We start from the raw sequence: 144,179 nt of genomic DNA on the forward strand, positions 1-144,179 counted from the left end.
TTGGACATAGGCACTATAAGAAGGTAATAATGACTAAATAATGTCATTGGTGGGACCTTAATTCAATAAGACTGATGTCCTTGAAAAAAAAAAAGAAGGGGGTGGGCAACACAGATCTCTCTCTCTCTCTCTCCTCACACAGAGAAGAGGCCGTATGTGAGGACACAGTGAAAAGATGGCCATCTACAAGTCAGGAAGAGAAGCCTCAAAAGAAACCTACCATCACCTGACAGCACCTTGATCTTGCACTTCTAGTCTCTAAAATTGTGAGAAAATAAATTTCTGTTGCTTAAGCTACCCAACTTGTGGTACTGTGTCCCAAGGACACTAATATGTCCTCTAAATATCTCCCCAACTCGTTATTTCTCTCCTTTCCTTCTTGGATTTCAATTACGTATATCTTAGACCCCTTGATATAATCTCAAAAATCACGAAGACTACTCTTTTATTTCCAACTTCTCGTCTGTCTTTCCTATTCAGATCTGATATATTTTTAAAATTCACATATTCTCAAACTTAGTAACCATTTACTCTGCCATATATAGGAGCATTTTTAATACTACATATTGTTTTGCTCATTTGGAAAATTTCCATTGGGTTATTTTCTACAGTGTCTTTTTTTTTTTTTTTTTTTGCGAAGATCCCTTATCTACCTATTTATTATGACCATATTTTACTCAAGTTCTCGAACTTTTTTTATCTATAATTATTTAAGTTTTTGCAATTTAATTTTAATATTCAAGGTATTTCACCATTGGTTTCTGTTAACTGCTTTTTCTCTTAAATATGAGTTGCAATTTACATTTTTTTGCTGTCTACTACCTTTTCATTACATCATCAGTATTGTTAATGACACATTGTAGAGACTGCAGTTTACCTTTTTTTAAATATTTTTTTTTTATTCTAGTAGAATAAATTATTAACTTGCTTGGTTCAAACTCAAAATTCTGATTTTCTAGAAGTGGGCATCAGTTGAAACTATGCATTTATCTCAATCTTCCAGTTGTTGCTTTTCACTGTGTTCTCTGAAGTTTCCCCTGCATGTGTGCAGCTCAGTAGTTAGAAAATGATTGTGGTGGAATACATGTACAGATGTGGGGCTCTTTTCTCTGTTATTCCTTCTTTCAGGATCTCCTTTCTTACTCTTCTCAACTCAGCAAAATTCCAGCTTGTATTTTATATCAACTTAAGAGTGCCTTGGACCCATCAAATTTTCTCATTTTTTAAATTTTTTTGTGGTCTTTAGTAAGTTGTATGTTGTAAGTACTTGTTTATTTCACACCGTTTTAAAAAATGTATTTGTATATATTCTGGGCCTTTGGTTGCACTATTGAGTGATATATCATACAGAGTCTGCTGCATGGCCTGCCTCTGGACTCTGAGTTGTGATTTATATAATATTACCTTAGCAATCATAAATTTGAGTCGAATTGAAAATTTTGTTTGTCTCATAGCATTTTGACTAAAGAATATGTAAACAAAAATGTTGATAAAAATTAAGTTGCTAAGATTCAGAATTTTAACATAAAATTTATTGTTTATAAATTGTCATCAAATAAAATTTTTCAGGAAAAAATGGGGATTTCTCTGTTTGAAATGTTTCTATAACTGGCACCAATTCACAGTATGGAAATTTTGAGTATTTTGCTAAAAAATTTGAAATAATTTATCTTAATTTATCCCTTGTAGATGCAAGTAAAATTTAATTTTTCAAGTTAGCTGCAAACAGTGGGGCTGGGGGTAGCTTATTACAAGGATCCAATGGGGAATATATTGTGAGGAAATATGAAACTACAGCATACAACCTTAGAATAAGAAAAATCATAGTCGTGCAAGGCATCACAAAGACTGGAAGTAGATTCTAAGAAGATCTAGATAATTCAGTACTGGTTAGCCTTTAATTTACTGCTACTATCTCTAAACATCTGTTCTTCATTCTTTCCCCAGAACCAACTTATTTCCTGAATTGCTTCTGCTTCCTCTTAACTTTGCTTTTCTTACGATGTCTAATGTTTCTGTGCCTTTTAAGCTTCAGATCACTTTGCCTAAGAATAAAGATTCTGTATTAATTGAGATATATGCAGTTAGTTAATAGAAACCCAGAGAACATTAGCATTATCAGAAACCACAATTTATTGGTGTACAGAACAGACATGTAAGAGTTTATTATTGAATTCTGAAATAGTTGTAACAGGGGCTTAAATAATCTCTTTCTCTGTCTCAAACAAGCTTGTTCCATGTAATGGACTAGATTGACGCTACCAGTTCTAGAATTGCATTTCGTATAGTGACCTAGATGGAAGGGAATGTATATTCCAATTGCTTCAACGTAATATCCTCAAGGAGGATTCTGATGGACTCTAATTGACACAACATATTATGAGCCTGTCTCTGAACCAATCTTTGTGTCATACCTGTAGCAGTGGGGGCAGGACCAGTTTCAGACCCGCCTGAACCATATTCAGCAGGTTTCTCATAAGTAAGATTGTTCTATATCTAGAAAAAAAATCTGGAAATAATTATTAGACATTAACAAAAAGAAAAGAAAGCAACCATACACTGTAGTACCTAATTAGGATTCTGACAATGATCACATTGCTGTTCAGAGTATTTTCCACTGAGCACCCTCATAGTCTCTCATGGATATACTTTTCTTGGATGCAACATTCAGTCATAGTCTGATAATAAGTGCTTATGAGTGGTGTCACACTGTACAAAACTAGACATAGAGGAGTCACACTGTACAAAACTAGGCATTGCTTAGGAGTGGTGTCCCACTGTGCTAAACTAAGTGTAGGCTTTCACTGTCATAAAAGCCCTGAGTGGACCTGCTTCCCTTGCAAGTGGTCTTGGGCTTGGCCAATATCATTATCATCATATCTAGTTGAATAAATATTATTTTAGATAAAGTCAGTTGGTTATATTTCTATTATAAATTCCAAATGTATCATTACTCTTTTCAAATGTCTGTTTAATATGTTTATACATTGGTGCCTTAATTCTTATTACAAAGACAGCTATAAGATAGTGACATTTTATAAATATGATAATATGGCATGTAGCTCTGCTTGATTAGGGTTAATAATTAGGTGGACTGGAGAGGTAAGATAATTGTATCCAACAAATTGTCTCTTTAAAATGAACATTTTGGACTCCTGGATTGACTGTGATTCATTCCATAAAATTAAACAATTCCAGAATTATAAATTTTTATTGAAACCAAAGATAACCCTTATGCAAAAATGACCACTTAGACACAGGAAGAGATAGAATAAATTTCATACAGAATAACTAGATAGAATAAATTTCATACAGAATTACTGTAGTACTATTTTTTACTAAACTCCAATGTGCATTAAACTTCTGAATGACCTTATAACTTCATATGTTAGTGTTCAGTAAAAATATGTCAATATTAAATCAAATAAGCTAGTATTTATTTGACTCATAAACATCTTGAGCATAATGATGAGTATTGTTGCACAGGAGAAGAATAATGCATAGAAAAATAAAGAGTAAAACGCAAAATATTTAATTATTTGGTCTTAATACAAAATAGGATACCAACAGGGTACAATTATCCTTCTTATGTTTAAGCATTTTCAGTAAAATAATTGGGGCATCACGATTTGAATGCCAAGCCAGAAAAAGTATTACATTCAAAAAACAAAACACAAAACAGAACAAATGTTTCCTTCTTTTCTGTCTGTAAACCTAGAAAAGGCTTAACTTGGAAATCTAAGTTATAAATTAAATATTCAATAATTCTGAATTGCTCAGTAAAATTAAAAGGAAATTATTTTTCCTCAACTAAATATTCTTCATGCATTCCTTACAATAAAAGATATGGTTGGACTGATTTACTTACTAATCATAAACACTTGTCTAAACACAGTTTTTTCATAAAGTTCATAAAAAGTTCACCCTACTTCCCAATCCACATGTTTGAAATGTTCCACAGCCCTTACCTTCAGTGGGACACAGCAACAGAAGACTCCAACTGTCACTATCAACTTTCCCCAATTTTTAAAAATTTGACACTTTCAATACAAACCTTTTAAAACAGCAGCAGTGCCACATCATCGTTTCATTTCTTAGGCATAATATTTACAAAATACTCATGTAGGGATCACATATTCCCTTCTACAAATGAGAAATAAAAAGTGATTCCCCGATAGACCACGTGGTTTCAAGTCAACAAGCAGGCCAGATGCCACTGCTGCATTAATATTCTCAAAGGTAACATTTGTGGCAAATTGTTTTTTGTATCAGTCATGATCTCTATTTCATTTCATGAGATACTTTCCCTAACTTTGCAATTTAAGAGATAGAAAATTTTGCAACTGAAGTCAGAAATGTCTATGCATATATACATTTATGGTCATATAAATGTTCACATTTGAGAATATATAAACATATGTTGAGATTTTGGAACAAATTTTAATTCAAAACATTGTAAACTTAAAACAAATAAAAGTGAAACATTGTATGTCTGTATAATTGTGTAGTGCTTAAAGTTCATCCAGTACTTCAGATTTTCTTTAGTTACTCTTACCTTTAGAGTAAAATTTCATGAAAATTTTGTCCTCCCATACTTTTTACACTTCTTCACTTCTCTTTACCCTTCCTTTAATCCAAGTAACTCTAATTTGGCTCCTAATCCTACCGTATTACTGGAACTGATTATCACCAGGGACATCCATGTTGCTAACTTCTATCTTTAACTTGAACTGTGGCGGTTAATTGTCTTTCCAATATCTATTCTCTCCTTCTGTACTAAGAGAATTGCAATTTTCTTTGGTGTGGCAATGTTCTATCCAATACCCGCCACCCGCTACATTTCCTGGTTTCAATGCAGTAGTGTTTCCTCACATAATGTCCGCCCCATGAGATGTAAATTGAAGACAACATTCAGAGTATGTTAAGATTTACAGATACAGGCACCATATCCATTGTTTTGCTGCTTCCATCTTTTTTTCTGCTTGTAAAATGAACAGAAAGTTAGAGCTGGTGAAGCATTTTGTTACTACAGCTTCACAGAAAAACCATTTTTTACATAGAGTATAATAGAATCCTTAACTGATGCAACCTCTTTGCTTAATTCACAATGTCTTTTTTATGGAATCACGGTCTTCCCTTTGTTTGTGACACATTAATACATCTGTTTTCCTCGTGCATCTCTGTTCCTTCTTATTTGTCATACTGAATTTGCTTTGCTTTGTGTTGCTTTCACTTTGTCTTTATTTAGGCACTTATTTTATGTTTTCACTTTCCTGTTGTCTTGCTGTTTTTTCTTTGATTGCTTATATTCTGCTTAATTCTGTGACTTAGGTCAAATTAATCTCAAATGACTTAAACTCTCTATGCCTCAGGTTTCTTATTTTTAATGTAGAAATAATAAAATTACCTACCTCATAGGGGTTTAGTGAGAATTAAATGAGATAATATGTGTCAATCAACACTTTAGAAATGTTTTTGACACAAAACGTAGAAAATTATTTAGCCAAATGATGAAAGATGTGAACAAAATGTATTGACACGAATTTGCTAAAAAATCTTCATTTAGTTTTTGAACATCTATGGGAAGTGTAATTTTTTTCCATTTCATCCCTCATATTGTGTCTCCTTTCTCATGTTTTTTCTTGATCAAATTCATAAGAAATTTGTCAATTTGATTAGTTTTTCAAATACCAAATTAAGTGTTCTTGATTTTTTTCTATTTTTGTTTTGTACTTTATTATTTAATTTTATATTCTCATTATTTTCTACCTTCTTTCGTTTGGTGAACTTTTCTGTCTTGTATCTAAACACTTTACATAAATACCTACATCCTTGATATTTTATCTTTTCTTCAGGTTAAATGTATGCACTTTAAGCTACTAATTTCCTCCTACTAATGACTAGCTACATCCCATGGGCTTTGATATATAGTATTTTGTTATAATTGAGTTCAAAATATTTTAATTTGACCCATGAGTCATTTATAAATGTATTTCCTAATTTCTCATTGCCTTAGTTATTGTTTTGTTATGGATTTGTAGCTTACTTCCTCTAGTCAGAGAATATATTACACATGATTTTGGTGCTTTAAAATGTCTTCAGACATGCCTTACATAGCTCAGCAAATGTTCAATTTTTGTTAATATAATGTATGAAACTAAAAATAATCTGTATTCTGCTATTTGAGGTGCAGTGTTCTATGTTTGTCACGTTGTGTTTGTAGTAGACTTCACAATTAGTCCCAATCCTCTGCCCCTCTCTTCATCTTCATCTTTTCCACGGCCTCATCATGAATAGAATATGTGTCTTTGTCAGGTGATTATGGCCTTGGTCATATAATTTGTTTTGGTGAATGCCATGTGGGCAGAAGGAATAGTCTGCCAGTTTGGAGCTAGGCCTTGAGAAATCTCACAAATTCCCAATTGTTTTGTTGTAATTTTTTCCATTCTCATGAAATAAGCATATTCCATCTAACTTATCCATCCAAGGTAGGGCAAAGCCATTACACCTAAAGCAACCTGAAGGAGTCCTAGGCAACCTCAGATCCCTGACAATAAATAATTGATATTTTAAGTTATGAAATTTTCAGTGGGCTGTTATGTGACGTTATTGTGATAATAGCTAGCTGTTGCAATTCTGTTCTTCAAATTTTCTAAATCCTTACTAATATTTATCTCTGTTCTCCATATCAATTTAATTCACCAAAAATGCACTTGGACATTGAATTTATCAATATTGTTTCAAAATGTTATCCTCCTATAGATTTTGTGTTGGCCTGTGTTATGACATTTTATTGCAAAAGTTTCCAGATATACTAGAGATTTGAAAGAATATTACATTGAATACTCATATATTCACCACGATTTCAGAATTAACATTCTAACCTACTTGTTTTTATATTTATCATATGTAAATTCTTTTAGCCATCCATTAACCACTTCATTTTTTGTCACTTCTCAAAATAAATCCCAGATATGGGGATACTGATATTATTATTATATCAGCATATATAATAACTATATATTGATATATGTTATATTAGGGTATTTTTCCTTTTGTTATAAAGTCTGCATACAATGAAATATGTAAACATTTAGTATGCATTTGCTGAATTTTAACATATGTATACACCTGTGTATCAAATTATTACTAGGATATAGAATATTAACAACAACCCAGAAATTTCCTTCATTGGCTTTCCCAGTCTCTTGCCCTCAACTTCCTATAAACACCCACTCTTCTACTTTTCTTCTATTATAGATTTATTTGTGGTATAGTCTGAATGTGTCCTCCAAAATTTGTATGTTAAAACTCAATTGTCAATGTGATACCGACTGAGCATCCTTAATGTGAAAACTTGAAATTTGAAGTACTCCAAAATCGGAAACTTTTTGAGTGCTGACACATTGCCACAAGTAAAAAAATTTGACGCCTAATCTCAAGTGATAGATCACAGTCAACACCGTTTCATACACAAAATTATTAAAAGTATTATATAAAATTACTCTTAGTCCATTTGCATTTCTATAAATGAATAGTTGAGACTGAATAATTTATGAAGAAAAAGGGTTTATTTGGCTCCCAGTTCTGCAGGCTGTACAAGAAGCATGACACCAGCATCTGTTTCTGGTGGAGGCCTCAGGATGCTTCCACTTACAGTGAAAGGGAAAGAGAAGCAGGCATTGCATGGTGAGAGGAGGAATATAGAGGAGAGGACGTGCCAGATTCTTTTTAACAGTCAGATCTGGCGGGAACTAATATAATGAGAATTCACTCACTACCATGAGGACAGCACCAAGATGTTCATAACGGATCAGTCCCCACGACCCAAACACCAGCCACCAGGCGCACCTCCACATTGGGGATCACATTTCAACATGAGATTTGGAAGGGACAAATATCCAAACTATATCTGTTACCTTCAGTTTATATGTATAAGGTATATATGAAACATAAATTTTGTGTTTAGATTTGGTCCCATCCTCAATTATGTATATGCAAATATTCTGAAATTCAAAAAATATCCCAAATCCAAAATACTCCTGGTACTAACAGTTTTTGATGAGGGATATTCAACCTGTAATATTAAGAGGTGGGGCTTTAGGAAGTGATTAAATCATGAGAGTGGAGTCCTTATGGATGGGATGAGACCCGTACAAAAGGGCTTGAGGGGGTGAGTTCATCTCCTTTCATTTCTTCTGCCATGTGAGGACACAGCAATTGTCTCCTCCAGAAGATGCAGCAACAAAGCACCCTCTTGGAAGCAGAGACATGGCCCTCACTAGACACCTTAATCTTGGACTTTTGGCCTCCAGATCTATAAAAAATAAATTTCTGTTGTTTATAAATTACCCAATCTCAAGTATTTTCTATAGTAACTTAAACAGACTAAGACAATTTGCTTGTTCTAGAATTTGATATGAATATAATCATAGAACATATATATCCTTTGTAAAAGTGACATGACTTAGATGTGTGTGCCCTCCAAATCTCATGTTGATATGTGACCTCCAATGTTGTAAGTGGGGCCTAGTGGGAGATATTGGGTCATGGGGATGGATCCCTCATAGAATGGCTTGGTGCCCTCCCTGCAGTAACAATTGGTAATGAGTTCACGTGAGATCTAATTGTTTAAAAGAGTGTGACACCTCTCTCCTGTCTCTCTCTCTCTCTCTAGCTCCCTCTTTTGCCATGTGACACACCATTTCCCCTTCTCTTCTGCTGTGACTAAAATCTTCCTGAGGCCTCACCAGAAGCTCAGCAGATGCTGGTGCATGCTTGTACAGCCTGAAGAACCATAAGCCAAAGAAATCTCTTTTCTATGTAAATTACCTAGTCTTAGGTATTTTTTTAGAGCAACATAAAACAGACTAACAAAATAAGCCTTCTTTAAATCAGTATAATTTTTTTTTTTAAAAAAAAAGGTTTAAGGTGAGTTTGCCAATAATCCATTCTTTTTGTTTATTATGTAGTATTTTGTCCTTTTTTGAAAAAAAATCTATGTTGACAACCTTTGCCTTTGCTTTTTATTTGTTTAGTTGATTCACATTTAAAGGAATTGATGCACTTAATTTTTGGTCTATGACTTTTTTACTCTTTATTTTCTACTTGAATTCTGGTTTTATTGGATCCTCTATTCCTTATTCATTTTGATTATTTGAGTGTGTTTTATAATTCTATTTTAATGTATCTATTTACATTTTAGTCATCCAACCTTTTCTGTTGTATTATTAGGGGTTGCTCTAAGGATTAGAATAGGTAGCCTGGAATTTTTAGAGTTTATATTGTTGCTGGTTCCATTGTGATAACTCATGTTTGAATAACATATTTTTCTGCTAGCTTGATTATTTGAAGGAGATTTTTCTGAAGGATGCACCACTGGTATATTTCAGGCTGGTTGGAAATGATTTTTATTCCCTAGGCTGATGTTTGCGAAACATTTATTAGCTTTTACTTCTCTGAAAATATTGAGGTTAACAGCGGCAGGCAACTTACAATGATGTGAAGAATCTCTCATCCCCCCTGGACTAACCTGTCTGTGTGTTGTCTGTAAGATTTTCCACTCCTTATTCTGCATCTTTTCATTCTCAAAACTAAGCCAGACCTGGAGAAGCACCCCCACTCCCATCAGTCCAGGCACCCTATTGCCAATTTTGCAAACAAGAAACTGTTTCTTTTGAATCTTAGGATTGTGCCAGTTACTTAACAATAAGTCATGCTTATGGCTTTTTAATTAAGTTGTGTAACCACAAGGATGCTTTCTCTATACCCCTATTGGTATGCACTATTTGGACAATCCTTTCTTCTTTTTAATATATTAGAGTTCTTGCTAATACATCTATGCTTTTGTTAATTCATTTTTATAGAAGAGACTTAATGTCTCTATTTCTTATCCCTCATGTTGCCTCTGAATGATTTTTTCAAGAAGGGAATATTGATTTTACCCAGCCACATTAAATATAAAAATTCACCCTCTCAGTAACTTACTTTCCTCTTAACCTATTTTATTTTCTATAGACTATATCATTACCTAAAATATTCTTTTGTGTATATTACCCCAACTTGAAAAGTAAACTCAGTTAAAACAGGAATTTTGACTGCCTCAGTTGTTCTGCACTTACAGTGCATAGGAAAACTAATAACATTATAATTGACAGATATTTATTGAGACAGAGTTTAGGAAATATCTGTTCAAAACCTAAATTTTCACTTAAATAAAACTAATGTTTTATTAAAAGTATGGTATACTCCCAATTCATTGTATGAGATACAGATTTAGGTAGTTTACATTTATAAGTTTAAAATTTATGTTTTAATGTGATGCCTACACTCACAACATCACCCATGATTTCACATAAATTGTTAGACAGTATGAGGCTAACTTTTCAAAGGAATCAAATTGCATTTGATTTTATAAAAGATTAAGTGATAGAACTGATTTATATGGATATGATGAAAATCCCTAAAGTGGTCTGGAAACAGTGAACTTTGGAAAATATTGCATTGATTCATACATTTAAACAAGGAATTACTAAGCCACACTAGTCTGTAACTATAAAATGAGATTACCTTTCTTTATTACTCAGATTGCAACTATCCCAATCTCTTACCTTCCCAAACAGTCTTTTCCCATGGCTTCTCTCTCCAAATATCCTGTAAGACCCCTATCCCTGCCACTGTTTACCTACTATCTTCAACTAAGAAAATAGGAACTCAGGCCTTCAGCAAGGCAGCTCCACACTGCTGACTTAAAAGAGGGTCTGCAGGAAGAAAAAGGTAAGGATTCTACGTGTTAGCTTGTGTTAATTGGATTTAGGGTCTTACCAAAGGAGTGGCCTGTTTGAGGAAGGCAGTGATGAGTTGGGTTTTGAATACATTCTAATTTTACTTATATTCTGCAACCCCTGCACGCAGAGGTTGTCTCCTCATAAGGCTGCTCATAGACATCTCTGTTAAAAGCTCTGAAGCTTCTCCCACACTTTCTTCCACATCTTCTTCTAGCCCTTCCACCCCAAAAGGGTAAATTACTCTTCTGAATGGTCACATTTTAGGATGAGGACTCAGATTATCCAAAAAGCTTACCAAAGATATCAGGAAGTATACAGGCTAATAATAATGCTGTATTTAACTTATTTCTTCTCGATATTCCTCATATGTGGAACTCCCTGGGAAAATCTACCAGGAAGAGGAATAGTGGTCAAGGCAGGATGTCAGCATCTAGTTTGGTGTAATGGTTAATTTTATGTGTCAAATTAACTAGGCTATAAATGTCCAGTAGTTTGGGCAAACACTAGTCTAGCTGTTGCTAAGGTATTTTATAAATGTAATTAACATCTACAATCAGCTGACTTTACATAAAGGAGATTAGTCTCGATAACATAGGTTAGGTTTATCCAATCAGTTGAAGGCCTTGAATGGGAAAACCGAGGTTTGGCAGAGAAGAAGGAACTCCGCCTTAAGACTGTAATCTAGAAATTCTGCCTGAGTTTCCAGTATGACATCCTGCCCTACAAATTTCAGACTCAAAGCTACATCAACTCCTGCCTGCTTCCAGTTTATTGGCCTGCCCTAGAAATTTGGAACTTTCCAGTCCCCACAATTCTGTGTGCCAATTTCTTAATATAAATCTCTATGAGATATATACATACATTCTGATGGTTCTGTTTCTTAGAAGAACCCTGACATAAGGGACATTGACACTTACCCTGAGTTATATCATATACCTAGCTAACTGTTATAGGAGGATGTTGGTCACAGATCTGCTTAAAATAGACTTTGCTATAACAGAACCCACAAATACCTTATTATGTTACATACTGACTCATACTAGCCACTGTAAGCCACAGAAAATTCTTTATGCACACTTTACAGAAATTCTAGGCTCTGCTATGCCTTAAAACACATGCCTTTAAGATTTCAGGCTACTTCAAGGATATCACATTAGATTTCAAAGGATTAAAAGGGAGATTTCAAAGGTCAAGGGAGTGGGTCCCTTGACCCACCCCCACTACTCCAAGACTCTATACATATGCTCCCAAATTCTCCTTGATTAAGTTAGATTCAGTTACCTTCAATGAAACTTCATTTGAATTCCCCATGAGAGGTATTAAGTATTGTACATTTGCTTTTTTTAATGAACTTTATATTCCATGCCATTCTAGAAATTCCAAGATTTGCAAGCTTCTATGAGTAATCTTTGTAGTGAATTGTTAGAGTGTGAAAAAATTTATTTTTCCTCTTTCCTATTCAAGTGCTAAACTAATTAGAGTTGACAGCCAAATGAAGCATGCTCAGTTAATTTGAATTTTAGGTAAGCAATGTGTAATTTTTTTAGTACAAATACATTCCAAATATATCACAGAACATACTTATTATTAAAAAAAGTCATGTATTCAAAATTCAAATTTCACTGCATATACTGTATTTTTATTTGGTAAGCCTGGTAATACTCAATAGTAACTGAGAAGTACAATTACAGGGTAAATCAGACAAGAGAGTAAAATATTACATTTGCTATTGATATAAGGATAACTGGGCACAGTGGCTCACACCTGTAATCCCAGCACTTTGGGAGGCTGAAGCAGGTAGACTGAGCCCAGAAGTTCAAGACAAACTTGGGCAACACGGCAAAATGCTGTCTCTACTAAAAATAAAAAAATTAGCTGGGCATGGTGGTGCACGCTTGTTGTCCCAGCTACTTGGGAGGCTGAGGCCAGAGGATCAGCTGGGCCTGGGAAGTTGAGGCTGCAGTGAGCCATAATTGCACTACTGCACTCCAGCCTGGGCGACAAAGTGAGGGCCTGTTTCTTAATAATAATCATCATAATCATGAAAAATATTTATAAAATAATTGATACATTCCAGAGATTTTTGACTTTAATACTGATCTGAATACTATAATAAATTATAACCATGAAAACTTCAAGAGCTTTGAATTTTCCGGGTAGCATAGTTGAGTAATTTGCTCAGATCTAGAAAGGGTTGAAAGCAGATAACATTTTTTTAAATTTAGGAACTAAAATCTATGAAAAGTGGAAATTGTATAAAAAATAAATTTTAACATATATCATTTTAATTGTAATTTTAGCACATATAGATAAACATCATTAACCTCCGGGTGTATTTCTGTGTGTGTGTGTTTGTGTGTGTGTGTGTGTGTGTGTGTGCAGGCATGTGTGTATGTATGTACATCTGCACCGAATTTTATATATACATATATATACACATATATGTATATATGTATGTGTATTTACATATATACATATATGTGTATATGTGTGTGTGTGTATACATATATAGAATGACAAATTGGTATTATATTCTGTCTTCTGCCTTCTTCCAACCTCTCCAGCTCTGAAGCTTTTATATTTTCTTATTCATTTTAGTTTTCATAATACTGATCAATGACTTATATGTCAACATTCAATAACACTTCTTAAAGGAATAAAGGAAAGGCTATTATAAAAATGATAAATGGGAGAAAAGTTAGGAAAACTAAAAGTATTTCTCACTGAGTGGCTAGAATGGTACGTCATAAAAACAAGCATTCAGTAAATGGTACCAGCTCAAGTGCTCACAAGATGACAAGAGGTGTAGCAGTCACCAGTACTAAGTACTGTTTCTAGCCATAGAAGCTGTGAATGTTGGAGGAAACAGGTGATTTAGATGGTCTTTACTTGGATCTGATGTACTTCTGCACTAATTCCACTCAATGAAATTAAGTTGAAGCTGATCAGTCTTCTTTCAACAAACACTGATTGGAGCCTTTCTTTGCTCCAGAGACAGAGATGGGAAAGTAAAAATGATTGTTGTCACCATAGAATTCCACTTTGGGGAAATTAAATTAGACAATAAATACCAAATATTCAACAAGTAATATGTAAAATAAAGCAGGATACTACGGAGGAAAAAACAACAGGAAACATATTTGAGTGAGGAGCAGCTATGAAGCCTCTCTGAGAAATAAATGATCAGTGGTGGTATTTTGAAAGGAGGAAAAGCACATAGAAAACAAAGGGAACAACCTAGACAGGGAAATGGTAGTGAGAAATAATTTGGCTTATTGGAGGAAGTGAAAGACTAGTGTGACTCCATACATGGAAAGTGAGGCAAGTGACAGGGTAGCATGAGGTTGGAAAGGCAGGAGGCCATGTTGCAAAATATTTTTTAGGCTACATAAAGGATTCATTATTCAATTCTAAGCACAAGCAAGAGTTACTGCTGTGTCATAAATGACCAACAATATCAATAGAGAACTTTTAAAAAATAACGGCAGTATAAAACGATGCACTGTAGACAATTTAAAGAAGCTCAGACTAGACCTAATGCGCTAAGGAGAAATAAAATTCTGTAGTCTTTACTTGGAAAAATTCCCTGGTTGTCACAAACAAAACATCTAAAATTTCCTTTGTAAAGAAAAGCATTTCTGATTTTTTTGAGGTATTTATTTGGTATCTAAGTTACCTGAGCCATGACATAGTCATTTTTTCAAATATTTAGATAACTATTAATAAACCCACTAAAAGCCTACTTTTAATTCTTAGGCATATGTATTTATATTACCTAAGTATTCCTTTTGGTAACAACAATAACAATAATATTTTTTAAAAAACTAAAGCTTGAGAGAGGAAAAACTTAGTAGCAGCTTGTAAAAACTGTACCAAATTCTATCTCAAGTGCAAACGCCAGAGCAAAATTCACAGTTGAGGTGTAGAAAGAGTGAAAGCTGGATGATGTTTTGGAATCAGAATCAAGCTTAAAGCAAAAACCCTATTCACCTACACCAGCTGTGAAAACCAAGATGAAAAACATATCATTTTGTAAACAAGTACATGAATTAGCCTATTTAATTTAGAACGAGTGATTTAACTATGTTAGACAACACAAAGAAACTTCAGCCCAAGAAAGACTAGATACTAATCATAACACAGCCAACAAATGTCAGAGTTAGAAAACTTGAGAGAAAAATGTTAAGACTGCTGACATTTATATGCATGTGTAGACCTCAAAAGTTGGAAGCTGGAGAATATGCTGTAGTAAGAACACCATTAATGCAGTGTGTGATAGTTTCCTGCTCTAGTAAAAGCCTCTTTTGATTTCAAATGTTTTCCTTAACAAAAAAAATTTGCTAAAGGAGACAAAATTTTATTGAGTCTATGTAAAATGTACATAGTGTGTGGTTACCCTTGCAGATGAATGTAGCAACCCATCCATAACTAGACGTAGTAACAGTGGGACTGATAGTACACCTAAGAATAATCACTTCATGTTAAGATGTGGTCTATCTTTAATTCAGTATGAGATTATATTAGTCTATGTTTTCATGACACTATTTCATTAGGGCTTGTGCCCCAAGTACAGTGTCTGAGATATAGCAGGTACTTAACAATTAAGGCAAATTACTGAGTAAATGAATATATTAATCTTTGTTATTGATATAAAATACAAATGGTGAAGTGTTTCAGAAGAATTTTATAGTTGTAGAAAAATAGAAATGGAAGTACAGAGATTCTCAAAATACCCTCCTCCTTCCTGCATAGACTTCCCTTTTTGTTAGCATTTAGCATTAGTTTGAGATATTGGTTACAACTAATGATCCAATATTAATACATTATTATTAATGAAAGTCCATAGTTTATATTAAAGTTCACTACTTTTGTTGTACACTTATATGAGCTTTGGCAAATGCATTATGTCATGCGTTCACCACTGCAATATCAAACACAACAGTTTCATGGTCCTAAAAATGCACAGTGCTTCGCTATTCATCCCTACCCACCCCTTCCCAACCACTGGCAACCAGTGATCTCTTTACTGTCTCTAGATTTTTGACTTTTTCAGAATGTCATATGTTTGAAATCATACCACATGTAGGCTTTTCAGATGACTTTCTTTCATTTAGCAATAGGCATTAAATTTTCCTTTGTCTTTTCATGACTTGATAGCTCAGTTATCTTAAATTTCTGAAAAATACTATATTGTATCGATATACTACTACGTGTTTATCCTTCATCCATTGAAAAATATGTTTATTGTTTCCAGTTTTGGACAATAATGAATAAAACTACTATAAACAAAGCATTCCTGATTCCTCTACCCCATTCTTTATAGTATTGCCATTTATTTCATTCGTCTATATACAATAATCTCCCAATACGTTGTGACTATTACTGTTTTGAAAAACTATTATTAGATGAATTGAGAATAAGAAAAAATAAGACATTTTATTTTCTCTCAATTTATTGCTTCTCCTCTGCTCTTCCATTTTTTATGTGGATCCACATTTCTGACTTATATCATTCTCCTTCCCTCAAAAGAACTTTTAGCATTTCTTGCAAGCAGACCTCCATTTATGTTTGAATGAATGAGCCTTTATTTCTCCTTCATTTTTGAAAGCTAATCTCAATGAACACATAATTCTAGAATTTGGATTTTTTTTTCAAAACTCAGTATTTCACTTTACTGTCTTCTCACTTGCGTGGTTTCTGATGAGAAATTCAGTGCAATTCTTACATTTATTCCTCTAAAGATAAGGCTCCCACCCATTGGCCTGGATTATTTCAGACTTTTCTCTTTGTCTTTGGTTTCCTGAAGTTTGCATACAATATTCTTAGGTATAGGTTTTTGGTATTTATTCTACTTAGTGTTCTGAGTTTCCTGAATATGTAGTTTGATATCTGTTATTAATTTTGAAAAATACTGTATTATTATTTCAAATATTTCTTCTCTTCCTATCTTTCTTATACTTCTGGTATTTCCACTATGCATATTTTAAGTCTTTTGTAATTGTCTTACACTTCTTAGATATTCTGTTTCTTTAAAAAAAAGTTTTCTCTTTATATCTCACTTTTGGAAGTTTCCATTGACATATCATCAAGCTCACTGGTTCTTCCCTTGGCCATGTTCTGTTTACTACAGAGCCCAACAAAAGCATTTTTTATTTATATTATAGTGTCTTGATTTCTAGAATTTCCTATTGATTCTGTCTTAGAATTTCCATCTTTCTGCTTAAATTACTTATCTGTTTTTGCATTTTGTCTACATTTCATTAATTACTAGCAAATTAGTTGTAATTATTTTAAATTCTCTATCTGATAATTCCAAAATCTGTGTCATACCTGAGTCGTGTTCTGATGCTTGCTTTGTCTCTTCCAACTTTTTATCTTGCCTTTTAAAATGCCATGTAATTTTTTTGTTGAAAACTTGACATGATGTATTATTTAACAGGCACTAAAGTAAACAGGTTTTTGGTGTAAAGTTTTATTCTAATCTGGCAGCGTTGGGCTGTGTTGAATGTTTGCAGTAGCTACAGGTGCCAGGACCTTCTGTTTCCAGTAATTTCTTTGTTGAACTTTTTCTTCCTCTTGTCTTTGGGTTTTTCTAAAAACTCCTTATTAAATAGAGTCTGTGTCTTGAACCTCTCTTAGTTGTGAGACATTGTTTTTACACAGAAGCCCTGTTGACGTAGTGGTAAGGTGCTGGGAGGGTAACCATTCTGTAGTCTTATAATTAAATCAATGATTTCAGTAGACTTGAGTTCCTGGGCTATGACATTCAGAAGCAATCCTTAGCCCCCTTTTTTCCTTTCCTTATGTGAGACAGGAAGTTTAGATGGGGCTAGAGTGGGCTGATTACCCTTAGTTCACACCAGATAGGGCCCTGTTAGAATAAGTTTCCATGAAGGGCAGGCCTTTTTTATGCTTTCTTTGGGCATATTTCAAAATATTTGTTAAAATCAGTAGAAGAAAGGCAGGATTCATAAAATACTAAAACAATAAAACTGACTAGAGAGAAAAATGATGGTAATGGGAAAAAAGCAAAGTAGTTTTTTGCCATAATTGTCTTGTGAATTTTAACACAATATAATTATCATCTCAGAAAATAGATCACAGTGAATTCAGCAGAAATAAAAATTCAAAGGTAAAGTAGAAGAGATCTGTGTTGAAATTAAACATAGCAAACTGAGAACTTTTTAAAAAAGGATATTTTTCTCCAGAAAAGATTGGAAACATAAAGTCCCAGTCATCATTTTGTGATGTTACTAAGGTTCAAGTTCTACTAAACATCTTACTAGCCTCCAGAGAGAAACAGCAAGTGACCTAAACAGTGAAAAATAATTAGGCTGGCTTCAGACTTTTCCACTGTAACTGTTAGTGCCAGAAGAAAATGAAGCAATGTCTCAGTGTCCTAAGAAAAATGTTGCCCAACAGTATTCCATTAAACAATTTGTCCCTAGAATAAAATGTTCACAGATATTTTCAAATTTGCAAGGACTCAAAGAACGTAGTACGTATAAGATTTTTTGGAAGAAATTGTCTGGAAACGAATATAGCTGAAAAGGAAAATCGTATCAAAATTGTGCATTTCAAAAATGAGGCAAAGACAAAAATATATATATTATTAGTATTAAATAATCCATTTACATAAACCACAGTTTTATTTATCTAAGGTCAAACATCAGTGTGTATGTATCAAAGGTAAAAAATACTGTGTTGTATAACTGGACAAAGAAAATAGCCTGGATCCACAATTTTGTATTATAATTTCAGCTCTAAAACGTTTTAGCTGTATAATCTTGGGCAGGTTAATAGTAGAATTATTTCACAGGTTTTTGTGAAAATTAAATGTGCTATAATATATAAATAAAAGTGCAGGAGACATAACTCTTTAAAATATGCTAGCTGAAGCAAGCAAACAGTGTGCTTTGAGATATAGGAAAATTTTTGTCAATCTCTGTAAAGTAAAAACATAACAAAAATTGTAGAGTAAAATGTAAATGTAAATAAGTGCATTTAACTTGGAAATATTTAAAAAAATAATTTTATTCTTAATATTAATCTTTGAATGGATAATTTTTCAAATAATATTTCTTGTAATGAAACATCTATATGACTTTCATCTATTCCTTCAATTACAGTATTTTTCTAATATGAAATATAAGTAGAATTAAAGATTTTAAATCAGATATCTTAAATATTATTTACATGTAACTATATATACCACCTCTGTTTTATCTTTAGATATGCAGAGACAATACTACTTAAGGTGGTAAATAATACTTAAGGTGGATTACTTTTCCTTTTACTCAAAATAATTATAGTTCTTGAAATTTTATTTTTACTTACAATTTTTATTTCAGGATTGAGAGGAGGTACATGTGCAGGTTTGTTACATGAGTAAGTTGCATGTTATTGGGGTTTGGTATACAAATTTCATCCCCCAGCTAGTGAGCAGAGTACCCAATAGGTAGTTTTTCAATCTTTACTCCCCTCCCAAGCTCCACTGTCAAGTAGGCCCCAGTGTCTATTGTTTCCTTCTTTATGTTCATGTGTACTCATTGTTTAGCTCCCATTTATGAGTGATAACATGTGGTATTTGTTTTTCTATTTCTTCATTAATTATTTAGGATAATGGCCTCTAGCACTATCCACGTTCCTGTAAAGAACATGATCTCATTCTTCTTTAGGGCTGCATACTATTCCATCATTTACATGTACCACATTTTCATTATCCATTATCTAGTCCACTGTTTATGGGCTTCTAGGTGGATTCCATGTTTCTGCTACTGTGAATATTGTTGCAATGAACATATGAGAGTATGTCAATTTATATTTAATTTGGTGTTTACCCAGTAAAGAGATTGTTAGTCAACTGATAGTTCTAAGTTCTTTGGGAGTCTCCAAACTGCTTTTCACAGAGGCTGCACTACTTAGATTCCCACCAGCATTGTATAAGCATTCTCTTTTCTCTACAGCCTTGCTAACATCTGTTATTTTCTGACTTTAATAATACCTACTCTGACTGATATAAGATGGTATCTCATTGTGGTTTTAACTGGAATTTCTCTAATGATTAGTGTTGTGGTGCATCTTATCATAAGCTTGTTGATCATGTGTATGTCTTTTCAGAAGTGTCTATTCACGTACTTTGCCCATTTAATGGTGTTGTTTCTTTTTGCTGTTTAATTTGTTTAAATTCCGTATAGATTCCAGATTAGTTTTGTCAGATGCATAGTTTCCAAATATTTTCTCCCATTCTGTAGGTTGTCAGTTTACTCTGTTGATAGTTTACTTTGTTGTGCATAAGTTTTTCAGTTTAACTAGGTCCTATTTGTCAATTTTGCTTTTGTTGCAATTGCTTTTGGAGTTTTCATCATGAAATGTTGGCCTAGGTCTGTGTCAAGAATGGTATTTCCTAGGTTTTCTTCTAGAGTTTTTGTAGTTTCAGGTTTTGCATTTAAGTTATTAATCCATCTTGAGTTGACTTTTGTGTATGATGAAAGAAAGGGGTTCAATCTTCTGCATATGGTTTCAATCTTCTGCATATGGTTAGCCAGTTATCTCAGCATTACTTATTAAATATGAAGTCCTTTCTTCATTATTTGTTTTTTCAGTTTTTTGAAGATCAGATGGTTGTAGGTGTGCACCTTTATTTCTCGTTTCTCTAACCTGTTCCATTGGTCTATGTGTCTGTTTTTGTACCAGTTTCATGCTGTTTTGATTACTGTAGTCTTTTATTATAGTTTGAAGTTGGGTAGTGTGCTATGCCCAGCTTTGTTATTTTTGCTTAGAATTGCTTTATATATTCAGGCACTTTCTTGGTTCCATATGTATTTTAGAATAGTTTTTTTTCTAATTTTGTGAAAAAATATTGTTGGCAGTTTGTGGGAATATAATTAAGTATGTAAATTCCTCTGGGCGATATAGCCATTTAACAATATTGATTCTTCCTATCCATGAGCATGGAATGTTTTTCCATTTGTTAATGTTATCTCTGATTTCTTTCAGCAGTGTCTTGTAATTCTCATAGTAGATATATTCTATATCACACATAAAACAATTAGAAAGAATTCAGATGATCAACCTAATATCACACCTAGAGGAACTAGAAAATCAAGAGAAAACCGACACCAAAACTAGCAGGAAAAAAAATAGAGCTGAACTGAATGAAATGGAGATGTGAAAACCCATACAAAAGATCAACAAAACTCAAAGTTGGATACTTGAAATAATAAATATGATGGATAGACTGCTAGCTAGACTAATAAAAAAGGGAGAAGATTCAAACAACACAATCAGAAATGGCAGAGGGTACATTATCACTGACCAAATAGAAATACAAAAAACAAAAAAACAAAAAAAACACTCAGAGACAATTATAATCACCACTATGCACACAAACTAGAAAATTCAGAATAAATGGATAAATTCCTAGAAACAAAGAACTTCCCAGGATGAAACCAAGAAGAAATTGAAACTCTGCGCAGACCAACAACAAATTCTGAAATTGAAGCAGTAATTAAAAAAAAAAAAAAAAAGTCCTGGACAAGATGGATTCACTGCCAAATTCCACGAGATTTATAAAGAAGAGCTGGTATAAATCCTACTGAAACTATTCCAAAAAATCAAGGAGGAGGAACTCCTTCCTAACTCATTCTGATGCCAAAACTTGCAGAGACACAACAACGACAAAAGAAAACTCAGGCCAATATTGATGACCAACATAGATGCAAAAATCCTCAGCAACCTACTAGCAAACTGAATGTAGCAGCACACCAAAAGTCTAATCCATCACAATCAAGAAGGCCTTATCCATGGGATGCAAGGTTGCTTCAACATATGTAAGTCAATAAATGTGATTCATCATATAAAACTAAAAAACAAAAACCACATGATCATTCCAATAGATGCAGAAAAGGCTTTTAATAAAATTCAACATCTCTTCATGTTAAAAATGCTTAACAAAGGCGCGGTGGCTCAAGCCTGTAATCCCAGCACTTTGGGAGGCTGAGACGGGCGGATCACGAGGTCAGGAGATCGAGACCATCCTGGCTAACACGGTGAAACTCCGTCTCTACTAAAAATACAAAAAAGTAGCCGGGCGAGGTGGCGGGCGCCTATAGTCCTAGCTACTCGGGAGGCTGAGGCAGGAGAATGGCGTGAACCCGGGAGGCGGAGCTTGCAGTGAGCTGAGATCCGGCCACTGCACTCCAGCCTGGGCGACAGAGCAAGACTCCCTCTCAGAAAAAAAAAAAAAAAAAAAAAAAAAAAAAATGCTTAACAAACTAGGCATTAAAGGAACATATCTCAAAGTAATAAGAGCCATCTATGAAAAAACCCACAGCCAGCATCATACTGAACAGGCAAAAGCTGGATACATTCCCCTTAAGAACTGGAACAACACAAGAATGCCCACTTTCCCCTGTCCATTCAACATAGTTCTGGAAGTCCTAACCAGAGCAATCAGACAGGAGAAAGAAATACAAGAGAAGGCATCCAAATAGAAAGAGAGGACATTAAGCTCTCTTTTCAGGTGATATAGTTCTATACCTAGAAAACCGCATAGTCTCTGCACTCTTCCCAAAGGCTCCTAGATCGGATAAAAAGCTTCAGCAAAGTTTCAGGATATAAAATCAATACATAAAAATCGGTGGCTCTTCTATACACCAACAACATCCAAGCTGAGAGCCAAATCAAAAATGGAATCCTATTCATAAAATAGCCATAAAGAGAATAACATATCTAGTTATTATTCTTTTTATAATGATAAAAGATGTGATGCATACCAAAACGATAAGCTTTTTTTAAAAAATGCAATATAAAAAAGGCAAGTAAAAGAGAAGAACCTGAAGTCCAAATTATAATGATAAAACGAGTATTCATAGTGGTTGACTATAACTATGATTTTAATTATTGCTGATATAGTATGTGTATTGTGAAAAGTGATATGATATAGTGTACCACAAGCTATTCATAAAGCAGAGATTTAATAATATTACTATAACATATTGTTTATCAATTGAACTATGAGTATCTTGCATTCAATTCATTTGGAATGCAGATAAGACTGAGAAATGCAGCACAAGAGGCTTTTGCTTAGCCAAAACAGGTGTCAGAAAGGCCATGTGCTTAGGTTCAAAGACTACTGCTACTCATGATCCATTTGCTATTCTTTTACTAGTCCCTGCTGAGAGCCACTCCACCCTTTTATTAGTTCTCTGAAAACTATGGGATGAAAGCATTTGTCCTAAGGTCTAAGTCAGTTCATGTATTTACTTGACAAATACTTGCTGAATGCCTGCTATGTATTATAGGCTGGGAATATAGCAGTAGACAAAACTGATAAACTGTTTTTTTTTCATGGAGATAACATTCTGGTGGAGGATATAAATAAACTAATAATTTATGTAATAACGTCATATAGTTTTAAGTGTTATAATGAAGTTGGATCTATTTTAAATGAAGTGGTGAGGGAAGAAGCAACTGAGGAAGTAACATCTGACATTTGAGTAAAGCTTTGAATGACATTAGGATTCAGCGAATTAGGACTCTTAATTCCGCCAACTCTCCCCCCGCTGCTTTTTTTTTGGGGGGGGGGAGATGAGTATGTAGTTTGATCAGAATCGAGTACACAAAGAAAATATTTTAGAGGGCTTTCTAGAATAAATAATTCCTCAATTCTGAATTTCAACCTGAAAAAATTGTAAGATACAGAGCAGCTGTAGCCATATCTTCCATTTGGAAACCCATCTGAGAATGGCGCTTACCAAAGGAAGCTCTCTGGAAAAAGAGAAACTTGTACTTTTCTGTTACTTGGGCAAATCAATTATCTTTTCCTAAGCCAGTTAGATTTTTGGTTTTCTTAACTTTTAGCCAGAAAGAGTCTTAAGTGGTACAGAAACTCTTCCAGATTCTCATCAAAAGTCCATGCCATGTAGCTTTACAGGTGACATAAGAAAGTCTTAGCAGCAAATAAAAGCAAAACCTCACTTCAAGAGGCCCATGGATAGCAGCTTGAAAAGTGTCACTGAACAGTTTGGTAGTTTGCCTAGAAAGAAAAGAAAAAAAGTAATTAAAAAAAAACAGGAAAAGGAATTAATTTAACATGTTGGCCAAGAACCTGTTATCATTATCATAAATACAAGCAACCTCCTATATATTAGAATAGCTCAAGCAAATCATAATGGCTATTCATTGATTATTTATTAATTCACAATTTCATTAATTGATTAATTCATTCAAAAATACCAAGCATAAACTTTCAGCCAAGGACTATTGTAGACACTGAGAATACAACTGTAAATCTGACCAGTAAAGTATGCTTATTCATAGAGTTTCTATTCACCTTGGACAGACATATATAAGAAGAGAAAAACGTAATAGAATATGGCAAGGATTATGAAGAAACAAATGTGGAGGGCAGGTAGACTGTAATGGGAAGGAAGAGGGTCTACCCTGATGTGGAGGGGGTCAGGGAAAGCCTCTTTTGAGTGGATATTTATGCAGAAGTTTAAAAAGTGAGGCAGCCATTCTAAAGTGTGGAAACAAATATTAAATGCAGTATTTTGAGGATGCACTGATTTGGCTTCATTCCAGAATATAACTGAAGTAGAGTGACTGAAGAACAGGTGCTTGACCTAAGCTTGGAAAAGTAGGGAGGATCTAGCTGACAGGGAGCTTTGCAGGCCATGGCTTAAGAGTTTTGATTTTACTCAAAGAGAAATGTGAAGCTATTCAAGTTTGCAAAGAAAAAAATGTGGGCGAAGGATATGAACGACACTTCTCAAAAGAAGACATCTATGCCGCCAATAAACCTGTGAAAAAAAGCTCATCATCACTGGTCATTAGAGAAATGCAAATAGAAACCACAATGTGATACCATCTCACGCCAGTTAGAATTGCGATCATTGAAAAGTCAGGAAACAACAGATGCTGGAGAGGATGTGAAGAAATAAGAATGTTTTCACACTGTTGGTGGGAGTGTAAATTAGTTCAATCACTGTGGAAGACAGTGTGGCAATTCCTCAAGGATCTAGAACCAGAAATACCATTCGACCCAGCAATCCCATTACTGGGTATAAACCCAAAGAATTATAACTTATACTATTATAAAGACACATGCACATGTATGTTTATTGCAGCACTGTTTACGATAACAAAGACTTGGAACCCACCCAAATGCCCATCAGTGATAGACTGGATAAAGAAAATGTGTCACATATACACTATGGAATATTATGCAGCCATAAAATATTCATGTCCTTTGTAGAGACATGAATGAGGCTGGAAACCACCATTCTCAGCAGACTAACACAGGAACAGAAGACCAAACACCACATGTTCTCACTCATAAGTGGGAATTGAACAATAAGAACACATGGACACAGGGAGAGGAACATCATAGACCAGGGCCTGTCAGTGGGTTGGGGGCTAGGGGAGGGATAGCATTAGGAGAAATACCTAATGTAGATGGCAGTTGATGGATGCAGCAAACCACCATGGCACGTGAATACCTATGTAACAAACCTGCATGTTCTGCACATGTAACCCAGAACTTAAAGTATAATGAAAAAAATCAAACAATATAATTTAAAAATAAAACAAAGTAGATAAAACACATAGACAAAAATGTGGAGTTTCATGTATTTTTTTCATTATCTCGCTGGCTCGTGTTTGATGAGTGAATGATAGAAACAGAAAAAAAAGGAAGCAGGAAGACTTGGTAATATGCTTTTCTGGTAGTACAGGAGAGAGATGATTGTGAAATGAGATATTTCTGTAGTAGAATTAATTTCTTTTGGTAGATTAGATGGAGGGGAAACATTAGGAAATATAAGAAATCAATAGCAATTTTACGGCTTTGGGCTGGAGCCAACTAGGGTGATGTGACACCACCTGATTACTGTGAAGAGGAGATGATCAAAACTTACAGTGGGTCTAAAAGCCTTCATATCAGGCGTATTGTGATCTTCTAATTAGACATCCAAGTGAAGATGTCAAGTTCTAAGTAGTCAATGGCATATATGAATCTTTGGCTCAGAATAAAACATGGAGGCTGAGGATGTAAACCTGGACGATTTGCACATAAAATGTTAGTTCAGTATTGTGGTTAAGAACTTGGGCTTTGCTGCCAGAGTGCTTCAGTTTTGATTTTGGCTCTGCTTCTCATTTGTTGAAGTCACTTAACCTCCCTGCACCTTAGTTTCCTCTTCCATAAATGAAGATAATAAGCAATGTCAGGCTCATAGTATGTATTCAAAACTAGTTACTGTTAACATATTATTGTTTTTGTTGTAATTATAGCATGGAAGCAGATGAGGTCACCCACAGAGAAAAGATCATTAGAGAAAAGATGAATCATATGACTAAAACCTGAGGCACTCTGAAAGCTAGAGGCTGGGTTGAGAAAAAGAAGGCAAACAAAGAAACTGAGAAAGCATAGCTAATGTGGTCAGAGAAAAACCACATCAAGGCCAAGGTAGGCTGCTGGGACACTAACCAAGACAAAGCCAGAAAACTATTCATACAGAACCCAACTGCAGTGGAATGATGAGTGAATGGGAACAGAGCAAGCAGACACAGTCAATGCATACTGTTTATTTGAGAATTTATTTTTCTGAAAAAGGGCACATATAAAAGGACTGTAGCAGATGAAAATGTAGACTTCAAGGGCCATTATTTTGTTTTCAAAAAAGGCATAATTGCAGAAACCAAATTTGAAGGATTTATAGACTGAATTAAATCTGCAGACACAGTTTTGGATTCTATAGTAATTTTAAATCATTTGATTTTGAATTCCTTTAGGCTTAGCATGTTCTCTCTAATTTTCTGTTGTATGTACCACTTTTGATTGATTTTATTTCAGTTCATTTGGTTTATATCAAATACCTGCCTGACCCTGTGCTCAGAGAATTTGTGCATCTACATAGAATGGATCAGCAGAAGCGTGGGATACTTTACTTAGAAGGAGGAGACAACTGAATAAACACAAACCTTGAGAAGAGAAAATGGAATAGGAGCCTAGGCATGGGAATGTATTTTGAACTTCTTGCACTGTTGTAACAGGGAAGTCAAAGAAGATACGTGGACGTGCAGGTGAATTTGATAGTGGAAAGTTAACTATTTCTCTGATGACCTATCTTTTCAGTGCAGAGAAATGGAATATAGGATCTTTGAGGACAGAAGTTATGTTATAAAATATTCATCCTAATGTTGGAAAGGGAATCAATGTCAGAAACACACTAGATTTGCCAACCAAGGTTGAAGCTTATCTGAAAGAACTTGAAGTGAAACCAATTATCATTGTGTGTGATCTTCACTAGCAATATACAGCTTCTCAGATGCAGAATGGGAGACACTTGGAAGTTGTGCTAAACCAAAGTTGAGGTTTTCCCAGGTGAGTATAATAGAAGGGAAAAGAGAAACAACAAAAGTGTTTGAAAGGGAGTAATTATGATAATGGCCTACGGAATCCAAGGGTAAGGAGAAAGTGAAGATAGAAGTTTTAATAGATAGTAAAAAAGTGATGAGGTCTATGGAATGAAAGTCTTCTGAGGCAAAAAGACAAATGATGACAATACTCTACTGGTAGGTTATATAATGCCTGGTGATAACAAGCTGATGGGTTCAACAATGATGGTGAGAGGCTGGGTAGGAATGTGGTAATTTCTATACGTGAGAAGACAAAGCAACCACCAGGCCCCCATGATAAATGGATCACACACAGAAGTTCATGGAATTGTGAATGATGATGATCATGTGTGGAGGGAATGAATGAACCAGTCGCAAAAGTCATCAACCATAAAAGAGCTTGACAAGGATGTCTAGCAGCTGATGACAGGGAGGATGCTGTGGGTAACTAAGCCACATGTTATGAATTTCAGAATGAATAATGTTTTTGAAAAAGTAAAGAGATCATTGAGGAGAGAAAATGTGGAGCAAAAAAAAAAAAAAAAAAAAAAAAAAATTCTCCATTCTTGAATTATGTGAGGGAGGAAGAACAGCCAACCAACCACCACTTTGAAAAGACTGCAGAGGAAAAGCTTTGTCAGGAGACAGCCAGATTCTTTTAAGGTAATGGAAATAAAGGAACATTTTCTGAAAGAAACTGAGACAAAGGTTGCAGAGAAGGCTTGAAAGATACTGGGAGGAGAAGACTGGATAAAATGAGCATGGTACATATGGGTTTATGGTGATACGAAGGCCTGGGGCTTTGGATTTCTGCTGAGTAGGAGGCCTCTGAGACAACATGAGGCTTATCTTAATAGTTCTTTTTTGGAAGACAGGTAATCATTGCAGTGAATTTTTGTGGTGGTTGTTTTTGTTTTCCCTTATAATCGGTGAGATGGAATATCTACACCCTCCCATAGCTCTTAATAATGTCACCTTTTGAAGCCAGGGGCAAGAGCAGGCAGCAGGGGGCTGTCCTCACAGCGTCTGCTCACCTTTGCTGTAGAACAAAGAGAAAGTAACCACTGAGAAAAGACTGTGTTTGGTTTAAAATTAATTCTGTTTAAGCAAGTAGGATGGTGTTAATTAATTTTGTAAAGAGTTACAGTGAAAAGGTTTTGTAAAGTGTTTGGGGGCTTAAAGGGATAAAGCCGCAAAGCCTCAGTTTCTAGATAACTCCAGGAGTCATAATAACTGATCACCCGAGGGTTTCTAATAACCAAGTTTGGACACTATTAAGAAAATTGTCATGAGACCAGAAGATATTCACCAAGGATAAGAAAAGCTGGAGCAGGTAACTTATCCTTCCTCACTGCTCAGTGTTGATTAGGTCTTTGAGTAATTGTAACCAATTTGAGTGCTCACCCTTCAAAATAGATTTTGAAATATTGGAGAGGGTCCCAATAAGATGAAGAGAAATGATTTAAGAAATTAATTATTATAAGGAAATGTAAAAATCATATTTATTTGGAGGAAGAAAAGGTTCAAGAATGATCATTTCTGCTTTCAATGCTATACAAAGACATGTAGTTTGGCCTTTAAATTGTCGTGAAAATCAGACTTCAACTGCACAGTGTTCTGAAGCCTAAGGAAGACACAATTCAAACACCAACAGTTCAACAAAGGATAGCGTTGAAACAGTATTTCTGGAACTAGTCTGTAAGTTTAACCAGAGCCCTCCAGAAAGCAAGGCGCTAGGCAGCTCTCACCTCTCTGCCACCTAACAAGGTGCACAGAGTACTAGATCAAATATTGAGGGAAAAGGAAGAAAGTTAGGTATTTTCATAGATACTCAAGGAATCTGTTGTTTCTTCTAAAACATTTAGCAGAGCCTGAAGCTAGTGACAGGTAAATAGGCTATGAATCAGAAATCTGTGGAACTGAGCGCTAACACTGCCTTTTTATGTAAATGCATATCCCTCAGACAGGCTCAATCATGTCTAGGGACCCGACACAGAGAAAAGCCAATTTGATTTCCTCTTTCTTTGTGTCACACATGGTACTGTATCATTTAACATCTGAGTCTCAGTAGTCCCATCTGTGAATATGAATAGTAGTAAGCACTCTGCTTAAGAATGTGTTGAGGTGATTATCAATCATATATGAAATCACCTGACACCCCACATAGATCTTGCTGCTAAAGAGGACCAGCCTAGAAACTCGGATTCAGGCATCTTTCCAGCACTGCTTCTAAAAGTGGCCTTTATAAGATCGGGTGAGACTTTACAGATGCCAGAAAGAAGTTCCTGTTTCCAAGATGGCCTCTTCATTTTTTGAGAGGTCTTGGTAGACTTCATACATTATCCATTATCACTGATTATGTTCCAAATAAAATTGTTTTTGAGAGAAACAATGCATACTAAGAACAAATCAGCTGGAAGCAGGGTTGGATGATGGGGATGACAAATGAGAATGCCCTGAATAGATGGGCAAAGACATTTTGAGGGCAGGGAAGGTGGGAGCAGAGGCAGGAAGGGGAGTGAGAGAATCCTTAAGACAAACCTTCTTCTCTCCCATCACTTGGCCCAGGAGCAATCCCACTTTCAAAATTCAATACATCTATTCATTTGCAGACATGAAGGAAAAGACTCCTGAAGCATAAGTGAGAACCAAATTCCTAGATTTATCTAAAGCATACCAGAATACAAGAAGAAATTTTCATCTTTCTCTAGGACTTATGCAATGTAAAATTGAGGTATGGAAATTTAAAGCATATGTTTTTCTCTTCATATTTGTATTAAAGTTCAATTTTACAAACCATGGAAGTTAACAAGAGCTTAAAATAAAGCTTCTATTCTAAGGAAAAAATGTGAAATTTGATTTATTTGTCTATGATAGATAAAATAACTTTTTTTAAAAAAAGAGTCCCTTTTCTCCCCCAAAACACTCAGATCATGTTTATGCGTTACTTCTGGACGTAATTTTTTTAAGTTATGCAAAAGTGTCATTGTTCCCTGCTTTGCTATCAAAGCATTCCACACAATCAAAATAATTGGGATATCTTTTTTTACTTACCCAATATTAAACAGGTAAGGTTTCTGCAACATTTACCAAATTTCACTTAACACTAATGAAAAATGTAGAAAGCAATTCAAGACTTCAAGTTTTGGGAAAATTATTTCTTATTAGAGCCAAAATATCCATCTATAGTATCACTGTATACATGAATTTCATTTCTTAATTGGTAAATTTGTTATAGATGAGGTATGTTAAATCCAACTTTTTCCATTTAAAAATTTTAAGGTGTTACTTTGGCAATTATAACTCTATTAACATAATTTCAAGAACTTTATATAATATGTGATTTGGATCTTACTGCTTAGTTTGGGTGACTATAAAATAATTTGGGGTTTTTTAAAGACTGAGAAGTATTTCCCAATGTTAAGTTTTGCAAACAGAAAGTTGAGTGTTATAAATTCCACCTCCCACAGACCAGAATTCACATCCATTGGTCAGGGGCAAATACCACTAGCTCTGCATCCTCAGTCACTTTGTGCCATTTCATCACGTCAGAGCCAAAGGTAAGTTTTTATACTTGCTTTCTTCTTGGATCAGACTTTCTTTCCCTACCATAACAACCTTTAAAAAATAATTCAACTTGCCTTAATATCTTCTGGTGAACTTTGATTCAATGGATTTGGTTTATTTTTGTTATTGACTTTGTATTTACATTATTCTTGGAAAATCCAAAATTTTGAATTAGCTTAAGAATTAATAACATACAGCAAATGGTTAATCTCAATAGTCATGACAGATACCAATAAAATTATAGTGGTTTCCAATATATGTCTTAAGTAAAATGTCCTGACACAGACCACATTCTTTGCCAGTATAGACAGGCACTATTGATTGATATTAATTGAAATTTTATGCAAAGGGAGGAGATGGTGAAATTTCAGGAGATTAAAAGTATTGTAATGATGACATGATATTATGCATTTAGAATGTTTTTTGAGCTATATATTGAAAGTTTTAAAACACATAAATTTTAAAATATTAATGGTATAAAGTGAACACAGAGTTTCAGTTAAGAAACTACATTAAATGCTATTATAATTACTTGAAGAAAGGAATATAAATTTTTAAACTAAACATAGATAGATGCTGTTTATATTTTTACAATTCACACAGACTACCTTATAGCTGATAGCTCTAGGAGTGATGCAAAATGCAAGTAAATTCTGAGATGTAGCCATATGTAATCAAATATAGTATGAAGTGAGAAAAAAAAGGCCAGCAAGTGTAAAATTTCTTTGAACAATGGAAGTTGCCAGAAACATATAAGGAAAATATTTTTTTAAGTTGGTAGTGGCTTCTGTTAATGTTTCCAACTTGATTATGGGGGAATGGTTCCTGGAACACTTGCAAACCCACTGCAATTTATTAAGTAGGACTTTGTTGGTAATTGCCTAGAACAGTTCCAAATCTGCAATCCTGCAAAGATTTCTGCAAAGGAAACTGAAATAGAGGCTTAGTTTATCCAGTGTGAAGAAAAAATTTATTTGAAGAAAGCATAGGGGAGCTAAGAAGGAGCTCCTTGTACTGCTTCTTATTCTCAGAGGAATTTCATATCCTTCTGCCTAAACCTGGTTCATAAAGACTTTCTTTCAAGTAACTGAAGGTCATTTTGTCTGCCAGTGCATTCAAGTTTAAAAGTAATATTTATCATGAATTCCCTTTTATATGTATGCATAGGTACTAACACCACAGGTACTGTTCTTAAAGTAAATCCAAGAAGTGTGTCCAAAATATAAAAGCTTCTAAAATTAGATATGCTTGATAAAGAATTTTACAATATTTTGCCTCCTCAATAAAGAATCACTAGGTAACATTTTGATAACACTAACTTAAATGTTTAAAATTAAACATGAAGTTTTTTTTCTAAACTAAAACGTATTCAAATGAGTATATACCGAACTAAAAAAAATAATTAAAATTATAGGATCTTGATTGAATCCTCAAAAAGCATAATAAAAGTTATAATGGAAAATAAGAATTGTGCTTATTAAGGAATTAAAAAAAAAAAAGATGGCTACAATACCATAGGCATACAAGGGAATCATGCTAAGTAGTGCCTTTTAAACACGTATTCCTATTGGTTCTGAGTTCAAATCTTAGATAGCTATTAAGAATTAAATAAAATACTGAGGACTAAAGGAAATTTTTTTCTATTCTATTTTATTAGGAACATTTTGGACAATATTGCACGGAATACTGATATACATATTAAATAATGTATGTATTGATATATCCAGAGGCTACAAAAAAGTAACAGAAAAAACAAACAAAACTTTGTTCTGAAGAAGGCCTTAGGCTTCAATGCACAAGAAACAGTTATGAGTCCTATTTTCTTTAAATTATTTTTAAATCCCCAATGCCTAAGCCACACCATGGATCACTGAAATTGGAATTATTTGTGGATGTCCTAGTTGTATTACCAGTCAACTCTGTCTCAGTCTCTTCACCTATAAAATCGTATGACATTTGCCGTCATCATCACCATCATCATCATTATCCTCATCATCTTCAACTTCATATCCCAGAGTCGATGAAGGATCTTAATGTTTAATAAATGGTAAAACTATTAGATGATGAAAAAGCTTTTGTGAATAAGTTCTGTTTTTCTCTATAAAATAAAATAAAATTTTACTGTAATTAAAATATCCACTGTAAAATCAGAGACAGGTTTGTGAATTAATCTGAACATCTGGTGGCAATGGTCCTAGGAAACAGATGATTTCATGTGTTATGTTTATAAATTATCCATGGAAGGAAAGCTACCAGCCTGAGTTCTTTGATAATGACACTAATTTATCATTTCTATTTAGTGCAAACTATTCATAAACTATCAATTAAATATTTATGCATTTTAATATTTTATAATTAGGAACGCTTGAATAATGAAGACATTGGCAATACTTGTTCTGGGACTTGTCATCTTTGATGCTGCTGTGACTGCCCCAACTCTAGAGTCCATCAACTATGACTCAGAAACCTATGATGGCACCTTAGAAGACCTGGATAATTTGTACAACTATGAAAACATACCTGTTGATCAAGTTGAGGTAATCGATCCTCCTACTGTTGAACCTTTTAAATCCATGAGATGAGGAATGACTGGGTTCTGTTCTCTTCAAATAGATGTTTGGTTTTTTTAATAAGTAGAAAGAATTTTTGTTAATAATTTCATATTAACCTTTTCTCCGAAACATGTTCAATTTTTTGGAGGTTAATACCGGAACTGTCTTTTGCTATTTTTTTTTTTTTTTTTGAGACAGAGTCTCACTCTGTCTCCCAGGCTGGAGTGCAGTGGTGCAATCTCAGCTCACTGCAACCTCCGCCTCCCGGGTTCAAGCAATTCTCCTGCCTCAGCCTCCCAAGTAGCTGGGACTACAGGCACGTGCCACCACAGGGAGCTAATTTTTGTATTTTTAGTAGAGACAGGGTTTCACCATGTTGGCCAGGATGGTCTTGATCTCTTGACCTCATGATCCACCCCCCTCAGCCTCCCGAAGTGCTGGAATTACAGGTGTGAGCCACTGTGCCTGGCCAATCTTTTGCTTTTTAAAAGTTCATGTTATTTCCTTCCAATTTTATTGCCAAATTGAACATAAAAATGCATTTCTGTAACGTTAGAACAGAGAAAATTAGAAAAAGTTAATAAGCAAGGGAGTTAAAATGGTATGCATGCAATGATGAGGAAAATGTGGGGTAAAGGAGAAAGATGTGAGATTGAAATAAACTAGAAGAAAATAAAAATACAGAGAAAGAACAATAGTTTGGAACTCCACTGTAGCTCAAGAGTGAATGTGCTTCCCTAAATAACTGATTGTCTCTCCAGCAGTAATGCAGAAATTGGCAAGGTTGGCCAGGCGCGGTGGCTCAAGTCTGTAATCCCAGCACTTTGGGAGGCCGAGACGGGTGGGTCACGAGGTCAGGAGATCGAGACCATCCCGGCTAACACAGTGAAACCCCATCTCTACTAAAAAAAATACAAAAAACTAGCCGGGCGAGGTGGCGGGTGCCTGTAGTCCCAGCTACCCGGGAGGCTGAGGCAGGAGAATGGCGTAAACCCGGGAGGCGGAGCTTGCAGTGAGCTGAGATCTGGCCGCTGCACTCCAGCCTGGGCGACAGAGCGAGACCCCGTTTCAAAAAAAAAAAAAAAAAAGAAAAAAGAAATTGGCAAGGTTGTAGCCCATTCCATAAATTTGACATGACATGTTCCTAATTAAATACAAGTCTTTTAATGTAAGTAAAGGATACAGGTTATTTTTTATGAATCAGAAAGCAAACAGACCTTGAAATGCTGGAGTGTAACCAATGTGCAACACTGACAAAGACTAATTAGCTATAAATAAACAAAAAGAGAAATTACTTCACCTTTAAAGGATCATAACATATTTTGGGCCATCTTTAAAGTGTAAATCTTCTTAGAATAACTATTTTTGATAACCAAAGTTAGGAAATATTTAGATGAATTCATATATTTAACTTGTCTTGAACTAGATATATCTTTACTAAGATACTAAAATTTTTCAATATTGTTTATGTTGCCTTATGAATACAACAGTCAGATTTTCACAATGTGATAGTTTTTAAAAATCTACCCTCTCTCCCCCTTCTCTCTCTTTCTCTCTCTTACTTTCATTCTCACCCTCTTTTCACCCTCATTTCATCTTTCTCTCCCATTTTTCCTCTCTTTAATAAAGTTTAGGCTTAATAGCGGATCATTTTTCTTCTGCAAGTTTGATTGTGACTTTATTTTCTAAGTCTTCATGAATATTCACTGTTTGATTTATTTCACTGTATGGATTCTGTGTGTGAACAGGATTTTCTGTTGAGAATTGATGGTTGTTCACACTAATTTTGCCCTATGTGACTTCCACATCTCCAATGTGACGCATCAACGTAGAATATAAGATGAAAGTTTTTCAGTGGTTAACTCATCTGCCTTGCTTGTTTTTTCATCTTGCATGAAAACACATTTGTTAAAAAAAAACTTTTGGTGCATTTCTGAATTTATCTATCAAGTGAAACATTTTAGTTCAAACTTATTTGTCATTTCCCCTCAAACTATTACAGAGGATCAAAGAGATTTGATGATTACCATAAGTGAATCTTCTATTTTGAGTAGGTTTTGGGAATGGTTTCAAGGGTGCTGTTTATTCCTTTCACAAGACCAAATACACAGTAGAAAAAAAATGCTGTTTGGGATCATGGCTTCTCTAGGCAAAAATGAAAAAAAATGACTATATCTGCAGAATTCTTTTAACCCATTCCTTACCATCACGATCATTTTCACTGCCCATAAAGTTCTAGGCATTCTCATGAGGTTCAGACATTTTTCAGGACATCAAGAAATTTAAGCTAACAAACATGTCAATATAAAGATGATTTAATATACAATATCTCCTAAGTATCTGTGTTTTCTGGAATAACAACTTCCTATGAAATGCCAAATATAATGTGAAATACCAAATATAAAGCATTGCATCTTTACATACTTCAGCCTTTAACACCTACAAACAACTCTAACTTCACACAGCCCTTTCTGAGCAATTTTACTTCTAACCAAACTTAGAATCCTCAGTGACTGAGGGATCCAGAGAGCCACTAGCAATCCCTTGTGGTTGATTGAAATATATTAGTTATCCCTTACTTAACATTCCTTGGTGATGAGCTAATCATCAGAAAAACCAGTCTGTAGGTAGATGGGATAGATATAGATATAAATAGGCATATATATATGCTATAATAACTATAATGCACTTAAAACCTGTAAATAGTTTTTAAAAATATTTATAGGGTAGATCTAGCAACAAGAAATCAACCAACTCAGTCATCCATTACCTAAGAAACAAAGAAATACAAAAACAAAAATATATGATAAAGTAAATAAGATGACATGAGGAACAAAATTTAGAAGAACTTTAGCTCAGATATTAACAAATTAATATGAACTGCTTTTCAAGCAAGTGAAAAAACAGTGCATAAGTTCTTATGGGGTGATGTGAAGTAAAGATGATAGATCCAGTCATGTGACTAGATTAACTAATAAAGTTACTCATGACATGAATTTCTTCATGCAGTCCTGGAAGTCCAGATTTCAGTGACTCGTGGTAAGCTTATTTATCTCATTTTTGTGTATTAAGGCGAGTTGTTCCAAATGTTCTTGATGTCCTATGAAACATTCTGACTAAATACTACTAACATAACCCATATAGGGTACAGTTAAAGAAAAAAATCCAGGGTAAATAAAGCACATGGAAAATGGTAGGATGAAATTTTTTGTATTTTTTTTAATCTCCAATGGCAAGGGTATGTTTCTGCCTGTTTTAGCCTATAATTTATCTCATCTGTAGAACAGAAAACCTTTATCCTAAAATTACAAATGTATAGGATAACTGAACAATGCCTTTAACATATATGCCAGTTTCTTATAAATTATAAGACTTGGCATTTTGTACCAGTGTAATGGACCCTTGGTTTAGGCTTTGGCAGATTAACTCTTAAGGCTTTTGATGTATATTGTAGGCAGAATTCTAAGATGTTCCCTAAAAGGCCCATTCCTAGTATGCCCATGCCCTCTACAATCCTTAATATCACGGGCATTTGGGGATATCACTTCTATAACTGGGCTATGCTACATGGCACAGTTGAATTTAAGAAAGGGAGATTATCTAAAAGGGCCTGACCTAAACTGATGAGCTCTTTAAATCAGTATCTTGGTGTCAGAGTCAAAATGTGAAGCATGAGAGAGATTCAAAGCAAAGTGAACTGTCTCTCGATGACTTAAAAGACAGAAAGACCAATTTGGCAAGGAATGTAGAAGGCCTGTAAATGGTGAGAGAAACTGATGGCCAGTAAGCATATGTGGTCCTCAGGCTTATAGACACAAGCAACTCTGAGCTCTGCATGAGACCACAGCCCTGGTCATCACATTGACTTTGACCTTGTGAGACCCTTCGAAGAGAAGCCAGTCAGGTCAGGCCTGAACTTCTGACTTACAGAAACTGTAGGCTGAAAAACTGGGTATAGGTTTACTAAGTTTACGATAATTTGTTATGCAGCAGTAAAAAAAAATAAAACAATATGGAAAAACTTAAAAGTTTTTTATCTGAAAATCAAATTTGCATTATTCCACTGTAAGTGTTGCATTTGTGAGTCTAGCGATTTAGGTGGTCAATACGTCAAACTGCCCCCAAAACCCAGGGGAAGAATCTCAATTGAACTTTCTTGGTTTCTACTGATGGTGGTAGATTTGTTGGCTCCTGAGTTGTTGAGAAAGGGTCATTAAATTATATGTGTTTGAAAATTATATTCAGTAATATAATTCCAAACTGATGATTTGTGTGATTTCTTATGATCTAGACTGTCTATGATCCATTGCTTTCTATATTAGAAGCAAGTTTTAGGCCCAACAATGCCATCAGACTGCTATGTATTACCCAGTACGTAAATATATTGGTGTGACATAAAATGGTTGCAGCTTTTACTGCACTTTCATTTTACTCTAATGCTGTGAATAGGAATTGGTTATAGGTTATATGATCAAAATGTAGACTTTTTGTTTTCTGATAAACTACAGCTAACCTTAAGTGAGCATTTATTATGTGCTAGTTACTGTTGTAGTCATATTACACTTACTACCTCATTTATTTCTCACAACAAAACTATAAATTGCTATTGTTACTCCTGTTGAATAGATGAGGATTTTCAGACAAAGAGCAGTTAGGTAAATAACTTGACTAACATTAAACAGTTAGTAATTATATATCATAATAGTGATGCTGTCTTCTCATATCACAGAATAATTTCCAAAAGGGTAATAAAAGACTATTATTCTGCCCCCATTTTCTGTCAAGCTCTACATTGTTCTTTTAACTTGATATTTATTTTAGTTGAACTGAATGCCAAGTACTCCGCAACTCCTAAAAGGAAAAGAAAAGCCTTTTTTTATGGGTAATGTGAACTAGAGGTACCCTTTATAGATAACTGACTCTGTTATCTAATTCTTGTAAGAAAGAATGGCATGAGACTACTTCTAATTGTAACTATGCATTCTTCAACATATATCTAAGTTCTGGACTATAATTTTGTATTTGTCACATATTTACTAGTCTAGGAAAACATTTTTCTATTTGTCTTAAAGGGTTCATCAGAAAACTGCATTGTTCAAAAGTTGATATTATTTGAGTGGTTTAAATTGAGATAGACTTTTTGATGAAGGTGGTTATTTGATGTCTCCATTTTAAGTTATTGATATTTCATTTTGCTTAGGTTGGAGGGGGCTTCAACTTGTTTTCTAAGAACAACATGAGCCCTACCTATGAGTAAAGCATTTTTCCAGCAAAGTGCTTGGTAGCAATGTTAAGATTTATGAGGCTCTATAGAAGGATGTCAACATCCATTCCTCCAGTAAAATTTTCTTGCCTTCATCCAGATTAATAAACTCCTCCTCACCTGTACTACATTAATTAATGTAGCCTTATATAATTACTTTTACTTTTCCTGTACTTTCCCTGTGTATTCAGTAAACACCAAGAAATGTTATACTACAAAGTACTATAGAGCTGTTAATTGTATTTGCTGTACAATGACATGGAGGGCATTTACAATGGCACTATGCAATGGGCTTTGTGGGGATGTGTAAGAAAAATTTCTCTCAGGTCTCGGTGTCAGAATGGGTTACAACTTCTAAAAACAGTTGCTTACTTTCGGGGTTCTGTATTGGTAACTGAGTGTGCTTGTCATTATGGCTTGCCTCCTCAGCAACCTGGGGCCCAAGTTTTGTCTCAGTCTTCCCTGGTTTCATATAACTTTGTCTACCTTTATTTTCTTGTCACCTCAACTATGTATGTAGATTTTTTTAAACGTATTACCACATGTTGTTTTAGAACTGTCTCGTTTCCTTTCTGGATGATATGGTATATGCATTCATCAGTAAATAGCAGTAGCAATGAATAAAGGAATATCAGTAAAAACTAGTCATAGAAAATTTCTTGCTTGAGAGATGCTTTCCTCGTATTACCCTCCAATGATCTTAAAATTGAGGCAAATTCTCCTCCATGAACAGACAAAGTGGCTAGATTGTTTAAAATCATTCTTGTAAAGAAAGGCACCATAAAGTATAGTAGTTACAGATGATGAATTCTTTAAAACTCTAGAAGATTTTTCAAAGGGATGAAATTATATTTAGCAAAGTTGTAGAAATGGTAGAGAACTCAATAAAGGCAGTTGTATCAATTAAAACTTGAGGAGAGGTTTCTGTTTGTCTTTATTATAGTACAGTGAAATGCAAACTAACCAAGCCTCAGCACCAAGCACTATACCCCTGTGATAAACCTGCACATGTATCCCCTGAACGTGATAAAAATAAAATTTAAAAAAAAGATAATAACTTTAGAATATATGTTGATGCTCTGTAACACTAGAAATTGCTTAAGGAGAATCAAGCTAATTCTGGACAACTTCCAGAAATCAAAGTACATTTTAGATAATGATATATAAAAAGTATCTTAACATTAGTTTTTCTAAATATAATAAATTGGTATAGGACTGCATTAATGTTAAAGGGTAATTAGTCTAGGAAATTGTCTCTGTATTAGTGAACACAAAGTACTTATATTAGCAATATTTATACTATTCTGGTGGCAAAGATATGCAATACTTGTCTTTATATTTAAAAATATATCCTACTGTGGCCAATTTATACAGTATATTTTGAAGTTTTATACATACGAAACTTTATGTTGGAAGAAGAAACTTTAACACAATCAGCCTGAATTAAATATCTTTTTCCAGAGTATGTGAAAAATAAAAGCTAATCTCTCTCTTTACTGAAGATGATTTGTAGGAAGGGAGGAAAGAATTTTGCTGATGAGATTTTAATATGGTTGTCTCACTGACTTTCCATAAGATTATTTTAAAAACAATGTTAAACTATTTAATTCTCATCCTAAGCTATAGTATTTAAGAACGTTAAAAACTTAAGCAACAAAAAAATATGCAATCACGTAGACTCATTGGGAAAACAAATACTGATAGTCTTTGCCTGTGACTTCTTTATATTTGTATTATATATTATTTATGAGACCACAAACATAAGATAACTTAAATAACTAACCCTGGAAATAAGGTATTATTGTAACCATTTAATAAGGATAACTGTGGAACAGTATTTTGTCCAAAGTTTTCATCTAGTAAGTTTCTGAGTAAAATTTAATCCAGTCTTTTAACGCCAAAGGAGAGAGACTGTGGCCCTAAAAGGCCCCACATTCTTTTTCTGCTTCTTCTGTTTAATCTTTACTTCTTTGAGCTATGCCCAATATTGAGGTTTCTTTTCTCTGAAATTAAGTGATTTGGTTATTAAGAATCAGAAAAACAACCATTTTCAAGTGATTACAATTAACACAACATTCAAACATCTCTGTTAAGCTGTCAAAGTGTTTAAAGGGGCAAGAGGTAATATGATTCTTCTGAACTGAAAGATGCTGTGTCAGGAATATGAGGATTGAGCAAGCTTTGCCAAATACATTTCTTCCTCATCTATTTTCAAGATAAAATAGAAAGTAAGATACAGCTTCATTGCCAGGTATTCATGGTTACGGTCTTTTAGATAATTAATGTAGATCACGGAAACAAATGTGAGCACCAGGCTCATGTTTAAAGCAGAATTCCACTGTGCTTAACATGTCTACATGTCAGTATGTTAAACCCATAAAAATACATTTTTAGTAACTCAGGCCAAACAGTGCAGAGCCTTTTAAAGCTTTTAGAAGTCAATGGTTGCCATAGTGGTAATACAGAGGAGTTGCTTCAAGATTAATTTATTCAACCGTGTAGAACAAATTGAGAGATAGATCAATTCAAAATTTAATTTCGTTTAATGAAAACCTTAATTCTGTGCTTGAGTAAAAGTCCAAATATTCTGGATTTCAAATGCATTTTTTTTTAAACAAAACAAGGAAGACCAGTTATTTAAATATTATAAGCTGACTATTATCTGCTCTAGGTCTGGGCTTTCTCATTAGGAATTGACTGGTGCAATGGGTATTCTAAATTAAGAGAATAAATAGGTACAAATATTTTCTTTCCAATTTGGCTCTGCTTGAGCACATAACCATTAACACACACACTATAAAGAGTAATGGGAGAAACCATTGGTGTTGGGTATTGTTCATTTCTACACCTATTTCCTCACCGGGAGGCAGCCTTGTCATAATGCTGAATAACACAGGGCTTAAAGTCAGACTTCTAGACGTAAGTGCCAGGTCTGTCACACAAACTGTATAAGCTTGGGCAAGTCATACAACCTCTCTGGGCCTCAGTTTTCTATTTAGAAGATACCTTTTGAGGATTAAGTAAGATAAACATGTTAGCTGTTTAATATAGAGCCTGGTACATAGCAAATATTTAAAAAGAGCCACTGCAACTTATGTGCTGATGATCACAGATGCCTTAAAGGAAGGGATGAGATTTGGGCTGTGATGAAGGCTAACTCCCATTGTGTTTGGGTTCACATTAAATCCACTTACCAATCTTTTGCTGAGAGTCAAGAATTGGGGAAGGCAAATTAGACCAAACTCTTCCTGTGCCTTGATAGTCTCAGGCTAGTAGTCTTACAGTTTCAGTACAATAGAGGAAGTTTAAAAAGATACATATAACATATATGCATACAAGATCTATAGCTACCTATTGGAATGTAAGTTTTTATGAGTTCACTCACAAAATGCATATGCTGAGAAATTATGTTACTGAATCTGTCATTAGTTTTAAACCTGGCAGCTAATCTGAGATATAAAGTATTTACTTGTTTATCCATCACCTTTTCTTAACAGTATTTAAGTTTACTTACATGAATAAATGCTATAATGTACACACAAATTAACATACAAAGATGAAAATATAAATCTTAATACAATAACTTTATCTCAAAATATTATATATGTATTATAAGAATACAATTTTCTATTATATTACCTGTTATATCATATCTTGTATTATATATACTACTGATCATGTGTTATGAGGTGACAAATACAAACTAAGAAAGTGAGACAAAGAAAAAAGTAATAGTTGGGAACATAATATAAAGCCAGGAGTCAGGTAGATATATCAAAATTCACACCATTTTGTATTATAACTCATAGAGATACATACAAATAGTAAATAAAGTTTTTCCAGGCAGTAATGCTAAGTTTTAGGGGACCTCTATACTTTCTCCCATTATGTCCTATCTAAATTCAGGATCAGGTGAGAAGGAGAAATGGGATTCACACAAAAATAGAGCTCAAAATATTCTCTTTTATATTGATAAAGGTGAGGTGTACCCCCTGAATTTAATGCATGACTTCAGTGTGAAGCAAGTAAGAGCTTCCTAATACAAAACTCCAGAATAAACTGTGCCATCAGTCACAGGCAATGCTGACCAGCCACAAGCCTCAGTACAGAATCTACCCCTGTAAATCTTTTTTCATGGAGCGACAAAATGAAATGTATGCAATTGATAGTCAGTTCTCCCCAAAAGGGAAGGGGAGCCACCTGGGGCCAGTTCCTTCTCTCAATCATCAATTAACTTAGGAGTGAGAAAAGGGATCAACAGAGGATCTAAGAAGACTTTTGATTGTTCAGGGAGAAAGTCATAAGATGGAAAACATCTTGGTTTAGCCTCATCCGGATGTTGGTCAGTTTATGTCCGTTGACTCTGGTCTGTAATCTGTGTACTCAAACACAATTTGGAGAAATGCCCCACCAAGAGTTAAATTATGACACCACATTTGACTAATATTAGAGCTCTTCTTCTCTAAGTGTGGTCCCTGAACTGGCAGCATCAGCATCACCTGGGAGCTAGTCACGAATGCAAATACTCGGGTCCCACTCCAGACCTAGGGAATCAGAAGCTATATGGAAGGAGTTCAGTGAACAAGCCAGGTCATTCTGATGAGCCTATGATTTAAGAAGAATTAAACTCAGAAAATTCTCCCTAATATAATGTTCCTTCTCTCAGAGTAACATTTGAGATCTTTCTGTTTTCTGGTACAGTTTGTAAATATGCAATGGTGGCAGAATCAGTCGTCCAGTCTTACCTGAAGTTTCTCTTTCTTTCTGAAAACTTGAAGGCTTTGAGTTCCTCTTTTTGTGCTAAGACCTGTCTTTCTGGCACTTAATGCTGCATTGCATAGGTGTTCTGTCATATGACAGACTCTCTAGTGAGCAAGTATTTTCAGCCAGAGGGTTCTCCAGCCTGGATGTTATATGCCCAGTGCTTCACCCTTTCCTCCTGCTATGGATTTCAAGAAGTCTACCTCTCCTCAGAGAGTTTTCTCCATTCCCCATGATTTTGTCACCTGAAGCAGAAATTTCTAATCCCCTGGCTGTGCAGTTCTTTTTTTTTTTTTTTTTGAGACGAAGTCTCGCTCTGTCGCCCAGGCTGGAGTGCAGTGGCCGGATCTCAGCTCACTGCAAGCTCCGCCTCCCGGGTTCCCGCCATTCTCCTGCCTCAGCCTCCGGAGTAGCTAGGACTACAGGCGCCCGCCACCGCGCCCGGCTAGTTTTTTGTATTTTTTTAGTAGAGACGGAGTTTCACCTTATTAGCCAGGGTGGTCTGGATCTCCTGACCTCGTGATCCGCCCGTCTTGGCCTCCCAAAGTGCTGGGATTACAGGCTTGAGCCACCACGCCCGGCCTTGTGCAGTTCTTAATAAGCTATGAGGCCTGTCAGAAACCAGGCCACACAGCAGGAGGTGAGCAGCAGGCCAGCCAGCATTACTGCCTGAGCTCCACCTCCTGTCAGATCAGCAGTGGCATTCAGTTCTCATAGGAATGCAAATACTATTGTGAATTGCGCATTCAGGGGATCTGAGTTGCCTGTTCTTATGAAAATCTAATGTCTGATGATCTGAAGTGGAATAGTTTCCTCCTGGAACCATCCCCAGTGGATAAACTGTCTTCCACAAAACCAGTCCCTGGCGCCAGAAAGGTTGGGGACAGCTGATCTGAAGAATCAACCTCAGCATATTTTTGAACTGAGGTTGCTATTGATATTTTTGAAGTCTATGCCCCCGGGAACCTAGTAAAAAACAATCCCTTTACTACATTCTCCTCAAGACTTTGTTCAATAGTTCAATGTTCCAGAACTTAATTAGTGTTTCTGTCTCCTACACCCTAGTCTGCATCATAAGTCACTTCTCTGGTGCAGTGATTCTCAACCTTGGTCACATATTTGAATCAGCCCTAGAGCTTTTTAAAATCCCGATGCCTAAGCCATACCTAGGACTACTGAAATTGGAATGATTTGTGGATGAGACCCAGGTTTGGTGTTTGACTTTCCTCATATATACTTTCAGTGTTACATGCAGTTGTTCTAAAAAAATTAATACACTTCTTAATTTTATCTCTTTACTTCTCTAGTACTGTGTTCTTTGGAAAAAGAGCCTTCTTTTTAAGTTAATTTTTATTTTCTTTCTGTTCCACACCTTCGTTTTCTGGCATAGCCCTCTACATTCTGTAAATCAGTAACTTATGAATCTGCTAAAAGTAACACTGTCCAAAGCATTTTGGAAATCCTCAAATTTCTGAGTTGGATATTTTTAATTGGATATGTTGTCCCATTGGACTAATTTCTAAGCCAGAATTGGGACTTCACTTGTTATTGTCTTCCCAGCCCTCCATTAATGCACCTAAGCTTCACTGGATTTTCCCTAATTCCACATTTCTCACTCTCCCTCTTAGGGCAAATTCTAGTAAACCCTGTCTTGAGTTTTCCAGGGACAGAGAAACTTACTCTTTGTTGGTTAATGTGTACACATATAGGCATGAAAATCTCCTTGCTAATATTCAATGTGGGCTTTAAAGAGTTAAATAACACGTATGCAAATATATAGTATATGCTCCATTCCTTGACACGTTTGAGAAGAACAAAGAAATACATCTAAAAAATATTGAGACAGGATAAAATCTTTTTGTCAGTGTGTTCTCTCTAGAGTTATAATATCAAAACTCTGATTAAAGACATAAAATTGAAAGAAATTAAATTTAGGCCATTTAAGATAAAATAATTTATTCTACTATAACTATACTAATTCTGTAATGTATAAAAGGATAGAATGAACATTGAAGAGAATCAGTAAATTTTGGAAGTACAGAGAAAAAAAGAAGATCCCAGAGACTAATGTTGTCAAGGCCAATAAATCACTATTCGGCAGTCGTCTTTTGGCAGGGTGTTTTTTTATCATGCTAATGACTGCAAAAACTTATGAGAGTTAACACATTTAAAGAGTTTGATCCCTTGGAAAAGAGTTCTTCTTTTGCCTTATGTTATTATGGAGCTGATTTATCCAGAGTCCTTTGTACTCGTTCTATGGTCATCAATAATCTTTTGACTATAACTAGCTTCCCAAGTGGGACTACCTACAGAGAATGTGGTGGCACTAAGAGGATGAAGGTTAGCCTTCAGGTTTAATGTGGTCTTTGAACTTGTTTAAGATAGTTTTGCCCCAAGAGATAAAGTCAGGTTTCTAAGTTTGTAAAATTTGCAAGAATTTGCCAGTGATACTGGACGGTAATAAAAAATTAACATGTAATGATTATCCCTTTCAAAAGCAGTTGGCGGTTAGCTGGTCCTCTCTGGGATATCCTCTGAAATACACATTTTTTTTCTTATACAAAATGTCTATAGTTACCCTGTGATAATATATGCATCATTATTATCATCATTGTTATTATGTATAAATAGTAGTTTTATTCAAAAAAGTTCTACAAATTAAAAGGCATGGATTTATGCCTCAATAAAGGCTGTGTGAGAAGAAACAATTTGCTTTGTGTTACACTGAGAAAGACTGAAACTGAATAAAAAATACTAAATTACTCCATCAGAAATAAAGAGCTAGAGTTTTGAAGGTTCCAAATATCTTGGTTTTCAGTCCAACTTCTTTGTTTTCAATTACTGTGACTGACTCGCTCCCCTCCTCCCATCCTCATGAGATTACTGATTTCAGCCTACATTAAATTGTCTAAATTGTCTTTCTGGCATCCTTACATGGAGAACAAGGGCAATAAGGGGGAAGGGAATATGAACTGACTTTGCTGTTAGATAATGTGTCTAAAGTGTTTGCCAAAGTTCCCTACCAATATTATTTGGAGACATTTAATTAGAACTAGATGACACATTTTAAAAACTTATTAAGTTTCTGGAGCCTAAGGAGAGGATGGTGAATGGAGTCTTGAATAAACTGGGATGAAGCTGAAGTAGAAACTCTTTCTGGTGACTAAAAATGGAATATTGCCATTTTCTACAATAAGAAAAGGAAATAAGAAGAGAAGTATGTGAGCAAAGAAAAAAATACTAAAGTCCCCAAAGAGACAAAGACTAGAGGGTATGATTAAATGAAACTTTAAAATCAGCTCTTGTTTCTTTGGCATGGAATTTTTCACTTAAACATTGCAATGTGTACAAATAAGCATTATCTTTTAGAAATATGAATCTGTGAAAAGCAACTATACATTGGGATAGATTTTAAAAAAAGCATGTGCATGTTCTAAACTTGATATCCTAGCAAGTCAATCCCAAATATAATGATTTTATGATATTTGGTGTAATAAAAAGGCCATTAACTATTTCAATATTTGACTTGCAAATATTCATTCATTACATAACTTTATTAATTTTGACTTCAGTTAGTAAAATACTGAGATTTAACAATAAATAAATGGAAATAATGGTGAATTTACACAAATTTGGTGATATTATATTTCAGTAAGTGCTACAACAAATAAGATCTAAGAACAGTTGTTTATAAAAAAGAAATCAGAGGATAAAGAGACAAAAATATGCTTTTATTTATTCTAATGTCAATGATATGTACTAGATAAATAAACCTATAATTAGTCATCCCTTAAAATTGACAAGTTTGAAAACTTCTATTTAACATCGATATAGGAGGTTTGTAAACTACAGTCAGTGTTTGTTATAATTTTTCTTACTTTTATGAGAAGTAAGTAGTGTGTCAGACTGAAACGTTAACCTACGTCTACATGATGGGTGAGATAATTCCATGTATTCACCTGTTTCATTTTCCTTCTGGGCATTCAGATAAAACACATTGTTTACTTTTTCTGATTCTATGTTGGCTCATGTGGCTACTTTTCTTCCCTTAATCTGTCAATGGACAGACAATACCAGTGGACCTTGAAGTCTCAAGCTGAAAATGGTGAAGTCCTAGCAAGAAAGAAATTTGGATCTCTGAGTAATTACACAGAGGAATGTTATAAACTTGTTTACCTGCATTAGAGAGTCATGTCAGCAAGATAGAATATTTTATTGTGTTAAACCACTGGGATTTTGGACTGGTTTGTTACAGCTACTAATGTAACTTGCCATAATATAGACATTTTCAGCTTTTGCTTTATTATCCATTTCCCAGTTGTATAAAGGGAGCAATTTTTAGCATTTTTATAGATGATTTAAGCAGAAATATACTTGGCTGAGTATACAATTTATGCTAGTTATTTTCATAATTGTAGAATATTTCATCTGGCCCATGATGAGATCCAATTAAACCTTTCTTCTCCATGTCAGATATAATCTCTTTAGTGGACTGAATTGTTTGTTTTCAAGAAATTTAATATTTCCCTCCTCCAAACAGTGCTGACCATAATAACAAACCATTCTTCTCTGTACCCAGTTTTTCTAGGCTGCCTCCTTAGCTTGCTTTCTTTAGCTATATCATCATCACTGATCAGCTAGAGTTGAGATTAAAGAAGCTGCTCCTAATGGCTTCAGAAGAATCATTTCCTCTTGTTGGGCATTTTTAATATCACTTTTCTATGATGAGAAAAACTGAAAGTAACTTTAATTGCTTGGCATGGGGACCTTAATGTGACTATCTCTGGCCTTAGGTGTATCTACACTAAAATATGCCTTGTTTTTCCTATTCTAATAGGAACAATAGTATCCTCATAAATATCAATGAATCAATAAGGATCTCAGTGTATACATGTTTTTACTTTCTTCAGGGATTTCCTGGACTCCCTTTATTTACCATTTGCACATACAGGCAAAGGAAAGATTAATAAAACATTATCCTTCCCTGACTAAATTGGGGTTTTAAGTCAAAATTGTAAGGAGTGTGATTGAGATAAAAAGGCTACAGAGAAAGAAAAGATAAACCTAGGTGTGAAGACTGGTTAACTGATCACTTAAGAGTTAATATGTACTCAGGTAAGGCTATTACACTGTACACATCTAGGAAGCACCATTCACATAGAACATCACATAGATAGTGCTTCTCAGAGTTGTGCAATGGAGTGGTTCTACCACTAGATGTATAATTTTTCCATCTTTCCCTCAAATATAGAGCATATATAGCTAAAATTCTTGGCTCAGCAATAGATTCAAAGCTAGTTTCATCTAAAGAAGTTGAAGCACATCTTCTTTAGCTTCCTTTCATAATATGTTAGCACATGTAATGAATGTCTGTAGTCAGACGTGGAGATATCTGAGCCATAACTAATTATTTTCATACTTGCTCTCGCTATGAGATAAATAAGAAAGACACATGAAATGTGTCTTAACAATCAAAGGCAGGTTTATTTTAGAGAAATAAACCTGAGAGGGGCTTCTGACCAGTTTTGGTCAGGAGTATTCTCGCTCACAGACTAAGAGTATATATTGGTTTTAGGGTGACGGGGCCCATCACAATCTTGGAATGTTTCTGTGTAGGGGAAAAGTTTATGATGGGGTTGGAATGTCTCTGGGTAGAGGGGAGGTTATCTTGGGGCTGACATCTTTCTGGCTGGAGGGGAGGTTATCTCCTGGCTAGCATGTCTGTGGTTGGGGAGGGGTTTGGAATGTTCCTGGCTGGAGATGTTATTTGTGGTTTATGGTTATGCTGACCTTAGCCATTAGGTTGATGCCCTTTGAATTTAGGCAGTTTTTGATCAAGGTAAATTTTAAAATGACAGTGCTTGTCCAAGATGGTGATACTCCTGCTCTGTCACTCTTATGCAACTTTAACCATGTTATAATATTTTCTTACTCTTATACACAAAACAATCATTTCATGTATCAAAAATTGCCACAATTTACCTGTACTGATTCAACTGTATTTTTCAGGAGGCCTAAAAATTGCTAGGCATACTGGAGTAGCAGCTGGGAGTATAATGGGGGAAAAAAAGAAACATGTAGTATTTATTGTCATGGGGAGAGAGAGATTAATCAAATACCCACAGATGCAATCTTTTTTATATTTAAAAATCTGTATCAGCTAGTTTTTGCTGTGTAACAATCAATTCCAAATTTTGGTTACTTAAAGCAACCATTTATTTAGCTCACAATTCTGCAGTTCAGATATATGGGTTCCCATGTGCTACTGGTTCGCACTGGGTTGACTCTGGTATATGCTAGGTTGGTACACTGCTGGCTGGACTAGCTTGGCCTCAGTTGAAGTGGCTTTCCTCTCCACCATGTGCTCTCTCCTCTTCCAACAGGCTGGCCCAAGCTTGTTTATATGGCTATTAAACAGGGTTCATAGAGGACAAATGAAAGTTTGCAATGTTTCTGGACAACTATCCGCAAAATTAACATGAAATCAGCATCTTCTGTTGACTAAACCAAATTAGGGGGCCATTATAAATTCAGAAATCAAAGATAAGGAATTAGGCTCTAAATTGTGATTACAGGAACTGGAAAGTCATATTGCAAAGGGGCATGGATCCAAGGAAGGGAGTAACTGCAACAATTTAAAGAATTGGACACAAATGCAATGGTTGATGTGCCAACAAGAAGTACACAATGCTCTAGGAACAACCAAACGTATTTGTCTAAGTCAAGTAGATCACAAAAAATTTTTATGAGGAAGTGACCCTTGATCTGAATATGAAGAATACATAAACAGTTGATTAGAAAAGCTAGAGAGAGAAGGGATTTCCAGGCAGAAGACCTAGTGCACACAAATGTTCTACAGGAGAAGGAAGATTGAGAGCATAAGAAATTAAAGGTGGCCAGTGTAGCTTAATCAGACAGCAGAAGAGCTCAACTGGTGAGATGGAAGATGGTAACACTTAGAAGGGTGAAACTGTCCTATAAGTCAAAAGATTTTGAATTTATTCTAATAATGATAACAACCACTTCTGGGTCACTTACTATATACCTGTCATTATTCTAAATGTTTTGTATATATTAGATTTTAACCCTAAAATCATCTGTACTATTTATACCACGGTTTTACAAATAAAAAAAACTGAAGAACAAGGTATTGGGAACAGTCTCCCAAATCTGACCATAAACTGGCCCCAAAACTGGCCATAAACAAAATCTCTGCAGCACTGTGACATGTTTGTGATGGCCATGATGCCTACGCTGAAGGTTGTGTGTTTCCTGGAATGAGGGCAAGGAACACCTGGCCCACCGAGGGTGAAAAACCATTTAAAGGCGTTCCTAAACCACAAATAATGGCATGAGCGATCTGTGCCTTAAGGACATGTTCCTGCTGCAGATAACTAACCAGAGTCCATCCCTTTGTTTTGGCCCATCTTTGTGTTTCCTGTAAGGAATATGGAATGTGGAGTTAGTCTATAATCTATAGAAATAATGCTTGTCACTGGCTTGCTGTCAATAAATATGTGGGTAAATCTCTGTTTGAGGCTGTCAGCTCTGAAGGTTGTGAGTCCCCTGATTTCCCACTCCACATTCCATATTTCTGTGTGTGTGTCTTTAATTCCTTTAGTGCTGTTGGGTTAGGGTCTCCATGACTGAGCTGGTCTCAGCACAAGGAGGTAAAGTAACTTGTCCAAGTCTCACAATGAGGCTAGATTCAAACTCACCTAGTCCGAATCCTTCCTTTTAACCAATATGTAATAGTGTTTCTGCAAGCCCATTATTCTTGTGGTTATTATGAACAAAGGTTAAAAAAATTGAAGAATTTTAAACAACTTTCATCTTTTTAAGAGTTCATTTTCCACTAATCATCAAAACATGCAAATCAAAACCACAATGAGATATCACCTCATACCTCTTAGTGTGTCTGGAGTTAGTTCATTCCAGTGGGTTCTTGGTCTTGCTGACTTCAAAAATGAAGCTGCAGACCCTTGCAGTGAGTGTTACAGCTCTCAAAGGTGGCATGGGTCCAAAGAGTGAGCAGCAGCAAGGTTTATTGTGAAGAGCAAAAAAACAAAGCTTCCACAGGTGGAAGGGGACCCGAGTGCGCTGCTGTTCCTGGCTGGGGGTGGCCAGCTTTTATTCCTTCATTTGTCCCCACTCACATCCTGCTGATTGGTCCATTTTACAGAGTGTTGATTGGACCATTTTACTGAGTGCTGATTGGTCCACTTTACAGAGCACTGATTGGTCCATTTTACAAGCCTCTAGCTAGCCACAGAGCACTGATTGGTTCCTTTTTTGCAGAGAACTGATTGGTGCATTTTACAATCCTTTTATAAGACAAAAAAGTTCTCCAAGTCCCCACTCAACCCAGGAAGTCCAGCTGGTTTCGCCTCTCAATCCCCACTCTAAACAGGACACCCCAACTGCTGTTGGGAATTGGGCAATGACCACTGTAGCTACTTCCTGTTGTAAAGGGACAAAGAAGGGGCCCTGCAGTGGCAGTGTGCTCAAGAGGGAATTCTCTAGGCCAGTCAAAGGGTTGGTCCAGGGGTCCTCGGTAGAAATTGTTAGTTGAGCTCATTTGGGGTTCTATTTGTAAGACTATCTGTAGCATGATGGCATCCATCCTGGAGGAAACAAATTTGACAAAGACGTTAAAAACACAGGGCCTGAAGGCAAGTAATAGCAACATGGCTGTTATGGGACCTAGAAAGGGGAGAAGCAATGTTGCCCAACTCCAGAGGTTGGTATAAGAGTTTGAAAGGCATTGTCTGATTTCAGAAGTATTTTCCTGTAAACACTGGGTGACATCTCATACTATCCCTGACTGGTTAGTGTAAAGGCAACAGTCTTCTCAAGAAGGTGCAAAGTCCTCCTTTATCAGCAGTGAGGAGGTCTAGGCCTCAGCAGTTCTGGAGAGTCACTGCTGCCAAACAGTCTATTGGGATTGTAGAGTAAGGATAGATTTTGTTATTTCTTGCAAACTGTATGAGAAATCTGTTGAGAGTGTGTGATAGTAGGATAATATATGTTTCACTGTTAACTTCTAGCAAACTTCTGTTGAAAACCTTGTAAGTTTGGGATTTCAATTATTGTTTGCTATTAATAAGACCTCATTCAGTCCATATTAACTGAGAATTGGTATAGATGGCTCCTTCCTGATTCTGTAAGTACGTTAAGGTTTGGCTGAGTGCAAACAGCACACACGTTTGAGCAGACCAATTATTAGGCAATTTTCCTAACTCTGTTTCTGCAAGAGTTTCCTTATCACTTACTGAATACCCATTGTGTCTTTTCCCTTTAATCCCCTGGGAGGAACCATTTATTGTCCTATCCTGAAGGGAGTTCCTCCTAGATCTGGTCAGACTTTTGTATGGTAATTAATTAAGATTTAGATCCCCTGTTAGGAAACCTGCTGGGTTAAGGACTTTTGATAGGAAAACTACAGGTTGTCAGTGGCCTCAGTGCTTTTGGGCTATGCCCTTGTTTACACTGACAACAAGGTAGTATTGGAGTGTTATAGGATTATGAAGAAGACCTATAATTATCAATTATAGATTCTAAATTTACCCTGACTTTTAAAGGAATAGGGTACACTGTTTTTTCTTTACTATTTCTCTCTTTCTCTTTCTTTCTCTTTGACTTTCTGTTTCTTTCTCTCTCTTTGACTCCTTCTTTGTCTCTGTCTCTTCCTCTTACTGTCTCTCTCTTTGACTCCTTCTTTGTCTGTCTCTTCCTCTCTCTCTTTCCTTCTCTTTGGCTTTCTGTCTCTGTCTCTTCCCCTCTCTCTTTGACTTTCTGTCTTTCACCACCCCCTCCCTTTGACTTTCTGTCTCACACTCTCTCTTTTTTCTCTACTGGTCTTTCCCTGCCTCTGCCAGCCACTTATGCTGCTGTTCTTCCCTATCCTTCCTCTTTTTGATGGCTTCAGCATTCTCTTTGGGTTTTTGCACTGTGTGAAACAATTCCATGATTTCCTTGTGGTATCTACTGTGGGTTCCCCCAGAGGTTAGGAATTCCCTTTGTTTCCATATTGCAGTATGGGCATGTAGGATTAGATAAGCATACTTGCTATCTGTATACACATTTATTCTTTTTCCCTTTCCCAGTTCTAAGGTTTAGGTAAGTGCCACTAGTTCTGCGAAGTGGGCGCTAGTCCCTGGGGAAAGAGGCTTACTTTCAACTGTTACATCACTAACTATGGCATAACCTGCCCTTTGTATCCCATTCTCCACAAATGAACTTCTCTCGGTATATAGGTTAAGGTCAGGATTAGCTGAGGGGGCTTCTAAGAGATCCTCTAGGGCAGTGTAAGTCTGGACTATAATTAGGTTGATAATGGCAGTCATGATGGATTGGTTCCCCACCCTCCGGGAGAAAAGTGGCAGGGTTGAGGGCTGCACACATGCATATCTGAAGCACTGGTCCCTCAAGGAGTAGCACCTCATATCTAAGCAGGCAGTTGTCTGATAGCCATAAACTTCCTTTGGCACCTAGTATGCCATTTGCATCATGAGTAGTACAGACACTGAGATCCTTTCCTTGTATTATTTTGATAGCCTCTGATACTAAGGCAGCCACCACCACAAACACCCATAAACAGTGAGGCCAGCCTTTGGCTACTACATCCATTTCCTTACTTAGGTATGCCACTGGTTGTGGGGTTGTCCCATGAGTCTGAGTAAGGACTCCAAGAGCTATTTCTTATCTCTCTGTGAAGTATAAAGAGAAGTTTGGTCCTGTGGGAAGGCTTAAGGCTGGAGCTTGTACTAGAGCCTGCTTTAAGGTTTTGAAGGCTGTTTCTGCCTCTGGTTCCCATTCTACTAGATGAGTATTTGCCCTCTGGGTCTCCTTGATTAGAGTATAGAGGGGCCTGGCTATCTCTCTGTATCATGGGATTCACAGTCGGCAAAAGCTGATGATTCCAAGGAACCCCCACAACCGTGTTAATGTCTTAGGGCAAGGATAAGCCAGTATAAGCTGTATTACTTCCTTGCTGAGGTCCTGGTTCCTCTGGCTAAGTTTAGGCCAAGATATTTGTCTTGTTGTAGGCAGAGTAGGGCTTTCGATTTAGATGCCTTGTGCTTTTGATTACCTAGAAAGTTTAAGAGATCTAGAGTAGCCTGCTGGCATGACACTTCCAAACTGGTAGCCAAAAGTAAATCATCCACCCACTGAAGGGCCAGAGTGCCTGCACTTGAGAAGTGGCCTAGATCTTCAGCCAGTGCCTGACCAAACAGGTGAGGGCTATCCCTAAACCCTTGGGGCAAGATCATCCATGTAAGTTGGGATGTGTGGTCTGTGGGATCCTCAAAGGCAAAGAGAAACTGGGAGTCAGATGGCAGGGGAATGCAGAAGAAGGCATCCTTGAGGTCCAGAACAGTGAACCATTATGCTTCCTCTGGTATTTGAGAGCAGAGTATAGGGGTTGGGTACAACTGGATATAGAGGAATTACTGGCTCATTGATGAGTCTAAGATCTTTCACTAGTCTACATTGACCATTTGGTTTTTGTACTCCTAGAATTGGGGTTTTGCAGGGACTGCTGCATTTTCTTACTGAGCCTTGAGCTTTTAAATGTCTAACAATATCCTGTAATCCTTTATGAGCTTCAGGCCTTAAGGGATGTTGCCTTTGATAAGAAAAGTGGTGGGGTCGTTTAGCCTGATTTGGACTGGGCAGGCATTTTTTGCCCTTCTGAATTGTCCTTCCAAAGACCAGACTTCAGGGTTGATTCCTTCCTCAAGCAGGGGACAACAAATGGGTAACTTGTTCCCATATTCATATAGATAATAGCTCCAGCTTTGGCTAATATGTCCCTCCCTAATAAGGGTGTGGGACTTTGAGGCATAACAAGAAAGGCATGTGAAAAGAGCAAAGTCTCCCAATTACAACTGAGGAGGTGGGAGAAATACCCGATTACAGGCTGTCCCAGGATTCCTCAGATGGTAATGGACCTTGGGGACAGCAGTCCAGGACAGGAGATTAACATTGAGAAAGCCACACCAGTGTCCAGGAGGAAGTCATTTTCCTGGCATTCAATGGTTAAACTTGCCCGGGGCTTGGTAAGTGTGATGACATGAGCTGGCGCTTGCCCCAGGGGCCCTCAGTCCTGTTGTTGGATCATCTGGTTAGGGTCTTCTGGCCCAGAGAACCTTTGTCCTCTGGGACAGTGCGTCTTCCAGTGATTGCCTCAGCATAATGGACATGGGCGAGGGGGCAGCTTGTCTCTCATTGGACAATGTTTTTTAAAGTGTCCTTGCGAATCACACAGATAACAAGCCCTACCTGGTGATTGGCCTGCTCCATTTTCTGTCCTCTGAACCACTAAGGTTTGTTTGTCTGAGGGCCATGACTAAGGCTGCGACCTTTCTCTGATCTTGCTTTTCCTTTTCAGCCTGTTCCTCTTGGTCCCTATTATACAACACCAATGTTGCCAGGTTTAATAATGCCTCCAGATCTTATTCACGGCCCAGGATTCACTTTTGGAGCTTTCTCCTGATATCTGTGGCTGATTGGGTAATAAACTGATCTTTTAGGATCAATTGACCCTTGAGGGAGTCAGGTGACAGGGGAGTATATTTTCTTAAGGCCTCGCATAGTCGCTTGAGGAAGGCAGAAAGATTTTCTTACTTTCCCTGAGTTATGGTGGACATCATTGAATAATTCATGGGCTTTTTTCTAATTCTCCTTAGTCCTTCTAGAACACAGGTCAGCAGATGTTTATGACTCCAGTCCCCATGATCTGAGTCGAGGTCCCAGTGGGTATCCATACTGGGGACGGCTTGTTGACCAGTAGGGAATTTGTCCCTTTCCAGGTATCTCCAAACTCTCAGGCTGCAGCCGAAGCCACATTCTTTTCAATAAAGGCCAGGGTTTGATCTAACAATAGCATGATATCTCTCCAAGTGAAGTTGAAGGTTTGCCCTCGACTCTGTAGGACATCTATATACCTATGAGAATCATCTGAAAACGTATTCAGGTCTACTTTGATCTGCTTTAAATCAGAGAGGGAGAAGGGGACTTGTACCTGGGTTGGGCCAAATTCCCCTCCCCCTACAGCTTGAAGGGGACATAACTGACAGCCCGGGGGTTTTTTTGTGGTCTCTTGGAGATTTCTTTGTTTGTTTCCTTCTGGACATGGGAGATTAGAGGAGGCTTATCATTAATAGGAAGAGGAGCTGTAGGAAGGCTAGAATATGGAGGTAAGCTGAGCGGTCCTCCTGTGAGATGTAAATTGCAAGCTTTGCATAGTTGCATATTCTCCTTCAATGAAAAGAAAGCTTGAACATAAGGTGTTTCACTCCATTTGCCTTCCCTCTTACAGAAAAGGTCAAGCTGCAGGATAGTATTAAAATTTATACTTCTCTCAGGTGACCATTTTTCCCCATCAGAGAGAGAATACTGGGGCCAGGCCATAGTGCAGGAAAAAATGAGCCGCCTCCTTTTCAGAGTTTGTGGGTCAAATTGGTCTCAATAGCTTAGGATGCATTTTAAGGGTGAGCCTGTTGATGCCTGAGTGTTTTCCATTTGAAAGACAAAACCGCCCACAGTTTTGCTTTGTTTGTCTCCCCCACTCTGGCTGCCCAAGAACCTACAACAGTCCCTGGACCCTGCAGAGCAGAATAGTTGTGCTCACTGACACAGCAGCAGAAACACTAGTTTTCCTCTTAGACCACAAAGAGGATCAAAGAAGGTCGGATTTAGTCGTCCTTACCAATGCATTCTCAAAAAACTGTTAGAGTCCTAAGCGTTTTCCTGTTAGTATTGGGATCTTACCCCTGTCCTATAAAGATGTTATGCCCCAAAAATGAAGTGGAGGGCCATAACCTGAGGGAGGGAAGGGATTTCCAGGGTTGGAAGAGTGATGCCTTTTGTCCTCACTTCTCATCATATGAATAGGAAGGATATCATTTCTGGAGCTCTCCATATCCCAGCTTCAGGAACAGCTTTTGTTAGGTCTGCTTGTCTGAAGAGGGATCCTAAAATTCCAGATAGTAACCCCCACAATGGGGCTTTGGGTAAAAATTTTGTCTTTCTGATTAGTGAGTCTGGGTGCCTAAAGAAAGGAACAGAGTCCCAAAATTTATACTAGAAATCATTCTTATAGGAAAAACTAGAAAAGCACTAGAGACAGGGAGTGATTTTTAGAAGCAGGACTAGCCTCAGAGAAAAGAGGTGGGAGGAAGTTTGTCTGACAGGCATTAGGACCCAGGAGCCAAGGGTCAGGATAGATGGGTGAGTCTTGCTTGGGCGACATGACTTTGAGAGTTCCACTCATGGCTGCAGGGCCAACCAACATTTTTATTTTATTTTTTTAATTATACTTTATGTTCTAGGGTACATGTGTACAATGTGCAGGTTTGTTACATATGTATACACGTGCCATGTTGGTGTGCTGCACCCATTAACTCATTTACATTAGGTATATCTCCTAATGCTATCTCACCCCTTCCCCCCACCTCCCAATAGGCCCTGGTGTATGATGTTCCCCTTCCTGTGTCCAAGTGTTCAGTTCCCACCTATGAGTGAGAACAGGCGGTGTTTGGTTTTCTGTTCTTGCGATAGTTTGCTGAGAATGATGGTTTCCAGCTGCATCCATGTCCCTACAAAGGACACGAACTCATCCTTTTTTATGGGTGCATAGTATTCCATGGTGTATATGTGCCACATTTTCTTAATCCAGTCTGTCATTGAACATTTGGGTTGCTTCCAAGTCTTTGCTATTGTGAATAGTGCCACAATAAACATATGTGTGCATGTGTGTTTATAGCATCATGATTTATAATCCTTTGGGTATATCCCCAGTAATGGGATGGCTGGGTCAAATGGTATTTCTAGTTCTAGATCCTTGAGGAATTGCCACACTGTCTTCCACAATGGTTGAACTAGTTTACAGTCCCACCAACAGTGTAAAAGTGTTCCTCTTTCTCCACATCCTCTCCAGCACTTGTTGTTTACTGACTTTTTAATGATCACCATTCTAACTGGTGTGAGATGGTATCTCATTGTGGTTTTGATTTGCATTTCTCTGATGACTAGTGATGATGAGCATTTTTTCATGTGTCTGTTGGCTGCATAAATGTCTTCTTTTGATAAGTGTCTGTTCATATCCTTTGTCCACTTTTTGATGGGGTTGTTTGTTTTTTTTCTTGTAAATTTGTTTGAGTTCTTTGTATGTTCTGGATGTTAGCCCTTTGTCAGATGAGTAGATTGCAAAAAATTTTTTCCCATTCTGCAGGTTGCCTGTTCACTCTGATGGTAGTTTCTTTTGCTGTGCAGAAGCTCTTTAGTTTAATTAGATCCCATTTGTCTAGTTTGGCTTTTGTTGCCATTGCTTTTGGTGTTTTAGACATGAAGTCTTTTTCCATGCCTATGTCCTGAATGGTATTACCTAGGTTTTCTTCTAGGGTTTTTATGGTTTTATGTCTCACATTTAAGTCTCTAAGCCATCTTGAATTAATTTTTGTGTAAGGTCTAAGGAGGGGATCCAGTTTCAGCTTTCTACTTATGGCTAGCCAGTTTTCTTAGCAACATTTATTAAAATAGGGAATCCTTTCCCCATTTCTTGTTTTTGTCAGGTGTGTCAAAGATCAGATAGTTGTAGATGTGTGGTATTATTTATGAGGGCTCTGTTCTGTTCCATTGGTCTAAATATCTGTTTTAGTACCAATATCATGCTGTTTTGGTTACTGTAGCCTCGTAGTATAGTTTGAAGTCAGGTAGCATGATGCCTCCAGCTTTGTTCTTTTGGTTTAGGACTGTCTTGGCAATGTGGGCTCTTTTTTGGTTCCATATAAACTTTAAAGTATTTTTTTTCCCAGTTCTGTGAAGAAAGCCATTGGTAGCTTAATGGGGATGGCATTGAATCTATAAATTTCCTTGGGCAATATGACCATTTTCACGATATTGATTCTTCCTATCCATAAGCATGGAATGTTCTTCTATTTGTTTGTATCCTCTTTTATTTCATTGAGCAGTGGTTTGTAGTTCTCCTTGAAAAGGTCCTTCACATCCCTTGTAAGTTGGATTCCTAGGTATTTTATTCTCTTTGAAGCAATTGTGAACGGGAGTTCATGCATGATTTGGCTCTCTGTTTGTCTGTTATTGGTGTATAACAATGCTAGTGATTTTTGCACATTGATTTTGTATCTTGAGACTTTGCTGAAGTTGTTTATCAGCTTAAGGAGATTTTGGGCTGACACAATGGGGTTTTCTAAATAGTCAATCATGTCACCTGCAAACAGGGACAATTTGACTTCCTCTTTTCCTAATTGAATACCATTTATTTCTTTCTCTTGCCTGATTGCTCTGGCCAGAACTTCCAACACTATGTTGAATAGGAGTGGTGAGAGAGGGCATCCCTGTCTTGTGCCAGTTTTCAAGGGGAATGTTTCCAGTTTTTGCACATTCAGTATGACATTGGCTGTGGGTTTGTCATAAATAGTTCTTATTATTTTGAGATATGTTCCATCAATACTGAATTTATTGAGAGTTTCTAGCATGAAGGGCCATTGAATTTTGTCAAAGGCCTTTTCTGCATCTATTGAGATAATCATGTGGTTTTTGTCTTTGGTTCTGTTTTTATGCTGGATTATGTTTGTTGATTTGCATATGTTGAGCCAGCCTTGCATCCCAGGGATGAAGCCCACTTGATCATGGTGGATAAGCTTTTTGATGTGCTGCTGGATTCGGTTTGCCAGTATTTTATTGAGGATTTTTGTGTTGATGTTCTTCAGGGATATTGGTCTAAAATTCTATTTTTTTTTTGCTGTTGTTGTGTCTCTGCCAGACTTTGGTATCAGAATGATGCTTTTGTCAGGACCCCGGAGTTGAATGGCTTTCCTCTCTGTCAACCATCAGCTCAGTCTGTAAGTACAGGAAAAGCAGAAGCTGGTTCCAGGCAAACCAATGCTCCCAACTTTGAAGAGTTGGGGGTTGTTAGAGAGCCCTTTCACAGAAAGCCTGACACCCATGTCTTTAGTCTGGCAGTCATGCTAGTTGCTTCTAACTGTCTGACAGGTGCCCGGTGTTTAGCTCCCGAATTCTAAGGAAAAATAGGACAGAATAGCAAGTGAAAGGGTCCAATGGTACTCACTGCTTGACGATATTAGAACTGTTAGCAGTTAGAACTGTAGATAACTTATCTCATGGTAACCTTTGCTTAGGAAGTATATTATGTGTCCATGAAACAGTACGTCTATTCTGGAGATGAAAAATGCATATCTCACATTGACTACACGGTTACTAAAAGATAAAATGTGTGGGTGAGTTTGTGGAGAAAAGGGAACTCTTGCATACTGTTGTTGGAAATGTAAATCAGTACAACCACTATGAAAAACAGTGTGAAGATTCCTTAAAAAATTACAAATAGAACTACTATAAGATCCAGCAAGCCCACTACTGGGTATATATTCAAAAGAAATGTATCAGTATGTTAAAGATATATCTGTATTCCCATGTTTATTGCAGCACTACTCACAAAGACCAAGACAAGGAATAAACCTCAGTGTCCATCAATGGATGGACGGATAAATACAATATGGTTTATATAAACAATGGAATACTATCCAGACATGAAAAGAATGAACTCCTGTCACTTGAGATAGCATGGATGAACTTGGAGAATACTATGTTAGATGAAATAAGCAAGGCATAGAAAGATAAATACCATATGATCTCAGTGTATGTGGAATCTAAAATAGTTAATTCCCTAGGATAGAGTGGAATGGTGGTTACCAGAGGCTTAGGTAGTTAGGGAAAAGAGGGAAATGGGGAAATGTTGGTTGGAAGATACGTAATTACAGTTAAAGAGGAGGGAAAAGAAAAGTCCAGAATAGGCAAATATGGAAACAGATTAGGCAAAAGTACAACCATAGAAAGTTGGTAAGTGATTGCCTGGGGCCAGGAGGTTGGAGGGGGGAAGGAGAGAGGATGAGAAGAGAGAAGTTGGAAATGGCTGTTAATGGTTGCAGAGTTTTTTTTCTGGGTGATGAAAATGCTATAAAATTGATTGGGTGATAGTTGCATAACTGTTACTAAAAAAACATTGGATTATATACTTTAAATGGATGAACTGTATATGAATTGTATCTCCATAAAGTTGTTTTTAAAAGAGTCCATTCTTAATACATCTACACTAGAGGACAACCTAACTTTATATAAGTAGTCTATTGCTGTATTCCAGCTAAGAGAGGATAGTAATTTAGATAACGGTGATGATGGCAGGGAACAAAAGTAATGATATTGATAGATGTTTAGAAAACAGTATTGACAAATCAAATGAACAGTTGATCATAACTTAAGCATAATGTTTGACATAGACATTTTAGATAATTATAAAGATTGGCAAACCTTCCATCATTTACAAATTCACACATTCACCTGGTGATTCTTTTATTCATTCATAAAGGTAGGAATCAAATCTGGTTTATCTGAATTCCTTAACAGCATTTTTTCTGTAACATATATATATTACATTATCATTGATTTCCTTATTAGAAACTTAGCTGTAGATTAAAATTTAAAAAATTAAAATACAAAAAACGAGTTTTATTAACTCAAACACAATGTTGAATGGGAGCAAATGGTTTATGATCCCCATAAACAGGTATAATTTACATGTTCAACAAGAATCTACACTAAAAGGACTCAGTGGATAATGAAGCAATCAGGAAGATGTATGATTGCTGTTTCTGAACACATCAATTTTTCATATTTTTACTCTGAAATTAAGACAAAAAAGTAGGCTCAGTGGCAGCAATATAATTATATAGATCATTTAGATGCAATTTTTGCTAAGGGGCAAATGAATTTCATCAAAATCATTGTTAACCAAATCTTATTGTCACTTAAAATGGTTCTGAATGTTTTTATAGAGATAATCTTCTGTGGACAACAATGGTGATTATTAGAAAATGAAAGCTTTTAATCTTTTGTCATATTTTTAATAATAACACAGACATTGCTAGTAAAAGTCTCAGTTCAATCTGAAACAATAAATGTAATTGGATTATTTTCTATGGAGAGTCTTTATTTCTCCAGGGAGCAGAAACTTAGTCTGAGATACTTCAGGGTCACTTGAACCGCTTTTACCCTGAGATTGGGTTGAGGTGATACATTGCTTATATGGAGTCACGGCTGTGCAGGGTGCAGAGACCGGGACAGGCTTAAGGACTTCTCTCTTGGTAGTTATCTCTTCATACTGACATCTGCTGATATCTCACTCAGCCTAGATCACTGTGAACTATCCATTTGTCATCTCTGGAATAGATGTACTGTTTTGTGGATGCAGAATTTACTCCCTAAGCAAAAGCTACCATAATATAAGTTATCTACAGTTCTAAGACCAGGTACACAAGAAAATAAAAATAGATAACTTACTACAAACTGTCAACTCAAAGATGTACCCTGCTGGTACCATGTTAAGAAGACATACAAGTGCAGTGACTTTGACTGAAATCAAAGTCATATGTAGTAATGACCATTTGTATTATATTTTTAAACTTTAGGGAAATATAATGAACAAATTAAAAAGTTAAAACAGGAAGAAGCAATTCAGAGTAAAACAAGCAGCCAAAGAAAAAAGAATAGAGGAAAACACTGAAAGAATATATGAATATTTGTAGAAGAGGCTCAATTATGTTTGCATTCAAGTGTTACCAATTGTAGCTTGAGAAAAAGGCAGGGATTTTTTTTTTTTTGGTCATTTGTGTTTATGTTCAAATTTAGTTTTCTGCAACATAAGCATACAAGTCTACCACACGGAAGGCCAGGTGGTCTTGTTTCCCTGGACTCTTTTTTTTTTTTCTTTTTTGTATGCATTGCCTCACAACTTCATATCACAGTATGAAGACTGTTGAAGAGGGGGAAAAGATGCCTAAATCACTTCTATTTAATAGTGAAAATAAATGTGCCTACAAAACAAAAGTCTCTCCAGGCACAGTACTTTGAGGTTCTGCAATTTTGCTGACGTGAAAAGGCATTCCTTTTTCTTGGTTTTCAAAGTTGTATTGCATTTACGTTTTATTAGCAAGGAAGCATGAACAAAACAATTTTTGATAAACACAAAAAGCTGTTTTGCCTCATTATATTGGATGACAAGTGAGATCTTACAGCTTCACATCAAATCAGTGGAAAAACAATTATCTGTAAAAAGTATGTGCAAACATTTTTCTTACAAAGCTAAGATTCAAGGCACCGTGTCTGGAAGTTGTTTCTCCCTTTAGGCTGCCTCCATTCCATGAAACATCTGTCTCAATTTCCGCTCTTCCTGGAGCCTCCTTTTGGTCTCTCTACAAATCCATTCCTTCTGAATCTGCCTCATTCTGACCTACAGATGGAAACCTTATGTCTTTCTGTTTAAGAAAATGTGCCCAATCTTCTCAGCTGGAGTTTTCTGGCCAAGCTTTATTATATCTTCATGTATTGCTCCTAATGTCTCAAAGACAGTATAATCTGTTTTTGTTTTGATTTCATGCTTTAAATAATTTAAAGTAAGTATTAGCACATTCACTGATTCGTCTCAGAAAATCTCTAAACGTAGAGCTGTGAATTAGATATATTTTGGACAAGCAAAGTTTGAAAAATTATACTTCAATAAGTACTTGCTGATTGCCTATTATGCTTAACAGCCTAGAGGTACACAGATAAAAGAGATGACATACTTTATCATCCAGCAGGCTTGGACATGCAGAAAACAAATGGAACCAATGTAATACAGCACAGAAAAAGCTGAAATAGACTAAGGAAGCACAGAAGGATGCACAATTCAGAAATATAAACTGATAAAATAAAGTTTAGTGTTTCTTAAAAAGAATAATTTTCATTTGTGATTTGCAATGCATTTAAATATATTAAAAATGATATCAAATCATAAGTGTATCTTTAAAATTTTTTGGTTATTCAAACATCTAGAAAATATTTGGTCTGAAAATATACCTGCGTTATAGATGAAAGGAATAGTTTGCACATCATTTGTTATTAAGTAATACAGAAATAATTTATGTGTTTCCTTACTTATTTAATGAAAGCAAATAAAGGGTGGAAAAAACCAAAAGGCCATATTGGTGTGGTTAAGGGAAAATCTGGGATTTCTGGGGATACCACAAGGACACTGGGCCACAAAGGGTGGGTCCTGGATGTCGCCATCCCAATTGCCTGGGGCAAATTTTCAACCCAAGATTACAAGGCCATCAGAGAAGTAGATATTTACTAAGTACCACAAAGAAATACACATTCAGACAAGGGAAGAAATCTGAAAGGAAGGTTTCTCCTAAATACAAACAGTATTCTTAAAAGCAATGACACCATTACTTACAATGTACAAGTTAGATAAGAGCAAAATAGGTATAATCTAAAATACAAATATAAAAAATAATCTTTGAAAAATTTTGTGATTTTATAACTGCCTCCTCATGTCAAAGCTCTCAAAAAGTCAATTTTAACATATCTAGATATCATTGGAATATTTGCTATTTTAATAATATTGAAAACACATGAGAAATGGCATATCATAATCAAATCATAATTTTTATGTCACTATATATTTTATTTTAGTATAAAGGATACTTTTCAGTAAAATGCCATTAGAGAAAGTATAAGTCATTGGTAAGGAACAGAATATTTGAACCTAGGAAATCAAGGATTGAAAGGACAGGAAAATATGTATCAATTTCTGCTCAGTTATTACCTTCAAGGGGAGTAGAATGAGGGCTGAATGGTGATGGAGACTTCAATTTTACTCTGTACACTTCTGAATTAATGTGAAGCTTTCACAACATTGATGCACTCTTGTAATGCTACTTATTATTACAAAACAATAAATGAGCTTTTTAAAAAAATTATGAAATGAACAAACACATAAAATGTTAAAGAACAAGAAGACCAAAAAAAAAAAAAAAAGAGGAGGCATTGGAAACAAATTCTAAGATTTGAGAAACAAAACTAATTAAAAACAACAGTTACTAGAACCATGTGTGTTCCTCCAAGCAAGCAGGATGGTCACATTGTTGAACTTTAGAACACGAGTGTCCTCTTGTGGCAAAGATGGGTACATTTTAAATTTGTGTCACCGCCACACAGAGTGACTGAGAAGTTTGCCTGAAGAAATTCTCTCTTTTTTTTTTTTTCAGATTGAAATAGCCACAGCGATGCCTTCAGGGAACCGAGAGCTCCTCACTCCACCCCCACAGCCTGAGGAGGCCCAGGAAGAGGAAGAGGAGGAAGAATCCACTCCCAGGCTGATTGATGGCTCTTCCCCGCAGGAGCCTGAATTCACAGGGGTTCTGGGGCCACACACAAATGAAGGTCAGATACATCAAAGCAGAATTACAACTGAGTCCACATTAACTGCAAGGCTTCAACTCTACAGAGAAACCACATGACATGACCCAAGAAAAAAGTTTTGGAATAGGCCAGGTTTGAAGTAGATTTATACATAGATTTTACATTCAAGTATAAAGCAGTTTTAATAATTCAGCTTTGGTCTCGTTAAAATGATCAAATAACCAAAGATTTAGGATGAAAATGTTGTACGTCATTACTGGAAACCTGTGTGGTGGAATGTATTTGTAGAACAGAGAGTATTTGATAAGCAGGAAAAAATCTTTGCCTCTGAGATCAGGCCACAGCATTTCAAGGGGATAAGAGATGACGAGGATGAAGATGATGGTAATAGTAATATTTTGCACTAATTGAGCATATATTATCTGTGGCCCATATGCTCAGCACTTCACATTATCTCATTGGATTATTAAAACCTCCCTGTGAGAGTGTTAATATTACTCTTTTCATTATCATGGAGAAAACTATAATTCAAAGGGATAGTAACTTGCCAGATATCACAAAGCTGTTACATAGTGGGTTTGAAGCCAGCCTGTTCAGATTCTTGGCTGTTTATTTATTTAAAAACAGGCTTCTTCCCACTCACTCCTAAGAAGCAACAGAGAGAGGAAAGTATTGCACAATATCAGACACTATGTTGCATGGCCTGCAGCTGAAACCAGGGTCTTTTAGTTAATGAGAAGGAATTATTGGTGCAACATGTGATTCTATTATATGTCTATATTTCTTGCTTGAACGTGTCACTGTCAACCTTGGGGGTACTCAAGAGGACTCACACTGGAATACTTTTATATATACAGAGAATGGCATAGTTAGAGAGTATAGAAAAAAAGTAAGGAGAGTTCCCACTGCAAGAGTTGAGTGAGTATAGTGTCTCTGTATTCCAAGTTCTGTAGACACAAAGCTTTAAGTAACCACTGTTTTCATGAATATTTCTGCCTAGCACAGGAAGATAGACATACAAACAAATTTAGAGGCAATACTGTATGTATTAATCCATGTTCACACTGCTGATAAAGACATATCCAAGATTGGGTCATTTACAGAGAAAAAAAGGTTTGATGGATTCCCAATTCCACGTGGCTGGGGAGGCCCCAAAATCATGGTGAAAGGCAAAAGACCTATTTTACACGCAGCAGGAAAGAGAGAAAGAGAGCCAAGTGAAAGGCGAAACGCCTTATAAAACCATCAGATCTCGTGAGACTTACTCACTACCACGAGAACAGTATGAAGGAAGCTGCCCCCATGATTCAGTTATCTCCCACCAGGTCCCTCCCACAACATGTGGGAATTACGGGAGCTACAATTCAAGATGAGATTTGGGTGGGGACACAGCCAAACTGTATCACTGTATTACAAGTCTTATGAGAAAAGTCTGTCCAGAACACACTGGGAGACAAAAAGAGTGGGAGGAGCAATATTACCTAAAGCAAGACTAAAAGCAAAGAACAGGAATCAAAAGTGAGAGTTTCTTGGAGAGACAGAGGAGGCAAAATGTATGTATTCAAATCCCAGCACTGTGACTTGTTGGGTTTTTATAGTCTTGAGCAAGGCATTCAATATTTTTGTGCCTTAGTTTTCTCATCTAAAAAAACATGGGATAATAAATAATAGAACTTACCTTATAGAGATGCTGTCAGGATTAAATGAATACATGTAGTTACTGGCCCATAGTAAACATAGTATTAGTTACGAAAATTCTAATATTGATAAAGGAGTTCATGCACTGTTTTCTCTCTTAACATTTTTAGTGTACAATACACTATTATTAACTAGGAATACTATGGTATAGCAGACCTCTAGTACTTATTCATCCTATCTAACTGAAATTTTATACCCCTTGAACAACTCCCCATTTCCTGAGGCTCTGGTAACGACCATTTTACTCTTTGCTTCTTTGAGGTTTAGCTATTCTTCAATAAGTAATATGAAAAGTTGCCCTTTCATCCAATGCCTTCTATATGACAGACACTTGAATTGTTTTATCTACATTAACTTTTGGAAGAGTCATAACACTATATATTGGACACTGATTACCCATTTTTAAAAATAAGAAAACTAAAACTCCAACATCCTATAAAATGTGTCCAGTATCGCAGAGGTGATATGTGGAATGCAACATAGACCAATAAATCTTGTCAGTGTCATTAATGAATATATTATATTCTTTCTGTGTGGTTACATTTCTGTGTAGTAGAACACTGTGCAAGTAGAAAAAGGAGAAGACATAATGAGAAGGACATGCAAGTATCCAGCATAAAGCACCCAAAATAGGAAAATTAAATATCCCTGGAACATCACTTATGTTTAAGTGATTTCAGATCCTTCAAAAGTTGACCAACCTGGTATCGATACCTGTACTCTGGATCTCTCAGCTGAGCCAGAAACAACAGAGAAGCAGAATGCCCAATCCTTTCAAAAGCTGAGTCAAGTAATGCTTCACTAATGTCAATTTAGAAACATAAAAAAAAATAAGACTTTTAAAGAAAATTTTTGTCTCTAAAGTACTCTGAGGATAAATAATAAAGTTAAAAACTCAAACTCACATTTTAATTTCAAAGAAGAAGCACACATTCATCAAAATTAAATAGTTTAGAAATATTTAGAATAGTAAAAATAAAAATACCATATTTCTACTACTAAAACAAATTTCTAAAAATAACATTCTAAAACCATATAATGTAGCCTTGAGTTAGGTGTAGAAAACTTAGAATTAAATTATAACTACTGTGAATATGTAAAAATTACCCTAAGCAATCGTTGCTTAATTATCAAGGTGATAAATATACAGAAGAATCAAATGTCTTAACTCTTAAAATTTTTATGATGAGTATAAAATATTAATTTATAATGATTGGAGAAATTAGCACATATTAAATATTTTACAGCTCCCACTTAAACATTTTTTCCTGGCTTTCTATTCTTAAAATGGAAATGACTTTTGTATTTAATGATAGTAATAAGACCTTAATAGGTATATTATCAGTTCATGATTACAAACCACAAATGGACCTTTTAACTAGGGTAATCAAATCTCCTGGTGTGTCTGGGTGTGAGGAGTTCCCAAAGCAAGTGTCTTTGAATGTTATAAACTGGGAAGTCTCAGGTAAACTAAGACAAATTGATCACTGGGCAATTTCAGGACATTTCTTCCACCACTTTTCTCTTCTACTTTATGTCATGGAGATTTCACTTTCTCCATTCATTTCACATTTTACAACCCTTATTTACCTCATCCCTAGACTCCTCAAGCCTGTCAGATAACTTAACTTCCTACTTCACAAAGAAAATGCAATTTCTTAGTCAGCAGATCCTTGGTGTTTCTGTTTCCAGACAAATAATCTACCTACATCTATATCAATGTGCTCTTCTATCTCCCTCTCCTTCTAGTACAACAAAGACCTCTGTCCTTCCACACGTGGGATGAAAATCCTTCCATGTTCTTTGAGTTCTATTTCCTATTGTCCTCTCATGATCCTTTTCATATTCAACTTCACCTCCTCTGGATCTTTTTCTCTAAATATCTTCCACGTTAATCACCCCCCTTCATCATACAAACCACAAGCATATTTTATTATAGTTATCACTATGTCTCATCCCTTGCTCTTCACAAACTTCTCTGCATTTTCTACATTTGTGGCAACTTTTCCCTTACTTCCAACTTCTCCCTTAATGGACTGTAATCTGGCTTTCAGCTCCCTCACTTTGCATATCTTGTAACTCTCTGATAACCATTGCAATAACTAATCCAAGAACATTTTTCAGTCCTTAACTTACCTGACATCTCTGGAGGCTTAGGTTGTTGATTATTTCCTTTCCCTTAAAACTCTTTGGTCTAAAACCATCTTTTGTCTACACTATGATTCACTTCCACTTTTACCAGTTGCCCTGCTTCAGTCTTCCATTACACCTTCCAGCAGACTTAACTCTTACCATGCAAACTGCATCGTATGATACCTCTGTCCATCCTTATGGGAATAAACAAAAGCTGTAGCACAGCCTGCAAGGCCCCTGCATGTTATGCCCCATACATTTCAATGCTCTCTGAGTTTCCACCATATGGACTATCTTTCAGTCCCTCCAAAGTGAAGGCACACACTGCTTCCTTTGCCTGGCATACTATTCCCTTCCTACCTGCATAGTCAATTATTCCTTTTCTGCTGATCTCAGCTCAGCTTTCACTTCAGAATTGCCTTCCATGACTTCCAGACTAGGTCAAATCCCCCTATGTTATGTTCAGATGACACTTCATGACACTTATCACATTCATAATTTTATTTGTGTGATTAACATTCATTTCACATAGCAGATCATAAAACACAACTGTGTCTCTTTGTGCTCACCATTTCACCAGCTAGCATGGTGCCATTTACATAGAAAGGATTCAATAATATGTATTGAGCAACTGAATATTAATAATTATTATCTTTTATTTTTCTTGAAGCAGGTGTTTTTTCAGTGAGATGTTTCACTATTAAGCCAAAGACTGAATGAAAATATTACATGTGATATTTTAACTTTATGAAAAGCACAATAATGTTTAAATTTTGAATATAGAATTTCTAATAAATAGAAAAGTACTCAGTAATTTCAAATTATTTTTAAAATGTTACATTGAATATACTAATTGTTGAGACTTTTTTTTTTTTTTTTTTTGAGACGGAGTCTTGCTCTGTCGCCCAGGCTGGAGTGCAGTGGCCAGATATCAGCTCACTGCAAGCTCCACCTCCCGGGTTCATGCCATTCTCCTGCCTCAGCCTCCGGAGTAGCTGGGACTACAGGTGCCCGCCACCTCGCCTGGCTAGTTTTTAGTATTTTTTAGTAGAGACGGGGTTTCACCGTGTTAGCCAGGATGGTCTCGATCTCCTGACCTCGTGATCCGCCCGTCTCAGCCTCCCAAAGTGCTGGGATTACAGGCTTGAGCCACCGCGCCTGGCCTGTTGAGACAATTTTAATTGGTATGTTTGACTTGAATATTCTATTTACAGAAAACATTATGAGAAAATATAAAATCTACTTGGTTAGTGGGAGAGTCTAATCTTGTTTATCAAACATTCCACATTATTTCTTAGAAATTGATTTGGTATTTACAAATAATTTCATTTTCCTTTATCTTTTAGACTTTCCAACATGTCTTCTGTGTACTTGTATAAGTACCACCGTATACTGTGATGACCATGAACTTGATGCTATTCCTCCGCTGCCCAAGAACACCGCTTATTTCTATTCCCGCTTTAACAGAATTAAAAAGATCAACAAAAATGACTTTGCAAGCCTAAGTATGGATGACAGCAGTAACAGCCTTCACTGCTTTACAGAATTCCCTAAAATTTTTACATTGTCAAATGTTAGCACTGAGAATGCAGCTTGAATGCCAAAGCCTGGTTCATGAATCAATAGGGTTTTGTTATTTAAAAATTTGACAATTTGCTTTAATAATTATAAGAAAAAACAACAAACAAGCAATGGTCATTTCAAAACCACATAGGTGATGTTTTCAAATGAACAATTTAAACTAAATATGCATGATAAACAATTATATTTTACATGCTGGAATGTTTTATCATGTTCTTATGAGTAAAATATCATGGTCATATTTATGAGGAGTTGGCTTTTTAAAAATAAACTTCCACTAAAGCATAGTTGCTTTATGATGGATGAATGCAAACCTGAATTCTGGCTTTATAGTTGTTGCCAACTTAAAGAATTTTGGTATGTGTCATAAAATGTTTTAATCATTTGAAGATTTCTTTCTAATGCCTGTATCTTTGACTGTTAGAAAACACAACACTGTTTATCACTGAGGGAAACATTTTAAGTGACAAAATCCAGACAAACTTTATGAAGATTATGGAGAAAGACCAGTTATTTTAAATGTGGTATACCAATTTCTTTGCTAAAGTTATACTCCTAAGTACATAAACATGAATAGTATTTGGGGAAATAATTTTTATAAAAAGAAAGATAATCATTTCATTAACTGTGCATTGCTAAATTCATATTTATATTTGCAAAATAAAGGAAAATTACACTTACATTTTTGTGCGAGCAAAACAAGAATATTTAACTACTTCCTTTTTTTCTTCTAGATGATTTAAGAAGGATTGATCTGACATCAAATTTAATATCTGAGATTGATGAAGATGCATTCCGAAAACTGCCTCAACTTCGAGAGCTTGTCCTGCGTGACAACAAAATAAGGCAGCTCCCAGAATTGCCAACCACTTTGACATTTATTGATATTAGCAACAATAGACTTGGAAGGAAAGGGATAAAGCAAGAAGCATTTAAAGTAAGTTTTAAGTTTGATGTGCAGACTTTTATCTTCCAATTTCATTTGTTGTCATTGACTAGCCTTTTTATTCGTATGGGGAAATTTATTTATTTATTTATTTATTGAGATATGGTCTCACTCTGTCACTCAGGCTTGAGCGAGTGGTACGATCACGGCCCACTGCAGCTTCAACCTCCCTGGCCTCAGATGATCCTCCTACCTCAGCCTCCCCAGTAGCTGGGACTACAAGACACGTGTCACCATGCCTGGCTAAATTTTGTATATTTTTGTAGAGACATGGTTTCGCCATATTTCCCAGGCTGGTCTCAAACTCCTGGGCTCCAGTGATCCTCCTGCTTCGACCTCCCAAAGTACTGGGATTATAGGTGTGAGCCACTATGCTCAACTTCTATAAGGGGATTTAATTTAGTGAGACTTTTAACTTTCAAAATAAACTTATCAACTGCAACTATCATGCTTTTGAGAAATACTATGTTCTGGTACATTGTGAGGGTGATCAAGCACCAAGAACAGAAAGCAGGGCTAGAATAAGAAGTTGGTGGCTACCTGAAGCACTGTCTACAGGAGCACCTAGAAGTGGTGCAAGCCCGAGAATCTGTATTGATCAGACCCTCCACTCAGAAAGACTATCTGGCTAAAAGGATAGCTACTTGGCAGGAAATGGGCAATGTCTTGAAGACAGCAGGCTACTAAATGACCTCATAAAGAGGATGGATTCACTTAACCTTAGAAATTTTGTTTTCTAAGTGAAGCAAGCAGGTTTGGGGCTAGAGGACTTGCTTGGAAAAACAGCATAGGGTCTGAGAACAGCAACGAACTGGCTTTCTTGCCCCCTCTTAGGGCATTCAAGCAGCCCCTCCCAGTGCACATTGAACACATAATTTTAAAATACTTTTTAGAGAGAGTATAATAATACCACATTATTCTCAGGGATGGCACAGGGGATAGTGTGGCCTCATTACCACTGGGTGGTGGTGAATGCCCTGTCTCTCTACTAGGCCTCCTATGATACCATCAATGGTAGCTACAGGAGTTAGGGCATCTCACTATAGCCAGGCAAGGGTCATAGTTTGGTCTGCCCACTCTGCCTCTGTTGGCACAGGTGGCGATCAGTCAGTTTATTCTAGGGTGTTTGGCTACAGTAGAACAGCTATTGTCTAAATGTTTTCTGTCTTGCTAGGCTGCCCCTTTCCTGCTACTTGGGCTACCAGGCCATTGTTGGGGAGGAACTATTTGTTTCCATGCCTATAAAATAAAGGAAATGCTTGCTATGTCTCATCAAAATCCTCAAAATCCCACTGCACAATGTCTTTCATAAGAGGAAGCAGCCTTGCTTAAATTGAGAAAGTTAGACTGAACAAAACATGTTTCTTCCTAGAGACTGAGAAACACAATTGTATTTTCATGAAGAAATATTTGCTTGCAGCCCATTTTTCCAAAACTCATTTGAATTGTCTAGTAACTCAGAAAACTAAGCTGCCTCAACTTTACAAAACAAGACCTGAACTGGAACATGTTATTTTACAAATATTTGCATAGAGAGGGAATGGGAACCACAACTGTGGCACCTCGAGTTCTTATTGAGTTCGCACATTTGGAATGTTTACAGGACATGTACGATCTCCATCATCTGTACCTCACTGATAACAACTTGGACCACATCCCTCTGCCACTGCCAGAAAATCTACGAGCTCTTCACCTCCAGGTAGGAGTCTACCAGTAAGATGTGTCCAAGAGCTTCAGAGAAAGCAAAGCCAAGAAGGACATCAGGACACAACAGTTTGTCTGTAATGGCATGTTGACACACTGTGACAACTTTTCTTCTTTTTCTCTTTTCTCATTTATTCTCTCTTTATCTGAATATAAAGCTATCTTTATACATTCATAACTCTATCTATTCTAATTGAATTCTGATAACTTTACTCTTTTCCTTATTTTCGGAGGCAAAATACACCCTTTTGGTACACAAATCTCTTTAGGAAAAAAAAAAAAAAAAGCACTGAAAGTTTCACCTGTTGAAGAAAATGTAAAGATTAGAAGTGGAAAAGTAAAGGGAGAAATAAAAATCTAAGTTGATGTTTAGTTGTCAGAGAAAAAAATCAATTTTAGTCTGTGATTTTAGGTTTTATGTATTGAATTAAATTCAATCCTAAGGCATTCCTATGTGCTGAGAGATGGCAAGCTCCATCTCTCTGGATAAAGAAAGTGCAGCACATTTTTGTTTGTTTGTTTTGTTTTGTTTAAAAAAAAAATATTTGGAAGTTTTGGTGATTTTAAATCCCATTAAGCTACATGTTATCTTTGAAGTATTCAGTTTGATTAGTTTAATGAATGAATAATATTTTATTTGCACCCATGTGATTAAAAAATTTTTCAATCATAATGAATATTTTTGGTTGTTAAACAAATATAAATTATTTCTTATTTCAGCTGTAAATTTTAGCCTGTAGTTATAATCAACATTCTCTAACAAATTGATCTGTTCTGTGGAATAAATAGAGAAAGCACTCATTTCATGCTCAAAGCAACAAGGAAAGAAAGAAACAACGTCATAGTTTAGCATTATCTTTTATGGCAGAAATGTAGAAAAAGTGATTTTGCTATGTAAGAGCAGGACATGAATTCCTGTAGTTCCCCTTGTGGATTTTGTGAATATTTACCTTTGTGCCTTTTCTTTTTTCCTATTAATATAAACATTTTCATATTTTCAGTGTCAACATATATATAAATATATATCTCTCTATATACATATATATATACACACTATGTATATATGTAAAGATTAGAAGTGGAAAAGTAAAGGGAGAAATAAAAATCTAAGTTGATGTTTAGTTGTCAGAGAAAAAAAATCAATTTTAGCCTATGATTTTAGGTTTTATGTATTGAATTAAATTCAATCCTAAGGCATATATACACGCTATGTATATATGTGTGTATATACATGTATGTATGTGTCTTAGATATCTGTCTCTTTTGTGGGTTTGTCTGATTTGTTTACTTGCCTATTGTATACGTATTTTCTAGCCATTTGGCTTGATTTCTGGATGGCTCTCTCTTTTTTCTGGGGGTGAATTTCTATACATATAAAGATTTCTTTCCTTGTTTATGACTGAAGGAAAGATTTCCAAGGGAGTACTTAAAGAGATTTTGGAATGTGTTTTCCAATTATGAATTAAATTTTATTACTATTATCTCGGATGATACTGATCCTACCAAGAAAAAAGTCTTTGATGTTATATTTAAACATAATTTGTTTGTACATATAATGAGGGAATTTTTTAAAGTAACTGCTTTTACATTCCCATTCTAAGCTTTTAAAGTCAGTAAGTGCAACTTAAAAATATTTTCTCCATCACTGTCACCTCACTACATCCAATATACATATGTCTGCTTTTAGCTTACATTGTCTTCAATTTCTATATTTTTAATACATAAATAAATCCCCTTTTTTATTCATTTGAAAAATATTTGCCAACATATAGTATAGCAATTAAAACTGAAGGCTCTGGCAAAAGCATATGACCTGAGCTGAAATTCTAGACCCAAAACTATCTGAAATTCCCTGAATTTCTGTTTTCTCATGTTGATTAAAAGGTGATCTACTATACAGGATGGCTGGGAGGATGAATAAAACAATGTTTATAAAGCATTTAATATAGCTACTGATATATGACAAATACTTAAATATAAGTCACAGTTATTAACAACACATATTTATCACATATCAAAGAGAATAGCAGAGATAATAGGCACAAAATATGCATTATTCCTCACTGACACTTTATAATGATAAGAGGGTTAATATATCAGGGTCAATACATACATGATTATAAACATATATGCATCTAACAACAGAAGCCCAATATATGAGGCAAAAACTGTCAGAAATGAAAGGAGACATAGGCAGTTCAATAGTAATGAAGTATTTCAACTTCTTGTTTTTATTTTTAAATTTAATTTTTTTTTTTTTTACAGAAAGGTTCTTGCTCTGTCACCCAGGCTAGAATGCAGTAGTATTATCATAGCTTACCACAGCCTCAAACAGCTGGGCTCAAGCAATTGTCCTACCCCAGTCTCCTGAGTAGCTAGAACTTTAGGGTGTGAACCATCATGCCTGGCTACTTTTTAAATTTTTTATAGAGACCAGGTCTCACTATATTGCCCAGGCTGGTCTTGAACTCCTGGTCTCAAGTGATCCTCCTGAATCGGCCTCTCAAAGTGCTGGGATCACTGGCATGAGCCACTGCACCTGGCCCCGCTTCAATCATGGATAGAACAACTATCTATAAGATCACTAAGTAAATAGAAAACTTGGACAATACTGAAAACCAATTTGGTGTAACAGTCATCAACAGAACATTCCACCCAATGACTTCAAAATACACATTTTTCTCAAGTGCACAAGGAACATTTCCCAGGTAGACCACATACTAGACCACAAATCAAGTATTAGTAAATTGAAAATAATTAAAATTATACAAAGTATGTTTTCTGATTCCAATGAAATTGCATTAGAAATCAACAAAAAATAAAATTTAAGAAATTCACAAATATGTGGATATGAAACAAAATTTTTCTTAATCACTAATGGGCCAAAATAGAGATCTCAAGAAAGTTTAAAAAAAAATCAGAGATAAATAAAAACAAAAATAAAATATATTGAAATGCATGGATGGAGCTAAAGCAGCACTTAAAGGGAAATTTTAGCTGTAAATACATATATTCAAAAAGAAGATCTCAAATCTATAACCTAGCCTTTCACCTTAAGATAATAGACAAAGTAGAGGAACTAACCCAAAGTGAGCAGGATAGAAATAATAAAATTTAAAGCAGAATAAGTAAAATATATAATAGAAAAATAATAGAGAAACCAAACTAAAATTTGGTTCTCTCAAAGATCAACAAATTGACGTATTTTTAGCTGAAGTGACCTAGGAAAAAAGTCAAAAATTACTAAAATCAGGAATAAGAAAGGGGACATTACTACCAACCTTACAGGAATAAGAAGGATCATAAGGGATTACTATGAACAAATGTAAACCAACAAATTAGATTAAATGAACACATTTCTAGAAAAATGCAAGCTATTGAAATTGGCTAAAGAATGGATAATCTGAATACAGCTATAATAAGCAAATATATTAACTTAGCAATTTAATATCTTCCAAAAAAGACAACCCACTCCCACATGGATTTACTGGTTGGCTTTATCAAAAATTTTAAAGAAGAATTAATAACAATCTTTCACAAACTATTTCAAATAACAACAAAAAAAAGAGAACATTTCCTTCCTAACCCATTCTGTGAAGCCAATGTTACCCAATAACAATACTCGACAAATAGATCACCAGAAAAGGAAACTACAGGCCAATATCCTTTATAAATATTGATGCAAATAGCCTCAACAAAACACAACAAACTGAATTCAACAACATATAGAAAAGATTACACATCACGACCAAGTGAGATTGCAGAAATATAAGAATAGTTTAACATTTAAAAAGCAACCAATGTAATATATTAATAGAATAAAGGGTTAAAAAACATACGATTATTTCAATAGATGTCAAAAAAGCATTTGACAAAATCCAACACCATTTTATTATAATATTACTAGAAATATAAAACTAGGAATAGAAGGAACTTCTTCAATCCAATAAAGAACATCTATGAATAACTCAGGCTAACATCATCTTCAATGTAGAAAGACTGAACGCTTTCTTCTTAAGAAGGGAAACAAGGCCGGGCGCGGTGGCTCAAGCCTGTAATCCCAGCACTTTGGGAGGCCGAGACGGGTGGATCACGAGGTCAGGAGATCGAGACCATCCTGGCTAACACGGTGAAACCCCGTCTCTACTAAAAAAAAATACAAAAATCTAGCCGGGCGAAGTGGCGGGCGCCTGTAGTCCCAGCTACTCCGGAGGCTGAGGCAGGAGAATGGCGTGAACCTGGGAGGCGGAGCTTGCAGTGAGCTGAGATCCGGCCACTGCACTCCAGCCCGGGAGACAGAGCGAGACTCCGTCTCAAAAAAAAAAAAAAAAAAAAAAAAAAAAAAAAAAAAAAGAAGGGAAACAAGACTAAAATTGTTTCTCACCACTAATATTCAGTATTGAGCCTGGCAGTTACAGCTAGGACTATTAGGAAAAATAAATACATAAAATATAATAAATAAATAAATGGTTTTCAAATTGGAAATGAAGTCATTTTTCTATTTTCAGATGACATGATCTTGCATATGAAAAATCTTAAGGAATCCACTAAAAACTAATTGAACTAATAAATGAGTTCAGCAATGTGGCAGGTTACAAAATCAATATACAAATATCAATTGTATACAGGATATCTATACACTAGCAATGAACAATCTGAAAAAAAGTTAAGAAAACAATCCTGTTTATAATAGTCGGCCAGGCGCGGTGGCTCAAGCCTGTAATCCCAGCACTTTGGGAGGCCGAGACGGGCGGATCACGAGGTCAGGAAATCGAGACCATCCTGGCTAACACGGTGAAACCCCTTCTCTACTAAAAATACAAAAAATTAGCCGGGCATGGTGGCGGGCGCCTGTAGTCCCAGCTACTCGGGAGGCTGAGGCAGGAGAATGGCATGAATCCGGGAGGCGGAGCTTGCAGTGAGCTGAGATCCGGCCACTGCACTCCAGCCTGGGCGACAGAGCTAGACTCCGTCTCAAACAAACAAACAAACAAAAAATATATATATATAATAGTCATAAAATTTTAAAAGTACCTAAAATAAATTCAACAAAGGCAATGTAAGCTTTGTATACTTAAAGCTACAATACATTGTTGAAATTAAGATCTAAATAAAGAAAAGATAATTCCATATTCATGCATCAGAAGACTTGCAACTAAGGTGGAAATGGTCCCCAGATTAATCTATAAATCTTAGGTATAGAAAATCCTAAGGAATCCACTAAAGTATTTGAACTAATAGAAAAGTTCAGCAATGTTATAGGTTATAAAATCAATATGAAATATCAATTATGTTTCAATACACTAACAATGAACAAAAACACAGTGAGATACCAACTCATACTCACTTATTTGGCTAAAATAAAAGATACAATTAGAAGCGTTGCTTAAGATGCAGACAAAATCGTAACCCTCATACATTATTGGTGGAAGTGTAAAATGGTGCACCTACTTTGGAAAACAGTCTGACAGTTCCTCAAAATGTTAGAACATGAAGTTACTATATGACTCAGCAATTCAATGTCTAAGTATATACCCAAGAGAACTGAAAGCATATATACATGCAAAACTTGTACACAAATGTTAACAGAAGCATATTCATAAGAGGCATAATTTGCATTTGGAAATAATTCAAATTTCCATTAATTGATGAATAAACAAAAATGTGGTATATCAACACAATGAAATACTATTGGACAATAAAAAAGAATGAAGTACCAATACATCCTACAACATGTATGAACTTTGAAAACACAATACTAAGTGAAAGAACTCAGTACCAATATATATATAATTCCACTTATGTGAAATGTCCAGATAGGAAAATCTATAGAAAAAAAAAACAGATTAGCAGTTGCCGGGGTGGGAGGAGGGGAATGTGTGGTTTTCTTTTGGGAGTGTTGAAAATGCTTTAAAATTAGACAGATGGTTGCAAAGTTCTGTTAATACACTACAAACACTGCACTGTACCATTTAAGTGGGTGAATTTTGTGGTATGTGAGATACAGTAAATAAACCTAGGTTTAGAAATCCAGTGCAGGGCCCTGCTTACCTTCTGGATATTTGCTCCCTCCTTCCTTCCCCTCACTTCAGCCACACTGACTTGAATGTTGAATGTTGAATGTTGAGGGAGGAGCATTCCATGCTAATTCCTCAGGACTCTAAACCTGATGTTATCTTTGCCTAGACTGTTCTTCCCTTGTTGTTGTTGTTTTTTTTTTTTTTTCACGCCTTTTTCTTCCTGTCAATCCATTCTCAGTTCAATTGTTACCTCTAAAGATAACTTTTCAGTCATCCTATTTTCTTCACAATACTCATCATTTTTGGAAATAACTTGTTTTTCTTTTAGTAGTTTTCTCACCTCAAATTGTATTTCTCTTACTGAAGTATAAACTCCTTAAAGATAGGAGCATGTCTATTTCCTAATTTATCCCCATTGCTTAGAAAGTGCTTGGCATATACATTAAGTAATTTTGATTGAGGAAAAGAACAAAAGAATAAAAACAAGGGTGAAGCACAATGGACTGCGCTATCAATCAATAAGGATGTGTTGTATCTTGTCACAATTTATTTTCATCTTTTTTAGAATAACAACATTCTGGAGATGCACGAAGATACGTTCTGCAATGTTAAAAATTTGACTTATATTCGTAAGGCACTAGAGGACATTCGATTGGATGGAAACCCTATTAATCTCAGCAAAACTCCTCAAGCATACATGTGTCTGCCTCGTCTGCCTGTTGGGAGCCTTGTCTAATTTCAGATAATGGTTGGCATTAAGATGCCTACTATAAATAAACCATACTGCTCTCTTCCAAAACAAAACTCAGCATGATACTTTGAGATTGTGTTCTGAGAGATGATATGAGTACATAAAATACAATTTAAAATGCTATAATATAATGAAAATGTAGTAATTTAAGAAAACACCAGAGGAGTTAGGAATAAACCTATAAGATTTACAAAAAGAGCAAAACTAAGTGATAGAAAATATTTCACACATGTTCTTATAGGTCGTGTATCACTTGCAAGTTTTAGGAGTTCATATTCTATATAATTTCAAATTAAGTACATAATAAAGTAAAACTTGGAAATGAAAACTTTAGGTATTTTTGCCAACATGTAGATGTTTTTAATTAAACTTTTCTCTTCCTTTTTTTTCCACTAAGACATGTTTATTCCCCTAATCCACTAAAGAGCATGAAGAATAAAAGTATTAGAAAATTATAATGGCCTTGTGAAATAATCATTATAATCACACCATGCAAATAATCATATTCAACAATAATACACATAACCTCCAGTTGTTGAATGATAACCTTTCATCATCTTAAAAGAGCTGAAAACTCATTTTAGATCTTTGATAAACGGGTTAGTTATGTAGTGTATTTCTGTGCCTATAAGAAAAATAAAATATAGAAAATGGAAAATATAGAAGATGATAGGATAATCATACCAGGGAAGAAGTTAAGTAATACTTTCTAAGGAGAGTTCATCTTTCTAAAATGTATAATCATAATACAGGCACATACATGGTTCAAAACCGAAAGACAATGAAAGAGTATCCAATGAAAGGTAAATTTCCTTCCAGCTGCAACACCTCCAGGTCTACTCCCCAGAAATAATGTTTTCTTGCATAATTTTATAAAGATTTCCACAAGAAACAAAAACTTGTATATAAGTAACTTTTTCTTTTTTACACAAATACATATGTGCACATGCTACGTGTGCATTTCACCAGAATGTGTGTATTATACATAAAATACACATTTTTAAGTACAGAAAATAAACACTATTCTGAACTTTGCTTGTTTAATTTAAAATTATTGCCGGATGATCATTCCATATCAGCACATATAGCTGTACTGATTCTGAAAACCACGTATCAGTCCATCACATGGATTCACATTTTTTTCATTTACACCAAACTGCAAAGAATACCCTTGCTTGAGCATGAATAAGTTTGTATACATGGGAGAGTACATGTATTGATAAAATCATGAAAGTAGAATTCTGGGTCAAAGATTTTTATTTTAAATTTTAATAAATATTACTAAATTGCCCTTCAAAGACAGTGTAACCACTTACACTTTCACCAACAGTGTGGGAAAGTACATAATTCTCTAGAACTTCACTAAGATGGTTTAGTATCAAATCTTTTCATCACTTCATAGTCTATTTCTGAATTAACATATTAAAAAATGAGACAATTAATTGGCAATATACTTCCTCCAGCATTGAAAAACACTAAATATATTTTTCAACTGTATCTTTCAATCAACATATTTCTGTCTAAATTATTTGAATTTTTCCCCATTGCTCTACACCATTCCTTGTATGTTGCTAAACATAGATACTACAGTTAAATCAAAATTTTCAAAATGTAATGACTAGAGAGCATTGCTCTAATATCTTCCACTTTAGGTGTATTAACATTGCTCTGGTTCAGTTAAAAAGTATAAATACCTCCATGTCTTTAATAACAAAAAGGATCTGTTAATTTGCTTGAGATCTATGGAGAAAAAATAATCATTAATCAAATTTTTATACCCCAAAACTTGAAAACTTTCAAATAGAATGACCATCTAACCATCAAATGCCACAAACCAGTGACAATTAAAAACTTATTTAGAAGCTTTCCTTTTGGCTTTTTAGATATACTTTGTAATAACTATATGACCATGCACCAGACTAAAAGTAGAATTGTATCCTAATGTTGTACATATATATTAGATTTCTACTGTGGTCTGACAAAAATTTCCATAAAATTAGCAGCTCAAACAACACCTATTTATTACGTCATATTTGTTCTAAATTAGAAGTTCCACAAGACTCACCTAGGTTTTCTACTTAAGATTTCAAAAGACCAAAATCCAGTTGTTCTTCCCCAGGTTCTTGCATGAAAGACATAAAAAATAATTCACTTCTGGGCTTATCTGGCTTTTTGGAAGAATTTTTTTCCTTGCGGTTATAGGTCCCCAATATCTAGCTGTCAGTCAGAGGCTCCCCACATCTTCTGGATGACACCCACACTCCTCATTACAAGGCCTCCTCCATTTTCAAAGACATGTCAAATGTCTTTGAAATGGCATGTCAAATCCTACTTCTACTTTCAATCTCTCTGATTTCCTCATCTTCTGCTATCCAGAGAAAATTCTCCTCTTTTAAAGTACTCTTTTGGTAGGGGCAGGCCCACTCAGGTAACCTCCATATGAACTTAAAAAAGGCCAACTTGTTTGGGGCTTTCATTTTATCTGCTTTTTTTTTTTTTTTTTTTTTTGAGATGGACTCTCGCTCTGTTGACAGGCTGGAGTGCAGTTTGGCTCACTGCAACCTCTGCCTCCCAGGTTCAAGCAATTCTCCTGCCTCAGCCTCTCCAGTAGCTGGGACTACAAGTGTGTGCCACCACATCCAGCTATTTTTTTTTTTCTTGTATTTTTAGTAGAGACGGGGTTTCAGTATGTTGGCCAGGATAGTCTAGATCTCCTGCAGTGATCTGCATGCCTCCGCCTCCCAAAGTGTTGGGATTAAAGGTGTGACCCACCACACCCGGTCCTGTAATTGTTTTTTAACAATACCTAGAAGAATGTTTGAATAACCAGAAGGCAGGAACCTCAAAGACCTATCTTTAAAATTCGACCTAACATAAATCTGCAAATCCTAGTAGTATAAGCACGTGGTGATTCACCACAGATAATGACCTTCTTTCTCTACTCTTAAATCCTCCTAGAAACACATAAAAAATAGTGATGATAGCAGTGGGAATAATAAGGAAATATTAGTAACATTTAATGAAAGCTTTTTATTATTGTATCTCTGGGATGGAACAGTTATCCTTTGATGATGTATCTATGTGGACAAAGAAATATACAATGTCACTGACTTTTCAATTTCTGCCATGCCAATGAGGTAGCCAAGTGGATGATTTGGTTTTGATTCATTTGTTATAGTTTAAGAAAAAGAATTGCAATGATTCTTTGAAAAATTCAGTTATTTTAAACATGTAGACGTATTTTTAGACAATACTACCTTCTAATGTTATTTTTGCTTGCATTTGTGGGAAATATAAATGAAAGTAATAAGGGAGAAAGAAAAATCATTTGCTATATCTTATTGTGTATGCATTTTAATGAGGTTAAATGATTAACATTGTCAGTGGACAAACTTGTAGCTCCCAGAGTGTCCACACAGCCGCAGGACAACTTTGTTCAACTCTTATTAAAAAAGAAATAAGAGCTACACAACATCACTGCTATAAAATAGAAGAAGTCATTTAAGAGTACACTTTAGAGGATAGTGTCAGAACATCATTTTTAGGCCTGGCATTTAACTTTGAAGCATATTAAATGTAGTTTTAACATTAATTCATATATACACATGTTGTTATAATAGCAACCAACTATAGGATACAAACTATATGCCAGGCATCTACTATGGTGTTCAGCATGTATTAATTCAAAATATCCTAGGAGCTGGAGATAATCACTATTCCAAGTCACAAATCAGAGAAGAGAGATTAAATAACTTGGCCTGGATCAACAGCCGACTCCTAAATCCTGTGCTATTTGACTCCATTGTTGCACCTCAAGTACCACAGACATGCCTTTTTCCAGTTTTATAAAATAAAGAAAATGGTGTACAGGCTGGACAAAGATGCAAAGATCAGCACCGGCTTTTTGTATGCAACAGTGACTTCCCACTGGTCTAGTGCCTTATTTCAAGCACCATGGAGGGACCATTTCCTGAGGCCAGAGTAGTCCTCCAAATACTTCAGCCTCTGGAAAATCAGCAAAAAGACGGACTGAGATACTTAGTGCCATCAGGGTAAGAGGAGACTCCCAGCAGACAGTACTGACTTATTCATTAGGTATAGTAGGCACAGTGCCCACAGCTTGCAAGAGTCTTTGAAACATATGAAAATATTTAGTTTCTTTTAAAATAAAGAGAACATGGTAATAATAATGTATGTGCAATAATCAGTGAAACCTGGATTATATTCTTTTCTGTAGCAACAAGCCATAAAATAGAGTTTAACTGATTTTTTATGAAGAAAGGGGTCCATGGAAGTCTTAATGAGGTCCTGCCTACAAGAACATTATTGATGATAACAGATTTCCCCCACAAATGGCATAGAATAACTTTCTGTCTTCACAGCCTACCCAGCATACAATTTTTACAGAATCTGGGGGAAGAAGAGTCTTTAGCAAGAAATAAAATGAAATAAATAAAATACTGGGATAAAAAGGGCAATATTATACAAATGTTATGTGCTAGCCGACATTCTCACAGGCATTATGACTGCCTCCCAACAAGGTTGCTTTGCAGATATAGTTTTACATGAACCCTAGGACAAAGTGCTTACTATAACTCTTAAACTGTGATGATAATATTTTAGTGATGCTGCTAAATGTATCATATTTAAGTGGCCATTTCAAATACCTCACATTCTTATTTGAAAACTCTAAATTTAAAACTGACTTCTGATTAAAACACAACATATATTTTTAAGCATCAAATTGCTTTTATTTCCTATTCAGTTGTTATATATGTTTATTTTTCTCTAAACATTACAGGTTAATTTGCCAAGAAAAAAAGGAACACTGCATCCTACTGCCCCAGAATACATTATACTTTAAAACAACTTATAAGCAAACATGACCAGGCTAACAATTCCCATCTAAGTATTTCTGAGTGTTCAGGTTTTTCAGATGTGATAACTACAATATGCTGTGTTAATCCTCTGCAAATCTTGAATTGTTATAGGATCAATAATAACTTCAAAAGGTGGTAGCAAATAATACCTACGCATAGTACTATGATTTGTAAAACTGGCATTTCTTCTCTGAATCTGTAGAAACAAACATTGTCTTTGTCATCACAAAGTTAACTCCCTCTTCAAAATTTGCTTAAAATGACTCGAGGATTTATAAATGGAAAAAAACCACAATGGTGTTCCCTGATGCACAACACACCTCAAAAATCTGCAAACTAACCCCAAAATTTCCCAAATTGTTAAGAGAAAGCAATATGTCCCTTTGAATCTCTTTATCCCACCTTTGAAAAGCTAGAAAGGCTTAATACTTTGTACTCAGACTTTGTGACCACAAGATGGCGTTGACCCTTTGGTTTTAAAATCCTGTTGCGTGGATGTCTGCAATAGGAAAAGGCAAGCCTGACAGAACATATATTTTTAAGCATCAAATTGTTTTTTCTTCTATTCAGTGGCTATATATATTTATTTTTCTCTAAATATTACAGGTTATTTGCCAAGAAAAAAAAATGAACACTGCATACTACTGCCCCAGAATATATTATACTTTAAAACTACTTTAAGCAAATATGCATTCTATTTATTTTTGTATCACATAGCACTGTATTAGTGACATAGACGGATCTAAAAAATATTTGTTGAATTTAATTTATCTGACTGAATCAGGCATATCCAACTTCTCTCTGAAGAATTTTATTTAAAGTTTAATTGGCAGAGGTTTGCTTTTTCAAAGTCAATTGAAAAATGCTAAAGTATAATAAATAAAAGCACCCAATTCTACGCACAAGAATAAAAGGTAATTAATATTTCAACCTGGAATTGTTTAAAAATGGAATTTATGATAAAACACAAAAATGAGGTATTTACTTCCCAGTTTGTTTTGTATAGGAACTGTTGCTGACTATATTTTGAATGAGCTACTACTGCCATCAAGTGTTAGAACTCTTCATTTCAAGTCACATAACTGCACAAAAACCAACACCAAAATTGCAATATGTTTTCAACTTAAAAACGTTAATGCTCTGCACAACATAAAACATAGCAGAGCCTTCACCCCAACCCCTCCACACTGCATGTCCACGGGGACCTGGGCCTTGCTTCTAACCCACAGACGATGGCAGAGGTGATAGAAAGCCAAGGATTATGTCAAGGCAAGAATGTCAAGGCCAGGATTATGATAAACAGCCACACATTTTCACACATACACATATGTGTATATGTCTGTATTTACATCTGCAACTTTCCATCTTGCTAGGAGAAACTACGGAGATTATCTTTGCCAGTTTGATGATGTGAGCAGCCCTGTTGAGGAAGCCCACAGTTCTTGCTGTGGGCAGTGTCTAAACTGCCCTTAGCTTCTAAGACTAGTAGGTGGCCTCAAGTCCTAAAGGTGGCCTCCAGCCAACAGACAGCTAAAAGGCAGGGCCATCAGTCTTAGAGCCACAGGGAATAAATTCTGCCAATGCCATAAATGATCTGAGTTGAGCACATCAACGAGAATTCAAACCATTCAAAACCTTAATTACAGCCTGTAGCAGTCTGTTCTCATGCTGCTAATAAAGACACACCTGTAACTGCATAATTCATAAAGAAAAAGAGGTTTAATGGACTCACAGTTCTACTCGGCTGGGGAGGTCTCACACTTATGGCAGAAGGTAAAGGAGGAGCAAAATCACATCTCACATGGCAGCAGGCAAGAGAGAATGTGAAGCAAGCGAAAGGTGTTTCCCTTAGAATACCATCAGATCTCGTGAGGCTTATTCACTACCATGAGAACATTATGGGGAAACCACCTTCATGATTCAATTATCTCCCACAGGGTCCTTCCTACAACATGTGGGAATTATGGGAGTTACAATTCAAGATGAGATTTGGGTAGGGACACAGCCAAACCATGTCACAGCCTGTTAAACCCCTGGACAGAGGACCCACTAAGCTATTCCTGGACTCCTGACTCCTGAAAACTTTGAGATAATAAATGTATATTGATTTAAGTAACCAAGGTTGTGGTCATTTGTTTTGCAGCAACAGAAAACTAATACAATATTCAACAACAGGATGAATGTGTTATATTCAATATTGAATCAGAATATTTCATTTCATGGTACTGAAAGAATATGGGTCAATTAAAAGTGTGTCCTTACATTGGTCAACAGGTACAAAGTTACAGGTAAGGAGAAGGAGTAAGTTTGGTGTTCTAATGCACATCAAGGTGACTACAATGAACACTAACGTCTTGTGTATTTCAAAATAGCCATGAGAGGATTTTAAATTCCCACCACAATTAAATGACAAATACTTGAAGTAATATACTAATTAGCCTAATTTGATCATTCCATAAAGTATATATGTATGGAAACATCACATGGTGCCATATATATATATACACACACACATATATATACACACAATCATTTGTTATTAAAAAAACTATGAAAGTGTGTCTTTAAAAATTAAATAAATGTCTGACTTTTTGTTTAACATGCTTTAGTGGTAAATTTTCTTGGACGATTTACCAGTACATTCAAAACTTGTATTATAAGTCCAATCTTTGTAAAACTAAAATCATAATCAAAATAATAAATTGCTGCTTCTCTTAAGAAAATTTGGGCAAGGCAATAACGTGTCAATGTTTCTTAGTAGGGAGAATAAATGTTCTCACCATGCAAAAAGTATATAATGCCAAGGTTAGCTGTATAAAGGTCACATCAACTGATCAAAAAATGATGTCCTAAATTACCTGTAAAATGAGTTAACCATCTGTTTTAAAACAAAAAGAAACTGATTGGAATTCCAGTACAGCAACATGGTCCATCTGTAATGCTCTCAATTAAAACCCATTTTTGCATGACACATAGGTCCTTAGAAAAAATCAATCTGGGCTCTCACCATTCCATTTTGAGTAAGCAGAGCAGGGTCAGAATAACTGCCAAAGGTGAGTCCATATCTAGAAAGGGATACTGCAGGCTAAACATGTCAGCATTCTGTACTTTTGAGTCAAACAGGCTTGTCCTCAGCAAACCCCAGAGCAAATGAAATTAAATGACGCCCGTGGATTGTACAGGTCTCAGGGCAAATGTTGGAGTCCTGATCCAAAACCCCCTACACTGTTCTCTATTTTCAGCCAGGAATGCATAAATGACCTTTGCTAGCTTCAGGGCTTTCACACATTCTGCTTTTCTAGCATTTAATGGAGCCTTATATAGACCGAAGTTCCCAGCGGGCAGTGTTCCATTTTGTGCAATTCCACTCAGCACAGAAAAAGTAATAAAGGGATATACACCGAGACGGTTTTCTCTAGGATCAAGTATGGTAGCACTTTCCTTGACGTTTTACAAAGAAGGACAAGAAGAGGACACAAGCCAGGGTGGGGATGCCTATTTTTGCATCAAGCACAAGTGTCTTTACATGTACTATATCACCTCTTTTGTAAGTCACTAAGTATTTAAATACAAGGATGACAGTTCACAGTTACTGAGTACTTACAGGGTACCTGCACTAAGTGCTTTAAGGAATTACAGTAAATCCCTCACTTTGCATCATAGGTTCTTGGAAATTGCTACTTTTAAATGAAAAGACATATAATGAAAAGTGGTTTTGCTATTGTTGTTGTTTTGCCTCAGCAATGTTATAAGGAAATGATATTGAGCAAAACATTATTAGAGGACCTGCTATATGCATTTAATTCTTTACACAACTGTATGGAAAAGGTAGTATAATCGTGGTATGGGTAAGGAAACTGAGGCTTACAGAGATTAATAATTGGTGAGTTGAAGTTGAACCCCATTTATTTAAATTAAAACCCATATGCTTAACCACAATGCTTTAAAGGCTTCCCATGTATAGGCTGTATGGTCAGTGAAGGGACGAAAGGAAAAACAATCTGAATATTCCTCTTCCCAAGGACAAACCTGTGGTATTCATCCTGGTAATAATAATATTAGTTTAATTGAGGTACACATGTATGGTATATTACCAATAACAAAGTACCTTCCCAAATGCATGTCATTTAGTTATCACAAGGATCCTACTGGGTGGTTTGGTAGAACATACAGCAATGCCATTAAGAACCTAACTTTAGGGTCAAACAGGCTTAGGCTTAAATAGTAGCCCGAAAATGTATTAGCCCCACAACCATGGGGAAACTAACCCCTCGGTTCCCTCATCTGTGATAGGTGATAAGATACACCTACCTCTCAGGGTAGATGACAGGATTATTTGTCAGGGAGCACATGCAATAATAAATGTTTGTGGTCTTGTTTTATGTATTATGAATTCCGTTTCCCCGGAGTAAGAAGAGTTGGCACCGGCCAGAAGGTAAGAGGTTGGGCCAAGTTTTCTTTCTCCAGTAATTTTCCATTATCTCTTAAACCCTCCAAAGGTGTAGAATGTGGGGTTTTCAAAACTCAAGTTCTCCCGCCCCCACCGGGTTCAGATGAAGGCCCATCTTCTAAACCACTGCCTCAAGGTGACACAAAGCTTTCTGATAAACTGCCTCCAGACTTGCTTGAATTGAGCAGCACAAACCCAGCCTGATCCCCTCTTCGCCTCCCCCAAACGCTACGTCACAAGCCCCCTGCGAATGTTCACCTGGAGCCTGGTTCCAGCCAGAACCCGGTCTTGCACACAGGGAGGACGATTTCGACCCCAATTGGCTGTTGCCCTGGGCGACCACGAACGCGGTGGGCACGAGGGAGACCACAGCCAGTATTTAAAGGCTGCCGCTGCCCTCGCCACCCCAGTCCTGCCAGGACGGTGACAGTGAAGCACCTGGGTTGAGAGGTAGCAGCAGGTAACTGCGCAACCCCTGCCTCCCCCGGCCCCAACCCGTGCCTCAGCAGAGCCAGGTGTGGTGGGGAAACCCGGGAGTGGGTCTCACTGCGTGTCGCCTGCCAACACCTTCCTCCCCCACCATCCTTACCCAGCCCCAGTCCCACCCAGCACACCTGGGCGAGACAACCCAGGTGCGAAGGACAAGCGATTACTACCGAAGAGCTCGCAAACCAGGAAGAGAGCGGCCTCCTGGAGAGGAAAACGTGATCCCAGGGGTAGACACGTGGCACTGCGTGGAGAGACAGGGTGACGAGACGAGGCTCTTCTGACCGTCCTATCTGGCAAAACTTGACGACAGCTTCTGGGTCGCTACCATCTAGACCTCTCAGAGCTCCCTGAACGATGACTCAGACCCTCGACACGAGGGAACACCCTCTGAACCTGGGCGGCGGTGGCTCGGCACACTCGGCCTCCTTGAGCTCCTGGTCGCCCTGCCATCGAAGGCGCCAGGGCGCTCCAGTGTACAATAGGCCGCACCGCTATAGCCCCAAGACCGAGTATGGGCCTCCAAGGAAGCAGCCGAAGCAACAGCACGGCCCGGGCTTTTGGTTCCAACCACCCGTGTGCTTTAACTGGGGGTGCTGGGGAGGGCCCTGGCGCCCACCCCCTCCAGGATTCCGGAAGTTCCATTGCCCAGTGCAAGTGTTTCGGGTGTATGGCCTGCACCCTCTCTGCTTTTGCTGCTGCTCCTGCTGGAACGGGTCCTGGAACCCTAGCTGGACGAGGACCCCAGGCAGGAAGAAGCGCTGGGGCCGCAGGGGTCGCGGCTTGCGCCACCACCCTCGCCGCTCCTCCCCGCGGAGCCCGCCAGCAAATGTGAGCACGCTGCCGCGGCCGGTCAAGCTGTACGAGTGGAGAGAGCCTGGCATGCGAGCGCCGCCCAACACCACCCAATTCATCATGGACCAGATCTACGAGGACATGCGGCAGCAGGAGAAGCTGGAGCGTCAGCAGGAGGCGCTGAGGGCGCAGAAGGCCCAGGTGAGCGGCGAGGCCTCCCCGGCCAGATCCTCCGGCAACGACGCGCCCCCTGGCGGCAGCGAGGAAACTTGGGGACTGCAGGAAGCTCTGTATGGCTTTGTGCAGAATCCTTCTCTAGCATTCAGCCCTAAACCAGAGGAAAACCAGTCTCTTGCCCCGTTGCTGGTGGAGGAAGAGGAGGAGAAGAAAAATGATGATGAGGAGGAGTATGACCAGGAGGTGTGTGATGCAAAGGAGGCGAGCGAGGAGGAGGAAGAAGAGGTTGAAGATGAGGAAAAAGAGGTCGAAGATGAGGAAGAAGAGGTCGAAGATGAGGAGGAGGAAGAGGTCGAAGATGAGGAGGAGGAAGAGGTCGAAGAGGCTGAATATGTGGAGGAGGAGGAGGAGGAGGAGGAAGAAGAGGAGCTGGAAGGGGAAGAGGAGATCCTGGAGGAGAACGAGCAGAGAGGGGAAGAATTTCATTTGCCTCTGGAAATGCCTTTATCAATCTTCGTAGAGGCTGAAGAAAAGAGAGAAAACTTTATAAGCTGCACTTTTTTAAATCCAGAGCAGATAATTCCCAAAGTGCCACAGGAATCCCTGTTCACTGCACAGGACTTTAACTGTTAGACATCAGAAAAGGGATTGAGGAAAGGGATGGAACTGATTTGAGGCTAAACTGGATTAGCAATTTATTAAAAACTGATTTAAAAGTGAGTTCCATTAATAAACAGATGTAAACACCTTCTTTGGCCATTATAAAATGCTTAAAATTTGATGCGTATGTGTATGACTATGGGTGGTGGTGGGAGAGCTTTCAAATATAATTTTACTGGAACTGATTAAAGGCCAAGTAGTTTATTACTACCATTAGAATATTTTCACTTGATGGTTTCCCCTCTAGAAAACAGAGTTGCTGTTGTTTTTTAAATCTGTAAATGCTGAAAAAGCGTTTGTTTTTGAAACAAATTTATACAACTTAGCCACTTAATGAGCTTGGCGTGAAGAGATAGTTTGTTACATGCATAGGAAAGCACATTCTAACGCTACTGAATGTTCACCAGTGCTCTTAACATAATTGAAGCCATTTTCAATCCCTGTATTTTTTTTCAACAGTATTTTATCTCATAGATTTTTCCACCATCAGAGTTCATTTTTGAGGGCTGTATTTTGTTAACCCCATTTGCAGTCTCTTGTGGCACCGCTTATTGATATTCCTTGTTCCACAGTGCTATGGATCTTCCTCAGAAGAACATGAAGTTGCTTCTGTGGAACTGGTTATCTGCCATGGCCTCAACAATCCATAATCCAGTCATGGAGAGGATTCCCCATGGTCAGAAGTCAACTTGCACATCTAGTTAAAGTCCAAGGTAACTGCAAACAATGGAACATAGCTTAGGTTTTGAAGCCTCTTTATTGGATAGAGTCTTTATCCTAAGTTCTGAGGAGCCATAAAAAAGTGTTTTGCAGAATGGATTTTTTTAGAGAAAAAGATTATTGACCTTTTGGGGGTGGAATATCTTATTTCATTTTTCAATTTGTCTTTGTTATAAAGGAGAGTAAAAGATGTGTAAACGTGAGTCTGTGTGAGCTGGTTTCTGATGTCTAAACAGCAATTACTTATGGAGAATACATCATTCAAATTAACAGCTTTTGTTCAAACATTTTTAGAAAGTAATAATGTATTTCTTCCTGGACAGTTGATAAAAGTTCCATCCATAGCATATTTCCAGAATATCCCTAGATGATGAATTGAAACCTGCCTTCTCAGAAATTACATCTTTTGACTTTGAACCACAAGTTAGCATTTATTTGTTGAAGAGAAGAATGTGTGGTGATGTTTTACCTGAATGTTGATTGCAACTGATATATTGCAGTTTTCAAGGTGATAAACTTAAGTTATTAAACAATAAAAAGTATTAAATAAAAGTACCTTGCCTCTCACTTCTCATTATTTAAATATCACAGATCCATGCAGCAATGCTTCAGTGGTCAAAAGGATGAATAGAAGAAAGGGGCAAAAACTTAGGAATTTTAAAATTACACCAAACATTCCAAATTGCAGTGGTGAATAACCAAAACTCTAAGAAATCTTTACTTTCTACAAGATGCAATTTCTGAATGACCTATAAAATTAAAAGTAGCCATCCCTATGTGTTTTACTGTTCTAATACATATATGCAGAGGGAAATCAAGAATCCAGCTCCTGAAGCTAGGTAATAAATCCATGCAAGTCATAGCCCATAAATACTTTACCCACAACACTTAATCAAAAGGTCAAACTTAGGTATGTTCTCACTGGAGAAGATTGTTCATTTAGGATTGAATTTATTCACAATCCCATCTGGACATTTCTCCATTTCTTCCTGCAAAATATTTTAAACTTAAGAATTCATCACATATTAATAGCCTTTATATGCAAAGGTGTTATTCACTAGTTATTTTAAAGGATGTAAACATGTGCAATGCCTCAGGAGTCTACATTCTTGCTCATGAACAGTTATTCAACAAATATTGAACTACTGGGGGCCAAGCACTGTGAACAGTGATAAGAATACAATGGTGAATAAGCAAAACCCCATTCTGACATTGTTATTGTTTAGTAGAAAAGTCAGACATTAAATGAGCTAGATGGATTGCTCATTGCAAGTGGTCTGAAGGAAATGTACCACTATAAAGACATAGATCACTAGCGAACCCAGGAGTAAGGCTGAGGCTGTTTATTGTGGGCAGAGGGACCCCTAAGTCTAAAGGCCAAGAGCTGAGAGGAGCTTGATGCCTTTGAGGAACTGAGGATAGAAAGACCAGCATGTCTGGAAGCAATGGCCAATGACAAGTGAGAGAAGGATGCAGAAACCATATTATCTACTCACTTTTATGCCATCTATATCTTCTGAAATAGACACCAGCAAAACATAACGAGAGGAGAAAACTATTAGTCATTGATGATTCTCTACCTGATCTTATTTTTCTTTTAATAATTAGCCAGATACTGTGATGCTTGCTTTACTAATCCTGACGGGTAATATGAAATAATTAACCCATGTTAGGGGCTGAAGGGATTGGTCATCCAGGAACACCCACCATTCTAACCACCCACTATCATGTAATGAGGGGGATCTTAGGGTTTCCTGCTCAGCATGATTGGAGCACTACAGTTCTCAACTCCCATGGAGAGCCTCTTGCACAGTTTATTCAGTACAACTTGATGATCCCGTAGCCTTTACAGTGTTTGTATGGCTCTGAAAAACCCAGTCTTTAGTTTTAGAGGTATGTGTACACTTGAAGAGAAAACACAATTTTCCAAAATAAATTCATTATTATTAAAATCATTTCAAACTTTATCGGGTGAACACAGTGAGAATGAAGTGCCTGTTAGGCATTTCTTTCAAGAATGGAGCTATTTTGCCAATTGTCAGAAAAATAATATTATAAATCATAAAACATGATTATAGGGCTTGGACTTGATAACCATCTTTGCTGTCTATTTTGAGCTTTTGTTTCTCACATAGAGATTCTGACATTTTCATCTTCTAGAGACTGACAGCATTTCTTAATTTGTCTTCATTACTTTGTCTCTACAGTAACTTAGAGGAATTTTGTTTTCCATGAAAATATTAGCCCTCTAAAGATGCTAAGTACACTTCACATCTAGAGATCAACTCTGAGTATGATTTTATAAAATTTTAGAACATCTTTATTTGAGGAAGACAGTATTTGTAACATATTTAGTTCCATTAAGATAAATGTAAGAGGTGAAATGACCAATCTCCTCCAGCTAACACCAAATCTACAGATCTGGGATATAAATGATACATCTCCCTTAGGTGACCTTGGATTAAAGGAGTTGATAAGACTAAAAAAAAAGTCCTTGAATTATATTTTGCTTTTAGCAGCATAATAAAATGATACATGCAGCCATGTTTTGTATTCAATAAGGTTTATGTTAATGTAAAACAACTGAAAATCACTCAATGTTGTCAAATCGCTTTGGCCTTGATTATCTATTTATTAAAATCAAAATCAGAATGTGGCTGTCTTAGCTGTTTCAGTAGCTAAGTAGCAGTTTTCTTTATTTAGTTTTAGTTAATTAGTGGAATACACTCCATTGTCAAGGTCAGCTAATGGAAGAGAAGAAAAGATTTGGATGTGGCATGGGAAGGCCTGGATGTGTGTTGTCCTGCTGCCTAAGTGACCTGCAGTGGTAGCCACTTGTCTTGGGTTTCTGTTTCCTCAGTATTAGTGATTATACTTTATCACTTAGGTGTATTGTAAAGACAAAATACTCAATATTTAAGAAGAATTGTGTTATAACTGCAAAACACTGTTGACTGTTATACATTAAACTACATTTTATAAAGTTATCTCACATAATTTCTGAACTTTAGTTCAGTCTAAATTTATTAGCAAGGCCCAGAAAATCTCATAGCAATTCTATTAGGCTGACATATCAGATATTTCAGTTGTTATTAATATCACAGCACTAAGTATGAACCAACTTGTCCTGGAAATGTAGTTTTGGCTTCTGGTAAAATGGTATGTAAATGGACACTTCACATGGTCTGCTGCCATGATATTTAAAGTGTGGTTTATGAACCAGCAGCACTGACACCCAGGTGTTAGATCCATTGCAGAAGCCTCACAGGAATTTAATGATTAAGACTATGGTTTATGCATTCAAAACTATCATTTTTTACTTGTGTGACCTCAGGGTTGTTACTGAAGTTTTGACATCTCATTTTCCTCATCTGTAGTACCTACCTCATGGATGAAATTAGATTGTAAAGACTAAGTGAGATGATAGTTACCAAACAGTGACATTCAATACTTCCTAGTTATAATAAGTATTCAGTAAATGCACAAATGAAGTCATAGACATATTATTTGGTGTCTAAAAGTTACTTGTTAGTGATGCAAGCAACTACAAATGTAAAATCTCCCACAATTACAAAATGATTCATTAACTCTGTCCTATTTCCCCCTAGTATAACTGTAATCAGATACATCACCTTTGAGCTGCAGATACTATTATGCACACTATATGAGAACTAGTTAAATCTCTAGAGTTGAACTCTTTCCCAAGATAATATTCTCTACCCTTTATCTCCCCTCTGTGCCTGCCCTTGCCCCAGGTCAATGATGTTTCCTTTTATGGTTAATATTAATGCTCTAATGGTTGGTGCTAAGAATTATCCATCCTTTTCCATAGAAGCAATAGATAGTTGAATGTATACTTTCAAAATCAAAATCAATGCAACTGTAATACTTGAAAAAAAATTTCTGTGGGTTAATAGTTTATATAAGTGATACGATGACAATCTAACACAGGAATATTTTATGTGTATGTATATCAATATATGCATTTGGTGGAAAAAAAATGCCTGAATGGGATAAGTTGTTATAAATGTTGCTCTGTTGCTTCTCATCTATAAAGTAAAATCAAAATTTTACTTTAGAAAAATGTTCGTAAGAATTTATAGGTAACTTTATAGGTGCGTAAGATAACTGGATATCATTCCTAATATTACCACTTTATTGAAGGTTCTGTTTTATGCTACACTTAAAGTTAAGCTCATTGTAGATTAAGATACAGATACAGATATATGAAAATGCCAAACAATATTTAATGCCTGTTGTAAGTCACTTATGTAGAACAGTTAAACTATCAGAATGTAGACGTTAGATTTCAAAACACATTTGAATACATGCAAGGTAGTTAACATACATTATCACATTTAAACATATAACTACCCTATGAACTCATGCTTTATCTCCCTTTTTATAGATAAAATACCTGAAAATCAAAGGAAATTGTTTCAGGACCCAAGTCCTCTATTTTAGTTAAAAGCTGTAGGTACACTGTGTTACTTGAACATACTATTGTTTTATTTCAAACAACCTATCTAGAAACAAAACTTCCTTTAATAAATTTGACCTGAGTCCAAGGAGGGTAGGTACCTAGAGAAGAGATACTTAAATCCCTGTTTCAATTATAATTCTTATCCTAGCACACACAAATGTAAAGAGTGTGATATGCAAGGTGTAATTCACCCTTGCCAGGCCACTGGGCTGGAATCAGCCATCCTAGAGTATAGGTGGTTTTTTTTGTGGTCAGGAGGAAATAGAAGAGAATTATTTGGAGGATCAAGACACTGAGGAATATACTACTTGAAAAGTTCTTGTATTGGTTTGAGCCCAGAGAGCGGCGCCAACAAATACCACAACACAAGGCGATGTGGAGCAACATGCTGTATTTTATTTATTTTATTTTTTATTGTATTGTATTGTATTGTATTGTATTTTTTTTTTTGAGACAGAGTCTCGCTCTTTTGCCCAGGGTGGACTGCATTGGGGCTATCTCAGCTCAGGGCAAGTTCCGCCTCCTGGGTTCACATCATTCCCCTGCCTGGCTTCACATCATTCCCCTGCCCGGCTTCACATCATTCCCCTGCCTCAGCCTCCTGAGTAGCTGGGACTACAGGAGACTGCCACCCTGCCCGGCTAATTTTTTGTATTTTTAGTAGAGACGGGGTTTCACCCTGTTAGCCAGGATGGTCTCAATCTCCTGACCTGCTTATCTGCCCCACTCGGCCTCCCAAAGTGCTGGGATTACAGGCCTGAGCCACCGCGCCCAGCCCAACATGCTGTTTTTTTTTTTGTTTTTTTTTTGAGACGGAGTCTCGCAGTCGCCCAGGCTGGAGTGCAGTGGCCGGATCTCAGCTCACTGCAAGCTCCGCCTCCCGGGTTTACGCCATTCTCCTGCCTCAGCCTCCCGAGTAGCTGGGACTACAGGCGCCCGCCAACTCGCCCGGCTAGTTTTTTCTATTTTTTAGTAGAGACGGGGTTTCTCTGTGTTAGCCAGGATGGTCTCGATCTCCTGACCTCGCGATCCACCCGTCTCGGCCTCCCAACATGCTGTTTTAATGAGAGCCTGGGTGCAGGCAGGCTGAGGCCTGAAATGGCGTCAGCCCCAAGTAAGGATGGGACAGGGTTTTTATAGTCCTCTGTAAACAGGAAGTGTGGCAGTCTGATGTGACTGCTAGGTAGTACCCAGATGTCCTCTTTCTTAATCTTCAGGGGTACATGTCTTCTGGCCAGGGTAGGTGTTTTCCGGGCAGCTCTCTTCCTGCTTTTGCTATCTTGCTGATGCAGGCTGCTAGCCCAAGTGGTCTTGTGTCTTGGGACTGGGCCTCAGAAGGGAGGAGTTATTCATTCCCTTAAGCTTTCAGGCTCTGGGGAGAATCTTTCACTGCTCTACCTACATATTGCTGCATGGTAAGATGATGTAGTAGTTCTGCTACAAGGGGCAGGGTAGGAGGCAGGGAGGGAGTGTTTGAGACAAATGTATTCCTGAAACAAACTACATTTAAATACTTCTCTGGCATTGCCTCAAATCAAGCATACTTTCATTTCAAAATAAATCAGTCAAGATGGGTATAACAAGTGCAGAATTTAACTTTTATATGTCAACCATTTTAGAAAATACGCTTACATATAAATACTTGTATAAACAGAGGTACATAGCAGAGTTTCTCTAACAGAAAAATCCTATATTCAGAAGGATTCCCAAGGGGAGTGACTGACAATTGCCCTCCTTGAATAATGGGCAGTTAAAGGATACTACAGAATAGAACTAAAATGTTCTCGGTAACTATGAACACTCGGTCCTAATGCCTTACAATTTTGAGCCCCTAGTGACTTTTTTTTTTGAGACAGAGTCTCACTCTGTCGCCCAGGCTGGAGTGCAGTGGCACAATCTCGGCTCACTGCAAGCTCCACCTCCCGGGTTCACACCATTTTCCTGCCTCAGCCTCCCGAGTAGCTGGGACTACAAGTGCCCGCCACCACGCTCCGCTAAGTTTTTGTAGTTTTAGTAGAGACGGGGTTTCACCGTGTTAGCCAGGATGGTCTCGATCTCCTGCCCTCATGATCCGCCCGTCTCGGCCTCCCAAGGTGCTGGGATTACAGGTGTGAGCCCCCACACCCAGCCCAACCCTTAGTGACTTTTGACAACGTGCTAGGGTCGTTTCTCCACGGCAGATGCTGTAATACCCTAGTGGGTCTACCTTAGTCTAACAAAATTATTTCTAACATGTAGACCATGCATGTATTTCTAACTCTGGTTTCCACCTACTAGAGTATCAATAATTATCTCAATTGTTGTAAAATTTAACATACAAACAATAGCCTTAAATCAAAAGCTTGTAGACTTTGTATGTTAAAAGGTCATCAGCTCAAATCTTTTATTCCTCCCTTCTTTTTACACCGAAAATATATTGTTTTCTATATGAAGATCACATGCAGAACTGTTTTTTACAATTTAAAATACATGGTCCTATTTCCTGCAATAAGAAGTTCTAATTTTAATTAAAAAAAAAAAAAAAAAGTCTGACCCAGTGCAGTGGCTCATGCCTATAATCCCAGCACTTTGGGATTGTTTGAGCCCAGGAGTTCGAGACCAGCAGGGGCAACATGGAGAAACCCCATCCCCATCAAAAAAAGTAGTATTTGTTATCTGAGGCATGGTGGCCATTTCTGTTGCCTCAGCTACTTGGAAGGCTGAGGTGGAAGGATAGCTTGAACCCAGGAGATGGAGGTTGCAGTGAGCAGAGATGGAGCCACTGCACTCCAGCATGGGTGACAGAGCAAGACGCTTACCTTGAAAAAATAAAAAAAGGAAGGCTTTTGCTTTTGACCACTAATTCCACCAACTGGTCCTAGTTTTGCACTATAGGAAAATAAACAAAGGTATTGTATTTCAAACCTCAAAGGACTTGGCTGTATTTGGACTATCTTTTGGAGAAGCTCCCCTACTTATTTACACCGTTGTTCGTTATACATATGTTTTGACTTACCGTCTTTCTAGGCTGCTTGCTTCATTCTAAATCTTTTTCTTTTTCTTTTTTGATGTTGTTTTAGAATGGTTATTCTCAAATTCAGACACTAGTCACATACTATCCATGCACTCTTCTCATGAGCTGGACACTATATTTCTTTTCAGCTATAATTTCTATTCAGCTATTAAGCTTGTACTGCCTAAATTCAATACTGTGATTTCAATAAATAAATGCAATGCAATATTTAGTGAAGCATAGACAGTACCAAGAGTTGTAATAAAATGTTAATGATTAATGCATGTTCTTTTACTTTTCGATTTCTTTCAAATTCTATTGGTGATATTTTATTATCCTGGGAAGGTTATTTTGAGTAAACTTTTAACACCTAAGACTAGAAATCCACATTTCTCTTTAAAAATTTAGATTTGACATTAACTGGAATTTTTAGCTGTTATTTAAGTTATTAATATCGGCATCTTCTGATGGTTTCAGATGGCATTTGAAATTTTTATAATGATTGATAGTTCTGTTACCATGCATTATTTGTGTATCCTCTCCTATGAATATATTTAGATTTTTAGCATGTCATTTTTAGTCCTAGTAATTTAAGACTCTTAACAAGTGTTAATTTACCATTTCTCACAAAAATCTCTATTAGACTAGACATTTCATATGACATTTATCATTAAACAGTACTACCAAAAGCAGACTTTTAATGCTGCCATATATAATTACAGTTCTTATTTTTTCTTGATTTTTTATTGATTGCAGAATTTCCTTGAACTGGGAGATTATAATATAGGATGGCAAGCTGAGGTCAAGACTAAATGGCTCTATATGTTCCCCTGGCAACCCCCAGTGAATTTTTCCAAAATCAATGTTCATCTTTTTTTAAAAAAGAATAATGAATATTTAATGTTTTCCCTTAGTCTTAAACAAATTTGTGAATTTTACATTGTTTCCTGATCAAATATTTAAATACAAAACAAATTTAATAAAATAGCTTACTTTTCTCTCCTTCATTGTCTATTTTGCCTTCTTATGTAGAACTTACGCTCTACAACTATTAATATATAGCTGCCACCTAGTGGCAAAGGCAAAACATTTACATGTAAGCTAATGATAGATGAGCTATTGTACTATATTCACAGATGTATTTTTTGGAATACATAATACATTAATACAAATACAAAAAGAGTACTCTAATGGTATTATGACAAAGTGCTAAGAACATCTATCTATTAAGATAGATATTGACATTATTTATTTAAATATGCTGCTATATGGCTTGGTTTTTAAAAGTTAGTATCTTTTTGACCTACAAGACTAAGACATAAACATAAACTACCAAAGTGTGTGAAGGACATAAACATAAACATAAACTACCAAAGTGTGTGAAGTGTTGTCTTGTGGGACAACATTGGCCCACAAGATTCCTTGTATGTCTATGGATTATTATTTTGATACAACTAGAATAACTTTATTCCATGAATCATATTTTATCTAAAGGTGTTTCTACAATACTTCTGTCTATTCAAAGTCTTTTTGACAGTAACATCACTAATTAACATTCACAATCTGTACTGACAGTGTATTTGTTTTCATTTAAATACTGACAATAGACAATTATCAAATTTGAAATTGCTAAACTAAATAATGCTTAACACTTTAATCCCGAGAAGTTAAAATGAGAGTATGTATTCATTGACATGGTAGTAAAAGCAGGACTTGTGATAGTCACCTCCTGGGACTCAAACACGGTGTAATCTGTTAATGGTCATGGCCACTAATTAGAGTACATCTTGTTAGGGAAAGAAATAAACTTGCTTGTTTGTTGCTCTGGCACCCAGAAGATAATTAATATTTTTATTGCTACCAGATTCCCAGCTCTTTCCAGCTGCTATTTAGGTCTAGTGGGAGCACAAATCAGTGCTACGAGTGGGCTCTTCCTTAGCCTGAGACATAGTTTCTGCATTTACAACTGCCTTAGTGATACATTCATCAGTTACTCCACAGTACTTCTAGAAAGAGGTACTCTGTACTTCTTGCTTTGTACTTCCTTAACACTTCACTTTATTGATACTTCCATTATCCTTTCTAAATTATCGTTAATTACCGGTGGTTCTCTTCTGTCTAGGAAAGGATATAGGGCAAGGAATTGATCATCTTTCTAGTTCCAATGCACAATCTTGCACATAAGAAGCTCTTAATACATAATTTCAATATTAAAAAAGATAAAATAGAAATAAATCTATGAAGTGATCTATGATTCTTAGGTAGTTCCAACAGAGAAGCATAATGACTTATCCATGTGTGTACTAAAACCTACTTCATTAGGAAAGCAGAAGAAAGAGTAAGTAGAGACTCAACCACATCTCTTGTACTCTAAACTGTGTGGTATAATAGCCCTGTCCTCATGTATAGATTTGCACAGGAATTGAACGCAAAATTTTGTAATGTAACAAGAAGCTCTTGGTTCCAACTTGCTGGGCCACAGAATCACCATGAGTATAAACCATCTTGAAAATGCTTATGGCAATGTTCCTGTTTCTAAAAGGCACATGAAAATATATTTTTAGATTATTTTAATTTTAAAATTTAGAGTACCTGGTGAAGCTTAATGTAGCCAACACTTATTTTATTCTGTTTCACTTTGCTGAGTGCTTACCTTGTGTAGAAGCTGTATTAAGCACATATGCTTAGTTTAGCAGTGAGAAAGCCAATGCTAAGAGCTCTTGACCAACTTACCCAAGATCCCACAGCTAATAGGTGACAGAGATTGGAAGCCACATAGTCTGTTTCCTTATACCATTAAGTCCACTCCGAAATGGAGGGGAGTGTGATGAAATCTTAGATTAAGTTCAGATTATTCAAGGACATAACTTTGAGTCAATAGCCAAAGCCAAACTTTTGCAGTCATACCGCATATTGTAATGCTGTCCTGGAAAAAGTGCTGAATCTCAGTAATTGATGTCCAAAAGTTCTGTGATAAATTATTTATGTGATGAGATGTTTCAAAGAGAGTAAAAAAGCAGAGTGCAAAACTGTGCTAGACTATTCACATCATTAAAGCGGTTCCCTGGTCCCTTTTCCGTTTCTTCTGAGGTGAAAGTATAAAGCTCACTCTGATTGCAGAATTCTTAATTCTCTAAATTAGAAATCAGCCTTTACTAATGGAATTGGGTAGAAATGGAAAACTACTAGCTACTGTCAGGAGAAGAGCCCAAGAGCTGCTATATGGCAGACACAATTAGGAAAAAAATAAAATACAGTATAAGAGCAAAGTAATAGCCACTATCTGGAGGTCAGTCGAAAGAAAATGGATATAATGAAGAATGAAAGTTAAAAGTTGAAAAGATTAGCCATGAAACTATGGGGAATTTCAGGGTAGGCAAAAATCTAAATAGACAATATGGATTAGATTTAGTAGGAAATAAGAACTTGTCTAAGAACACTATTACAGGTAAGATATTATAACTCCTATTTCACTAAAAGTACCATCAGATTCAGCCAGAAGTAAAGGAAAAGAGAGAGTTTAAATGTTGGTATACCTTAAAACACATCCACTTTGCAAACTGAAGATAATTAGTGCTTCTTGAGTTTAGCATAGCTAAGGAATGTTACAGCTGGATTGCCAAATAACTTAAATGATTTTAATAGGCAGGGATAAAATATCAAGCTTACTTATCGAGGTATATAAATTCATCTTAGTTCATCAAAGAATCTTTTCTATTTCATGATCAAATATACTATTGATTTCTAAAATTTTATATCTATATATAGATATACACACTATATATACATATTGTATATGTATACATACATATATAATATGTTGTGTGTATATATACACACTAAATAATTACATACATATAATTTCATATGACAAAACAATTTCCTTTGGTCTACCACTAACTCTTGATTATCTATCAAGATGATTATGGCAGGGATAATCTCAAAAGGGATAGAATAATTTATATTTACCTTTACCTTACAAAGACTAACTATGCCTTCTACAGTAGACTTGTTTTTGTGTGTATATGAGAGGGTTATAGATTCCATAAACGTATACTTAAAGCAGGGGACAGGCCTAATTTGAGGGTCTATTTATTCATTCATTCACCCATTGTGTCTCATGTCCCTTCTAAATGTTAGGCATTCTTCTAAATGCTATAGATACACCTAGGAGTTATATTCAAATTGTTTAACTACTGGTTCTATGGGCACCAAGTAATCAGAACAGACACTGCTCAAATAGCACCTCAGGAATGATTGTATATAAAAATACTCACTGTCACCAAGAAGTTTTCCACTTAATGGGGAAGATTGAGTTAACAAGCAGTCACTAGACTGTTCTAATAATTGTAAACATAGTGTACATAAAACTTTTTCAAATAATCTCTTAAGTTTTTTTTCCCTATGAGACTCTTGCCTACTTTATAATCTTGATGCATTAAAATTTATGATCCAAAAGTATCTAATTAACCAAAAATTTTCTTCAGAGCATGTGATTTAATTTAAAATTACATTTTGACTTTTTAGAAAGTTGACTTTTGAAATTAGTAGCTTGTTTTTATAAAACAAAACATAAATTTTTCATGGTTGCTAAAGCATCCATTTCAACTTAAAGATAGGTTGCATTCTTTCAGGTTCCCATATCTGCAACATAGCATGTAAAGATTATAACATGGATCATATTTTATGTTAAATGTGCTTTCACAAAATGCGGTGATTCTCTAAGACATTTATCAAAAACATCAGAAATTGAAGTAAAGAAAAATAATCCATTTTTACTTGAATGAACCAACTAAATTATTTCCCACTTTACTTGCTCTCATTTAGAGATCTAGCTATAAATTCTCAGAAACAAATAAATTAGTTCAAGGAGAAACATCTTTGTTAATTTCTGAGGCTTAATTCAGATAGAAATTCTTTTACATGTAAGAATCTTAACATTTGTACTAATTAAAACTATTTTAATAGTAAAAAATTACCAAAAATATGTTTTGTACTCATAATCAAATGGATATCTATTTTGTAAAAAATCTATATTCTAAAATCTATCTGGATATGGAGAAAGTCATTAAAATCAAGCCCTAATGAATAAACAAAAGCTACATGCAGTTCTATGTTAGTTAGAAATAACAATAAAATTGTGCCCAAGCACACTTTTAGTCTACAAGGTAGTCTATTTTTCCTAGGTGGCCCACCACATTTGCTGAAATATGACACAGTTTTGCATTTTTTTTTCCTTAAATACATACGCCATTAGATAATACGCAGCATATGTGGTGCATTGCAGATGTTGCATTAGCTCTTGTTAATTTCCCCTAGGTGGCGATCTTTTCAAAGAAGCTGTACAGGCACTTCCATCAAAGAAAATTTAGTTAATATAAATGTATATATACCCCACTCTGGCTATTAATAATACTACCTTCATCTACACAGAAGGGAAAACACAATTTTTTGGTGGGGACACAATATAAATTTAAAGCCTCTTCTCAAAAATCTTACAAAACTGGATGTATAGATGTTATCTACTTTAAGAACTTAAATATATGTTAGCGAAAAGATATTTCAAAAACATTAGTTCTGGGATATTGGTTAATTATGGATGTAGCATGATAAATCATACTCAAATTGTAGTTTCTGGGCTCATTGCTTACACCTTTTTTCCTAAAACCCCAACATTGTTATTTAATGAAATAACAATGGGTTTCATCCATCTCTTTAGAGTGATAGTTGTTGTTGCTGTTTTTCATGCTGCCCATAGCTGCTCTTTTGTGACAGCTCCTTTAGGTGGGATATCCCACTGGTGAATGAAACAGGTGACTAGGCAGGGCTAAGCCCGCTTACATCTTAGCATGTTCCACAGTATACTGAAAGATAGGAGGAGACATTAAAATAGAAAAACAGACCACTTAAGTGTAGATAAATGATATGGAGCACAAAATATTCTAAAATTCAGAAAAAAAAAAGACCTTTCTTCCTATGCAGACAGTCTCCTTACTTCTACATTTATATAGAAGACGTAAACCTTCTGAGACACTCAACCATACACACTTGACATTTACATATATAAACTTAGCTTTCCTCTGCTTTGGAACGTTACCTCTTGCTTTTGCTTTGTTTGTTACTTTAAATTTTCCCTTGCTCCACCCTAAGGCTTTAACCATCAAGAGATGTGAGGCTGGCAGCGATGATGCACGACTGCAGCTTCCCTCTCCTAAATGCAGCCACAGAGCAATCGAAGCATCCCATAAGCCTTCAGAAACAAACAAACAAACAAAACAAAAACAAAAACAAAAAACAGGAGTATAGAATTAAAATAATGATATTTGCTATTTGCAAAGAAACTTTATATTAATGATGTACTTTGACATTTGCAACAGCCCTGAGCAGTTACAAAGCAGGAATCATCATCATCTCCAGTTTACAGATAAACCTCAGAGAAGTTAAGGTCTTTCATTAGAGTTAAAAAGCTGGCCACTGGAAACCCAAGACTCAAAGAATTTTCTGATTCCTTTGTAAGTTCATTCATGTTTTGACTGCAGTCAGTCTTCATAATGAGACTCATACTATGTCTCTACTGCCTTCCCTTGGCTTCTTCCTGCTCACAAATAACATGCGTTTACTCCTGTATTGACTGTGAGGAGTGGTTTCAAATTTGAAGTGAAGTGTCTAAATAGCCCCTGGGAAAGGATTTATTGAAGCAACTTATGAGAACCTCTTAACTCTATGTTTGGTACCCTGAGCAGAGGCCATGGGCAATAAAGCTAAGCACTGGAATTCAGTGTACTTACTAAAATTTTGGCCAGAGTTCCATTTGGATCTTTGACTTCCTGTATCTTCCAAACTTACCCTTGGCCACTTTTCAAAATGTTAAGCTCATCAGCTCCATTATCTCAATGTATCAATCCATCCTCCCATAAAGTCTTGTTGATGTTCCTTTTTCCCAACTCTTCACCATTGCCTTCCTTCTCTACTCTTTCCACCTTTCCACTGTGACCTTTGGAAACCTCCAATCAGAACCAGCTACAAAATTTGTGGAGTCCAGCGCAAAATGTAATGCAAGGCTTTTTGTACAAAAAGCAGGCGCAAAAACAAACAAACTAACTAAAAAAAAAAAAAAAAAATTTCCTTCTGTGATTTATCTCTAATCCAGTTATGTGGTTTTTTTGTTCTTTGGTTTTGTTATTTAATCTCATGCTTTTTGGGGCATGGAAATACATGCGAAGCAAGTGCAAACTGTCACAGGCACCTGGGTCCTGCCCACAAACTGTGGGGCTCATATGCCTGACCTTGTCCCTCCCCAGACCCATGCCTAGGCCTCCACTGTGTGTAGCAAGTCACTGTGCAGGTGAGAGGAGCAGATAGCTGTGATTCTGTCCTAGGAAGGTGAGGAGGCAGGAAAGCAGTAGAAAGGCAGTACCACAGGTGAACCAAGATTTCAAGCTCTGACACATCTACTAATATTCCATCAGATTCCATTTACATAACACAAATTCCAAGATAATCTTATTAAGAATTTCAAGATAATATCCACAGAGCATTAAGTCCCAAGAGCAGGGTCTCTTTTGTAGAGTGAGGCTCTATTTGATGGCACTGAGAGCAGTCATGAAATTGTGCCTGCCCCCTCCACAATAAGTGGCTTTCCCCATATTCTCAACCTTTTTACAGATCAGATCTCTGTCTTACTGAAATCTGGTGCTCTTCAGAGGTGCTTGGTTCCTTGGAACCTGCCTGAGCATGCATTGCTTATACTCTCATGCTCATGGGAGCTGGAGGAAAGGGAAGCAGGAAGAATTTTCAGCTTCACAATGCTGACTCACTTATAAAGCATTACTCTTTCAACCTAATGTCAATGAGGTGCATATCCTGACAGTGGTTCCACTACACTCTACTACTTTTCATCAGTCAGCCTCCTGTATTCTATTTCTCCTCTCACTGATTATTTCATTGCCTCTAGAGTACAATATTCTTACCCTCAAACCTTGCCATCCCCCAGCTACATTGATAATCCATGCAACAATCTCTGTCACTGGCCTTTGACCTCAGCCCCATTACTCTTCAACTCCACTTTAATAACTGAATTTTGAAGTTATATCTTGCACCTTGACATAGCCATGAGGCACTAGAACTGGGAAATCTTACATTTTAACCTCCTGTTCTTTGACAATTTTCCCCTGTTGTGTTCTCTAATCCTTTACTCTCTCATAAAGGCTGCCGACACAACGTTTTAGGGGAGAGGAAAAGATTATTTGGATGCAATAGAGATATAATTTTATTTTCTCTCAAGGAGATTTTAATTCATCATATATCAAATGCCTGATGTCTTATGTTTTGTATCTTTGTAGTTGATTTCATGTATGTTTGATAATACTGTGTCTGGAATTGGTGGGTTCTTGATCTCGCTGACTTCAAGAATGAAACTGCGGACCCTTGCAGTGAGTGTTACAGTTCCTAAAGATGGTGTGTCCAGAGTTGGTTCTTTCGGATGTTTAGATGTGTCCGGAGTTTCTTCCTTCTGGTGGGTTCATGGTCTCCTCGACTTCAAGAGTGAAGCTGCAGACCTTCTCTGTGAGTGTTATAGCTCTTAAAGGGTGGCACGGACCCAAACAGTGAGCAGCAACAAGATTTATTGTGAATAGCAAAACAACAAAGCTTCCACAGGGTGGAAGGGGACCCAAGTGGGTTGCCTCTGTTGGCTCAGGTGGCCTGCTTTTATTCCCTTATCTGACCCCACCCACATCCTGCTGATTCGTCCATTTTACAGACAACTGATTGGCCCATTTTACAGAGAGCTGATTGGTCCATTTTACAGACCACTGATTGGCCCATTTTACAGAGAGCTGATTGGTCCATTTTGAGAGTGCTGATTGGTGCATTTACAATCCTTTAGCTAGCTACAAAGTTCTCAAAGTCCCCACCTGATTAGCTAGACACAGAGCACTGATTAGTGCCTTTACAAACCTTTAGCTAGACACAGAGTGCTGATTGGTGCATTTACAATCCTTTAGCTAGACAGAAAATTTCTCCAAGTCCCCATCTGCCCTGAAGCCCAGACCCTTCAACTCTCACTGACACTCTCCCTGAACTTTGTGGCATCTAGGTCGGGGACTTCAGCAGCCCAGAGGGAGTTATCTCCTGATCAAGCTCAACAGGCACTGGCTAGCCATACCACAGTGTGGGGCCTATGGAACTAGCGCCCACCCAGAACTGCTGCTGGCCCACAAGTGCTGAGGGCAGCCCTGGTGCCCACCCATGCCTCTCCCTCCACACCTCCCAGCGAGCAGAGGGAGCCAGCTCTGGCGAGCAGACACCAAGGCCGAGGAGGCGCCAAGAGTGAGCGAGGGCTGTAGCACTTTGTCACCTCTCATTATCACATTTCCAACAATTTTATATGCATACTACTGACACACACACATGAACACACACTTCCATTCTGGAAATTCAAGGTGAAGGAGCACAGGCTTTCTGTCCACTCTCCATCCTGCTAACTCTCCAGATAAGTTAACTACAAATTTTCTTTGACGTTTTTAAGAGTCTCAGACCCTCCAGAATTCATTTTTATTTCACTCTGCCAAATTTTTCTGGTTTCACTGTAATCAGTAATATATACATTTCACAATCTTACTCGAATTGCTTTCTTAAAAATATATTATCTCCTGTCTTTCAAAGTATCTTTTCTCTTCTCTTTACGTTGCACCAGTCCAGGAAACCATAAACTCGAAGTCAATAATAATGACAAAAAATAGTACCAAACATTGCATGTTTAATATGCTTTATCTTGGTTTTATCTGATTTAATCTTCACAGCGATCTTATAAGGTGAATACAATTATCCCCAATTTACATATAAGGGAATTGTGCATTGACAAATTTCAAAGACTTGTTTATGTTATTTTTTTTTTTTTTTTTTTGAGACGGAGTCTTGCTCTGCCACCCAGGCTGGAGTGCAGTGGCCGGATCTCAGCTCACTGCAAGCTCCGCCTCCCGGGTTTATGCCATTCTCCTGCCTCAGCCTCCCAAATAGCTGGGACTACAGGCGCCCGCCTCGTCGCCCGGCTAGTTTTTTGTATTTTTAAGTAGAGACAGGGTTTCACCGTATTAGCCAGGATGGTCTCGATCTCCTGACCTCGTGATCCGCCCGTCTCGGCCTCCCAAAGTGCTGGGATTACAGGCTTGAGCCACCGCGCCCGGCCCCTATGTTATAAGGTGAATACAATTATCCCCAATTTACATATAAGGGAATTGTGCATTGACAAATTTCAAAGACTTGTTTATGTTATGTTATTTTTGAAGTTAGAATTTGTGACTCTCAAACTTTAGTAAGTGAAAATACCATATAAGAAATTAAAAGTGACCTAGAAGTAATCATGGCAGACAGGAGGAAGGACTAGATTACAGCTCAGGGCAGAGCAGCTTGTGGAAGCTCACTTTATGAATTTTAGCTCCAGATCAACTGCGAGAACAAACCAGCAATCCCGAGAGGACCCACAGACCCTCTGAAGGAAGCAGACTGCTCTTGCAGGACCTGGGAAACACCCCAATGATTGAGTGCCACAACTACAGAAGTGAGACAGGGAGACCCTCCTCTCCCGAACACACACCCCCACTGGAGAAGCTTAAGGTCTGTTTGCAGGACAAGTTTCTGACTTTACCTGAAGCTGAGTCAATTTAGAGAGCTGAGTGAAATACAGGGGTAGAGGAAGCAGCAGAAAGGCCCTGGGAGCTTGCTGCATCCCTTAGCAGGCCGTTCCTGCCTGGCACCACAGGGACCCATAGGGAGGGTGACTGGAGGAGCAGGGGGTAAAACTCCACAGAGAGAAGGAATTCTTTAGCTGAAATTTGTAACAATTTGAACAGGGTAAGAAACCTCCTGGCCAGAACTTGGGGAAGGGCACAGATCTAGTGTGCAGACTCCACAGGCATGAGAAGAACCAAGCCCTTTTCTTTCAAAGTTGCGAGGCAGGTAGCCTCAGGCAAGTTTTCAAGCCCAACTTGCCCTCCGCCTGGAAACAGACTTGGGGCCGTTGTGCGGGGTCACAGTGGGAGTGAGACAGGTCCTTTGGTTTGTGTGGGAGCTGGGTGAGGCCTGCAACTGCTCGCTTTTCCCCACTTCCCTGACAACCTGCATGACTCAGCAGAGGCTGCCATAATCCTTCTAGGTACACAACTTCAGTGACCTGGGAATCTCATCCCCTTCCCCAACAGCAGCTGCAGCAAGACTCACCCAAGGAGAGTCTGAGCTCAGACACGCCTAGCCCTGCCCCCACCTGATGGTCCTTCCCTATCCACCTTGGTAGCAGAAGACAAAGAGCATATAATCTCAGGAGTTATAGGGCCCCGCCTACTGCCGGTACCTCTCCACATTAATACAGCTGATGCTTTCTGGAAAGCACCAACTCCTGGCAGGAGGCCAACCAGCACACAAAAGGAGAATTCAACCACCAAAGCTAAGAACACTCAGAGTTCATTGCTCCCCACTGCTACCTCCACTGGAACAGGTGCTGGTATCCACAGCTGAGAGACCCATAGATGGTTCACATCACAGGACTCTGTGCAGACAGCTCCCAGTACTAGCCCAGAGCCAGGACTCTCTGTGTGACTAGACCCAGAAGAGACACAACAATCACTGCAGTGTGGCTCACAGGAAGCCACATCCACAGGATAAGGGGGAGAGTACTACATCAAGGGAACACCCCATGGGACAAAAGAATCTGAACAACAGCCTTCAGTCCTAGACCTTCCCTTCAACAGAGCATACCCAAATGAAAAGGAACCAGAAAACCAACCCTGGTAATATGACAAAACAAAGATCTTTAACACTACCCAAAAATCATACTAGTTCACCAGCAATGGATCCAAACCAAGAAGAAATCCCTGATTTACCTGAAAAAGAATTCATGAGGTTATTAAGCTCATCAGGGAGGGATGAGAGAAAGGTAAAGCCCAATGCAAGGACATAAAAAGAAAAAAAAAGATACAAAATGATACAAGAAGTGAAGGGAGAGATATTCAAGGAAATAGATAGCTTAAACAAAAAACAAAAAACAATTAAAAATTCAGGAAACTTTGAAACACTTTAGAAATGTGAAATGCTCTGGACAGTCTCAGCAATAGAATTGAACAAGTAGAAGAAATTAATTAAGAGCTCAAAGACAAAGACTTCAAATCAACCCAATCCAACAAAGACAAAGAAAAAATAATGAGAAAATATGAACAAAGTCTCCAAGTAGTCTAGGATTATGTTAAATGACCAAACTTAAGAATAATCAGTGTTGGCTGGGCGCGGTGGCTCAAGCCTGTAATCCCAGCACTTTGGGAGGCCGAGGTGGGCGGATCACAAGGTCAGGAGATCGAGACCATCCTGGCTAACACAGTGAAACCCCGTCTCTACTAAAAAATACAAAAAACTAGCCGGACGAGGTGGCGGGCCCCTGTAGTCCCAGCTACTCGGGAGGCTGAGGCAGGAGAATGGTGTGAACCCAGGAGGCGGAGCTTGCAGTGAGCTGAGATCTGGCCAGTGCACTCCAGCTTGGGTGACAGAGCGAGACTCCATCTCAAAAAAAAAAAAAAAAAAAGAATAATCAGTGTTTCTGAGGAAGAGTAGAATTCTAAAAACTTGGGAAACATATTCAGGGGAATAATCGAGGAAAACTTCCATGGCCTTGCTGGAGGCCTAGACATCCAAATACAAGAAGCACAAAGAACACCTGAAAAATTCCATTGCAAAAAGATATTTGCCTAGGCACATTGTCATCAGATTATCCAAAGTTAAAACAAAGGAAAGAATCTTAAGAGCTGTCAGACAGAAGCACCAGGTAACCTATAAAGAAAAACCTATTAGATTAACAGCAGATTTCTCAGGAGAAACTCTACAAGCTAGAAGGGATTTGGGGCCCTATCTTCAGCCTCCAAACAATTAGCCAATAATTTTGTATCCAGCAAAACTAAGCATCATATAGGAAAGAAACATGCCATTGTTTTCAGACCAACAAATGCTGAAAGCATTCGACATTACCAAGCCACCACTATGAGAACTGCCAAAAGGAGCTCTAAATCTTGAAACAAATCCTGGAAACATGTCAAAACAGAACCTCTTTAAAGCATAAATCACACAGGACATATAAAACAAAAATAAAATTTAAAAAACAAAAACATTAAACAAAAATCACAAAGTACACAGGCAACAAAAAGCACAATGAATGCAATAGTACCTCATATTTCAATACTAATATTGAATGTAAATGGTCTAAATGCTTCAGTTAAAAGATACAGAACTGCAGAATGGATAAGCACTCACCCACCAACTGTCTGTTGCCTTCAGGAGACTCACGTAAACACATTAGGACTCACATAAAGTAAAGGGGAGGAAAAAGGCATTTCATGCAAATGGGTGCCAAAAGTTAGCAGGGGTAGCTATTCTTATATCAAACAAAACAAATTTTAAAGCAACAGTAATTAAAAGAGACAGAGGGACATTATGTAATGGTAAAAGCCCTTGTCCAACAGAAAAATATCTCAATCCTAAACATATACACACCTAACACTGGAGTTCCCAAATTTATAAAGCAATTACTAATAAACCTAAGAAATGAGATAGGCAGCAACACAATAATAGTGGGGTACTTCAGAATCCAGTGACACTAGATAGGTCATCAAGACAGAAAGTCAACAAAGAAACAATGGATTTAAACTATACCTTGGAACAAATAAACTTAACAGATATATACAGAACATTTTATCCAACAACTGCAGAATACACATTCTGTTCAACAGCACATGGGACTTTCTCCAAGACAGGCCATATGATCCGCCATAAAACGAACCTCAATAAATATAAGAAAATTGAAATTATATCAAGTACTCTCTCAGACAACAGTGGAATAAAGCTGGAAATCAACTCAAAAAGGAATCTTCAGAACCATGCAAACACATGGAAATTAAATAACCTGTTCCAGAATGAGTATTGGGTCAAAAAACAAATCAAGATAACAATTTAAAAATTCTTCAAACTGAATGACAATAATGACACAATCTATCAAAACATCTGGGATACAGCAAAGGCAGTGCTAAGAGGAAAGTTTCATAGCCCTAAGTGCTTACATCAAAAAGACTTAAAGGGCATGAACAGATATTCTAAGCTCACACCTCAAAGAATTAGAGAAACAAGAACAAACCAAATTCAAACCCAGAAGAAGAAAGGAAATTACCAAGATCAGAGCAGAACTCAATGAAATTGAAACAGCAACAACAACAAAAATACAAAAAGATAAATGAAAAAATAAATAAAATTGATAGACCATTGTAAGATTAACCGAGAAAAGAGGAGAGAAAATCCAAATAACCTCACTAAGAAACAAAACAGGAGATACTGCAACTGACACCACTGAAATAGAAAAGATCACTCAATGTTACTATAAACACCTTTATGCACATAAACTAGAAAATCTAGAAGGGATAGATAGATTCCTGAAAAAATATAACCCTCCTAGCTTAAGTCAGAAATAATTAGATACTTTGAACAGGTCAATAATAAGCAGTGAGATTGAAATGATAATTTTTAAAATTACCAACAAAATAAAGTCCAGGACCAGACCTGGATTCACAGTAGAATTCTAGTAGACATTCAAAGAAGAATTTGTACCAATACTTTTGACAGTATTCCACAGGATAGAGAAGGAAGGAAACTGTCTTAATTCATTGTATGAAGCCAGCATCACCCTAATACTAAAACCAAGAAAAGACATAACCAAAAAATAAAACTACAGACAGATATCCTTGATGAACATTGATGCTAAAATCCTTAACGACACACTAGCTAACCAAGTCCAACAATATATCAAAAATATCCACCATAATCAAGTGGGTTTCATACCAAGGATGCAGGGATGGTTTAACATATGCAAGTCAATAAATGTGATATACCACATAAAGAGAATTAAAAACAAAAATCACATAATCATCTCAATAGATGCAGAAAAAGCATTCCAAAAGCCCAGGATCCCTTAGCAAAATCGACAAACAAGGGACATACTTTAATGTAATAAAAACCATCTGTGACAAACCCACAGTCAACATAATACTGAATGGGAAAAAGTTGAAAGCATTCCCTCTGAGAACTGGAACAAGACAAGGGTATCTACTCTTACTAATCCTCTTCAACATACTACTGGAAGTCCTAGCCAGAGCAATCAGACAAGAGAAAGAAATAGAGGGCATCCAAATCAGCAAAAAGGAAGTCAAACTGTCACTGTTTGCTGATGATGTGATCGTTTACCTTGAAAACCCTAAGGACTCCTCCAGAAAGCTCCTAGAACTGAAAAAAAGAATTCAACAAAGTTTCTGGTACAAGATTAATGTACACAAATCAATAGCTCTTCTATCCACCAACCGTGACCAAAAAGAGAATCAAATCAAGAACTCAACCCCTTTTACAATAGCTGCAGAAAAAAATCAAATATTTAGGAATATGCCTAACCAAGGAGTTGAAAGACCTCTACAAGGAAAACTACAAAACACTACTGAAAGAAATAATGGACAACACAAACAAATGTAAACACATCCCATGCTCATGGATGGATAGAATCAATACTGTGAAAATGACCATAGTGACAAAAGCAATCAACAAATTCAAATAAATCTCCATCAAAATATCACCATTATTCTTCATAGAACTAGAAAAAACAATTCTAAAATTCATGTGAAACCAAAGAAGAGCCCACATAGCCAAAGTAAAAGTAAGCAAAAAGAACAAATCTGGAGACATCACACTACCTGATTTCAAAATATACTATAAGGCCATGGTAATCAAATCAGCATTGTCCTGGTGTAAAAATAGGCATATAGACCAATGGAACAGAATATAGAAGCCAGAAATAAACCCACATACTTACGGCCAACTGATCTTCCACAAAGCAAACAAAAACATAAAGTGGGGAAAGGACACCCTTTTCAACAAATGGTGCTGGGATAGTAGGCTAGCCACATGTAGGAGAATGAAACTGGTTCCTCATCTCTCACCTTATACAAAAATCAACACAAGATGGATTAAGGAGTTAAACCTAAGAACTGAAAGTATAAAAATCCTGGAAGATAACGTTGTAAAAACCCTTCTAGACACTGACTTAGGCAAGGAATTCATGACCAAGAACCCAAAAGCAAATGCAATAAAAACAAAGATAAATAGCTGGGACCTAATTAAACTAAAGAGATTTTGCATAAAAAAAAAAATAAAAGAAAAGAACAGTCAGCAGAGTAAATAGACAACCAACAGAGAGGTAGAAAACCTTCACAATCTATACATCTAACAAAGGACTAATGTCCATAGTCTACAGTGAACTGAAACAAATCAGTAAGAAAAAAACAGACAATCCTTTCAAAAAGTGGTCTAAGGACATGAACAGACAATTCTCAAAAGATATACAAACGGCAAACAAACATAAGAAAAAATGTTCAACATCACTAATGATCAGGGAAATTCAAATCAAAATCATCATGAGATACCACCTTACCCCTGAAAGAATGGCCATAATCAAAAAAATCAAAAAAACAGTAGATGTTGGCACACTTCTACACTGCTGGTGGGAATGTAAACTAGTACAGCCACTGTGTAAAACAGTGGAGATTCCTTAAAGAACTAAAAGTAGAACTACCCTTTGATCCAGCAATCCCCCTACTGTTTTTCTACCTAGAGGAAAATAAGTCATTCAAAAAGAATTCTTGTACACACAAGTTTATAGGGGCACAATTCAGGGATAAGAGACTACAAATATGGTTCATTGCATACTGCTCCAGTAATAAGCACACCAAAATCTCACAAATAACCTTTAAAGAACTTACTCATGTAACTAAATACCACCTGTACCCCAATAACATATGGAAAAATAATAATTACATTATATTATATTAAAAAATACCACCTAAAATCTTTTTTTTTTTTTTTTTCAATACTTAAGTTCTGGGATACATGTGCAGAACATGCAGGTTTGTTACATAGGTGTACAAGTGCCATGGTGGTTTGCTGCACCCATCAACCTGCCATATACATTAGATATTTCCCCTAATGATATCACTCCTCTAGACCCATGCCCCCTGACAGGCCCTAGTGTGTGATGTTCCCATCCCTGGGTCCTTGAGTTCTAATTGTTCAACTCCCATTTATGAGTGAGAACATGTGATGGTTGGTTTTCTGTTCCTGTGTTAGTTTGCTGAGAATGATGGTTTCCAGCTTCATCTACGTCCCTGCAAAGGACATGAATTCATCCTTTTTTATGGCTGCATAGTATTCCATGGTGTATATGGGCCACATTTTCTTTATTCAGTCTATCATTGATGGGCATTTGGGTTGGTTCCAAGTCTTTGCTATTGTGAATAGTGCCACGACAAACATACATGTGCATGTGTCTTTATAGTAGAATGATTTGTAATTCTTTGGATATATACCCAGTAGCTGGATTGCTGGGTCAAATGGTATTTCTGGTTCTAGATCCTTGAGGAATTGCCACACTGTCTTCCACAATGGTTGAACTAATTTATACTCCCACCAACAGTGTAAAAGTTTTCCTATTTCTCCACATCTCTCCAGCATCTGTTGTTTCCTGACTTTTTAATGATCGCCATTCCAACTGGAGTGACATGGAAAGTCATTGTGGTTTTGATTTGCATTTCTCTAATGACCAGTGATAATGACCTTTTTTCCATATGTTTGTTGGCTGCATAAATGTCTTCTTTTGAGAAATGTCTGTTCATATCCTGTTGCGGAAGTCAGGAATCCCGAATGGAGGGACTGGCTGGAGCTGTGGCAGAGGAACATAAATTGTGAAGATTTCGTATTAATATGGACATTTATCAATCCCAAATTATACTTTTATAATTTCTTATGCCTGTCTACTGTAATCTCTTAATCCTGTTATCTTTGTATGCTAAGGATGTACCTTACCTCAGGACCACTGTGATAATTGTGTTAACTGTACAAATTGATTGTAAAACGTGTGTTTGAACAATATTAAGTCAGTGCATTTTGAAAAAGACCAGAATAACAGCAATTTTTATGGAATGAGGGAAGACAACCATAAGGTCTGACTGCCTGTGGGGTCTGGCAAAAAGAGCCATATTTTTCTTCTTGCAGAGAGCTTATAAATGGACACGCAAGTAGGAACGATATCTCTAAATTCTTTTCCTAGCAAGGAATATTAATATTAATACCCTGGGAAAGGAATGAGTTCCTGGGGGGAGGTCTATTAATGACTGCTCTGGGAATGTCCACTTTATGCGGTTGAGATAAGGACTGAGATACGCCCTGGTCTCCTGCAGAACCCTCAGGCTTACTAGGGTGGGGAAAAACCCTGCCCTGGTAAATTTGTGATCAAGATCGTTTCTCTGCTCTTGAACCCTGTTTTCTGTTGTTTAAGATGTTTATCAAGATAATACGTGCACCACTGAACATAGACCCTTATCAGTTGTTCTGCTTTTGCCCTTTTGTCCTGTTCCCTCAGAAGCATGTGATCTTTGTTAGACCCTTATTAGTAGTTCTGCTTTTTGCTCGTTGAAGCATGTGATCTTTGTACCTACTCTCTGTTCTTACACTCCCTCCCCTTTTGAAACCTTTAATAAAAACTTGCTGGTCTGAGACTCAGGTGGGCTTCAGGTTCCTACTGATATGTGATGTCATCCCCAGCGGCCAAGCTGTAAAATTCCTCTCTTTGTACTCTTTCTCTTTATTTCTCAGCTGGCCGACACTTATGTAAAATAGAAAGAACCTACATTGAGATATTGGGGGTGGGTTCCCCCAATAATATCCTTCACCCACTTTTTGATGGGGTCATTTGTTTTTTCTTGTAAATTTGTTTAATTTCCTTATAGAGTCTGGATATCAGTCCTTTGTCAGATGGATGGATTGTAAAAATTTTCTCCCATTCTGTAAGTTACCTCTCCACTCTGATGATAGTTTCTTTTGCTGTGCAGAAGCTCTTTAGTTTAATTAGATCCCGTTTGTCAATTTTGACTTTTGTTGCCATTGCTTTTGGTGTTTTAGTCATGAAGTCTTTGCCTATGACTGTGTCCTGAATGGTATTATTGCCTAGGTTTTCTTTTAGAGTTGGGTTTTAGGTCTTACATTTAAATCTTTAATCCATCTCGAGTTAATTTTTGTATAAGGTGTAAAGAAGAGGTCCAGTTTCAGTTTTCTGCACATGGCTACCCATTTTTCCCAACACCATTTATTAAATAGGGAATCCTTTCTCCATTGCTTGTTTTTGACAGTTTTGTCAAAGATTAGATGATTGTAGACGTGGCATTAATTCAACGTCCCTTCATGTGATAAAAACTATCAATAAGTTAGGTACTGATGGAGCATATCTCAAAACAATAAGTGTTATTTATGACAAACTCACAGCCAATATCATACTGAATGGGCAAAAGCTGGAAGCATTCCGTTTGAAGGCTTTTTATGCATCTATTGAGATAATCATGTATTTTCTGTGATTGGTTCTGTTTATGTGATGGATTACATTTATTAATTTGAATATGTTGAACCAGCCTTGCATCCCAGGGAAGAAGCCACTGTTCTGTTCCATTGGTTTACGTATTGATTTTGGTACCAGTACCATGCTGTTTTTGTTACTGTAGCCTTACAGTATAGCTTGAAATCAGATAGTGTGATGCCTCCAGCTTTGTCCTTTTTGCTTAGGATAGTCTTGGGTATGAAGGTGATTTTTTTGGTACCATGTGAAATTTAAAGTAGTTTTATCTAATTCTGTGAAGAAAATCAATGGTAGCTTGATGGGGATAGCATTGAATCTATAAATTACTTTGGGCAGTATGCTCATTTTCACAATATTGAGTCTTCTTATCCATGAGCATGGAATGTTTGTCAATTTTTGTGTGTCCTCTCTTATTTCCTTGAGCAGTGATATGCAGTTCCCCTTGAAAAGGTCCTATACATCCCTTGTAAGTTGTATTCCTAGGTATTTTATTCTCTTTGCAACAATTGTGAATGGGATTTCACTCATGATTTGGCTCTCTATTTGTCTGTTATTGGTGTATAGGAATGCTTGTGATTTTTGCCTGTTGATTTTGTATACTGAGACTTTGCTGAAGTTGCTTATCAGCTTAAGGAGATTTTGGGCTGAGATGATGGGGTTTTCTAATTATACAATCATGTCATCTGCAAACAGAGACCATTTGAGTTTCTCTCTTCCTATTTGAATACCTTTTATTTCTTTCTCTTGCCTGATTGCCCTGGCCAGAACTTCCAATACTATGTTGAATAGGAGTGGTGAGAGAGGGCATCCTTGTCTTGTGCCAGTTTTCAAACAGAATGCTTCCAGCTTTTGCCCATTCAGTATGATATTGGCTATGAGTTTGTCATAAATAGCTCTTATTGTTTTGAGATACATTCTATCAATACTTAGTTTATTGAGAGTTTTTAACACGAAAAGATGTTGGAAGGCCTTTTATGCATCTATTGAGATAATCATGTGGTTTTTGTGATTGGTTCTGTTCATGTGATGGATTACATTTATTGATTTGCTTATGTCGAATCAGCCTTCCGTCCCAGGGATGAAGCCAACTTGATCGTGTTGATAAGCTTTTTGATGTACTGCTAGATTCAGTTTGCCAGTATTTTATTGAGGATTTTTTGCATCGATGTTCATCAGGGATACTGGCCTGAAATTTTTGGTTTTGTACTTGTGTCTCTGCTGGGTTTTGGTATCAGGATGATGCTGATAAAATGAGTTACGGAGGATTCCCTCTTTTTCTATTGTTTGGAATAGTTACAGAAGACATGTTATTAGCTCCTCTTTGTAACTCTAGTAGAACTCAGCTGTGAATCTGTCTGGTCCTGGGCCTTTTTTTGGTTGGGAGGCTACTAATTACTGCCTCAATTTCAGAACTTATTATTGGTTTATTCAGGGATTCAACTTCTTCCTGGTTTAGTCTTGGGAGGGTGTATGTGTCCAGGAATTTATCCATTTCTTCTAGATTTTCTAGTTTATTTGCCTAGAGGTGTTTATAGTATTCTCTGATGGTAGTTTATATTTCTAGGGAATCAGTGGTTATATGCCCTTTGTCATTTTTTGTTTTATCTATTTGATTCTTTTCTCTTCTTTATTAGTCTGGCTAGCAGTCTATCTATTTTGTTAGCATTTTCAGAAGAAAACGCTCCTGGATTCGTTGATTTTTTTCCATCTCTCTATCTCCTTCACTTCTGCTCTAATCTTAGTTATTTTTTATGTTCTGCTAGCTTTTGAATTTATTTTCACTTGCTTCTCTAGTTATTTTAAATGTGATTTTAGGGTGTCAATTTTAGAGCTTTTTTACTTTCTTCTGTGCACATTTAGTGCTATAATTTTTCCTCTAAACACTGTTTTATCTGTGTCCTAGAGATTCTGGTACACTGTGTCTTTGTTCTCTGTGGTTTCAAAGAACTTATTTATTTCTGCCTTAATTTCGTCATTTACCCAGTAGTCATTCAGGAGCAGGTTGTTCAGTTTCCATGTAGTTGTGCAGCTTTGAGTGAGTTTCTTAATCCCATGTTCTAATTTGATTGCACTCTGGTCTGAAAGATTGTTCTGATTTCTGTTCTTTTTCATTTGCCAAGGAGCATTTTACTTCCAATTATGTGGTCAATTTTAGAATAAGTGCAATGCGGTTCTGAGAAGAATGTATATTCTGTTGATTTGGGGTGGAGCGTTCTGTAGACCAACATCATCTAAAAATCTTAAGATTTCTAGGTTCCGCCCTACAGATTCTAATTTTGGAGGGGTGGTTGTGGTATAGGAATTTGTATATTTAATAAACCTCCAAATGATTCTGATAGTGAAGCTCACTTGAGCCTTTCATAACTCTCCTTTTATTAGGTCTTTATTTGGACTTCCCCAGCAGAAGAGAGACTATCAAGAGGAAGCAGACAGCTTGGGGAGTCCTTGTTCTTTCTTTTTGGCCCTGGCTCATTAATTTTGCTTTTTTGTGAGCAAATTAAGATTAGAATTATTTGTGCCTGAAACTAAGTTGACTTTGAAAACTAAGTCATACAACGAATAACAGAAAATATTAGCTCTTATGATCAATTATATGAAAAATTGTTTTATTTAAGTTATTGACTCAAATTGAAAGCATAGCATTAATTATTAGCAAGTCTAATAATACTTTTTTTTTTTTTTTCTGATTTTTGTGGTAGCGCTCCTCTCACGGGCGCACCAGCTGCGGGGTTTCTGTCCCTTGCAGACCCTTGACCTGGTGACCGATGATTAAAGTATTCCACTTTGCCAGTCCAGCTGAGTGTGTCCGAGCCACTTACAGACTCCAGCAGAGTCCTGTAAATAGTTGTGACTTGGCCTCAATCAGTGAGACTTGCATTTATTTAGTAAAGATTAAACGATTGTGAGTAAACACCACTAGAGGGTAAAGATTAAAGGCCAGGTCCCGAGGCCTAAAGCAAACACCATTTGCGGGTAATAAACTTCTGCCGACCCCCCAGTAGGAGGCAGTTAAGCATCTGTGGTAGGACAAAGGTTAGTCTTGGCCTATATAAGAGCACTACCACGGTTGGTGCCTGGTGTGAGGAGCGCTATCACAGATTTTGACCATTGTGACCTTCAATAAATTTTTTTTGGTGAACAATATTACCAACAGAATGCTGCAATACTTCTAGTTCTAACCAGGAGCAAGTATAACATACGGAGACATGCACTGGTACTCTGCAGAATTATTCACATAGTGAATAAAAGTTAGTTGAACAAAATTATAAATCTTGTTATAAAAAAACCTTATATAAGAATCTTTTTAAAAAACACATTATTTTAAATGTGTCAATAGCTGAAAATACTGAGATTTTGTTTTTAACAATCTGTGATTTTCTAGTTCATTAATAATGTATGCATTGTAGACAGTATTACCTTTGAAAGTCTTAGATACTACATGCCTTGTAGAGACTTTCACTCTTCCATAATTCCTATACTTACATTTCAACTTGTTTTAATGGTATTCATATTGTTCAAAAGTCCCCAGTGTATCTGAAAAACCTCTGAAATGTTATATTCCATTTTTCTCCCCCTTATGTCAGTGGTTGCTTTATTAGATGTAGACAGCTGGGATAGCATATGTTTCTTTAAAAGAAACCTTTAAAATTTAAAATTTGGAGAGCACTCTTTTAAAATCTACCAGGGTGAATTTTGTTTCTTCTGAGATATCTGAAAGGATTCAAAGATCAACATGTAAGAAATCTCACTCTATGCTTAAATGTACACTGCATGGGGAGTTAAGTCCAGAGATGTTTTCATTATCTTTTGATGCAATTTTATATAAATCATTTAAATTAATGGTATTGATTGCCTTATTTATAAATCAAGGTTGATTTGGTATTTTAGAATATTGTACCTTAGAGTATTTTCTTTTGTAGGTATTATTGAGGTACTCTGGTACCTTAGAGTACTTTTTTTTTAAGACTGCATGTAATGATGAAAGAAAAAGCACAGTGAAAAATATGGGAGCAACAAAATAGGAGAGAAAGTTGTGTTTATTGGACATCTGCTGTGTTTCAGGCATAATGCCAAGCACATCACATTTATTTTCCATTTAAGCCTCACAATCTGCTCTGTAAAATGGACATATTATCCCTATTTTAAGGAAAAGATTCTAAGACTCTAAGAAATTAGCTAGCTTGCTTAAGGCTAAACAGTAAATTGTTGCGCTGTGATTAGCAAATTCTGTTGATTCCATCTTCTAAATGTATCCAGAATCTAACCACTTCTCACCATCTTCACGATTACCACTTTGGCACAAGCTACCACCAGTTCTTGCCTGAACTATTGCAATAGTTCAACTCATACTTTATTTTTGCTGTCTCCCTGGAGTCTGTTCTTAATACATAAGAGGGAGCCCTCTAAAATTTGTCAGATCATTCAAACCCCTCCTCAAACCTCTCAAACGACTTCCTTCATTCAGAATAAACAGCAAAGTCCTTAATGTGTCATAGAGTCCCTGCGTTATTTAGGCTTCTATCTCTTATTATTTGTTTGACTTTTATCTCTTATCATTCTGTTCTTTATGGGAGCTGTTATTCACACTGGTCAGCTGACCTTCTTGCAGTGCTTCAACCATTCTAGGCATGCTCCCCCTAGGAGTGTGTGCATGGAGCTGTTTTCCCCATCAACAGTGATCTTCCCCCATATGTACTAGTGTATCTCCTCCTCATCTCTTTCAAATCTGCTCAAATGTCACCTTCTCGATGAAGCTTTACTTAAGTATTATCATACTCAGCCCTTTCGCTTTGAACTACCTCTTCCCTTCTTTCTCTCCTTACAACATATCACCATCTGCCATAGGAAAAATACAAAACAACACACTTATTAATTGATCTTTTCTCCCATTTCCCCACTACTAAATAAGCATCATGAGGGTAGGTACTCTTCTGTTTTGGTGCATTGTGGTATCCACTTGGGAGTCGGCCCACAGTTGAATCTCTTTCCTGTAAATGTCCTTGGCCAAATAGGATATGCCTCACCAAAGTAAGTGCTCCTCCGGGAGGAGCCACCATTCCATGACTGGTTGATGACAGTACAAAGGCCCAGACTTCTTGCCACATTTAAGGACACCTTTCAAGGTGCATGGAGCTCTAGCTCATGAGTTCAGTTCAAAGGTGGAAGTCTTTTTCGCAACTGTGCTGATTCAGCTCTCCCTCTACCAACATCTGCTTCTTTCACTTCCCTCCAAATGTTGTTCCTGAGAGAATTCCTCAATAAACTTCCTGCAGGCAAACCATCTCAGCCTTTGTTTCCTGGGGAACCCAATCTATATACCCTTGCACCTGTCAAAATCATGACGTGCAGTTGATGCTTCAATAAATACTTTTTGAGTAAATGGATGAATAGAGAATAAAATAGAATAAAAAAGAATGGACTAAAATAGAAAATGTTAAGAATTTTTCTTCTGGAGTCAAAAAAAACTCTATATTGCAATCTTAACTCTTTCTCTGAATTCCTGCGACTTAGACTAATTTACTTAAAATTATCCACAGAAGAGATTACAATAGTACCTTTCTCAGATTATTTTAGGATTAAAGGAGATGAAGCATATAAAGCCAGAATCAGAGGGCCCGGAAATTACATTCTTAATAGATACTATAAAAATAATTATTTTTTCTATTTATACGAGAGATATAGTCTACTTTCCCAATCAAGATTTCTTTCTTTTCTGTAGGTTGGTTCAAATATTTTACAAGGTGAGAATAAGGAGAAGAAAGTAAATGAAGATACTTTTTTTTTTCATCATGCTTAGGAAAATTTATATCAGAGAGTGTATTAGTCCATTTTCATGCTGCTGATAAAGACATATCTGAGACTGGACAATTGACAAAACAAAGAGGTTTAATGAACTTACAGTTCCACGTGGTTGAGGAGACCTCACAATCATGGTGGAAGATAAAAGGCACGTCTCATATGGCAACAGACAAGAGAAGAGAGCTTGTCCAGGGAAATTCCCATTTTTAAAACCATCAGATCACATGAGACTTATTCACTATCACAAAGAACAGCACGGGAAAGACTTGATCCCATGATTAAATTACCTCCCACCAGGTTCCTTCCATGACACATGGGAATTGTGGGAATTACAATTCAAGATGAGATTTGAGTGGGGGCACAACCAAACCGTATCAGAGTGCAAATGAGAAATATGAAAATAGTTATGGTACATACAGGTTAAATTGATTAAATAAAACTATAGTAACAGATTTTTGGATATACCAATCAGCATTATCATTCTGAAAGAGTTGTTAAAAGGGCAACTAGCCCAACTCTCTGTTTCTAGGCTGAACTTACACCATTCAAAGCAGTTTATTATCTAAATGATTCTAATTGATATGGATGCAGAAATATTTCATGATTTCCACTGAAGTTTTTGTTCCAGTGTTTAATTACTTGGTACCATCAGGAGATTCTCCTTCAAATAACTTTTAATCTATTTCTTGAATTTTAATATATTTCATGCATTTTTGGCCACCATGCTAATGTAGGACTACTGATCTTTGCCCTTTGAGCCTCAATTTAAGTACTTTAATTAATCAAAAAGTTTCTGATTGAGCTTTGTGCCCAGTATTGGGCTGGGCTTGATGACAAGTTTTAATTCATGATCTTTCTTGCTGTACTCTGCCCTGCTTGGAGTCCTGGAGTCCTTTTCATCTTTTCTAATAGTCTTATTTTCATTTTTGTTGATCTTCTTTGAATGTGCTCCAATTTCTCTACAACTTTCATAAATACTTTAGGAAAGGCTTGATTATTGCCAAATATGGAAGAAAGATTACTACTCACTCATGATAAGCTAGTCATACTGCTATTAATATATTCCAGCATAATGTTTCCTTTATAAAAAATTGCTTTATGCAGCTGACTCATCTGATTTGTATTATATGATGAGTGTAAATCATTTTTTTCTCAGTACTTGAGCACACAAAATCTTTCCTTTCTTAAATCAGTCAAATTTGTCCTCTGTTCCTCACAGTAATATTTCATTTAAATTTATTTAATTCAGTCCTAGGTTGTTGTTTTTTTTTTTTTACATATTTAAGTTGAATTCTCATCCTTTTATACATTAACAGTTTTTTTCCAATGCTTTTCCTCATTCAGCTCAGTTCAATTCAAGTCAATATTTGTCAGCTATTATCAGCCAGGCATTGTGCTAGATATTAAGGCTACAAAATGGTAAATACAGTCCTTATTAAGAAGTTCTCAATATAGAGGTGACAGAATATCTGTTAAATTCCAAGTGAGAAAATAGAGCAATGCAAAAATTCAGAGTTCCCTTGGCCAGCTTGGAAGTAGGCTTCCTGGAGGAGATTATGCTGAATTGAGCTTTAAAGATTGCATGAAAATTAAATGGTGAAAGAAAATAGGACTACAACATTCCAGGCAGAAGGAGCCATGCAATCAAAACGTTAGAGGCTTGTAAGAATAAATGTATCTGGAAACTGTAAACAACTTCTTACCACTAGTGTAAAATACAAGCTGAAAAATGGTGAAAATGTTAAAAACATTATTTCCAACCCCACTAAAGAACTAATATTAGGTTGGTGCAAAAGTAATTGCAATTTTTGCCATTCAAAGTAATGGCAGGGCTGGGCACAGTGGCTCATGCCTGTAATCCCAGCAGTTTGGGAGGTGGAGGCAGGTGGATTACTTGAGGTCAGGAGTTCAATACCATCCTGGTCAACATGGAAAAAACCCATCTCTACTAAAAAAAGATACAAAAATTAGTTGGGTGTGGCGGCACGTGACTGTAGTCCCAGCTACCGGGAGGCTGAGGCATGAGAATTGCTTGAACCTGGGAGGCAAGGTTGCAGTGAACTGAGATCACGCCACTGCACCCCAGCCTAGGTGATAGAGTGAGACTCTGTCTCTAAATAAATAAATGCAAGCAAAGGAGAGAGGCCTCAGAGGATACGCATAAAAACAAAACAAAAGAAAACAAAAACCAGTACTAGCAAAGACTACAATTACTTTTGCACCAACCTAATAACATATGTAATCTTTGGTGTCTCATGGTTGAATTGTCGTTAGTACAGTAAATCCTCATTATCATAAATTCTGTATTTATAAGTTCACCTACATATGTAATTCTCCAATCAATACTGCCAGCACTTTTGTGGGAATTCGTGTACATGGTGCATAGTGGTGAAAAATCTGATTACCCAACTTGCACATTCCCATTGGACGTTAGACAAGGCAATGCTCCATCTTCTTATTCCAGCTCTCAGACCATAAACAAGTATCCTTTTCAAGGCCTTTTTTGTGCCATACATTTTGCATTTTTGTACTTTTTATTGGTTATTTATTTATGTATTTATTTATTTGCTTAAAATGGCCCTAAAGTATAGTGCAGAAGTGCTGTTTAGCATTCGTAAGCACAAGAAGAAAAGCGCTTTATGGAAAAAATGTGTATGTTAGACAAGCTTCCTTTGGGCCTGAGTTAAGACACTGTTGGGTGTGACTTTAATTTTAATAAATCAACAATATACATTAAATTTAGTTGCCTTTGAACAGAAACATATGTAAAACAAAGTTATGTATTGATCGGTTGCCAAAAATCTTGTGACCAGAGTTTGCAGAAACCTAATTTTGTATTTCCCCTAGGAGCAATAGTTCAGCAGTTACTGATTCAGTGTTTTCAGCAATGTAATAGAATATAACTACTATGAATAAGGAGAATCAACTGCATATTGTGCAATATACCAGCTGGTAACAACAACAACAACAACAACAACAACAACAAAACAACAACAATTACAAAGGCTACACTAACAAGAACTGAGCTGCATCTCCAAACAAAAGCATTGCAGTGCCTAAACTTCTAAATTCCATCAATATGGGGGTACCTGAAGATATTTTATGATTTAAATGCATTGTCAATATTGCCAAACCATGCTTAACTTTGGCCATCACAATCAATGAAGTTCTGGAGCGCAAGTTGTTATTTGCATTGAATCTCTGCTAACTACATACAAGTCTACTAAAATAGGAAAGTCTTGTATTTGTATTAATTAATGAATCTTTGTTGATGATGAACATAATGGTGGTGATGTTGATAATGAAAGACAAAAAAGGGCATGAGCGAATGTTGCATGTTCAACCAAAATAGAGCAACTGCAGCTAGGCTGTGCAAATATGTGTTTTGAGGGCATGTCCAGTAGAATTAAGTAAATATAAATATGATGTGTTTTGAACTGTTTCTGCAAGCATGTCTCTGTGCTAGTATTAACTATGGACAACTGTCTCTTCCCACAGAAAGTTTACAATGTAGTACATTTTTTATGTTAAGACAAATACTTACCAAGATGTAAATTAAAGTAGAAAACTTAAAGAGAATGAATTAAAGTACAATGAACTTTTAATGATGACTGAAACCCTATTTGGTAGTGGGAAGAAGAATATCACAAAAATATCTTTATATGGAGATGATATTCTACCATACCTTAGAAAGAGCATATCCAAAGTCAGGAAAACCCAAGGCATTAAATTTAGTGAAGAAGCCATCCAGTTTGGCTTCATTATAAACTTTTCTAAGGCAAGAAGCAAGAATTGTGACTAGAAAAGCAGGTTGCACTTTTAAATGCAACTGGAGGTTCTTGAGTAGGTGACTAATTATGAGCAGAACTTTAGGAAGTTTCATCTTATTAGGCAGTGTGCAGGAGGAAGCCCATCGAACAGGTAAATGGTTCTGGATATAGTTGCTAAGAGAGATTTTGTGGCCTATATAATGATGGTGGATTTAAAAATGAAAAAGAGGACAGGTGTGAAGCTTTGCAGAGGTTGTATACATAGTCAGTTAGATCGTCCAGTCTGAGTTACTAGAAGAATGGATGCACCACTCATGGTCGTAGGAACTTCAGAAGCAACTGACTGAGTTTCATGTTATACAAATTAAATTTCAAGGGCTAAAAAACATTAAAGTGAAAACATTTAAATGGACAGTTGGTAAATATGTATCATGAGAGCTGTTGGAATGGGATTATTTTAAAGTCACCTTCTTAAAAATAATACTAAATCGTAAAAAATGAAAGCAACTGAACTATGTTATATATGTAGATATGCATATATAAAATAGTTTATGTGTGTTAGTATATATGTTCAAATGTGCTCTTTCATTGGATTCTCAGTGTGATACTGTGGGTCAGGGGCCACAGAATTTAAAAGAAGAACTCTTTTACTTAGAAGTTGGAAAGGAAAGAATAATAACGAAGCATGTACTTTCTCCCTCTAAAAAAATATGAATGTGAAGGATGAAAATGGGCCTGGAGAGTGGTGGAAATGGCTATTAAATTCAAAAGAATCTTTTCCTGACTTTTGCCTAAATTCAGTTGTCTATTAATTTTTACCTGGATTGGTAGTATAAGATTCTAACTGACTTTCCTGTTTTCCAGCTCACTGATGCTCCATTCAGAGACCAGTCTGATCTTTTATAACTTTAGATGTAACCTTTTTCCCTTCTGTTTAAACACCTCTGTTGGTCCATCCTTTCTTATTAAAATATTTAAAGTCTCATCTAATTTCATTCTCGCCAACTGAGACTCCAAACTCACTTCAGAGCACTTGGCATTTCCCAGGTTTACCAAAGTATGTTTAGACCTGTGGAAATCTTCTGGTGTCTGTCCAAGAGCCTACCTCTTACCAAACACTCCTAACAAAATCTTACTGAAATCTACCACTTCCAGATCAAATGCTACTGCCTGAGACCCTTTGCTCATCTCCATCCTCTAAGTAGATGTTCAGTCCTGTGTTGCCCAAGTAGCCAGCCCGGGAAGATGGTGGATTAATAATATAGTTGAATACTGGTGTTCATGGGAGCCTATCCAGTCTGATTCTTTGGAGGGTATTGCATAACAGGAATGAGATAACTGTTTCCCTTTGTTTTTAGCAAAAATATTAATGTTAGAGTAGGCAGATAGATATACGTGGGCAGGAGAGGAAGCCCTGATTAAAGAAGGTCTGGGAAGCCTCACTCACGCCCAGGGACCACCCAAAATCTGCATGTTAATAGTATCTCTAATAATGAAGTGGGTGGGCAATTAGTCAAATGTAAGCAAGGAAAAGAGAAAATACCTATGCAAAAAGGAACGGTCCGTTAAGATGCCCAGTAACCGCTCACTGTGCAGTCAAATCGTCAAAATGTAGCTCGCTACAAACTGATATGGAGGAGAAAGGGCAAAGGAGAATTTCCTAAGAAATGCACATGTGCAATAAGTATAGATTTATCAGCTATATAACCTTTCTTGGGTAGCAGTAATGAGCAAGGCAACCATTACCTAAAATTTGTAGTCAACACAAGCCGAAGCATGCTCATTAACCAACAGTAAGGGAGAGTCCCACAAACCTGGGATGGGAACTATGTGGAGAAAGGTAGAAAAGGAAAAACTAGACAAAAGAAGCCCAGACAGAGGCAGGAACTTTAAAAAAGACTCTGACATAATAAAAACCCCAATGCAGAACTCTCCGGAGGGTTGCTGGCTCACTCTCTTTCAGCAGCCAGCTGTGCCTCATCTTTCAAAGTGTACTGTATCTTTAAATAAACTCTGCTCTCTATTTTCCTTCAATAAATTCTCTTTTATGGCTAAATTGTCTCTTGGCCAAATTCCTTCTCCAAAGAAAGACAAAGGACCCAGGATTTCGGCACTTCCCAGTAACATTAGGATATTTGAAATTTGAAGTCATGTCTATGTTAATACTATCAGAGTGGATTTCATTGAATCTTGCTCTGCTATATATGAAACCTATCAAAATGCAACCACTGTTTTTGCATTCTGCACAACATAAACCTTTTCTGACATGAAGAAAATTATGAAGAATGTTAGCATCAGCACAAATTTCCTGCAAACAAAAGTCTGCTTTAATCTCAATTTATTATGGAAAAGATTGTAAAGTATGGTCATTTAATTAGACTCTCTTTGTTACTTACTCACACAGTCAGATTATGAATACTATCCATAAGGTTATTTCTGATTTGAAACAACTATATCAATACTATCTTTTAGAATAATAATAGTATTGTTTGATTCTTCTGTGGTAAAACTTAATATGTAATTTCAGTTTCATGGATTGAACTTTTTATTATTACTCAATAGGTATGAACCCTGAGCAAGTTGGTTAACTCCCTACCAATTGAATTATCTAAATTGATGAAAAGAATTCTGTATTAATGAAAACACAATACATGCCAGAGAAATTGTTAGAGTTACCAGTTGTTCAATTGTGTTTAATTTTTGTCCTTTTAAAATATTTATATGAGATCCAGCATATACTATCTTAATCAGAGTAAAAATGACTTTCCAGGCTCTCCTACAAAGCAATAGTTTTATGATATAGACAGATTATAATGCAAAAATGTATAAAAATAGCTAAACTACTGAAGACAATTTGTATGTTGCACTTTCTAGGAATTTTTCCAAGATAGGCAAGAACAAAAGATGAAGTAGATTGTTGTCGTTGTTGTTGTTACAGAACTGGGCAAAATTCAATAGATTTGATGATTTGGGGAAATATACTTTTCAGAAACAATTAATTAAAACATTGGTGAACACTGAAGAAATTTTTATAAGCACGAGTTCTGCATTAGAAAAAAGTTAAACTTCACACATTAATAGAATCTACGCCATCTTTTGTTCTTCCAATATTCAAACACCCTCGCCCCTTGGCACTGTATAAAAGCATTTCCAGTAAGCCCCAAAATAACTATTGCTTTTGTTTCACATTTTGTGTCCACCTCAAGTCTTTTGTCATTTCTATTATGAAAATAAGCAACTCAATTATGACTTTGCTACTTAAGTAACACCTGCAGTGATTCATGATTCACCTCACCTTATTTCTACTGTCTCTGTTTCATAGCAGGTTGGGAAAAAAAACCTCTCAAATCTATTCTCGTCTTTCTCTTCAATTACTATTACTGTTTTTCTGGACATTAGAAAGGTCATATATAGATATATGTTTATATGTGATAAAGCCTATGTTTTCTTTTGGATCATTCTTTTAGAACACTATTGGCACTACCTCCTCACATGTTTCTCCTCAGCCTGTTCATTGCATCAGTTTTATATATTCTAGCCTCCAATTTTTATAAGCCTGCTTAACCCCCGCAGGACTTCATTCTCATGGCACATGATGCTGGAAGTAGCCAATCAAGGTGTTGTGTCTTCTCTGAGATCTCCAGCTCAGCATCTTTTTGTTCACCACAGATTACTTTCAACTTAATACCCTCATTCAGCTGTTTTATAATTAAATTAGAAAAAACATATAATGAAAACATATTGAATCATAGAAAGCAGTTAGAGATCTCTGCAGCAGTAACCCCTTAACTTTTCTACCTTTTGACTCAGTTACTTCAGGACTTGCACAGTCAATATCCTTACCTTCCTGAACCTTTCTAAACCATCTATTTCAATTTCAACCAGAATTCCTTCCTTCTAACCACTGCCTCAGCTGTCCTAACAAGCTATCTTAGGGTAGCTATAACAGATTATCATAGACTTGGTGGCTTAAACAACAAACATTTATTACTCAGTTCTGGAGGCCAGGAGGCCCAAGATCAAGGTGCCAAAAGATTCTTTGTCTGCTGAGGTTCCTCTTTCTGGTTTGGAGATAGCTGTCTTCTTGCTTTATTCTCACATGAAAGAGAACCAAGAGAGAAAGTAAATTATGTCCTGTCTCTTCTTATAAGGGCCCTTATTGCATCATGATGTTTCCACTCCCATAAGCAAATTACCTCTCAACGATGCCACCACATATTATCATGCCATTTGGAGTTAGGGTTTGATACCATTAGGCTTTATGTCCCCCACCAAAATCTCATCTTGAATTATAATCCCCACAATTCCCACCTATCAAAGGAGAGACCAGTTGGAGGTAATTGAATCATGGGGACAGTTTCCCCCATGCTGTTATCATGATAGCAAGTGGGTTCTCATGAGATTTCATAGTTTTGTAAGGGGCTCTTCCCCACTTTGCTCAGCACTTCTCCTTCCTGCTGCCTTGTAAAGAAGGTGCCTTGCTTCTGCTTTACCTTCTGCCATGATTGTAAGTTTCCTGAGGCCTCCCCAACCATGCTGAACTGTGAGTCAATTAAATCTCTTTCCTTTAGAAATTACCCAGTCTCAGGAAGTTCTTAATAGCAGTATAAAAGTGAACTAATAGAGTAAATTGGTACCACATAGAGTGGAGTGCTGCTAAAAAGATACCCACAAAATGTGGAAGCAACTTTGGAACTGGGTAACAGGCAGAGGTGGAACAGTTTGGAGGGCTCAGAAGAATATAGGAAAATGTGGGAAAGTTTGGAACTTCCTAGAGACTTGTTGAATGGTTTGACCACAATGCTGATAGTGATATGGACAATGAAGTCCAGGCTGAGATGGTCTCAGATGGAGATGAGGAACTCATTGGGAACTGGATTAAAGTGACTCTTGCTATGCTTTACCAAAGAGACTTGTGGCATTTTTCCCCTGCCTCAGAAATCTGCAGAACTTTGAACTTACGAGAAATGATGTAAGGTATCTGGCAGAATAAATTTCTAAGCAGCAAAGCATTCAAGAAGTGACTTGTGTGCTCTTAAAAGCATTCAGTTTTATGCAGTCACAAAGAGATGGTTTGGAATGGAAACATGTTTAAAAATGAAGCTGAGAATAAAAGTTTAGGAAATTTGCAGGCTGACAATGTGGTAGAAAAACAAAATCCATTTTCTGAGGAGAAATTCAAGGGGGCTGCAGAAATTTGCATAAGTAAAAACCAGTCAAATGTTATTCACCAAGCCAAATGGGGAAAATGTCTTCAGGGCATGTCAGAGGTTTTCATGGCAGCCCCTCCCATCACAGGCCCAGAGGTCTAGGAGGAAAAAATTGTTTCATGGACCTGGCCCAGGACTTTGTTGCTTTATGTGGTCTGAGGACTTGGTGCCGTGTGTCCCAGCTGCTCCAGCTCTGGTCCTGAGAGGCCAAGGTACAGCACAGGATGTTGTTTCAGAGGATGCAATCCCCTTGGTGGCCTCCATATGATGTTGGGACTATGGGTACCCAGAAGTCAAGAATTGAAGTTTGGGAAACTCCTCCTAGATTTCAGAGGATGTGTGGAAACACCTTGATGTCAGGCAGAAGTTTGCTGCAGGGGTAGAGTCCTCATGGAGAACTTCTGCTAGGGCAGTGTGGAAGGGAAATGTGCAATTGGAGTGGAGCCTCCACACAGAGTCCCCACTGGAGCACAGACCAGTGGAGCAGTGAGAAAAAGACCACCTTCCTCCAGACCTCTGAATGGTAGATTTAGTGACAGCTTGCACCATGCACCTGGAAAAGCTGCAGAAACTCAATGCCAGCTCACGAAAGAAGCCAAGAGCAGGGCTGTACCATGCAAAGCCACAGTAGCAGAGCTGTCTAAGACCATGGAAACCCCTCTCTAGCATCAGTAGGTCCTGGATGTGAGACATGGAATCAAGGAGATCATTTGGGAGCTTTAAAATTTTGGACTTGCATGGGCCCTATAGTTGGTTTGCTTTGTCCAATTTCTCCCATTTGGAACAGGTATATTTGCCCAATGCCTATACCCCCATTGTATCTAGGAAGTAACTAACTTGCTTTTGATTTTATGGGCTCATAGACAGAAGAAGCTTGCCTGTTTTTCAGACGAAATTATGGATCTGGACTTTTGGATTAATGCTGGGATGAATTAATACTTTGAGGAACTGCTGGGAAAGCATGATTAGTTTTGAAATGTGAAAGGGACATGAGATTTAGGAAGAGTCAGGGGTGGAATGATATGGTTAAGTTTTGTGTCCCAACCTAAATTTCATCTTGAATTGTAACCCCTATAATCTCCACATGTCAAGTGAGAGACCAGTTGGAGGTAATTGAATCATGGGGGCTGTTTATTCCATGATGTTTTCATAATAGTGCATGAGTTACCATGAGATCTAACGGTTTTATAAGGGGCTCTTCTCCCTTCACTCAGCACTTCTCCTTCCTGCCACGTTTTGAAAAACGTGTCTTTCTTCCTTTCACCTTCCACCATGATCGTAAGTTTCCTGAGGCCTCCCAAGTCATGCTGAACTGTGAATCAATTACCTCTTTCCTTTATAAATCACCCAGTCTCAGGCAGTTATTTATGGAAGTATAAAAATAGATTAATACAGGGTTTCAACATATGAAGTTTGGAGAGACACAAACTTAGAGTCCACAATGCAAGCCCACACACCAATCCTTAGTGAAAATAAAAAATAACGAAGATCTAAATAACCAGATATGTGTGCCTTCTATTTTCAACTGGTCATTGCCACTGCCTGATTCTCTTTTATTCATGTCTTCTTCATTCCCCAGTGAATTTTCCATACATTCCATTCCATGTCTTCCAAAGCACCATTGGAAGTTCTCATTTTTCTGACTCCTTGGATCTTTATAGTTGACATTTAGATCTGTTTTATAGAGATGGATTATTTGGCACATGCAGTGAACACTGAGACTTTTGATGGTACTTTATAAAACTAAAGTAGTGTGGGACTAGAATGCTTGTCTCACTACAAGATTCTAACTCGTGATCACAGTGTAGAAAACAAGGGTCATGACTCTAGTGCAGTTCATGAAGGCCTTAAGAGCTTTCAGCTCAGGCTCCAAGAGAGTGAAAGTATTCTAGGTCATCAGTTCAGTGAAATGGGTTTGGAGGGTAAAATAGATCCACCTTCAGGGACTTGATGAGAATCTCAAAAGCTATAGCATGGGGACTTGACAACATGGGTGGGGACCAAGGAAAGAAAGCTTCATTACTGATATGCAGAGAAAGTGACTGTATTATTAAGCACAGACTGAACAGAAATATAAGGCTCAGAAGCAAGAATAGTCTTGATGCCAAATAAAGTCTTTTGGGAACACAATCTTGGAGCTAAACCAGTCCAGGAGGTAGGGGGCGAATTAGATCCACTATAAGAATAGAAATAATCCTGTGATGGGAGCTAGTAGGAGAGATGATAAGAGTGGAGCAATAAAGAGCATGAAGCCAAATGGCATCTGGGCATGGATTCTTTTATCCTCTTTTCCTCATGTCTTTACTCCAACATATGTTTGTATCTTCTTCAAAAATTCTTCAGATTCTCAAGAGACATATTCTCTAGAGATAACAGTTTAATGTTATCTTTTATATACAAGCACAAACTTGGATCTTCAAGAATCCATGGAGGTTTTTTAAAAGTATTTTTATTTTCTCTGCTTAAGAGCTGTGTCTTACACTGGCACAAACTTATTATGATCTCAGTTATCCACATATGGTTTTTTAAGTGTCACATTCCAAAGAAGACCACCACAATTTTACAGAACATGCCATCATAAAATCATCATTGTTAATGACTTATGATGAGTGAGGATGGTCTCAATTTAGATTCATTAATAGCTTTTATCCTGAGAACTGCTGTGATTTTATATAATTCTCATGCTGTTTTTTTTTTGATTTTTAATATTGTATACCATGCACTTGGGTTAGAATATCAAAAACACTTAGGAAATTAAGAGACTTTTTGGAAAATAATTAATGGTAAAATAAGATCAAAATTGTAGAGTGATGTTTCATCTCTAGCAACTGAGGCTTAACATCTAGTACATAACTAACCTTCATTTGTATAACCCACAATATTCTATTAAGAAAAATATAGATAGCCATTTCACCCAGATTGTGAACCAAACATCTTTGAACTTTTTAAAAAATTTATCTACATTTTAGGGGTACACACGCAGTTTTGTTACATGGATATACTGAACGGTGGTTGTACCCATTAAGAAATTTCTCATCATCCACTCCCCTCCCACTCCCACACCCTTTCAAGTCTCCAATGTCTACTATTCCACTCTCTGTCTGGTGTACACATCATTTAGCTCCCAGTCATATGTGAAACATGCAGTGTTTATCTGTTTCTCAGTTGTTCCACTTAAGATAATAGCCTCCGGTTCCATCCATGTTGCTCAGAAGACATGATTTCAATCTTTCTTGTGGCTGAGTAGTATTCTGTTGTGTACATAGACCACATTTTCTTTATCTAATCCATCGATGGACATTTAGATTTGTTGATTACATATCTTTGCTATTGTGAATAGTACCACAATCAATGATAAACATACACATATCTTTTTCATATGCTGATTGGTTTTTTTTTCCTTTGGAAGATATCAAGTGTGAGATTGCTGGATTCAATGATAGTTCTATTTTTAGTTCTTTGTGAAATTTCCATACTGTTTTCCATGGAGGCTGTACTAATTACATTCTCACCAACAGTAAGTAAATGTTCTTTTTCTCTGATCCTCGCCAGTATGTGTTTTGTTGTTGTTGTTGTTGTTGCTGTTTTTCATTTTGACTGCTATAATGTGATATCTCCTTATGGTTTTAATTTGCATTTATCTGATGATTAGTAAAGTAGATAATTTTTTTGGATATGCTTGTTGGACCTTTGTATGTTTTCTTTTGAATGTCTGCTCATGTTCTTTGCCTGCTTTTTAACGGAATTGCTTTTTGTTGTTGTTGAATAGACTTCTTTATAAATTATGGATATTCGTGTTCTGTTGAATGCATAGTTTGCAAATATTTTCTCCCTTTCTGAAGGTTGTTTGTTCACTCTGTTATTCTGTTTGCTGTGCAGAAGCTTTTTAGTTTAATTAAGTCCCTTCTGTCTATTTGTGTTGCTTGTGTTTTTGAGGTCTTAGTCGTGAATTATTTGCCTAGACCAATGTGCAGAAGAGAGTCTCATAGAAACTAGAGTTTCTTCTAGTATTTATACAGGTTTTAGTCTTACATTTAAGTTTTTAATCCATCTTGGGTTAATTTTTGTACATGGTGTGTGAGAGAAAGGTCCAATTTTATTCCTCTGCATATGTCAATCCAATTTTCCCAGGACCGTTTATTGAATAGGGTTTATCTCCAGTGCATGTCTTTGTCAACTCCATCAAAGATCAGTGAGCACATACGTGGTTTCATTTCTGGGTTCTCTATTCTGTTCCATTAATCTTTGTCTATTTTTATACCAGTACTATGTTGTTCTGATTACTAAAACTTTGTGGTATACTTTGAATTCAGATAATGTGATGTCTCCAGCTTTGTTCTTTTTGCTAAGAATTGCTTTGGCTATTTGGGTTCTTTTTTGGTTCCATATTAATTTTACGATGCTTTTTCTAGTTCCGCGATAAATTAAATTGGTATTTTGATAGCGATTGTATTGAATTTGTAGATTGCTTTGGGCAGTATGGTCATCTTAATTTGTATATACACACACACACACACACACACATATATATATATATATATAATTTTTCTTCTCTTTCATTTTTTTTTGAGATGGAGTCTCTGTCACTCAGGCTGGAGTGCAGCAGTGCAATCTTGGTTCACTACAACCTCCGCCTCCTGGGTCCAAGTGATTCTCCTGCCTCAGCCTCCCAAGTAGCTGGAATTACAGGTGTATGCGCCACCATGCCTGGTTAATTTTTGTACTTTTAGTAGAGACGGGGTTTCACAAGTTGACTAGGCTGGTCATGAACCCCTGATCTCAAGTGATCTGCCTACCTCAGCCTCCCAAAGTGCTAGGATTACAGGCATGAGCCATTGTGCCCGACCATCTTACTGACATGAATTCTTCTAATTCATGAGCATGGGATATTTCTTCAAGTATTTATGTCATCCACAATTATTTCATTAGTGTTCAGTTTTCCTTGTAGTGGTCTTTCCCGTTCTTGCTTAGATGTATCCCTAGGTATATATTTTTTTCACAGCTGTTGTAAATGGGATTGCCTTCTTGATTCAGTTCTCAGCTTAATCATTATTGGTGTTTGGGAACACCAATATATTGATTTTTATACATTGATTTTGTTTCTTTAAAGTTTAATTTACTAATTTATCAAAGTTAAGAGTTCTTTGGTGGAGTCTTTAGGGTTTTCTAGATATAAGATCATACAATCAACAAAAAGAGATAACTGGACTTCCTATTTTCCAATTTGTTTTTTTTTTGAAGCGGAGTCTCGCTCTGTTGCCCGGACTGGAGTGCAGTGGACGGATCTCAGCTCACTGCAAGCTCCGCCTCCCGGGTTTACGCCATTCTCCTGCCTCAGCCTCCCGAGTAGCTGGGACTACAGGCGCCCGCCACCTCGCCCGGCTAGTTTTTGTATTTTTTTTAGTAGAGACGGGGTTTCACTGTGTTAGCCAGGATGGTCTCGATCTCCTGACCTCGTGATCCGCCCGTCTCGGCCTCCCAAAGTGCTGGGATTACAGGCTTGAGCCACCGCGCCCGGCCCTATTTTCCAATTTGTATGTCTTTAATTATTTTTCCTGGTTGATTGCTGTGGTTAAGACTTCCAGTATTATGTTGAATAGGAATGGTGAATGTAGGTATCCTTGTCTTATTCTAATTAGTAGAGGAAATGGTTTCAACCTTTACCTGTTCAGTATATTGGCTGTAGCACAAAAATCCTCAACAAAATACTAGCAAACCAAATCCAACAACACATCAAAAAGATAATACTTCATGAGCAAGTAAGATTTATCCTAGGGATACAACAATGGTTCAACATATTCACATCAATAAATGTGATTCACCACATACACAGAATGAAGAACAAAAGGCAATGATCATCTCAAATGATGCAGGAAAACATTTGATAAAAATCCAGCATCTCTTTATGATAAAAAAAAACCCTTAACTAAGTAGGCATAAAAGGAAAATACCTCAATATAATAAAGGCAATATACAAAAAACCCACAGGCAACATCTTTACCCTGTCTTCTAGAAACTTAGTCTCACAGTGATCTTTAGAGCAATCTCAATGGGTTTCTGTTCTTCTGCCTTCAATTTCCTCTTTCTCTGTCATTCTACAAAAGTAAATGATTTTTTTTTTTTTTTTTTTTTTTTTTTTTTTTTTTTTACTCGACTCTGCTTCCCTTTTTACTTTCCTTGAATTTCTCTGGTAGTTTTTAAGTCAAGTACCTGCCATCATCAGAATGACCTTGAAGAAGGCGGAATGACATTTGGTCCTCCCTTTTTAATATAAAAAAGTTACGCTAACAATCTCTAAATTCTACCTTGTAATACATTTTTATAATTCTAAAATAAAACTTTTTACAGAGTTACAATTGTAGATAATTTTCACAACTGAAAATTACATAAGAGATAGTAGCTTGGTTAAACTCCATTTTACAAAGAATAAATTAATTATTGTTTAAACAATTAATTAATGTTTAAATATTATTACATGCTTCAATAATATAGTTTTTTCTCAGTTATTTATAATTTTCCAAACCATAACATTAATATATAATAGGTGTATTACTAAATAGGGATCATTACCTGATACTTTCAAGGAAATTAAGTATAGTTGTGTAAGTATATATAGTGTAATACCATTCTATCAATATTATACTTTTGTTCAGTATACCTGACATTTAATACACATCATAATTGTTATATTGAAGTTTCAGCTGAGAAATATGAATGCATATTGTGGATATTAAGGCAGCAGATATAAACTATTTTAACTTATTTATCACTTCACTAGGTAGAACAGGGGACCAAAAAATGTCTTAAAAATACCCAACCTGTATATAGCACTTATTGCGTGTCAGACACTGTCCTAATCACTTAATATAAATCAATGCATTTGATCTTCATAACAACCCTATGAGACACCTATATTAGAAATGAATAACTTAAGGCTCAGGCAGGTTAAGTAAATTGCCCAAGTTTTGCAGAAAATTTGGAATTTTAATCTGAGCAGTGCGGCCCATGTTTTAGCTTTTAACATTGCTTTCTTCCACCTTTCATTAGAATCTTCAATCTCTATCCACCTCATAGGTTGGCATATCCCTTCTTCATTTGATTCACACACTATCTCTCTCCTCAATTCAACAAGATAATCACCAGCATTCCCACAGAAAGACAGACTTTCCTCTCACCTCCCAGTGAAGAGGTTAGGGAGGGAATATAGTCAGTACAGCTTGGTTACTGTTGTCAAGGAAAAAGCAATGTTGTGATTGGCTGGGTTTCAGTCATGTGGCAACTCTTTAGGCATGATTGATCCCACTAAAACTATTTTATGATAAATATTAGGATATTGCCAAATTTTAAATATAGCAATCTTTGAAGTAGAATCTTTGAGAAACAAACTAAGCCCAAGTCACTAGGCTTTTTTTTTTTTTTTCCTTGATTAATGTAATTCAAACCCAAAATTTGAGAACAAAAGGAAAGCTTAGCCAGACCCCTTAGGTTCTCAGTTAGCTGACACAAACGCTTTAGGTCTGATTCCAGAAGTTCTTATGGCCCCCAATCTTTCAAACCTTAAGGAAAAATCTTAGTAGGATGTTCATGCCCTTAAAGATATTGAAGGGGAGAGAGATGCAAAAGAAAGATTATTGGTAGGCCTTATGAAGTATTTTCACCTTTTGCTGTTTTGAAAAAAAAAATCTAGTAAAGAGTTACATTTTTTCTCTAAAACAAATGTTGCTTTAGATGAGAATTGATAAAAAGAGAGGACCAGAAAACAGTTTGGCTTTATGCATATTATTGATATACTGTATAGTTTACTAAATCATGTTTGCTCAGAAATAGTATGGCTATTAAATGAGATAATATATGTAAAGAATCTTGACAATAAAGAATCAATATGAATCCTTTCCCTTTTCTATAAGATTAAAGATGACTGTAAACCCCGTCTCTACTAAAAATACAAAATTTAGCTGGGTGTGGTGGCAGACATCTATAATCCCAGCTATTTAGGAGGCTGAGGCAGGAGAATCGCTTAACGCAGGGGGTGTAAATTGCAGTGAGCCAAGATTGGGCCACTTCACTCCAGCCTGGGTGAAAAAGAGAAATTCCATCTCAAAAAATAAAATAAAATAAAAGTATCAACATCAGCATTTCTTTTCTATTCATTTTCCAATTTAATATATATGAACACCACTTCCTCATTCTCATAAGTTTAAAAAAATTGTTTAAGTCCAACATTTTGCATGACCTATAAGGCAGTGGTTAGCAAAATGTGTTTTCCCAAATCAGCACCATTAGCATTACCCATGAATTTGGAAATGCAAACTCTGGAGCTCAAACTCAGACTCACTGAATCAGAAACATGAGAGGTGGGGGTCCAGCCATCTGTGTTTTAACAAGCCCTCCTCATGATGCTGATGCTCACTGACGTTAAAAACCACTGGCATGAGGACTTTCTCACTATCTTTTGTAGGATCTCCTAACATGGCCTAGGAAATAAATTAGTTTCTAGACAGAAATTTATGGAAGTGATTTAACATAACAAATCCCATATGATTTTCTTCCTAAACATAGAATGTATCCCCAAGTCTTCAACAAAGTGATGGAAAAGTATTTCATGACTTAGCTATTTTGTCTTTGCCAATGACATTCTCATTTGACATCAATGATATTTCCCCCATGTTTTGTTCATGGTATAAAGTGTTCATCCCTTTGGGGAATACTGTGGTCTGCTTCAGTGGCTTGTCTGTAAATTCATTGGGATTCTTTTTACAGTTTGATTTCTCACTGAGTGAAGCTCCCACAGTCCCTCCTCCTACTACTCATGTGAAATATGAACACCAAAATATTGAAACATACTATTGACAGTCATTTTTGTTGAATCCTCAGGGAAACTCTTAGGAATGCTCTATGAAGATACTACTTATCATTTTTCTCTGACAATATATTTCCAGCATATTATTCATAAATGTTTGATTAACTCCCAGGCTAGAAATCGCCTGGTAGATGATATAATGTAATCTGTCATCTGTTTTTACAAACCAGCCGGATTATCACCCATAATAATATGCTTACACTCTTCCATTGACACAATTTATTCTGCTTAGAATCAATATATCACAAAGCCCCATGGTAGGCAGGTATGTTTTATTGATTTAGGTAGGGTTAGCTTGGTCATAACAGTTGAAGTGATGCCTCAGCATGCATTTACTCTTGTAAGCCATTCAACATTCTATACATTTCTGGTGTAAATGACAGGCATAAGCCTAAAATTTGCATCGGGTCCATGTAGGTCTACCTACATCCAGCTGTCTGGGCTGTGTATTAATCTGCTCTCACACTTTTAATAAAGACATACCTGTGACTGGGTAATTTATACAGGAAAGAGGTTTAATTGACTCATAGTTCCATATGGCTGGGAGATCTCACAATCATGGTGGAAGGTGAATGAGGAGCAAAGTCATGGCTTACGTGGCGGCAGGCAAGAGAGCGTGTGCAGGGGAACTCCCATTTATAAAGCCATCAGATCTCATGAGATTTATTCACTGCCAAAAGAAAAGTATGGGGAATCCACCCCCATTATTCAATTATCTCCACTTGACCCCACCCTTGACACATGGGGTTTATTCCAATTTAAGGTGAGATTTGGGTGGGGACACAGCCAAACCATATCAGGCTACAAATAACACTTAATTGAGTTACTCCAAGAAAAATGTTTGTTGTTAAGTCTAAGTATCCATTTTCAATTGTCTTAGGTAAGATGTCATAGTACTTTTATTTCATCCTTTAAATACTGGTATGGAAGTTCCTTTTAACTGTCTGCTTAAGGTCTAGAGGTCCCTGTTGATCT

At 36.6% G+C, this 144,179-nt stretch overlaps 2 protein-coding genes across 2 annotated transcripts; both read left to right on the top strand.

Moving 5' to 3' along the window:
• The first annotated feature begins 33,127 nt into the window (after positions 1-33,127).
• EPYC (epiphycan) lies at positions 33,128-80,906 on the top strand. The gene is made up of 6 exons (XM_033221095.1): positions 33,128-33,292; positions 65,462-65,636; positions 70,793-70,951; positions 71,762-71,964; positions 73,577-73,672; positions 80,263-80,906. The coding sequence occupies exons 1-6, from the start codon at positions 33,128-33,130 to the stop codon at positions 80,431-80,433; spliced, it is 969 nt and encodes a 322-aa protein (XP_033076986.1). The 3' UTR covers positions 80,434-80,906.
• A 9,214-nt stretch (positions 80,907-90,120) lies between these two features.
• Positions 90,121-93,163, top strand: CCER1 (coiled-coil glutamate rich protein 1). The gene has a single exon (XM_033221096.1). It carries the CDS (start codon positions 90,622-90,624, stop codon positions 91,867-91,869), a length of 1,248 nt encoding a protein of 415 aa, XP_033076987.1. The 5' UTR covers positions 90,121-90,621; the 3' UTR covers positions 91,870-93,163.
• Positions 93,164-144,179: the final 51,016 nt, after the last annotated feature.

The sequence above is a fragment of the Trachypithecus francoisi genome, unplaced genomic scaffold (genome assembly GCF_009764315.1).
Source record: "Trachypithecus francoisi isolate TF-2019V2 unplaced genomic scaffold, Tfra_2.0 Lachesis_group11, whole genome shotgun sequence".
Classification (NCBI taxonomy): domain Eukaryota; kingdom Metazoa; phylum Chordata; class Mammalia; order Primates; family Cercopithecidae; genus Trachypithecus; species Trachypithecus francoisi.

Excerpts from the sequence above, each read along its gene's own strand:
- CCER1 (XM_033221096.1), top strand. The coding sequence starts at position 90,622 with ATGACTCAGACCCTCGACACGAGGGAACACCCTCTGAACCTGGGCGGC.
- EPYC (XM_033221095.1), top strand. The coding sequence starts at position 33,128 with ATGAAGACATTGGCAATACTTGTTCTGGGACTTGTCATCTTTGATGCT. Across the intron at positions 71,965-73,576 it reads TAAAGCAAGAAGCATTTAAA|GACATGTACGATCTCCATCA; the intron begins GTAAGTTTTAAG and ends GAATGTTTACAG. Across the intron at positions 73,673-80,262 it reads TACGAGCTCTTCACCTCCAG|AATAACAACATTCTGGAGAT; the intron begins GTAGGAGTCTAC and ends CATCTTTTTTAG.